Consider the following 142,675-nt stretch of genomic DNA (forward strand, 5'->3'; position numbering starts at 1 on the left):
CAGAATCGTCGATTTTACCCACAGCATCAGCAACTCCACCCATCACTGTAGCTCCGTGCTTCTTCACCGGGGCAGAGCCGGGGCTCAGGTCCTTCCAGTGGGCGAAGTAGGTCTTGGTCTGTGGGTACACCACCAGCATCCTGAGTGGGAACAAAGCAAGAGGGTTGGTACATTTAAAATAGTGAGAGGCTAAAATTTGAAGGTTTGGTTCACATTTACCTGCCAAGAGCATCTGCTCCGATGGCTGCTGCCTTGGGGGAGATCTTCGCCCAGAAGGTCTTGACGGTGTCCTTGTCCTTGGGGGTAAGAGTGGTCATTGTGGCAGTTTTAGTTAAGCACTGTGTTTAGTCTAGGCTGTGAGGGTTTTATGCAAGTGAAAGAGGGTAGGCACACCCAGCACCTCCCCTGAGATAGGGGACAGGAGGCGGTCCAAACAGATAAATTCATCCAGGGTGAGATAAACAAAAAAAAAAAGAAAAACAGTTTTCAACTGCACCACCTAATTTCCCTGTTACAATGAAAATTAGTGGCAGAACATAATATGTGCAATTATACTCACTTGGACTGAGATACTTTTATCAAATAACATCAAATAACATTTTATTGCAATTTTTGAAATCACCCAAAAGACAAATAGAATAAAACGGATTATTGCATTTTTATTAATTATACTTCACTGATTCAAATAATGAATAAAAATGAAAACTTTTAATTGCTCATTATTTCTTTAATTTCAGTGTTTTCAGTTTTTAAAATAAAAAAGTGTAGAGTTGTTGTGATGGTGCCTGCAATCCAGTTATTTAATCACATTTATAGATAGACGTTCCACTCTTAAAAAAAAAAATAAAAAATGCAGCACCACACCCAGACAAATTGGAAAATCCAGGCTCTCCAATCAAGTAATATTAGATTTGTCTGGAAATCTTCCAATATGCCAAATTTAGTTATTTTCTGACCCCTCCTGCCAAAACGTACGTAGAAGCCTTATCTAATAAACTGCACTGCAGCTGCAGGGCTGGATACACACATGGTGAGAAGATAAGTCTTATTTCTAGTTCAGCTGATAGAGTTGTTGCCTTGAGCGGCACGGTGGGCGCCTATTCCTCTATCTGAGAAACACCGTGGAAAACTTGTACCTCATATGAGAAAATATTAAACAGAACTAACATTAATCCCAGTTTTGTTATTTTGATATAATTTACCGCATTTGAGGAACATCAATTTCACATCAAAGCCGCACTTTTCCCTGAAGTGGATGTATCTCACACACTTAAACCGCGTCCTTTTAGTTTCCAGCCAGCCACAAAAATAGGGTTATGACATTATTCTCCTAAAACGACATAATTCTGTTCTGTAAATGATGTTAATTGTATTGAAGGTGTTAAATATCAGCATAATTTCATTAAAATATTCTGCCTGAACATTTTTGACAAGTCATGTTTTTCTATATGGAAATAAAATAGTGGTCTTCATCAAACTTTGGAACACTTACTCTTATTTTGATACTGTATTTTTCATTTTGAGTTAAATGGATCATTGTTTCTGTTGTGTTGTCTCTGCCTACTACCTATCTCCTGTCTGCATTCCTCTAGTTGAATTTCAACAGCATACAGTTGCAGTCACAGTCACATCCACTCATCACCTGCATGAATGGCTCAAGTAACTTTGGGCTTTAAATTATACACTTTACGAAACATTTTCTTTCATTAGTTTGCCACCATCTGAGCCAAGCTGTCATCCTCAAATGAAAGGAAATTGGAAATTGTACGGCTCAAGACACCAGCGTCACGGTTCACAATGAAGTTTTAAATTAACAGTGAGTGTTGATCAAGCTTGAACCTTCAAGCTCAAATAAAATTGGAAGCTCCTCAGATTAACTGTCCAGGTTAACTGTCTAGCTCCACGTGGCGGTGATAGCACCATGCTGTGGGGTTGACATTAGCAGTGGGTAAAAGAGACTTCAACTCCACCTCAAATGATCAACTACATCAGTGGTCCCCAATCCTGGTCCTCGAGGGCCGGAGTCCCTGCAGGTTTACATGTGTCCCTGATCCAACACACCTGACTTACTTCCTCAGTGTGCTGTCAAGTTCTCCAGAGTCCTCACTAATGACTGTTTATTTGACTCAGGTGTGTTGAAGCAGAGTAACAAATAAAAGTTGCAGGACACCGGCCCTCGAGGACCAGGATTGGGGACCACTGAACTACATAGTAGAAACTTGTGGGTTGTCCCACATCACAAAGAATCCCAAACACATGTCAGAACTGGTTTTGGGAGGGTTCAAGTGGACTGATATTGAGCTCAAATGGTTAATTTATTGAAAAGTTCTTATGTTTAAAAAAAAACATGTCCAAGCTAAGTAAGCAAAACTTTTTGATGAATATTTTTCGTGATTAGTTTGGCAAAATCTTTAGTTATGCCGGAAGTTTGTTGTCATGGCGACAAAAAAAAGCACAAAGACATTTCTCTGAATGTCAGTGGGTGTCTATTTAAATTGTTGAACATGTGTGGATTCAAATCAATTCAATTTTATTTATATAGCGCCAATTCATGAAACATGTCACCTCAAGGCACTTTACAAAGTCAAATTCAATCATATTATACAGATTGGGTCAGATTATACAGATTGGTCAAAAATTTCCTATATAAGGGATCCAGTTGATTGCTTCAAAGTCCCCGCAAGCAGCATTCACTCCTGGAGAAGTGTAGAGCTACAGTGGACAGTCGTCTGCATTGTCCATGGCTTTGCAGCAATCCCTCATACTGAGCAAGCATGAAGCAACAGTGGAAAGAAAAACTCCCCTTTAACGGGAAGGAAAAACCTCCAGCAGAACCGGGCTCAGTATGAAGATCTGCCTCGACGGACTGGGGGTTAGAGAAGACAGAGCAGACACAACAAGAGATATAAAAAAAGCACAGAAGCACATATTGATCCAGTAATCTGTTCTACATTAGATGGTAATAGCGGGTGATCTGTCTTCCCTGGATGATGTCACAAGCAAACAGAACCAGACCAGGTGTACCTACTATGAAGATAAAAGAGAGAGAACAGAAAGTTAAATGACAACAGTCTTTTCAATGCAGTGCAATGCAAACTGGAGAACAGTACACTGGAGAACAGTAGAACTCAGTAGAGTGAGAAAAATAGACCCTGATGTCCTCCAGCAGCCTAAGCCTATAGCAGCAAAACTATAGATGTAGCTCAGGGTAACATGAGCCACTCTAACTATAAGCTTTGTCAAAAAGGAAAGTTTTTAAGATCTTAAAAGTAGACAGGGTGTCTGCCTCACGGACCAAAACTGGGAGTTGGTTCCACAGGAGAGGAGCCTGATAGCTAAAGGATCTGATTCCAAGTGTTTTATGTTTTGTTATTGTCAGCAAGTCAAATCATTTCACGTAATGAATTATAGAAACATTGACAGAACTTGTGTGTTGGAACTTTTATTCTTTGTTTATTATAGCTCAACTTATTACTACTATTAATTACAAAACTTTATTTTAAAAAGTACAAGATAAATACAACTTTATAGTGATAAATTGTTTATCCTTTACACAGACATGTAATTTATTTGAAAATAATCATTTTTAAAGACATGTTTTGATCATTTTAGATTTGTGACGCACTGATTCAGGGTTAGAGCAATAACAGAAACAAGGCTGGACTATTGTAATTCTTTACTATCAGGAAGTCCACAAAATGCAGTTCAAAGCCTTCAGCTGATCCAAAATGCTGCAGCAAGAGTTCTGATGAAAAATCAACAGAGGGATCATATTCTCCAATTTTAGCTTCCCTTCATTGGCTTCCTGTTAAATCAAGAATAGAATTTAAAATTCTTCTTCTAACGTATAAAGCCCTTAATAATCAAATTCCATCATATATCAGAGCTCTGATTACCCCGTATGTTCCTAACAGAGCACTTCGCTCTCAGACCGCAGGTCTGCTGGTGGTTCCTAGAGTCTCTAAAAGTAGAATGGGAGGCAGATCCTTTAGCTATCAGGCTCCTCTCCTGTGGAACCAACTCCCAGTTTTGGTCCGTGAGGCAGACACCCTGTCTACTTTTAAGACTAGGCTTAAAACTTTTCTTTTTGACAAAAATTATAACTAGTGACTCATGTTACTCTCAGCTACCTTTATAGTTTTACTGCTATAGGCTTAGGTTACTGGAGTATATCAGGATCTAATTTTCTCACTATATTGAGTTCTACTGTTCTTCAATTATGCATTATGTGTTGTCATTTCTGCTTTAACTTTCTGTTCTCTCTCTTTTCTCTTCATAGTAGGTACACCTGGTCTGGCGTTCTGTTAACTGTGACATCATCCAGAGAAGACGGCTCACCCGCTACTACCATCTAATGTAGAACAGATTACTAGATCAATGTGTGCTTCTGTGCTTTTTTGTTTCTCTTGTTGTGTCTCTGTTCTGTCTTCTGTAACCCCAGTCGGTCGAGGCAGATGACCGTTCATACTGAGCCCGGTTCTGCCGGAGGTTTTTTTTCCCGTTAATGGGTGGTTTTTCTTCCCACTGTCGCTTCATGCTTGCTCAGTATGAGGGATTGCAGCAAAGCCATGTACAATGCAGATGACTCTTCCTGTGGCTCTACGGTTCCCAGGAGTGAATGCTGCTTGTCGGGACTTTGATGCAATCAACTGGTTTCCTTATATAGGACATTTTTGACCAATCTGTATAATCTGACCCCAATCTGTATAATATGATTGAACTTGACTTTGTAAAAGTGCCTTGAGATGACATGTTTCATGATTTGGCGCTATATAAATAAAATTGAATTGAATTGAATTGAAACAATAAATGTATCAATCTAGACTTTTTAGAGCGGACTAGGACAATTTGTTTTTTAAATACAATGGGCAAGAGGCTTAATTTTACAATTGTAAAATTCATGTTACCTCAGAAACAAGTTTAGTGGTTATGCGATTGTTAGCCTTTAATAAAGCAAAATAGCTTTTTTTGTATTTTTTTATCTATTTGGTTTTATCAAAGCTAGTTACCGAGGGTTAAAGCTTTGAAAACAAGAAGAGAAATTAAGGATTAAGGAATTAAGCCTGGAGAGTGATTGTTCTTTTAACAAGACAACGTGAATATAAATAGCCGCTGACTCATATGTTGTTCACTTGAAGTTTTTTTTTGTTTCAAACGTAAAGTATTATGATGTAGACTCACTTGCAATAGATCCAGCAGTGCATTATCTCTTCAGCTCCTCCCAATGACAAGCAGCTGTCTGAAACTAACAGCTGCTGCTGGAGCAGTGTTTTTTTCTGAGATTACGACAAGTGAAATTTTACCATAGATGAGTGCACCGTTGTTTGAGAAAAGATGTCAAATGGAACAGGCATCCTGCGCATAAAGAGTATGTCCTTTTGGTGGAAACCTACTTAAAATACGGATATGAATTTCCAATTCATTAGTGTGATTATTCTAAATGAGACTAAACATAGAAAGATTAAATTAGGCATCATGTTTTGATTTAGCTTTTTGTTGCAGTGTCTGATTCCCAAGAAAATGTATAAAACTAGATCTAAATAACGGTCCCTACACAATTTAAATTATAAAATATCATATCTTACCTGACCTCAAATTTTTAAGATTTTCTTTCTGCAATTTTTGTAGCATTCTGGACATTTGAGTACAGCGCATCTACCTCTAACTGTTTAACTGTAAATAAAATTCTAGATTTGTCAATATTGTGTAGGATCCCTGAAATAAACTTTAACATTATTTTTAATACTATATAAAATTTCTCTGATCATTTCATTCGATATAATTTTTTTCTGGCCCTAACTTGTGTCACAATTACCGGTAAACTATGATAACCTGCTGTATATACAATTGTTAACCAGTTAAAGGAATAATACAAAGATAATTTTAAGTCATATTTTCCCTTATAGCACCACTGACTAAATCTATCTAACTAAAAGACATAAAGATATATAAATACCAAATTATTCACACATTTCCAAGATTGCTGCATTTCAAATTCACTAAGCTGGAGCGTCCGGATGATATTAAAGGAGGGTAAGACTTGATTAGTAATAAGTGTGAATGCTGTTTTTCTTGAAGGATGGGATGTTAAAACAAATGGAAAAGTTCAGCCTCAGGCTGCACAGCAACTCCCTCCAGTGGAAGCTCTTAAACATGCAGATGCAAGAGCAAGCATAAATAGAAACAATTAACTTTTCTTAATTTCTTTTCTTGCTGCAGCAATAACTTATATTTCATAGAGGTTTAATTAGCAAGATCAGCACTAACACAAACACTATGAACTGGAAGTGAAACATTTCCTAAATTTAAACATTTGAGACCTCCATTTATATTCACTCCCACTGGGTCAATGTGTTAAAAAAAAAAAAAAAAATGTTTCGGGGCCATTACAGCCAAAAAGCATTTTCGGGTATGTCCACCCCAGCTCCGACATTTAGAAAATTACACGTTTTCCAAATTTGTCTTGTCAAAATAACTTAAGGTGCGTCAGATTGGATGGAGAGGATCTGTGAACATTGATTTTCAAGTCCACAGTCACCACACGCATGCTCAATATGAGGGATTTTTGCTAGATTATATTCTCCAATGCAATGGTCCACTATTTACACATGCTAATTCAGGAGGAGGGATTGCTGCAAAGCCAGTGACTCGATGCAATTGCTTAGGCTTTCTCAGTTAACTAATTGGCATAAAGAGCTAAACTTGACTGCATTGTATTGTAACAAGGATCAAACTGAAGTGCGTAAGTGGATTTAAATTTGTTTATAGGACTGGGGTGAACTGACTATATATATATTCACATAGAAATTGGATTTTTTTTTTTTTTTAAAGTGCCTTGTGTTGCAATTTTCTGTGATTTGTCACTATATAAATACACAGAATTTCTCAGTTTTTCAATTGGATTGAGGTCCAGGCTTTGACTGGACCATTACAACTCATGAATATGCTTTGATCTAAACCATTTCACTGTTCAGGACTGCTCTGGATTCAGCTCCATCCATGTTCCAAATAATCACTAATGTTTTCAACAAAACAGTTTAGGCCTTAACAGAACAGGTGTATTTATAATGAGATTAAATCACCTATGAGAGGACTCCATTCACTAATTAGGTGACCTCAAAAGCAGATGGTTCCGTTGGATCTCATTTAGGGGCACCGGACCAAAAGCGGCTGTATACACCTTCAGACCACATTTATCAGGCTTTTATTTGTAAAACTGTTTAAAGCTTGTTTCATTTTCCCTAATTTCAACAACTATGCACAACTTTGTGCTGGTTAGTTACTCAAATAACCAGGAGAATATGCCACTAATGTGACAAAACGCTCACAATGAACAGAAGAGAAACAGGAGTTGCACATTTATTAAGTAACTGTTTTTCAAAAACACACATATTACAGAGACTAGACAGTCTATAATTTACAGAAGAAAAAACAGAGCTGTGCTATTACAAACAACTGGAGTGAGGTTAAAAATTCTATGTGTATAAAAAAGATAGGTACTTAAATTAAAATCTCCAAAGTTTATCAAAATTTTTTCACTAAAAAGTGGATATGAAAAAAAAGGTGAAAAAAATCCTTAAAAAGTAATAGACATTTTGACATCAACAGCCAATGCACTTTTGTTGAGTTAGACTTCAGGCATAACCATTCTGAGTTTGCGTTGACATATATTATTTCAGTATTTTTATCTTACACACTTTCAAGACTCAGAACATCCACTTCCTGTTTCCCTGACAAGACCACGAGCTTCTTTAGCACTTTCAGTCACCGTTCAACCCAGTTAGTCTTACAAAACACACGTTGCATAAACAGATACAATCTCATCTCTTCTTACCACTGCTGAGGATATCTTCCTGACTATAAATTTAAGAAGTCTGTGTATTACACAGTCTTAAAGTTGAGGGTATAGACAAATCTTTTGGTATAATTTGCCAATGCATAAAATTTGTATTCGCCTAAGTCTCCCACTGCCTGGGAAATAAAATCATAATCATTAGAGGTCCTGAAAAAAGTGATAATTAAAAAAAACGTAATATAAAAATACTCTGGTGTAAATAAATCCCGTGTCTAAATATCGACATAAAATGGAGGTGGTGTCTTTTGTGTTTTTATTCAGTAGCACCAATTAGCTAGTTGATGCAAGGACACTTATTTATGAGAGGGCTGGCTTTTGTTTTTACACATGGCAGTAATGGGCACACATAATGCAGAACAGCTTGTTTTACACGTGTGAATTGCCCCCCAATAGCATCAAAAATGAGATGGGTTGTGATTGAAATGAGAAATGAGCCACAATAACCCGGACAATGAAATTTGGTTTACAGTTTTGACTTGTAAGTGCCACCACAAACAGTGTAGAGAACTGAAATGTTACAATGCTAGACTGATGAGACTACCTACTGTATACGCCCCCGCCACAACTGAGATTTCAAAACAACAAGCAAAGACGAGAAAAAAACAAAACAAAACAACTTAACATACGACAATGGTTTAAGCTGTCATGTGATTATACGCACAACACAATGTACCTGGAAACATTCAGGGTGAAACAAACACATGAACAAACGTTTTTCTAAATCGCATGGATGGAGAAACATGAGTGGAATCGCCATGAGGCTGCAGGAGTGTGGTTTATTTTGGTTCACCAGATGGAGGAGAGGAACCCAAGAGAGGAGCCTTGGGTGACACCTAAAAAAAAAAAAAGCAAACAAGATATAACTAAAATCAATCAATTAATCAAGTAGATAACGTTCACATTTTCTGAGAGCTAGAGCACATAGAAGGTTTGGTGTCCTTAAAACAGAAATCCAAAGCCATAAAATAGGATGTAAAATTGTGCAACTCCTAATATACATTCTGTGACTTGAAGCCTGAGTGCAACAATTTGTAAATAGTCAGATTTAAGTTCTCCTCAACATACAAAGCAGAACAGACCTGTAATGATGAAGCAAGTAGACATAATACATAAATTGGGGTTCATTGCACTTTTTTACTGTATCTCTAGTTGATATGGTAGGTCAGGATCAAGGTGCCTGGCAGCTACCGAATGAGAAAGACTGTCCCCTAGTTCCTGTGACTTAATCTTTCCTAATCATGTCTCAAAGTTGGAATGTGATTTTATTAAAAAGAAATTGTGCTGAGTGTTTGCAGATGAGGGATTGGGTCACTGGATTTGTGCTGCATAAACTGAGTCCAAATCCTGAATTTGGCACATTCCTCCCCTTGGGTGAATTTATAAGGGCTACCATTTTAAATAAGTTCCACTTCTGAAAAGTATTTCTTACTGTAGCATGATGAACTTGAAAAAAATATATTTGCTTTACAATTGTTCAGAGACTGATGGGCAGCAACAATTTACTTTCTAAGCTAAGGCTCTATAACAGGGTTCTTATGCACCCTTTACAATCCAAAAAGCCATTTTTGCCATCAGTCAAACTAAATAATAGTCATTTAGAGCCACAAAAGTTATATTACCTTTTGAAAAAAAAGACAGCTCATATGTTTTAGACATATCAGATATAGGAAGTTTGTTGTCATTTTTAAAGAGCTGCCATTCTATTTCTAGTTTAAGGATTTAAAATAAAGAAAAACAAAACAAAAATCTTGTAAAAAGAGGATGGACACATTTTCTAGTATGATATGTTAATATTTGTGGAAATTATGTAAAGAAAAGCACATAGTTGCCAACCTGATGACAAGAAAAACAGATACATATTACTAGTATTTTTTTGTATTATTCTGTTGTGAAAATTGATTGCAAATATTCCTTGAAAAAAAAAAAAAAACACATTAATTCAGCATTTTTACCGACGTTTTTAGGAGCCATTGTGGAAGCTCCAAAGAGCCACTTGTGGCTGCTGAGCCTCAGGTTGGACAACCCTGCTCTATAAGTTCCTTGCTGATATCTTTCCTTGTTGACACTGTGTTTACACGCCTTTATCTGCTAAACCAAACACTGTCTAAAATCATCCTTTAATTAGGAAAGAAAAAGCATTCCTACTGAAATTTCCTAAATAGTGTTAAAATTTTTTTTAATTTTATATATTAATTAGTCTTTATTTTGTTAATGCATACTTATAACTGTACAGTAAATATCATTAAATTTGTCACACGTGGTCTTTCCCTGCTTATACTTTTTTGCTCGATTTTATTTCATCTACTTTTTCTTCTGCAACAAAAGGATTTTCCCGCCAAACATTTTCAGTTTGACATTGAAGATATTTTGGAACACATTAGAAAAATACAGTAGTTACTCACTATAGTAGTAGTTAATGTGGTTTGGGGGGGGGTGGGGAGTCTTTCAGTAACCTAATTCAGTACTCACAGGTGACGGAGGCTTTGCAAAGTTAAGGTGAGCATACAGAAGTACAGCGATGTCGTTTTGACTGGCCTCCAGGGCGATGGACAGAGCGGTGCTGCCGTCCTGCATGACGCAATGAGACGACAGCTGGTTAGATGGTGGCCAAGAGTGGGACTTCAAACAGCGGTAGGTAGACTAGAAATGCTTACATTATCAGTGAGTGTTGCGTCACAGCCTGGGACGGAGAGCAGCTGGCGAACGATGTCCACGTGTCCGTGTTCACAGGCGCACATGAGGGCAGTGGAGCCATCGTCATCGCGGATGTTGACCTGAGCGCCACAGGACAGCAGCGCCCGAACCATGTCCCCTCGTCCATGACTCACTGCGAGCATCAGCGCCGTCTGACCAGCCTGCAAACACACACGCGGACCCCGAAGACTGAGTCAGCAATTCTTTATCAAACCACTTGGGTTAAGAGGGTTTTATTTTTATTTTTTTTGGGAGCATGGAGATGCAGTACAACGCAGCGAGCAGCAGGGGGCGCACCTGGCTGGCTTTGGCGTTGACATCCCCGGTGCGCAGCAGCTGCAGGACAGTCTGGAGGTCGCTGTCAGAGTGAAAGGCAGCCAGAGCCGTCAACATGATGGCTGTGTAGCCCGCCTTGTTCTGCTTGTCAGCATTGCACAGGCCTGTCAGGTAAAGAGGCAATCAGTGTGGCAGGTGATACGGCAGCATGAGAAAAGATTTGCCATAGTATGACATGTAAAAGACTAATCATTGGGATGCAAGACATCACATTTCTTAGTCATAATTATAATAGTTTAATACCTTAATATAAATATTGACAGTGTGATCGTGATGTTACTCTGGTTCAAACATTTTTATTTAATAATTTCATATATGTCCAGTCTCAAATTTCCATAATTATCTCTTCAGAAGTTTAAAAATAATAATAATAATAATAATAATAATAATAATAATAATAATAATAATAATAATAATAATAATAATAATAATAATAATACAAAAATATCCTATGAATTAATGGAAGAGATTTTTATACAGGGCAGGCCTTATATCTGGAACCTGCTAAAAAAGACTGAGACATACAAAGAAATAGGAAGGGTACAAGGCAGGACAGAAGAAGATAGAAAGGGAGAAAGAACAACACAAGTCAGCAAGGAAGGACACAGGAAAGGACAGAAAGAGGGTAGGAAGGAAGTAAAGAAAAGAGACAGGGAAGGAAGTACACATGACTGGTTGGAAAGATGGACAGATGGAGACGGGAAGAATATTGCATATGACAGAAGGAAAAAAGGGAAATTAAGAAAATGAAAGACAAATAAGACAAAAAGGGAGTTAGGAGGGACACAAAATAGGGAAAAGGGAAAGAAAAAAAAGGACTGATGTCTGTGATTGCAAAATCTCTCAACTCTCACCAGTGTCCAGCAGAAGTTTCACCACAGGGAAGTTGGAGTGAGAGACGGTGTAGTGGAGCGCTGTGTTGCCGTTGCCGTCCGCCATGTTGATCACAAATTCCAGCAGCTGAGGGGAGATGGAGGCAAAGGTGTCCATGTAGGCCTTGACAACCGCTGTGTTGGCTGCTTTGTGACAGGACACACGCAGCCACTCCTGTAGGACGATGGTGTAGGCTGTCCTCTGTGATCAGACACAATGACAACGCTTAAGGCAAATAAACATTTAACAGACTGCTGGATGAGTACAAAGACATGACTGTGCCATGAAATCAGAAGTCAAAAGAAAAAGGCCTTGTTTGCACTGGTTATGTTTTAGCTGTTTGAAAAATAGTACGGTATATAAAATTGATGCTTATCTATTATTTAGTCATATAGAATGGCTTCATAAATGATTCATACTTGAGCGTTTTATCCCATTACAACCACAAACTTCAACATGTCATTGACAAAAATCTGAAAAAGTATGGGGTGCTTTTGCTTTATAGCCCCACTGTTCTCTGATACCCCTAAATACAATTAAGTGCAACTATTTGTCTTTAGAAGTCACCTAGTTAGTAAACAGAATACATTTAACTTCAGTATAAACCCAGCTGAGGTTTTGTTGTAGAAAGTCCATCAAGACAACGCAAACAACGGGTCAGGTATAAAGTTTTGGAGAAATTTATAGCAGGGTTGGGTGCAAAACTTCTAATGAGCTTTGAACAACTCACAGAGCACTGTTTAAGATATTCAAGCAGGCAGGAGACCCATATTTACTTTGGAGGAGATGCAAAAATCGACAGCTCAGGTGGGACAATATTGAGAGGACAACTATTATTAATGTATAGCACAAATCAAGACTTTATGGAATAGTCAGGAATTCTGTCTAATGCCCTCAGGATGGTGCTACTTTGTCCCCCGAAGGAAAACTAACAGATATGCCAATTATTTTTTTCCTTCTGTCATTAGGCTTTTAAATAATGCTGACAGCGGTAACTAGACATGTGCCAGGCATCGTAAACCTCTGTGTTTATTTATTTATTCATCCTGAAAATTGGTCCCTGCTTAGTCCATGTATTGTGACCTTTGTATTTGCTTATTTGTCTTGGTACCCAAATGCAATATGATGTCATCAACAGTGTTTCTGAATGTTGGATTGATTGTTGTCTTCTTCTCCCATCTAAATTGACTGGTAGGCTAAAACTGAATTGCCCTACGGGGATAAATAAAGTTGTTTGATTGATTGATTGATTAAATCAAGAGGAAAGTCAATACTTAATACAAAAACTTTTAGAAGTCCAATTTGCAGTTTGCCACAAGCAATATAGTGGGCACAGCAAACATGTAAAAAAGCAGATTAGACCAAATTTGAACTTGCTGACCCTGAGCGCACCATCCCCACAACAATACATGGTGGTGGCAGCATCATGCTGAGGGAATGATTTTCCTCAGCCATGACAGGGAAGCTAGTCAGAGAACATGGAAAGATGCTTCAAGACAGATACAAGGCAACCCTGCAGAAAGCCTGTGAGTGGCAGCAAAAAAAATGTATGACTGGAGCTTCACTTTTCAACAGAAGGATCTAAAAATAACTTGCACCTAAAGCCAAAATACAATGGTTTAAATCCAAGCATATTTGTGTATTAGAATGGCCAGCACCTAATCTAATAGACAGTTTTTTGACAATTTTTGTGACAACAATCTGTGACAACACTTGTTGGCACAGATTGTTGTCAAAAAAATCATTTTTATATTGCTTTACAATAAAAATCAAAAAGTAAAGGTATACATCTTAAATGTCTAGATGTGCAAAGTGGGCAATGACATCTCCAAAAAGAATGGCACCTACAATTGCAAAATGCTAGTCTATAAAATATTGACAAATTATACGAATAAGATGTTTATTTGTAAAATATTTGAAAGGTTTGCATGATTTTCCATTTACTCCACAGGCGTGCTCTACTTTGTCTTATTCTACCACATCAAAGTCCTGTTAAATACATTAATGTGTGTGGTTACAATATAACAAAAACACTGTAGAATTAAGATTAAATCTCACAAAGCATGTCATCATGTTGTCGCAATGAGAGAAAAACTATCATTAATTTGCTGGATTTCCAAGAACCAGTTAATGACTGAATGAGTTTGGAGACATACTGCTGACTGTTGGCTGAAAGCATTGGGCTCCCCGAGGGCTTTCTGCAGAGTATACAGCGCCGACATCAGGCTTTCACTCAGCTCCAGCCTGCGCACACAACAGACAACAGTGAACAATCAGACTGGATCCTCACTGACAGATCGCCCTGAAACTGCGTCTACATTTACCTGACTGGTTTAGAAGAGTCGTGTTTGACACTCTCGGCTGCCGCTTTGGACTCTGGCTGACAGGCGGGGGTGGACGACTCTGACTGAGCGGTGAGCTCAGTAGATTTAGTGACACAAGTTGAAGAACACTTAATGGCGTTTGGTGCGGATTCGGCGTTCGGCGATGTGGAAGTGCTCCCAGGGGAGACGGTGTGCTTATCTGATAGCTGGTCAGCAGTGGAGGCAGGATCCTTGGCTGGAGGTGCTGAGGAGGAATGTGTCGGTGAGGTTTGGGAGGCACGTTGTCGCTCATCAGAGTCCGTCGCTGGTGACGGAGGAGCGTTTTCTGACAGTTTTGTGTCCACTGCTGCAGGCTGGCTGGAGCTATGCTGCAAGTGGATTGTAGCTGGTATTTGTATGGCAGTTTGTTGAGGTACACTGGTGCTTTCTTCTTGGGTCTGGGAAGTCTTACTAACAGGAATGTGCTGGTGCTGGTTGTTGGACTCTGGAAGTTTTTCTCTTGCTTCATGATATTCACTGGAGTCGCTCCCATCGTCTGAGCTCTCACTGCTGCTATCATCTGAAGAGGTGGACTCATAGCTGGAAGACAACGCAGCTTTTATTCCTTGGGATAGGGTAACTTAGTTAATGAAAAGTAATAGAAAGCTTTGCTTTATTTCTTAGTATCAGTTCTTGTCTTTGCACTTACAGCATCACTTTGGCTCTAATGAGTGCAGTGCTCAGTGGATAAAAATGGCTCATTGCGGCTTTTCCATAATAGCCACTTACCCTCCGTTGACTCCAATGAACTGCAGGTTTTTCTTTGTAGAGGGGGAGCCTGGTTCACCTTCTGCTTTCCGCTTCATAATTGATCTCAGCGAGGACTGAGGAGATGAGGCTAAGAAAAAAAATAAAAATAAACAAATTAAAATAAGACACCATCAGTAAAATGTACAGTGAAATGATGTTTTTAGAACAAGTTGGCACACTTGAATTCACTCAGTCCACATACCTGCTTTGGAACAGCCCTCGTGAGACTCTTCGTTGGTTTGCACCAAACCGATCTGATCGCCAGATGCTACAACGACGGCCGGATTACTGACAGGTACAGAGGTGGACAATCCACTTTTCAGGACGTCACGAACCTGCTTGGAGCTGACCGCAATCGGTAACTCAACGGGAGCTTTTGAGAGATGGGAAGAACTTCAGTGAGTGAAAGATTACAAGAAAGAAAAGAAAATTAACCGTTTAATAAATATATAGTCTGATGTTATCCATCCCATAAGCATTTTGATAAGATTCTGCAACATCTGCTTTAGTTTCACTATCCAATCTTTTTTATTTTTGTGGAAAATGCTTACAAGGTTGTGCACATTCCTGTATTAATGAATGTTTGGTTAAAGAACAGAAACCAGTAACTTAAGCCCCACTTGGACCAAAGCGGTTTCAGCGCTGGTTCTAGAGAAAGTTCTTAAAGTTTTTTTTTTGTTTTTTTTTTAAAGAAGCATCTAAAAGTGGACTTCATTTCGTGGACAGCCAAATCATTACGTCATGTTAAACTTAACTCTCGTTTCATCCCCCCGTGATGTTTTCTGGGTACAATCTGCACAGAACAGCAGGGAATGGACTCAGTTACACGTATGACCAGGCTTGTCTGGTTATGCTCATAAAAACAGGTGACTGATTAGCCCTTAATTAACAAACGCTTTGTTTTTGGACAGTATTTACGACGCAAATTGGCATTTCCAGCTCCGTAGAATGATTTATGAACAGAGTTCTGCTGAAGGAATCGTTACAAAAGGAGTCTTTAGCAGACTGATAAATGCCAGATGGCAATATGAAAAGGACTCAACGTTTATAAACAAAGTCGTAAATTGTGTTTATACGTTCAGTTGAGAAATGATGACTGTAATTGCAATGCACCATTGTGCTGCACCATTTACGTGATACTGCAGGAAAATGGGGGACAGCGAGGTTACATTTTTTTTTTCCCCATCTTTTTTTGTGGTACTGCTCTAACTTTTAATTTTTTTTCACATGGTAGTCTCTACACCAGGTCTGGTAGACTTGCCACAAGCCCTCGTTGAAAAAGATTACAGCCCTAGAACAGCAAAAAAGTAAGATTTTAAAGGTAGCAGCAGGACCGGAGCTGGTGATTTTAAACCTACAGAGAAGGAACTGATGCTAATAAGGGAGCACTGGCTCCGAAGCAGTGCTGGAACCGCTTTGATGGAAACCCCAACAGCCTTTTGACCTGCTGCACCCGCTGAACACAAACCTTCGGCTTGTCTTTTGTGGTGACCCTCTGCGACTCCGCCCGCTGGCTGGGGTGAGGGAGAGCTGCAGGTCTCTGCTCGGAGCAGCGTGCCCACCTCCACCACGGTAGGTTTCTCCAGTGTGTACACCTGGATCCCCACAGTTCTCTGTTCCCTCTGCTGTGGCTGCTGCGTGAAGCTGACCAGAGTGTGCAGGCTGTTCCCTTGTGGTTCTTGCCATCCCGTGCTGGTTGCCATGACTGGATGCTCCACCTTGGGAGCCTTGTGGAGTTGCGCAGCCTGCAGCTCTTGCAGAGTCCTCTTTAGCTTGCCCTCGAGCTGACCAACTTGATCTTTGAGCGTCTCGGCCTCAGGGAGGAGCCCCAGATCCTTCTCCCGAACCCAGACCCCCACGTCGCGACTGCCCACAGACGCTTCTGGTCCAACTCCAACGGTGCGAACTTCTCGCTTAGCATCAGGCCGGGCTCCGCCCACAATCACTGTGTCCTCGATTTCACAGCCTGAATCCTGCTTCGAGGCTTCAGTCGGAGACAGTGGCTCTGCAGCCTTGTCGGTGCTTTTAGCTCCCGCGCCCACCTCCTCCTCAGGAATGTCGATGTAAAGCTCGCCGCGGGGTCGGCCTCGGCTAAAGCCCAGAGTGTGTCCAAGAAACTTCTGGCTCTTTAGCTGGACACTGAGCTGCCGTTTCTCCTCCTGCAACACAGAGATTTTAACTTGGAGCACCGGGATGGTCTTCACCTGCTCCTCCAGATCCTTTATCTTCCTGAGGGCTGCAGCCATCTGCTCTCTGACATGTTGCAAATGCGCAGGGGTCGGAGTCACTGGTGTTGATAGGCCCGAGCTCAAAGGAGTGTAGGCCCCGCCTCCACCATGTGCCCGGTTGAAGCTGTGCGCACTGCTGAGCGAGGTGTTGGAGCCTGCCACGCTGTTGTTCATGCAGCCAAGGTTGGAGAACCTCCGCCCTTCTTTCTCCTCCTCCAGCTTCCTGCGTGCATCTAAAAGGGTTTTCTCCACCCGGGCCGTACTAAAGCTGGGCCTCTGTGATGTGTGGTAGCCTGGGGCACAGTAGGAATAAGAGGAATGCCTGCTCTCCATGCTCGCATTGGAGCAGAGAGACTCTGTGGAGGTCCACCAGGAGCCAGCGTAGCCGTAGCCCCGAGGCAGGGAGCCATAGCGCGGCCGGCGCTGTATAGGCACCTTTTTGATAGTGTTCCCCTTTTCTATGTCGTTAACATATTTGAGGAAGTCCAGGTCCAGACGGTAGCCATAGGGGGTCTCCACTGAGTAGGGCGCCTCCTGTTCTTTGGTGTGCAGTGTCGGAGGAGCAGGCGAGTTGAGTTTCCCTGCAGGGGAAGGAAATCAACGTTAAACAACGAGAAATCTTTGTCTAATCTTGGGCTCAGACTTTAAAAAAACTAGAATAATCTCTGGAGTCCAGAGTATTAGTGTAGGCACTCTGTAAAATTCACCTAATTAGACACCAAAGAGATTGTGGTTAAGTCTAATCTCACTTTAGGAAAGCAGAAGTGCATACATGGTCCCAAATAACTGATGAACTACTTTCAGAATAAAAAAAAGATTTTAGGACATTTTTATTTTAAGATTTAATAAAGTAACTGTTGTACCAGCAACTTTTGGTCAATTATCTCTATAACCTAATCCAAACCAATTAATAAATAATTTTAGGGAAACAAATCATAAGTAAGAAACAACACAGTGGAGACATTCTGGAAACAAATATGTTTTTTTAAAATGTAACAAATAATGACCCAAATAAATTAGAACAAATTATTGAAAATTCTATTGTAAATATATTAAATAAACAGGAATAATGACACAGGAATTTATTACTGCAGATAAAAATATGACTTTAGACTATACTTTTGGCAATGGAGGAAATGTTTCCATTTTTTTCTGAGCATTTATTTTGGACCAATGATGACTTCACTGCGACATTTGTGTTTATTTCTTTTTTAATAAAGATTAATACCTTTAAAATAAACATATATGCCCCAACACTTCTACGGCATTGTTGTTTGTCTAATCTAGACAAATAGGAACCATCTACAATCACTGTAAATTATATACATATAATATATGGCACTGGGAAAAATTCATTGATAAACCTGACTTTTTTAAGAATTCTGTTAAAAAAAACTTAACTACATAATCCAAATGCTTACATTAACCTTACTTATTTAGTTTTTCTGGATATTTTTAAATATAGATTTAATGTCATAGCACATATCCAGTTTTACCGTGATCATTATTATTGGTAAGATATAAAACAAACTGAACCTGGGAAGCCGGGGTCCATGTGCAGCACCTGAGCCATGACGAACCAGCGCTGCTTTTCAGTCACACACAAACTCTCACCTGTGAGGAGACAGACAGGTTTCCATTAATAATGAGCAGCCTGAATGTTTCCTGCATTAACAACGAAACAAAGCTAATGTAAATACTTGAGAGAGCTGTTTACAAGGCGCGATCTGCTCACCCCACACATTATTGCTCCTTTTACTACGTTGCGCTGCTTTCTCAGCCTCCGGTTTTACCCGTTCGTTCTCTAAAACAAAGCTGATTGTGTATTTGCTTCTGTTCATAGCAGCCTGAGAAGAGTTACAGGGGGAAAGTTTCCTGGCAGCTGAATCCAGCGCAGACATTTGCCAGTTACAACCTTATTAGGAATCATCTGCGCACACCAGCTTTGTCTCTCAATTTAAGGTTTGCCTCGCAGTCTCTGCTTCTTCTCAGTCTCACTTTTTTCTGTTGAACTTCTCCTCTCTTTCTAAGTATCAGCTGATGCTCAGGAGTTTTGTGGACTGATCGCTTTCTTCTTGTTTTTCTCTACTATTCCTTGAACGCAACTGTCCATTTCAAGGAAGATGCATTTGATTAATCAAACTAAATATTTCCCTTTTTGCTCTCAACATGCTGGCAGGGACAACACAGAGCCCCCCCTCCCCTCATGCCAGTCACTTAGTGTTTGTTTCTTCTTGGAAAAGATTAACTTTCTAGGTCATCACTTTGTGGGAACCGCTATGTTTAAGCCAGCGTAGGCAAACGTTGAAAATCCTGTTATTACGATGGCTCTAAGAATCTAAGATGAAAAGTCTCCTCTGAAGCAAACCAAACTCGGCTTCTTTCTTCAAAACATACTCAATTTGATTCAATACAGGGTTGTTCTCCCCATTTCTTCTTCCCTCCCTTTGTCCGTCTCGTGACCATAACTGGTGCTTGCTCGTTTGTGAAAAGTAGGCCACTTGGAAACACTGACTGAACAGACTTGGTATTTTTGAAGTGCTGTGTTCGGTTAAATTTCTCTGTGTGACTCTCCTTATCTGTGCTCCTTCATCACCCGTGCGTTCTGACATGGCAGCGTAATGTGGCGGTGTGACAGAGCAGTACAGTATGCATTCAGGCACACAGCAACAATGCGATAGCTGAAAGCTCTCCTTATCAGACGGGTGTAAGAATCAGTGAGCGGGAAAGCGCATCAAGAATGAAGTGACACTTTTTACCTACAGTGTGAGGCATTTGACAAATGCTCCAGATGGGCACGGGCATATAACCCGGTTTTAAACCGCTAAAATATTCTGTCATATTCTTCCTACAGTTTAAAGCCTTTTGAAATGAGATGCCAGAAGAAGTCCAAAAGTGGCAAGAGTTTTTTTATTTATTTTTTTCTGGCTGTGTTAAGCACCATTGGCTGTGCACTGCTGGTCAGCTGGCCAAACAAAAGTTCCCATCACTTTCCCCATGCTTGAAAATAACCTGGCTGCTCAAAAACAGAGCTGGATAGTAAAAGCAGGGCTTGGAAACCAAAAGAGCACCTTTCAATGTTCTTATTAAGGTAATGCAGTTTTAAAACCACTGCTACGTGGGAGCAAGCGACATGGCAGATAAGCAGCCAACTGCAAACTTCAGTCCAGCAGGTAGCCCAGCTAATTAAGCCACTAATATCAGATTCTTAAATCTGCGTTACTCTATAACGAGCAGGAAGGGAATTGACAATTGTCAGTGAATGCACTATACATGAGCACCAATAGGTCGACAATACTCTGCAGTGTGGACATTTTTTTTTTACTGAGAGAACAATCAGTATCAGTGAGCTGTTTAAAAATGAAGCCAGAGAAAACTGAAAAGCTGTTTGTAGCTTTCAGAGGAGAAGAATTTCCGTCTAAGTACGCTGGCATGCCGGCTGTTCATTCATGTTGCTACCTTTTAACAAAGTGTGAGACCTCACCAGATAAGAGGAAGCAGAAAGTATTACAGCGGCATGCTCTGCTTTAGCGTTTTAAAAAGTCCAGCTCTATCTGGTAGTGAGACATGCTGCATAAGGAGAGCTTGGCAAATCTTTCAGAGATCTCACAGACAGTGAGGGAAAGGGTCTGTCAATGTTAAACACATAAACAAACTACTGTTAACAATCATGCTAACGATGTTAATCATACTACACACGTGTATACGACGGTTAAAAAAAAGCTAATTGCAATCAGTTTGTCTTTGCAGATGAATTAGTGGTGAAAATCCTGTTTAACTGCAGAGCTGTGTAACACAGACTGCTCTCCCTCTCAATCATTATGACAGAAAATCTGCATAAGGTTCCTTCATAGTAACAATAACAACGGACGACTTGTTGACAGGGGTGTTTGTATTTTTGAATAGCTCTTGTACAAAAGAGGGAATATCACAGCACTTCTACATTTTGAGGTGTGCGAGAAAAACATAACTGGTGGTTGTTAATTCAATTTATTTGCTTAACTCTCAAAAAAAAATCTAACATCAATGATGCTAGATATCTTTTATGTGTAATAGTTAATATTTTATATTAAAAGCAGTCAAGGTAACTGTTTTTAAAAACATATTTAAATTAATTATACATTTTTGTTCAAAGTTTTTGCATTCATTTGATAATGAAAGATTTAAAAACAGGGTTACCCTTAAAAAAAAATGCTTAATCCTGGAAATAAATTGTTACTCAGCCTTACATAAACATTCTTTAAGGTACTGGGTTTGGGAGGGGGAAAAAAGATGGATTTGTAATCTTAAATCATATAATGACAGAAAAAAGGAAGAATTTTAGCTCCCTACCTTTAGGCTTTGTTTTAAGTCTGTTTATCTCCAGCAGAAGTGTGAAACTGATTATGCGCTGCGCTTGTAGTGTGGTGTCAGCATGGCCAAATGTGTGAGAAAGCGACAAAGTGACTGTGACAGAGTGTGAGAGTTTGTGGGCAGGAGGGTGGAGGACAGAAGGGGGAAAGTAGAGGAGATATAATTAGAGTCGGCAGTTTAGCCACCAAACATCCCATCCAGACACAAAGGCTGACGTCCGCTAAATTTGTCCTGATTCCAAAACACTTTTTCCTCCCTCTTTTCCCTTCAAGTCACTCTCTGCTTAAGACTGTCCCCTTCCCCCCTTTGACTTTTCTGGAAGCGCTTTCTCCCACATCATCCTCCCAAATCACCCACACCACAAGGCCTCCACATGTGTTTTTACATAAGTGCCGAACGGGGGGGGGGGGGTGCTTCAGATGCGCCTCCATGTGTGCAAGTACTCCCATAAGCACCAGAGCACTACTGACCTTCTTCCCGTTTTTTAGCTCTCGAACATCTACCACTCCTCAGACGCCTCTTCCTGGACCAACCCGACTCTACCCCCCATTAAGTTCTTACCAAAGGAAGCTCACACTGCTTGGTCCACTCCCTCCATTCCCCGCTATTAAGATTAAGCTTGCCCTGAGGGGCTAAGATGCAGGTCATCCAGCACAAATTGCATGTCTGTGGTATGTCCTGTAAGATGTCACAAGACTAACTGCATCACGTTGCGACTTCCATCACCCTCCTGTGCAAACAGTTTTGTGCTTCAGGTTTTTTTTTTTTTTGTTTAGTTTTTTTAAACTAAACTCTAGCATCCCATCTGGGAATTTGAAGACGGGCTTTGATTTACAGCATGCATAAACATTCTTGTCTCTTTAGTGTGTCAGAGGACTGAGACCACCCTCAGGACTCATTTAACATACCAGGCAACGTTTTGAAGCCAGTTCCACAAAGTCTACCAGACTTCATTGGCTTTTAATATTGTTGCCACTACAAAAGATTAAAAAAAAGGGGTATTGCTGCAAAAGAAATACCTCTGGACCGAGGAGTGCGGATTTTTCCATTGCATTACCGCTCTAAGGTTTTATTGTGGTGGTTATTTTTGCTGAAGCTTTGGAAATGGGTTTTGACTCAAGGAAAAAAAAAAAAAAAAAAAAAAAAGGTTTTATTTTCTGTTCCATACCAGCTGCTTGCGCTGTGAGGATGGGATGTCTCCTCCCCAGGCTCCTCACTCTTCCTCCCGTCTCTTTCCCTCAAACAGTCAACACCTGCGGGGAATAAGAACAAAGGCAACCTGAAGTTTCTCTGTCCATCTTTCTTCTACTGTAACGGCCTGAAGACTGGAAAATTGTAAATAAAAAGGCACCATCTTGAATTTGTCCTCGGGAAACATAAGTTAAGCCCAGTTTAAAGGGCCTGCAGCTCAGTTGACTCAGCTGTGGCGGTTCTAGACCAAATTTACCAGGGGGGGCAAGGTGGGGCCAGTGTTTTTTCACAGGGGCACAGAACAAAAAACTGAAAAACAATAAATATAATAATAATAATAATATAATATATTAATTTAATTTAATAATATTAAGTGAGCCATGTGTGGCTCTGGAACTGCAGGTTTAAGATCCCTGATCTAGCAGTTAAAACTTTGCCCCCAGCTCATAAGCTAAACGTGAAACACCTTAAGTTTTAAATTCTTTTTAGAGTAAAACTGTATAGGTAAAAAATAATATTGGTCAAAGTGACCAATCAGTTATGGTTTCTTTGCCATTGCAAATAATTATGAGAAGTGTATTTATTATCATGTCTTTAGTACAGGGGCCATAACAGGGGCCAGAACAATTTCTACAGGGGCATGGGCCCCTGTTGGCCCCTGTCTAGAACCGCCCCTGTAGACTCAGACAGAAAATAGACTACTAGCAGGTAACAAAACAGCACCAACACACCACAACACTTTAAACACAGGTTGGGAAAAAAAGGACATCCTACAACATTCCAGTGGTTTGACTAACAACTGGGATGCGAAGAATACACCCCTATATATGACGAACTCGTGACTCGTGACCCACTTTTCAAATGCTCTTCTCCCCTCACTCTGTTCCACACTTTTGCTCTGGGTACTCTAATCAATTCAAGGCCATGTGCGGGAGTTGCCTCCCCATGTGATTGGGCAATGCGTGCTGTTTTCTTGTGACTAACACGCTCAAATCCCATGGCACAGACACACACCCTCCAAGTTTGGTGGGAACAGCCATCACCTACGCAGCCCAGGCTGATTCCATGAGACTTTTAATGCATTCCCTTTATGGAGACTTAACAACTGCATGAGTATTCAGAGGATAAGCTACACGACGGTGTCTGCAGATTCTCAGCTAACATGCTGGCCGGCGTTTAAGTGCGGTCGACATTTTGTCTGCCGGGCCTGAGAATTACCAAAGGGTGACCTTTGCATAATATCATAACAAGGCTTGCGGTTGTTCAGTCCATTGTTTAATAGTGTTGTCATGCCCAGAACCACTGAGGGGTGGGGGGGGGGGGGGTTGAAGGTAGTGGGAGAAACAGATCGTTTCAGACCCGAAACGACAGCCAAATCACAAAGAGCCATTCATTCGGCTGCTGGTTCCACAGCTGGTTCTAATAGAAAGCAAGGAGGGGCATCTCAGAGACAGAGAGGCTGAGAGACTGTATGCGCACGAGTGTGCGGCGAGGAAATTTGCCTCAAAACAAACAAACAGTTGACGAAGTACTGCTACAAAACCCACACCATGAAAGTAAGTGGAGATAAAAAAGGAACTGAACACGCACTTGAGGGGACTAGTGTCAAGATCTGATTTAGTCCTGTGCAAAAACAACAACACTCTGAGAACTTCTCCAACTCCGAGATCAACAACAAGCGGCTGCATGCAGATGATGGTTTTACAAAACCAGCATTGGAATAAGAAGAAAAATAAATACCAACTGCAACAGAGGAGACTGACAAAACTCCCACGCCTCCCATGAAAACACACAGATCCCCCAACACGTCAGTGCTGTCTGAGGCCTGAAGACTCCCACAGATCGACCAACACAGCTGTAGCTATTAAGTTGATTTATTCAGGTAAGGGGCACTCATTATATGAAAACCGGATTATTTATGAGTTTTTAATTCCCTGAGAAAACGTCGGCAACAGGCTGCTGAGAAAAAAAGGCACATTTTTCATTCATTAGCTCACCAAAGTAAAAAAAAAAAAAAGTCTCTTATGAGTTTGTCATCATATCAGGCTAATTTATGTTGCAAAACAGAGATAATGGGTTGAGATCTGATGAAGAAAAGGGTTACAGGAAGGGGATTTTCATCTTTGCGTTGTTTTTGTGTCCTTGGGGAATACAGTCACTTCCTCCCAGCCCAGGAGAAAGAATAACAAGAGGGAGAGCAAAAATGGGTAAAGAAAAAAAAAAAGCACAGAGCCAGAGTGGGAGAAATCTGCTTAGAATCAGGCAGAATGTAAGGAAAGATTAGGGGGAATGTGAAAGAAGAAAATGCTGTCAGTTCTTAAATGTGGGAAAAATGCAAGTTCCCCTCCAGAATGAATCTATGCTGAACTTCTGCTGCTTTTATGGCTCCTCACAGAGGGTAAATAAAGGTCTCCATTGTCTTTGAAGGTTACGCCTAGAAGAATACCATGATTTGCATGTTCTACCCACCAAAAATAGACCGACAAGCCCAACATGCAATGCAACACAATGCAACCAAAAAAAAAGCATTTTTTTTTCCTCAGACTATAGCAAGCCACAAAGAAGACACCCATCTCAGAAGTTTTCTAAGTTATATAAACGTAAATAAAGAAGGCACAGCTCCAGAGATAAAACTTAAGTCAAGTGATCGGATTCAAGTGAGTGTCTAAAAAAAAACTGAAACAAATTACAACAAATCTCTGTCACCTTGTGAAAAAAGTGGCTAAACTGAGTGCATCACTGCCTGACACAAAACGGCTTTGCCAAACTGCGCTGAGGCCAGATGATCTCATATTATGGTGGTAATACAGTGTGTTCCACTCCTTTTGGAGGGAAATTCTCTCTACGGCAGCCTTTAAATTCAGGATAGTTAAAGCCTAACCCAATGGGATATCCATTTAAAAAAAAGAAAAAAGAAAGGTCTGCTTTTCACATTAAACAGCGGTGGTGCGGAGGAGCAGACAGTAACTGGGTTGAAGTCGTCTGGTGGTGGATACAGAGCGAAGCCAAAAGGAGGGGCTGGCCAGCTCACATTACTCCTGGAACAGGAGCAGAGTAAATACCCGCCGCTCTAGCTTATTGGTCATTGTGCTGACCTCCAACAGGAAACTGAGCTAGGGTGTGGCCGAGCGGCAAGGAGCAGCACCGGAAAAAAGATACACATTTGAAAAAATTTAAGCTTTTGGGACAAGATTCCTGAGTAAGTTATAGACGGGTGGGGGGTGAGTCTGATGCCGAGGCAGTGAAGCAGATTGTGGGCCCATGTTTTGAGGAAAACGAAGAGTCAGGAGGGGGAGAACGACAAACTCCAGACGCCAACGAGAGGAGGTGGAGAGCCGGTCACAGCAAAGATGGGGTTGAAAGATCACGCTGGTGTGGGTCGCAGCACAGGGAGGAGGAGCAATCCTCTACTGTGGCGTTGTTAAGGGGTTTCCTTCTCATGAATCTTATCAATTATTTCCTGATCTGAGAAGAAGCGTCGGTGAAAATGCTCTGCAAAAATGAGGACGACAAAAACATCCTCCCTGCTGATCATTCCAGCATGTGTAAGCTATTTAATGGACAGAGGAGTCCAGCTGGCTTTTCTGACTCATCAAGGTATTAGATGAGATCAGACAGATTATTCAGGAAGATAATGAATTACTCTTTCCAGGGTCTGAAAGCAAGATTTAGACCATATGTTCACCGCAAGCATCTCTCCACTGGTATCATCAATCAACTGTTACCTTGGAGCGTTATCTTTGCTGTCCTTTCTGCAGCGGCACAGAACTACTGCAGAAATATTAAGCTGTATGCTCATCCCTCAGCTTATAAACTAATCCAGCCCTTACACAAATCATCGTGTCTATCAGTCATAAACGTCAGGCGCTGACAGTCAACTCGGAAAACAGCACACCATATGAAGGCGCGTGTGCTTTTGCATTTCAGTCTTGGAGTAAGGGGGGGGGAAAAAAATCTTCTGAAAATGATAATTGAATAAATCAAATTGTATTTTAAAAAAAAGAAACAACAGAGCAGGTCGAGTAACTTAAAACTGTAACTTGAGCTTCTACTTCATTTAGGGGAAGATCTGAAGTTTTCCGTAAAAGTTTGAGCATTTTTTTAGGACTTTGGGTCCTATAATAGGGTAAATAGACAAAAGTCATTAAACCCATTAAAAAGCAAGGCGTTCCATAAAAAACTTAGAGAAGTTAATCTGTAATAAAACCACAAGACAGTGACAAACCCGGGCCATGAGGGGTAATTTCATTTGTCTCACCAAACCATTTAAATGCCCGGCGTGTGGCCTACTGTGCAAATGGGGTTTACAGCTCTGCATTCCACCTCAGCACCCCTGGGTCCGAACGCTGTAATGAGACGAACGCATTCCAAAACCCGCTGAGGGGAACTCCGGCAGTGGAGGGTCCTGAACGAAGGATCCTCGAACTGTGACTTTTACACGTCAGGAAGACAGAGCTTTCTTTAGCTCCCAAGATACGCAGCATTTCAGGCTTCACGGCAGAGCAAAATGAAATTCAGTTAATGAGGCGCGATATTAAGAGACCTAAACAACTTCTCTTTGCATGTGACGAGCTAAAAGTGAAGTCAGAGGCCAAGTCTGAGAGCCACGCAGCTGCCACAAGCGATTCCCTGTTATATGATTACATACAGCCAGTAAGTCATTATACAACAGCAGGACAGTGGAGCACTGTGTGATGAAGTGTAACAGGCCGATGAATACAACCCCATATCCTGCCAAAACCTTTATGTCCCCCATAATAACATCTGACGTGTTTTATGACGAATATGGAAAAAATGCCACACAGTTTCTACCCTGAAGGGCGATGTTACATAGAGGCCAAGAAGTAAACATCATTGCTCTCGTAAAATAAAATAAAAATCAACCATTTACTATTACAAATTTATAGGATTTTCTAAGAAATCAGTAATTATGCATGTCAAACTGATGGCTGTACACTGGTGAGCTTGTCACCAGTGTGCTTTATAAGAAAAAGCACAACTATATTTGTGAAAATATAAACTTGAGTTGCTTTACACTCCACCTGCGCTGCTTCATCCATAAAACCTCATCCAAGTGTACTCAGCAAACCTGAGAGCAAAAAGTGAGGAGAAGGAAGAAAAAAAAAAGAATAAAACATCTGGAAGTAATGAGAAGTCGCGGGATGCCTGGGACCCACCCTCTCCCCAGAGTACTTCCAGGCTCAACTGACTTTTTCAATCTCCTAATGAAATTAAAAATGTGGAAATCCTGGCTGTAACGCGCTTTTGGCAAGAGAAATGTTTAGCAATTCTAATGGTTTCTATTTTCACGAGAAAAAAAAATGTTTCTAGTGGTCAGATATTGCCAAATAAACAGCCAGACGTTTCTCTATCATGTAGCATTTACAGTGTCTGAAGCAGCTTTAAACGGTAAACGGAGGCTGGAAGGTAAAAACCTCGAGAATATCCAAAAAAGACCACGAGTTTGGGCTGCTGGAGGAAAAACGCACGGCGCTCCCGCAAAAGGTAAGATTAGATCAAAATAAATGCACAAATGCACTATTTACAGTGACAGACGCACCTTAAATCCTATGAGCATTTTATTATCAGAGGGATAATTAAACCTATTTTTGGTTAGATTTGCAGCGCGTCATGACGCTCCAAACAAAAACAGAAAAACGGGACAAACGACTCCGTTTCGCATTCCTCTGAACGTAGCGAGAAAACATGGAGATGTAAAATGATAAATAAAACACAATGCATCCATTATGGGAATTATTATAAAAATACATTCGTATTTAGGAGTGTTTTAGAGCATTAACAGCTCGTTACTTCGATGAAAGGAACGGGGAATGGGCCGACGCTTCACAAAGAATGTCTCCAAAAGGCGCGTCGCTTGAAGTGACCCAAAACGTTTCAGAAAAAAAAGATGCGAAGCACTGATTCAGCCAGGGGAAATTAAACTTATTCCCAGCTCTTACCTGCCCCCTCTGTGGAAATCCTTTCAACCTTCTCGGCCCAGGAGCGCTCACTGACGGGAGACAAAAACACCGCAGCCAAGATGCTCCGACCCTCCTCCCTCCCTGCTGCTCCTCTTAAAGGGCCAGCAGCCCCCAGGACGGGCGCTTCTGTCGCTCCAGCATGACCATCAAACCGGCTTAGAGTCTCGCTGAGAAGATTTAGGTGTTTATGTTGTTTCACTTCAACAGCTGTTAACTTTATTTCAGTAATTTATGGAATAACTTAATGTCGACTATTAAAACTCTTGCAGCATTTTTTTTAACGACCCCACATTTTGACCCACATGAGCGCTATATACTACAGCTAACCCTCAGTTAGGCCCAGAAAGGTTTTCAGGTTACATCTAAATAAAGTGCTAAGTGGCTCCGAGTGGCTAGCTTCAGCCTCCAGGAAAATCAAATTTATTGCAAAAGAAAATGCTGTGTGATTAATTGCAAGAAGGTTATTAAAACCTTTCAACAGAACCCCATTTTCTAAATATTTGTTGGTCCACTATTAACTTTTAAAAAATTGCTGGGGTAAAAAGAGACTCACCCCCATCTTAAATTCTGTCCAGAGCCCCATACAACCTTGGGCGAGCTCTGTAATTTTCCTTTTGTATGGCATCTACAATCTGAATTGAAATTGTTGCTTGTTTCACCCGTTGTTTTTTTTTTATTAATCGGTATAATTTCAAATCCATTAAAGGTTTTTCAACTCTTAACATTAACAGAAAAATGCTTTAATTTTATTGCAACTGTGTTTTTAATATGATTAAAACTCATTTACAATTAATTCCAGCAAAAAAACTATGGTATCTAAAAGAAACAATTGGCACTCAAGAACAAAATGTGGTTCAATTACCTATGCTACTTTTATGGCTCTGGGTTCAATACACACGTATTTCATTGTGTCTTGTTGGTTTACTATTTTTTTTTGTCATGGTTGTTACTTCCTTCGTTAACTCCACCCTTTTTTGTTTCTTTTCCTTTCTTTTGTCTCCGATAAATGTTGTAGCCTGTCCACTTTGTCGCCAGAACCTGATCATAAACTCAGTTATGCAACAGGGAAAAAAAAAAAATCTCTTCCCTTTTGCAGTGTCCACCCTAACACTGCAAGGCAACCTGGCCCACCATACTGTTTCTAACCTGCCAACACAGCCTTTACTCTACATTGAGTGCAGCACCATTTAAGTTTTGACCCAAGCATTAGCTTAATTTGAGATACGGTATATTAAATAATTTTTCAGGTCTTTATGCAGCACTTAGTGCGTAAAGATGCTCCGTTGTGGGCTGCCCTTCTCAAAAAGTCGCGCATGTAACTTCACGGGGTCGCATCCGCCACTGAATGGGTCATGTGACCTAGAGCGCTACTTTTATCTGAGCTCCCCTAAAACACCCGAGATAACTTGTTAGGCAACAAAACAGATATGACATTCACCTGGTCAGACATATTATTGGTTCTATGATGTAGGACTGAGTTACTTGTCTTTACAAGTAACTCAATGGCTTCCCGTTCTGCTGGTCCAAATTGGTCTGCTATCAGATTCCAAAGACAGAGGGAGACTGTGCTGTCAGTGGACTTCAAGGACACCAAACCTGAAAGTTACAGGTCTGGCGCCCCTAGTGGCTAAAAGCTACACATTGCCGCTTTAATTATGATCAAAAATATTTGTTCTCAGCCCCAGATTGTTCAATGCCCGCCCCCAAAAGAAACGCTGATCAGCTGTGAAGGAGGAAATATTTAATACATTACAAGCTAAATAAATACAAAACCGACTGGTAAAAAAAGCAGTTGTAAATAAGAGCACAGATCGTTTGGTTGTTACAGTTAATGTGCCAACGTTTGTTTACAATAGTGCAAGTTTAAAGAGACAGTAGTATTAAATGGCTACAAAATAATATTACAAAAATCTTTAACAAGCAGTGGTGAATTTATACAAATACAGAGTGCTTTCTAATCGCAGGTCCCACAGCCGGAGGAGGGCTTGCCCACACAGGTAATGCTTCCTCAGTTATCAGAGTGTGGCCCAGGTTGATGGGAAATGCAACAACTTGAACATGTTTAGGTAGATAAAGGAGATGATCTGGCTAAGGCAGAGCTTCTGTGATAGAGCATCGCATGTGACTGCAGTACAGAGGAATTCACAGTAAAAAAAAAACAAAACAAAACAAAAAAAACACACACAACCTTTGAACACCCTGTTTGGGCTTTCTCACAAGAAGTGAGACCTGAGCTTGCATCGAATGAGCCCTGCACCTCACTATATTAAATTCTTAGAGAGAGATGATCTGATAAATGTGACAACTTGAGGACGCAGGAATGTCAGTTATTTGGTCCACTTACAACAAAAGAAAACTCACAGTGAGGAGACTTTTTTTTTTTGTTTAAAACTTTGGCAGTGACTACTACCAGAACTGGTTTAGAATAACCTCTAACAAATAATAATAAAAAAAGGCTTTAGAAAAAAACAGGCCACTAACAGCTTCTTCAAAGCAAAACCGATAAACCTTAAATCATTTAGAAACACAATGTTTGGTTGCTTAAATTTGGTTAAAAACCGCAACAGTCAGATCAGCTCAGACAGATTACTTTGGGTTTCGGCAGATTACTTTGGACAGCTTTCTTTAAACCCTGGCCTCTTAAAGAGCCTCACACCAAATGACAATGTTTACCAAGCAGATAACCTTCAAGTATAAACAGCTGAGATTTTTTTCCTACAGTGGTGTGAGACTTGCAAGTGATGGGGGAGATGGGTCAGCGGGGAGAAAAAGGGGACATCCATCAGGGTGTGTGTGGTAGCAGTAGTGGCGATATATACTGGGGGGAGGGGGTTGAGACGTGACTGGGAGAATGGGCATATGGATGGGGGGTAAAATAACGACCAAGAACAGGAATGATGGTGTGTGTGTGTGTGTGTGTGTGTGTGTGTGTGTGTGTGTGTGTGTGTGTGTGTGTGTGAGACGATGACAGTTGGCACACAACGCAGGACAGATGGAAGAGGATGTTGCTACTTTCTGCAGCTTGTTGCTTTATGTGGGGATCCAGTTTTCTGCACCTCAACCGTCGATTTTGCGGAAACTCGACCTGCTGTAGGAGTTCCTGCAAAGCAGACAGTGAAGACAAGAGTGCTGCTGAAATCAGGCAATTAGGTTGTACATTTTTATTCAATAGTCTACAGGGCAATCAAGGTTATTTGGTCTCATTTGAATTTCGTGAATGTTTCAAACCATCCTTTTTTTAAGTTTACATTCAGTGAGCTTACTCAATTAGTCTTGAATGTTTTTCATTTTCTTTTTTTAAATCAGTGCAGCACCTTTATGAGGGGTCTGTAAATTCTCTCCATGTTCATTCATTAGTATGTGCGCAAGGTCGTACAGTTCCTGCTAAATCATTAATACCCCAATGAATGTTTTCGAATTTTGTCATGCAACAGCCTCCCATTTTTTTATGTAATTTATAAGGATTTTATGTGATAGACCAGCACAAGAGTTCATATTTCTGAAGCGGAAAGACAGGATTCATGCTTGTGATTAAAAAAAAAAAAAACGTGTTGTGCATTAGCATTTAACCCTATAAATAAGTTGCAAACCACCTTTGTATAACAGCTGCAAAAGTCTTGCAGCTGTTATTGCACATCGGCATTTCTGTGTACATGTCCCTAGAGACGGACATTTTTTACCCACTCTTCTCCGCCAAATAGCTCAAGATCAGTCAGGCTGGAGGGAAAGTGTTTGCGAACAGGGTGTCTATTACCAATTAGACTTTCAATTGCCAGTCTGAATTTAACTGGGCCATAGGAACAAATATATTGATTTGATTCATTAAACTGTAACTCTGGCCGATGGTTTCCCTGCTGCGAGGTGAACCTTTAGCCCAGTCTACAGTCTTTTGCAGCCTCAGACTGGTTTCTTGCAGAACTATCCTGCATTTAGACCTGTCCATCTGAGCAGATACCCTGTACCTGCTAAAGAAAGTTTGTCGGCTATTATTCATCTAAACTGTGTTTAATCCAGGAGTCTCTTGAGATAACATCTCTTTCAGACATGGCCAAGAAGGCACTTTTCAAATAGTTTGGTTAATGTTCTCTAACAAAGGCGTTCAAAGAACAACTTGATTTATACCGACATTTAATGACACGCTGGTGGGCTGTACCAGTTAGGGGAAGTTTTCACTGAGCTCTGTCTAGGAGCATCAGAGTAAAGGGTACTAAATAGAAACCTTTGTCCCACTTTCTAGATTTATAAGAAATAAAAAATTTCTTCCACATCACAATATCCATTGCTTTGTGCTTGTCTACTACATAAATCCCAATAAAATATATCAAAGTTTGGGGTTGTAACGCGACAAACAGTGGAAAAGCTAAGGTGGTATGAACTATTTTCCGAGCCACTATAATTGCAGTGACATTTGGTTTTATGTTGCTCCATTGTTACAGTTGAAGCAGCATGAGCTCATGCCATGAGCCCTCACGCATCTGCTAATGTCTCAGATTACCGTTGTGTTTGCAAAGCCTGAACTGGCAGGGGTCTGTACAGCTGGGGGATCTTGCGGGTGATAAGAGGACCCAGAGCTTCTTTTAGTTTGTTGTAGTTCCTCTCCAGCTCTCGGTGGTACTCTCTCTGGTCCGGTCCAATCAGGGACTTGTTCTTCTTCAGGGCGTCCTCACACCTGCGTCACAAACAGCAGAGGAGAAGCAGACAGTGGGGATTTTTCTTCCTCGGTTACACAGCGGTCTGAGCCTGAGGTGCGGAGCGTGTCGTCACCTCTTGGTTAGGTCTTTAAAGCAAAGCCGCAGTTTGTTGTGATGGCGAAACAGCTTTGGGTCTTCTGGAATGTCGGAGAGAAAGACCTGCGCCACTTCAAGGGGACCCTGTGAGGGGGAGAAACTTACATATTGGCTGAGGAATGTCTAAAGACTCAAACAGACTTCAGGCCGCATTTAAAGGAGCTTAATACTTCAGAGGGAGGTTGGCTTTTTGACATTTTAAACACAATATGGTTATAAATCTTTTTTTTTTAAGTCAGGCACCTGGTTGACTGTGGTTCCCACACAGCCCTGCAGCACCATTTGAAGCATCTTAGGGTCTGCAGGGTCTTGATTTGTGGCAAAGGCGAGCTCCTGCGTCTTCTTCTGCATGTCTTCAATTGCCACCTCCATGGGAACCAGGATAATCTGTAGAAGTAAAGGAGAAAAAAAACAAAACAATATAGAAACACTGCATAATGAGACATCTGATCGATTCCCCCGCAGGCAGCCACCTCCTCCTTGTGGATGACGTTGACCCGTGTCTTTATGTAAGGGAAGGCGTGAGACGTTGTCAGGATGGTTTTGCGCTTGTACTGCTCATGCAGGTCGCCGTGCGCCCGGCCGTCCAGGGTGAAAGGAGTGCAGTACATGAAGGTGCGAAGGTTGTAGTTCTTGTCAAAGTAGGTGATCCTTTCTTTCAGCTCGTATGTGTCAAAGTAAGGCTCGACGTAGGTGATCTGGAGGTAGGCCTGTAAAAGCAAAACTCAGAATCAGTCACATTTATATTCTAAGACACCTACTTTTTTATATATTTAACCCAATCACACATATTAGGTTACCTTGTTGGCATCCAGTTTGCTTTTGTCCACTGGATTGGAGTCCTTGATAATTTCGACCACTTCGTCCCCAAACCTTTCCGAGTAGAACTCCTGCACAGTGAAGAGTTTCATCTTGAAGCGTCTCATTAGTCTCTAGTGACATTTTTATTAGGATTGTGATAAACCAGCTTGCCTCCAGCCTGTGGGAGATCTCAGCTAATTTGGTGATTGAGGGCTCCTTGTAGACAAACTCCTGCTCATCCAAATCTCCAAAGTGGCAACCGTAGAAACCAACTCGGAAGTAGGTCCCAAACATTCTCTGCAGACTGGATTAAAAATAAATGAATAAATAAATGAGAAGATAAAGTCATATAGAAGAAGTGGAAAAGCAAAATACAGAAAGTAAGTTGAAAACACAGTCATGTGATATCTAAGATCGGGCTATGAAGCACAAAAGATGCTGAATGACAGCTGATTAGGAAAGGCAAGGCGAGGCAAATTTATTTGGATAGCACTTTTCAGTACAAAGACAACGCAAAGTGCTTTACATGATTAAAATATAGGAAAATAAAACAGAATAAAAGCAAGTAGGTGGAGCTCATCGACATTAAACGATGAATGTAAGCTTTGTCAAACTCACCAATAGTGTCCCGTCATCACATGAGTGCAACAAAGTAACGAGAAGGAGAAAAAGATTGTGAGTGCAAAATTATTTTTTTAAATTATATGTTTTATGTTTAATTTACTGTGTAATCTCTAATACTAATGCGTTACCTCCCATCCTGAACTCTAGAAACATTGAAAGGTGGAGAAAAAAAAACAAAAAAAAAACAACATAAGACATAGGATGAAGTGCAGTTTTATTTATTGGAGGGGATTTATTGAACCCAAAAGTCAACTAACTTGGTTGTAGACTTTGTTGAAGGCTTCCTGCAGCTTCCCATGCACAGTCGCCAGCTTTTTGAAGTCTCGATTGGCTTCGTGGATCGGTAACAGTATCTTGTACACCTCGTTTATAGCTTCATACATGGCAGCCTGTGGTTGGAAGATAAAGCAACACGACTTCTTAGCATAGCACTCAATTAATTACGTTTACATCAGCCATGCCACGGCTGTAACAAAGTGCTGCCTGACTCCATGCAGCCGGTCACCGTGGAGTCAGAGAATGTGAGTCGTACCATGTTAAAAGAGGCAGCTGCTTGCTCCAGGAGGCCCACCAGGCCAGACTCGCTGAAATACTTCCCAGAACAGATGCCTTCCTCCTCAGGAGACACGACGTCATCTGAAACTGCTGATTCTTCTAATACGTTCGATGAAATATTCTGAGAGAAAACGTGGAGGGGTCAAAATGGGCGCTTTTCCACATAGGGTGCCATGCAAAAGTATTCAAACCCTGTGAACCTTTCCAGATTCTGTTATGTCAGAACCACAAACTTCTATGTATTTTATTGCTCTGTAATAGATCAAAAAATGTAATGTAAATATGTGAAGGGGAACACAATTCTGTGTAGTTTTTAAATGTTTTGCTCAGCTCAGTTTACTGTGATGTCCCTAAATAAAATCCATTGCAACGCATCGTCTTCAGAAGACACTAAACTAACAAACAGAGTTTAACTGAATCTCAGTCTAAACACAGCTGTTCTAGAGGACTACCTGAACTGACATGCTGCGTCAAGAGAGGATTAATTAGAGAAGTAGCCGAGAGGCTCATGGTAACTCTGGAGGAACTGCAAGGCCCCACAGCTCAGGTGGGAAATCTACTGCTAGGAAATATATTATTCATACACAATGCGAGTCTGGACTTTATGGAAGAGCAGAAAAAGAAAAAGGAATGCTACTGCTTAAAGAGTCTCATAAGAAGTCCTGTTTGCAGTTCGCCACAAGAGACGTAGAGGACAAAGCAAACGTGTAGAAATTTGTGCTCTGGCCAGATTAAACAACAGCAAAGAGCATATTTTCGGCCAACGTGCACAGCATCATATATGGAGGAAAAATAAAGCTGTACATGATCATGCTTTAAAAAAAAAAAAAAAAAAAAAAAAAAAAAACATCCCTAAGGAAACAAAAGGTGGTGGCAACATTTTGCTTTGGGATACTTTTGTTTGGCGTGAACAGAGAAGCCCGAGATGATGGGAAGATGAAAGTAACTAAATACAGGCAAGTACTGGATGAAAACCTGTTAGAGGCTGTACAAGACGTCAAACACCTTCCAGCAGGACAAAAACCCTTGAACACACAGCCGTAGCTAGAATTGAAACATTTAGGTCTAAGCATATAATAATAATAAATATAATCATCTTTATTTGTCATTGCAACTGTTTCCATTCCAATGAAATTCGTCCTCAGCTGTTAAACCATCCCTTTAAAGAACAGTGATTTGCCACTGGGCGGCACCCGCGGAGCATTCTGGGATCTTTCTCAGCGACTCAGAGAGACCATCTGTGGAACTGACCTGGGTAACTTGCAGCCATTCAGGACACAAGCTCTCCACTCTAGCCAACAGGCCACCAGTCCTCCTAATTAGTGTGTCAGAATGGCCCAATCAAATGCCAGACCTAAATTTAACTGAGTGTTGCAAGGCTTGAAATTAGTTGTTTGCAGATGCTCTCCAACTAACATGACTGGGCTTGAGCCCTTTTGAAAAGAAAAGCGGAAAAAAATATTTAGTCTCAAGGTGTGCCGAGCTAGGAGAGACGCATGTCAAAAGGCTAGCAAGAGTAAGTGTAGAAAAAAGTGATTGTACAAAGTATAGACTCAGTTATGCTGGATACAAATACAAATGACGCTTTTCATAGTTTTATGTCTAAAAAAAAAAAGTGAAAATATTTTGCCTACCGCTTGGTAATTCTATGTGATTTGTGTTGTTCCATCTCACATTAGATCCCGGTAAAATACATCGTAGTTTGTGGTTCTAATACGACAAAGTTCCAGGGATATGAAATCTTTTGCCAGGCTCTGTACATTTAATTATTTAATAAGGGGCATTACCGATTTAAATTGTTTCCACTTACCTGAAATGTTACACAACCGATGGGCAGATAGCGGCAATCCTCCAACATGTTGAGGTACTCCGCTACGAGTGCTGCACTGTGGACGAGGCAGTGGGCCGCCTCGGCGTGGTTCCCCCTTTCAGAGTGTTTCCTGGCCATGTTCTGCAGCCATGTGAGGCGCAGGTCAGGGGAATTCTGGTAGCCTTTGGCAATCCTGAAACACAACATGAAAGATATACTTTCTACTCTGTTCGCCCGTCCCCCCCCCCACCAACTTTAACTCATTGATGGGTGTGCCAATACCTGTACATCAGGTCAATGAGCATTTCAGGATCCTGCTGATGCTCTTTCATTTTCACAGTGTCTGTAAGTATCATGTGCAGGTTGAACACCAGATCCTGGACCTGTAGTTTTGAAACAACATCCAACACATTCATCATGTTCTTTCTTTTTGAAGGATGCACTTAAAGAAAAAAAAAAAGGAGCTACCTGCTCCGGGAAAGGTGTGTCACGCAGCTCTAGGTCCTCCTCGGCGTATGTCAAGATGGTCTTTAGTGACCGACGAAGATGGTCTTCATTGAAGTTCTGCGATGTTCCCACCAACGAGGACAGAGACATGGTGACCTGCATCTTCACTCGTGCAAAGTTCTGAAACAAGACCAGAGGGGGAAAAAGCTGTGAATTACATCATTATAGGTGAAATAAAAAGCACATGTAGGCTCTGAAAATAGATTTCTATTTTCCTGAGATGCTGTTACAATAACAGTGAAAGGCATTTGAGAGTTTAAAATCGAAACGGTGTTAAACCTACATTTCCAATCTCAAAGTTCTGCCTCATGAGGAGGTAAAGAGAGGCGGAGGCGTGGCTTCTGACAGTGCCAACGCTGCTGCTGCAGTGACGGAGGAGACGCAAACAAAGGTCTGCACACAGCTCTGTGTCCTCTTCAAAGAGCATCTCTGGAAACTGCACAGAAATAATTCAGTTACCACAACTCTCTATTTACACTGACGTAACAGATGAAGCGCTGTCAGGTATCTCACAAGCTTAAAATAAAAATATGAAAGAAGCAGGAAGGTTTTGAGCTCGGTTACAGTCACAACCTTCAAATTCAGAGAAAAAAAAGAGGAAAAAACAACCAACAGCACCTCTCCAGACACGGCTCTCACCTTAAAAACCAAAGCTCTCTGTGTAGTGAAGCAGTGCTGCAGAAAGAGGGCGCTCTGGTTGCCTGCCATGCTGTGAAGAATCACTCTCAGGACTCCACCGAGAACACTCTCCTTCAGTTCAGATGCAACCACCGTCTGAAGGAGGGCAGAGACACGGCACACTGAAGCAGGAGGACTTCACAAAAAATGAAAGTAAATGATGACCAAAAGAAAGCACTTTGATTTTTTTTTTTTTTTTTTTTAAAGTTACACCTTTACGATAATTTCCAGCGTGTCCAGCACTATCAGAGACGCCTCAGTAGCCAAGTTTCCATCCACCACAGACTCCTGCTCCATCTCAGCTTTACTCCTGCGAGGGTTTATTCAACCATCATTAGTATGTTACCTCAGGAAGCAAACATCTATATGAAAACAGACCCGATTACTCGATATTAATTCAATCAGTGTGATAAACATACTTGTCAACTCTGTCTGTATTTTGTCTCCAGTGGGTAACATTCTTTTTCCACCTGACATTTTCCTGGCTGCCATAAGGACTCCTTTCTGTTACGGTAAAAAAACAAAACAGTTGTTTAATATGTTATTATTTAACAGCTGCAGACAAAATAATCAACAATTATGTTCGGTGTTAATATATAATAAGGCGAACATGAGTCAGCGGACAGGTACGCGCAGAGCTCAATTTTACGAGCGCGTATGTCACGTCACTATAAACTGCAGCCTCTCTTCACCATGGATAGACACGTGTGAGGTGGGTGTCTGCTGTGGGATATTTCATTCAATCAAGAAGTAGGAAGGAAGAAAGGCAGGTAGCCTTCAAAATATAACCATGTATAAAGATACACGATAGAGGCGGAAACATAAAAGAGAGGCAGAAAGATGGATAAGTAAGAGAAAGGTTAAAACGGACAGACGATGGCTGCTCGTCTAAAGCTGTATTCTATGATATTAAGTGCAAGAAAGCTCCCCCCCCCACCCCAAGACTGACTTTCTAGAGGTAACACTGATGCTTGCATACTCCTTACCTCTGCAGCGGCGGACCATCTCTTGACGGGCTCCTATAGTTCCCAGTATGGCTTCCTCCAGTCTGGCTTTCATGTCCTGAGACTTCTTAAATGTCAGGCTGTTTATTCTTTCTAGAGCTTTCCTCCCCTACACAAATCAGTCAGAAAATGTCATCAGGGCTGGCATATAAAAAACAACAACTAATTAGAGTTGTTGTAGCACTTATTTAATTTGTTCTTTAAAATGTGTTTTAATTAGAATGAAGACAAAGACAGGCCAGACAGAATTGACAGTGCCTCGGATTATGATGCTTTTTCGTATGAATATGTCTTATGGTGATGCTAAATGCAAACAGTAAAATAATTTAAAAAAAAATTAAAATAGGTTTTAGTAGCACAACAAATGCAGATCTAAACACGTACTGCTGCCAGAAAACACCAAACTGAATGTGCTGTAAAGAAAACCGGGTTTCTGCATTTCTACATCCTTAATTGTCCCCATCTGGTTCCTCTAGGCAGATGTTCACTGCACCCCTCACTAATTCTGTGCTTGTGAGAGCAGATATTCAGCTGAAAATCTTCCTATGTGCAGTTTTCTATATAAAAAGCAAGTCATATGTCAAGTTTTTGTCCAGTAGTTACTAACAGAACCCAACACATAAATACTTAATACATGCTCAACGTGCATCAACATCTCTGCCACTAGCTTTTAAATTGGGTGCGGGCATCCGTGACAGTGGGGATCCGAGCTCACTTGTGCAGAAGTTATTAGATTTCCATTTCTTAATGTGTTAACGGAACAATAAGGAAATGCTTCCAAACAGCAGTGTATCCCCTCAACAGCTCAGAAACAGAAGTGATTCAAATTGGCACTTCATACCAGATTACACAGCAAAAAATTCTCAGCATTAACTTCTCTGGCCAGAACATTTCTCTTTCTGGTACTGTCACCAGTCTTGGTGCCATCTTTGATCCACAGCTCACATTTGAACGCCATATTAAACACTTGTGCAAAAATTTAATTTCCCCCACTCCTAAATATTGCTAAACTCCGGCCTTCACGCTTCCTCTCTGATGCAGAAAGGCTCGTCCATGCCTCTGTCTCCTCCAGGCTGGACTGTTGCAACGCACTTCTCATTGGGATTCCTGGTAAGAACTTACAGAAAGTGCAGTGCATTCCGAATTACGCTGCCAGGATCTTAATGAGAGTGCGAAAACATGACCATATTACCCCCGTTCTACGTTCTCTTCACTGGCTTCCCGTCTCTGCCCAGATCATCTACAAAACCTCTCTGCTTATCTTCCAGTGCCTGCATGGTAATGAGCCATCTTTAAAAGACCTTCTCACCCTTTACTGTCCCTCATGCGCTCTCCATTCTTCCAACACTGACCTTCTAGACATTCCCAGGACTCAATCCCGCACCATGGGAGATCTGGCCTTTTCCTGCGCTGCCCCTCAGCTGTGGAACAATCTGCCTCCACATCTGATGGCTCTACAGACCCTAACACACTTTAAAACAGGCCTTAAAAGCTCCCCTCTTACCCAATTTCTAATGGTCCCCTATAAAGGCTTTGTTTTACTTTTAGTTCTCTTGCATCCAATTGCCTCAAAACCTTTACTTGTGTATTTTAATTTGCGTTTTAATGCCCTCGTTCATATTCTATCAGTTGTTTTTCCATCGACTGTAGCACTTTGAGATTTGTTGGAAATGTAAAGTGCATTACACACAGAATCAATTTTAATAACATCACTTTACCTTGTATTCAAAACAGGACACACAGAGATGAAGCAGCTCCAGCAAACGGTTGATCTGCAGCACAGACAAATCAGACACCCAGCGCTCCAGAAGCGACGCATCCGCGTTTTTCAGCACCCACAGGAAGCACACCAGCAGCGTCCGACTGCACTCAGCAGAAAGCGAGCTGGACTGGCGCCCAGCCTGGTAGCCAACAGACAAAAAAAAAAAGAGAAACATCAAGAGCATATCTTGGGATCTGCTTCAAAATAGAAAAAAAAATAATTAAACAGGGAAGGGTGATGCCTCCTACACAGAGGCCCATCTGTCTGTAGCGCCCAGGAGATGACTCTGACCTTTGCCACTATCACTTACCACAGTGGGGATTGCAAAGGTGTTTGCTTTGGTATGCTGTAAAGGGGAGCCGGCGATCGCCATGGCAACAGACTGGTTGATAACGTTGCTGCTGTCTGGGTCAGTATCTTCAAAGTAGGCAGAGGCATGGCGAGCGCGAGCAGACGAGGAGTCTAGTGCAGGAAAAGGACTCTCAGGTCTGTGATGTTTCATCGAATGATTGTTTAAAACGCATTAGAGGCACAAAACAATCCACTGACCAGAGAAATCGTGGAGCTGATGCAGCGACTCCATGACGATGTGCAGCAGGGGCAGGTAGAGCTGGGCAACGTGCGCTCTGACCTGGGGGTCCTTGTAACGAGGGTCTGCATCGTGGCTGCACAGCAGCGAGTGAACAGCACTGATGGCCTTTTTATGAAGGAAGAAAACCCTGCAGGCGACAAAAAAATTAAATTCAGGAATTCTCCCTAAAAGCCTCAAAGTTTCAGCGCATTTCAAGCTAATGAGAAACTAATAATAGACACTTTTATCTGTCAGTGCCTAGCAGAAGGATTCATACAACCTGAAAGTTTTCACATTTTGTTACATTGAAACCACAAACATCCGTGCATTTTATTGCTGTTTTATGTGACAGAGTGTGGGGGGAAAAAAAGAATGTCACAAGTGCTAACATATCAAGAAGGTCATGGAAGGAGAGCATTATTCAGAGCAACCTATCGTAACTCTGGAGAGGTTGCAGAGACCCACGGCTCAGTTGAGCCTATGTTTCTTCAGCAGGCACAGGGAACCAGGGAAGATGGATGGAGCCACATGCAGAGCAATATTGGAAGATAACGGCTTATAAGGGCTTTGTGGGTGATGTGGTGTTGTTGGCTTCTTCGGGTCGTGCCCTCCAGAGTGAGCGTGAGGCGGCCAGGATGAGAGTGAGCTCCTCCAAGTCTGAGGCCATAGTCCTCACATGGTAAAAGATGGGATTGCCCCGTCTGGGTCGGGGGTCAGTCTCTGCTTTGAGCGGAGGAGTTTAAGTATCTTGGTGTCTTGTTCATTAGTGATGATAGGATGGAACGACAGATGGACAGATTGGGGCTTCTTCTGCAGCAGCGTGGGCGCTGCTCTGGTCTACTGTGGTGAAGAAAGAGCTGAGCCAAAAAGCAAAGCTCTTGATTTGCCGGTCCGTCTATGTTCCAACCCTCACCAATGGTTAGAATGAGATTCCAGATACAAGCGCTTGAAATGAGCTTCATCCCAAGGTTGGCCTAAGACAGGATGAGGAGATCTATTATCCACAAGGAGCTCAAAGTAGAGATTCTCCGCATTAAAATGAGTCAGCTGAGGTGGTTTGGGCATCTGACCATAATGTCCTATGGGCGCCTTCCTTTGTGCCGTTTTTTCAGGTGCATCCCACTGGGAGGAAACCCCGGGGAAGACTAAGAACTCGTTGATAGGGATGATATATCCCCATCTGTTCTGGGAACACCTTAGGGGTCCCTTAGAATGAGCCTGCCCCCCCCCCATGACCCAATCTCGAATAAGTGGAGAGCTATGGATGGGTGAATGGAGGGTGTAGACATTCAACACCCGCAAACATTCAACCAAAGCTGCAACAATGGTTTGTATTAAAGTATAATTAACTAAACCATTTTAAAACATAAAGTCCAATTGGGAATCTGGGGCAAAGTTTAACAAAAGCTCTCCATCCAACCTGACTAGGCTAGAGCTAGTTCACAAAGAAAAATACGGGAAAAAGTTATTGTCTAGATGAGCAAAGCTGGTAGTAACAAAGTAAGTATTGACTCAGGGGGGCTGAATACATATGTGTGACACATGTTTCAAACTGTTTTTGATTTAAAAAGAGGATATGATCTCAACAAAATACAGGAAGGTACGAGGTTGTAATGTGAAAAGGTTAATGAGTATGGATATGTTTGCGGAGCACCGTATATACCACTATTAAGCACTTACCCTTCACCATCCGGATCAAGAATGAGAGAGAGTTCAGCGAGCAGCAGGCCAGACAAGAAGTGTTGCTGGCGAAAAGGGACCGACAGCTCAAACATGGTGGCCACACCCTGGTCTTGCACCATACTTGAAAATGCCGAGCTCTGTAAAACAAATGAGATGATAAAACGACAATATAATAATTGTACATTCAATTGTGAAAACCTTTTAAATCGTGATTCGTAACTATCATCAAGGCACATTTTCGCGTCCTCTCCAGTACCTGTGACGTGGTGGAAGAGGTAGAAGGGGACGGGGACGCTGGAGGACTCAGAGTTGAGCAGGGCAAGTTGAGGGTGACATAATGCTCATGGCTGCAGACAATACGCATAAAGTCCATCTTCAGGGCATTCAGAGAGCTGGGATTCTGCGTTGTGTGGAGCTTGTTCGCAATCTGTTAAAAAAAAAGAAATGTATTGAAGTCAAGAAGTTGAAAAAAAAAGAGAGCAGAAGTGGGGTAGTCTGAAGTGACAGGGAAATGATGAGGAGATCGATGGGCACCTGTTTGTAGTAGGAGCGAATTAGGTTGAACACGAAGCCCCGGTCCATCAGAGACAGCAGGTCGTTAAGGAAGAAGGCCAGACTGTTATTTAGCCTCTCCACCAGCTCCACATCCTGAGAGGGTGTGAGGGAAGAAGAAACAGGAAAGATCAATAACAAGAAGAAAGTATACATTTCAATAGACGACTTTAATCAAAAAGTTCAAAAGCTAAAGTCATTATTCAGATTGATTACACACAGGGTGGTGCTCATAGCAAAGGAATATCAAATATAAAATTCAATTACTCAGAAAATATGAACATTAGATTTAAAGTTTATTGTCATTTTGTTTGTACAGACTGCATACAAAACAAAATTTCATTGCATACAGCTTACGACAACGTAATTAGACTGCAATTGAAATAAAATAACATTAAAATATAAAGTGAAGCAGTGACAAGAATCAAACAGTGCGGGAGAAAAACTGTTTTTTTTAAAAAGTGTGCAGAAGAAGTATTTTTATTAGGCAAATAAAAATATTTATATTGCAGCCTACTGATGTCTATGTTTTTTATTCATTTATTTACAATCCTCTTAAGCATGTAACTATTATTGTCGCTGTTGGACTTTTTTCTAACACACTTTTCCTTCCACTTAACCTTCCATTGATATATCTGCCTAAAACTCTCTCTTGACACCAAACTTCTTTAGCTAAGACCATTTGAAGCTTACACTCCTTTTAGAGTGTGCCAATGACTGCCTGAGGGACAACTGTCAAATCAACAGCCTTACCCATTTTGAAGGAGGCCATAACATAACATTTCGACTTTAACATAACATTTTACATATCTGTAAAACTCTATTCATAGTAATATCCACCTGCATATTATATTTGGTACATATCCAGCTATGAATTTAGTTCACAATACTAGTTATCTATATATTATACTCATAGGACAAATCTATTAGTAAAATTCTGTTTACAATAGTATCTATCTCTATATTTATTCAGTAAAAACCCATGTCCTGTACTTATGGAACCATTGTTTATCCTGCACTTGCTGCTATTGCACTTCTGGTTAGACCTAAACTGCATTTTGTTGCCTTGTACCTGTACCTGTGTAATGACAATAAAGTTGAATCTAATCTAATCTGTATCTGCTTGGCCAAGACGCCTTTCCTTTTAAGAAGAAATTCACCACACCAATCTTTTGTCGTTTAAAGTCAGCGCTGTCAAAAGCGCCGACGGCAGATATCTCTGTCGCACAGATGTACCTTGTGGTGTCTGTTGGCTATGTCTGCACTAATGGCACACACAAGCGCAGCGATGTCATCAACGAAGCGATCTGGGAAGCGCTGGCGCCTGGGAGCATCCAGTTTAGAGGTCAGGAATAAGTGGTGAGCCATGCTCTTGGTCTGCAGACGGATAAAAAAAGGAACACTTAATCACTTGAGGGTTGTTTTTTTGGCTGATTTGGAAGCCATGGGTCAACTGTGTTCAATGTAGATGTACAAGATTTATATGGTCATACAAAATTAGTGAAAATTCATGAAAAGATACTGACCATTAACTGGAAGAAGAACCAGGCCTGTTGCATTGCTGCTTCCCTAACTAGGGCTGTGCTGACCACCCACTGCAATGCCAGCTCCTCGTGGAGCAACTAGAAACGAACCAACACGGCAGGCTTTGTTGATTTCATTTCTTTATAACGTGGCAATAATTTGTGAATGCTTAAACGCTAGACAGGTGCTACTGCAAATCTGATAAAAGTGCTCTTTTTGGGGGGGATAATTCAATAAAACAACTTAAAAACACAGGAGAACAACATTAATATGCACTCTATAAATACAGATTAGGTCAAAAATACTCTTAGCAGCCAGATACTATTCAAATATAACATGAGAAACAGACTATGAGTGTTAGTGAGGAATGTCTTTTGTTACATTTTGTTAGAGTTGATGCCGCTTTTGTTTTACCTTCTTTGTAACTGGTCTTGTGGGAACAGTTAACAAGGCCACGCTGTCCAGAAAGGCAGACATGCGATTGAAGCTGTGGTCGCTTGCCTGACAATGAGGTGATGGTGAGGTGAACACAGAGATGAGGAAAGTGACGTGAAAAATGGGTGAATGAGAACGGGCGGGTGGACGAAGTGCTTTCTAGGAACTCTGATGAGGCTGAACGGAAACCTAACGAGCTGCAGGCGAGCCTCTGTCAATTAGGGTGACGCACTTCAACGTTTCAGGCGGCGGAGAGAAAGCGTGTTTTGAAACGACCGAGGAAATGTAGTCACGGACAAAAAAAGGAGATAGGATGAGGTTGGCGAAGAATGAGCCCATGCAGAGACAAATACAACCTCTGAGAAATGGGATAAGAAAAAAAAAATCCCACAGGGGTTGATCAAAGGCTGTGAGGGACCAAGGTGAGGATGAAGAGGAAGGAAGGAAGGATTTGGCACCTGCTTGAGCTCGCAGCTGGAGTTGGGGTTCCGGCGTAGCACAGATCTGGAGCCCCCAGGGGCATAAGCAGAGTTTACCCAGGAGTGGGAGCGGTCAATGCCCTGCCGTAAGCACCCAACGAAACACACACACACACACGCACACAAACAGAGTGGCAAGAGGCAAGGACACAGTGAGCAAAGGGAGGGTAATTATCACACAGGATTGTATTTCTGCTGGAAAAATCAGGAAGAAACTACAGTTAAGCTTCGAGGGGGGGAAAAAAAAAAAGGTAGTGAGGGGGAATAGCAGGTTGGGAGGAAACAAAGAACCGGAGGAGCAAAACAAGAAACAAAAGACAACGGCAAGAAGCACAATCGTATTAACTACGCAGTGATTAACTGCTGGAGCAGTTCTCGGTCGACTTGAGTTTAATGAATCTGCTGTGAAGAGTTGAGAGACTATAATTAAATCAAAATCACTCAATTATAACAAAAAAAAAATCAGAATAATGGCACAGTGGGTGGCGTAATTAAAATATAAAACAAAGAATATGTCATTGAGGAATTTAAACTCACCTTGCTTCCTATGATCCTTTGCACTTCTTCATCAGGGGAAATGGGTGTGCTAGCCAGGTCGGGATTGGAATTGCTAATGCTCTTTGAGCGGGACAGGAGCAGGCTGCTCGGGCGGCCCGTTGCCCTGGATAAGGTAGCATACTGCACAGGCATCTCATAGGAATGGCTCCCTGTTTTTCAGCAGAAAAAAAATAAACAAAAGGTACGCAGAAACAAACATATCTAAATGATGATGATATACAACCGTAAAATAGTTTTTGCGATTTCCAATAAACAGGTAGCACAGCTACCCGTGGCAGCTCACCTGTTGGAGGCATTGCTGGTTCGGCGGTGGGCAGGCGGAAGACGTAATGAATGTAGGAGGCCAGCAGGTTGTTGCGACCGTGCTGGTCTTGGTTTCCCTCCAGGTTTTTGTGGATCTGGTTAACGAATAGAGCCATAGCTTCGAAGGCACCCCGGCCAAGGTTCACTAGTGGTCATTTGGGGGGAGGGGGGGGAACAAAATAAACCACAGCTTTACATCACAAACAGTACAGAGGAAAAGTGTTTGAGTCAACCCTAATTTCTTTAAAGGAGCAATAAGGGATTTTTCACCGCTAGGTGGAGCTTGAGCCCCGTCTGTAGACCAAAACAAGATGGGTATCAAGCCACGCTTCTCTCTACCTCGCTCTAGCACTCGGCACCCATTTCCCCTTCTCACCCATCGGCTCAGATGTGCGTATTTGCAAAGGATAAATACACAGCAGAACAACATCACCTTTCAGAGGAATATGACTAGTGAAGAACTAAGTAACTGATAACTTTATGACGATGTTCGCATAGGAACATTTTGATCTTATGGACGTGCTCTCCGCCATTTTGTGCCTGGCGGTGGCATTTTATAGGAAGGGAGGGGCTAAGCCCTGAGTGGCAGCTCAACACAGAGAGATGGTGTCTGACGTTTAACCATTGTCCATCTAAAATGATACCTTTAGTTCTTCACAAAACAATTTTTTAGTTATTTCTACCTAAAATAATGAAATTATGCTTTATGATCCTTAAAATCTCACTACAAGAAAGATTTGAACTTTCTTGTAATACTTTTAATTAGTCTCTAGAAAATCTTCCACAGCTTTTGGAAGGACTTTTAAAGTTTCTCTTTAAAAAAAATGTCCAGTCTTTTAAGTAAAAAGGTGTTGCTTTTTAAACCACTTCAATAAAATGCGCCTAAACTCAATAGATCAACTAGTGGTTTGTTTAGACATGACATACAACTTAGCAAATTATAATAACCATGTTATATGTGCTTTAAACTGGAACGTTAGGTGCTGTGTTACTGGCAGTCTGTCTAAAAGACACAGTTTGCTTCACTTTTCTGAATTTAGTCGATGAAAACTACCAAAGATTACAGAGTCTGAAAGAGCTCATATTTTTAACATGAAAAAGCTGAATAAAAAAAGCGATGTTGAATGTAGTGAACGACAACACATCAGAAGTGAAATTTTTTTTTTACCAACAACAGCTGTTTTTCTGCAGGTCTCTTCAAAATGTCCTTCCAGTACCTTTAACATCTAGGCAAAATGACTTGACTAATGAATGACTAACGTGGAGTTGAGCAATCTCCAAAATATGGTTGTTTTTATGACCTCATGAGAAAAGACGTTTTTGTCTGAATTCTTGTCCATATATGTCAAAAGTCCTTTGAACTAATAAGCTTTGATATGAATAATCACTGAAAATTTAGAAATTCGAAAAAATTTAGAATAGAATTTTTAGATTTAGACCCATTTAAAGGGGACATACAATATTTTTAATGCCTTCATTTTCACTGTTAAATGATCCAGTTGTGGTCTATATAAAGTGGAACTGCAATACTGAATTCCTTGTTATTGTTGCTCCACAGTTTCTCTTTTGCCCCTTTTCTGAGGTAGACCTAAGAGCAGTTCATTTTGGTGGGGTCTCTTTAAATCTAGAGAAGGCACTTCACACCTCGCCCCCGCACCAGGTTGCAGAGCGTTTTCACTCCACCCTGCTCGGCCATTTTTGTAGTATGCTGGGAGACGATACAATGAATTGTGTGGGTTAATATACCTAACAACCAAACATTATGACTCATCCACTTGTAGCAGTTGGGAGCTTTGAATACAAAACTGCAGAGGGAAAAAAAAGGCTAAATATTGCAAAATTGGTAAGCCACAATCCTTGACTTTGTTTAGCAGCTCCCTAGCAAATACTGTGACGTAACTGACGTAACATAATAGGGAATAGATAAAACTGAACCACTTTAAAAGTATCATCCACAAGGATTTTAAGATATGTACAGAGCTCTTGAACAGATGAAATTTAACTTTTCTGCACTGCTATAAACTTTAAGTGCAGAACAAAATGTATTTAAGTGGTAAAAAAGTGGATTTTGAATGATGCATCAGTACATAAAAACAAGCTTTAGCTTTTTATTACAATTATAAAAATGGATCCACAAGTTTATCCTTTTCTAAAAAATATCACCTGAGTTCTCCAGAACTAGAACAATAAAAAAAAACAAAAAAAACAGGATCCACTCACCAATTTGGCCCGCAATGACTGGGGGGTACACGATGAGCTGAATGAGCTTGTTAAGCAGGTGGTGCAAAAACCTGACACAAGTATCCAGGCGAGCCCGACACAGTGAGGTTATGCTAGCTTTCAGCTCCCCTTCCAGGTTAGCTTCAGTGATAATCCCATCCTTAAGTCGGAACGGGAAGGAGTATTCTTCGAGGACATAGACCAGAGTAAAGAACTTATCCAGGTGTGGGTCCTGAAAGCAATCACAATGCAGATACTGGGTTTGTCAGAACAGCAACAGAAATCCAGGGGAGACTTTGTCCCTTTTAGTTCTATTTTAGAATTAAATTACAGGAGTTCTCAGCTCCAAGAACCAATATAAAAGTTAATTGGGATGTTCCAGCTCAAATTTCTATCCAGGTTCCACTACAAATTTGGAACCAGCAATGGGTGCGTAAACGGGCAGACGGGTGGATGGCTACAAAACATGGACCATAGGACAGGGAATAAAGTCTATATAAATGGAAAAAGATATGCATCCTTTTTCCAAACTTATCCAGACCTGGAATATATTGAACTCAAATTCCAGCCGTTTCCAGATTGTATGAACACACCACTGTTGCAAACTCCAGTACTTCCAGAGTAACATGAGCCAAAAACAAAATTGTGTTTTATTATATTTACTCAAAACAAAATGGTTACTTTACCTGCTGTAAAGACTTAATAACATTGAAGGATTATTAGTTTGGGAGAAAAGCACATTGGTAAGCATAATCCTCAGAGTAATAAGCATTTTTATGTACCTGAGTGTGAACAGAGGAGGCTGCTGTCACCTCGACATTGAACACTCCTTTGTGATTATCCACCCACTTCATGCCTGGAAGCTGAACCTGCCACACAGTGAAATTCGACTCATTTAATAATCGGTGACATCGCTGACGGCAGGCGCACACAGTCTCGTTTTAGAGCACTCACGTCGGGGGTGAGCACGGAGTAGCTCGGCGGAGGCTTTTCTACAGACACGGAAAGACTGAAGGAGCCGGTGCACAGCCGGCCGTGCTGCATCAAAGGTATCCACTGCGGGGCACAAAGACATGTGATCCCTGCCAAACGGCAACGCTACAAAAAGAGCTGCCAAACGAGTTAACATGTGGGTGAGAGGCTTAAACCTGAGCCAAGCGCACACTCACAGTGTAGCCCACGGGAGTCTCCAGGGGAGTGTTCTGCTTGGGTTGGCAGCTGATGTGGTAGAAGGTAAACAGCAGGTGATAGTTGTCTGTCAGATTGGCAGGAATCTTCATCTTCATCTCCTCATAGAACTCGGGGGACCTTATGAGCGAGAGTTAATGTTCGAGGGGGGCTGAATAGACGGAGAGGGTGTTTAAGGAGCGAGGGAGAGCGCCTTACTTGTTATGATAGATGATGGGAGTGTACGCCTCTTTCACGAACTCGGCGCAACTTGACTTTCCGAAGATGACCTGGTCAAAAAGACCCGGGGTGAATGTCATTTTCAGCCACTAACAGGCAGAACTAGCTTTACACTGTATTGTTGCTTGTGGGTTCGGTTTATCTAAAAAGCTATTTAATCTGCTTCACGCACATCAAAGAGCCAAAGAAAAGAAAAAAATAAGCAAAACTAAAATAAACTGTACATTGTGGATCAACCAGCACATTTAAACCAAACAAAGACACAAAAGAATGCTGCAAATATGTGGCTAGAAATACAATATTCTGTTGTCCCAATAAAGAAGAGATCCCTTTGAAATCTGGTCTTTTAATTGGATATCCCTCCCTCGAGCGACTCTTTATGAATGAATCTTTTATTTTTTTGAGGACATCGCGGTCATGCCACATGACCGCATTTGAACGTGACTCACCGGTAAAGCTTGACTGGGGTCTTCTCCTGCCATGAACTGAACTTTCACAGCAATGTTCCTCACTGAGCCCTGACGACTGCTGAAGTTCAGACTTTGCGGGTAAACATAGAGCAGGTTTCTGAGGCGTGGAAGAGGGTTGATAAACAGGAGACAAAAGATCTAGAATTAAACACAAATAAAAATCTGCAAAGGCATTAGTGAAATAGGGTTCCTCATTCCTCTTGTGTTGCCAGTTTCGCCGATAAACAACACACGGTGTCTTCCAGATATAAGCTTTAATGCGTCTTGTTGAGATTCTGCATGGCAAACACAAAGTAGTAAATAATTGTGAAGGGCAAGTAAAAAAATTCATGATTTTTATTACCTTTTTTAATAAGTAAAGAGTGGCTAGCAAATTATATGTATTCAGGTCACCCGACCCGAGTCAGTACGTTTTGCTGCAGTCACAGCGTCAGGTTTCGGCATTTCTTCATTCTGTTCTTGTAAAACTCCTTAAGCTAGACAGGGGTGGACTTTGATTGATCGTTCTGCTACCTGAATATGCTTTGAATGAAACTATTCTATTGTAGCTCTGGCTGGACGTTCAGTATAAATGTCTTACAAGATGGTAAAACCTACCTCAGTCCACATTCCCATGCTGTCTCTAAAATCTTTTTATCCACTATTACTAGATGTATACCTCAGACTCTCTTCCCAGCAACTTGTTTCACTAGAGGGGGATGGTGGATTTAGTGATGTGCAGAGTTAGCTTTTAGCAATAGTTTTCCATGTGTTCCACTCATTCAAACACCTTTCTTCAAATATTTGTTGTGTCTTTTACATAGATTGTGACAGCCTGGAAATAGGCATCTTTTTAACAATGGCTTTCTTCTTGCCACCCTTCAATAAGCACCAGATTTGCAGAGAACCATAACTTAAAGGTACAGTGGACGATCTCTTTCTGCTTTGAGTCGTTCTGATTGGCATGTGTATCCAATTAGCTTCTGTGTTAGCCGTTCATTTTAGCACCGTTGCTCTCACCGTACACTTTGAAAATGGCCGAGAGTCACAAGAAGCGACCTCAGAAGAGAGAAATAAGACCAGAGTGTTTTTGAGAGATTTTTTTTTCTCTTTGAGGAGCAGAAGAGCAGGCAAGATGGTCTTGCGTATGCGCAGCTATTATAAGAGGAACTTGGACGTTTCTTACCTACATTTCTGGAAAAATCGTCCACTCTACCTTTAATAGCTGTCCTGGTAACAAACGCCCCCTAAATGGGCTGATACATGGAAAATTGTGGCTTTATTGTGACTAGATTAGAAAATCTTCTTGTATGAATAGTTCTGCAAGGCAGTTTCACCAATGGAAAAAAATTCCTTACAAGCTTCAAAAACTACGATCATTATGCGTACGTGAGAGAGCTTTGACCCATCACCGCATTCCCTCGTGAATGTCACCAACCTCTGTCCCAAGTTAAACATCAGCGGTAACTACAGTTCATATGTTAAAACCTGCTGATATTAATCATATTAAGGGAAACAGACTACCATACCCTTCATATAAAAAATTCATTATTAGAGCTGCACTAATTTTATTGCAACAAATGTTTGCATTTTTAGCCTCGAGAACATCTCTTAAATAGATCCCACGCATGTTGCAAAAGTTTGTGACCTACATGACCTAAAATTAGATTCTCCACGGTTAAGCTTTGAGGGAAGGTGACCGAGACCAAGGCCATGCACATAAACTTGGGATCGAACCACAACCGAGCTAATGTTTCACCATGGTGTTGCATGTTTAGTCCCTATAAAAGGCACAGCAGCAGGCCCCGAAAGTTCACCCTTTTGTAGGTGACGCCATTCCGAATGAAAGTGAAATACATATAGCACGTCCTGCGGCTCTTTTAATTTACATGCAATTTATTCTGTCGAATAGGGCATAAGGGCTACAAAAGAAAAAGAAACGCACAAAACACTTGTGACAATGATCTGGAAGCTGTGTCTCCTGTGTTTAGCTGGGAGTCTGGGAGCAGTCCACGCAGGCCCTATCAGGAAGAGCGGCAGGACGGCAGATAAGGCTGCGCCTCAGGAAGAAGTCAACGTGCTCATGTTTGGAGTCATACAGCTGAGCGAATCGCTCAACTATGTTTTTGAAACCACCGAGGCAAAGATAGAAAGAATCAGCAAGACCCTGAGGAGTCACGAAGAAACTCTCCAACGGCTGGGGAAGCAGGCTGAACAGGCTGCAGAAGTGGAGCAACAGATGAAGGGAGTCGTACAGCTGCTACAGGTAAGGACCACGGAGAAAAAATGTAAACACTGGATTCCATGTGTGAAGCTGAATAGTCTTGATTACAAAACAGATTATGCAGATATCTAATGCAAGAGGCTCAACAAGGCTAAGAGAGTATGGAAGTTATGTCCCTATCAGATTAAAGTTCAGACAAAGTAAAGCATATATTTGGTGATTTGTCAGAACAAAACTACATTTACAAAACACCTGAATGCTGTGTTGCTTCTGATGCATCTGCACCACAGTATAATGATTTGACTCCCTCTTAATCATATATAGTTCATGTTCTTTTTTTCCTCAGAGAAGGTATTCATGAGTGTCAGAAAGACGTATGCCTTCTCGGCAAGGCAGCTGCAAGCTGTATAGAAACTGCTGTTGAGAAACAAAATGATAAGGGTAGATCCTGTCTTGACAGGAACAAATGGCAAAACAACAGACCCAGAGCCAGATCACAAAAGATTGGCTGAACAGCATAGAGAAGGACGAGGAGGAGCTGAAGGCAAAGGTTCAACGGTTGGAGACGTACATCAATAGTGCTGCGCCCGACACCCTCAAGGAGCTGCAGGTAAAGCTGAAAACACTTAGAAAGCCACCCACAAAGTCATTCACTCCCACTCAGCTGCTAACTTTGATTTCTTTACTTCCTTCTAATTTATTTTCATTCTTTTTAGGATAAAGCGGAGGAGCATTTCCAACTTTTGAGAGGTTTGCAGACCTGGACCCGGGTCCAAAAAAACAATATCGAGATTCAGGATGAGCAGCTTTCCAAACTGCAGAAGATGGTAACTTTCTGGTTTAACACATTTCATGTTGTGAACTTTTTAAAAAAATTTTAATCTATTTCAATTAAAAACCTTTGTTATTCTCCTCTCTTTCTTCCAGAGTGAAGCACTATCATAGCTGACTGAAGATCCATCAGTTCACTGAATAAGAAGTCCATCTAGTTCTCAACTCCTCATCATTATTGCACTCCAATAGTCCTATATATGTTAGTTCACGTTAATGACTTTTTTTTTTTATACAAATTAAGTTAAACTATACAGATTTCTTTGTCATTTGTAAATAAATACTACACATAATTTAAAAATTGTGACTTTGGGAGTTTTTCTGAACAACCTTTATCAGATGAGATATAAGCTTGGAACGTACAGTGTGACGACTTTTTATTCTCTTTGCTAAATTCTCAGAAGCTGTACAAATACTGAAATTGAAAATCTGCAGAATCCGTAAATCAAACAATAAAATCAATGATCACACAAGAGCAAGCAAGCACGCAGTGAGTGGCTGAACGTGTATTTGCTTACAACCAGAGGTCAAGCCGCTGCCCGCATATGCGCCTTTAATAGTTAAAACGCTCACCTGTAGGTGGTGTGCGGCGTGTACACATTGCGAGCAGGGAACTCCAGCACCTCTTTGGTCGGCCGGACACGCAGGTCAGGGTAAGGTTTCACGTGAAGCAGTTCCGGTGACAGACAATAATGCGGCGAGTCCGGCGCTGGAGATATGTCGATTTTCAACTGAGCTGCAGGCCACGATAAATAATGGATGGATGGACACAAAAGAGGAGATTAAATTAATACGCAAACCTGTCAGAAACGTTTACGTGCAAATCGTCACGGCGAAGTACATCGGGGTTACCTGTGATGGGCCTGAGCCGTCGCAGAACGGAGGACGGCCGACGCATATCTGCCAAGAACTTGTAGAGATCCTCATCACTCAGTCTATCACCCTCCTTGGTATGCACAGAAAGAGAAGAGGACCCAATTATTAGACAAAAAAGTATCAAACTATACATTAAATTCAGAACATATTTAAAAAACATTCATTCTAACAAAAGTCCAATCAAGTTATGTTAGGATGGCTATTTATCTTATAGAAGCTATGTTTGTTTTTCACTGACTTGACAGTCTATCTAAGCCGTAGTTTTGCCAACGCGGCACGCTGACAGAAGAGGAAGGAAAGAGGCTGAGCCCAAGCTGATAAATGTCAGGAGTGAGTTATAACTCTGTTGTGTCAGGAAACCAAGGCTTACAGATGAGACCGCAGGAGACTAGCAGCATAATGGTGCTGCTTCTTTCACAAAATCTCTTCTGTTTTTTTCTTCTTCTTCAAGAAGTCCAAATGGTTTGGGTTACTGCATTGGTATATTTAAGTCGAAGCACTCACAAAGCGTATCTTCAGAAAGGACTGTGATCAAATGTGCAAAAATGGAGAAACTGTTGCCACAGCAGTTTATTTTAACATTTAACAGCAAACAATATATTTTATTCAAACAGTTCAAAGTAAAATATTAACCCATGATTTATCATAGTTCAAAATACAGTGTGCAGGGTTGAGTAAACAGAAACGGGTGACCTATCTGAGCAAAAGTCACCATGAATTAAACAAATTTTATTGTAATATTTAATAAAATCAATCAAAATATAACATTTGGATGTTTTATTTTTAGGATATTTTTTTTCCAGTTAACAGACAAAAAACTGAAACATTCACTGTATCCTGGTTGTTTTATGATTCCATCCTTTTGATGAGCCAAACCAGAGAAAAGAGAGGGAGCAGTGGAGAAAAAGAGCAACAGATATTTCCATCACATTTGGACAAATGACAAAAATTAGACGATAAAACAGATAAGACAATTTCACAGTCTGCCACTGTTCAAATGCAAACCCTTCACACTTAGAGCTCTACCTCTGGCTCAGATGCGAGTTCATTAATTTAACATTAGCCATGTTTACATGCACAAAATTTCACAGTCGGATTTAAAAAAAAAAGTAGCAGGATTGTACCGTAACATGGTTTAGTTCTTTATCGCTGTTAACAAAACTGAAAATGACCACAGTTTGGGAACTTTGATTTATTTAATTCTCAGCAAAAAATAACTGATAATTAGACTGTATTTTCACATGTAAATAACCTGAGAATATTAATGCTGTTGTACGCAAACAGAAAATGTTTCTGATCCATGCAGAATCACGAACAAAGCAGATATTTTCCAGATTCTTTAACAAAAACGGACGTGCGCAGAACGCTGTGATCGAAAAGTCACAGAGCCATCTCAAATTAGTTTGAAATGTTCTAAAAGTCCTAATCTCAATTAAGAGAGCCGTATAAACCGCACGCTTACAGAAAACACTGGGAGACCAAGGACTGACCCAGAGCACAGATCAGCTGGTTTGGAAAAGTTAATCAGAGTAATGGAAAAAGTTTTACAGAAGACAGAAAAGACAACAAAACATAAGTCTACAATTCTAACAGGGCTTTAAGAAACTGGAGATAATGTAATGATTAACTGCATAAACTTCAACCTTAAAGAACTAAACTGGTCTTATTTTAATTCAGCTTACTTCTATATTTGTAGGTCATTAGTTTAGCACTCTAAAATTGTTAGGCAGAATAGAAACTTTTCTCCCAGTTGCTGCTCACAACCAAAATAACTTTTTAACTTAGAATGAGAAAAGCGAGACGATTGGCTGAACTAAAAATTATTTCTTTTAAAAACAGCAGACAATATTGAGCAAAGGGATATCATGGGTTTACATTTCTATTTTGATTTCCTAATTTTAAGGAATACCTTTCCATCTATATACAATGTACAATACAATTTTATTAAATACCAACTTATTAAAAGTACAGCTGAGTTCAAAGTTATTCATACTCCTGGCAGACTTGATTTTACCAACATGTTCCTTTTAACTTGGAGAAATATTAATGTTTTGGTCTGGGCTTGTCAGAGTCCTGACTTTAATTTCATAGTGAGTCTGTGGAGTGAGCTAAAGATTATAGTGATGGAAAGAAGTCCTTCTATCCTCAAAGACTTAGAATTCATCACCAAAGATATATTGTCGAAAAAACAACAGGTTGGTTTAGCAAGAAGGATTTGATTGCTCTCGTGCCAATCAAGCTTTTTTTATGTTTATGTCAAAGAGTATTCATCATTTTCAACACGCCAGTTTTTAATGAAATGACCATTTATCTGCAACACACTTGTTGGTTAAATAAAAATTATTTTAAATATAAATCTACCAGATGAATGAATAATTTTGGACTTAACTGTGTTATATTTAACAATCAACTTGTGTTTACAAGCCCAGGACAATACTGTTGCGTCGAGTCTGACCTGTTTGAAGAAGTTGGTGACCGTAAGCGTCGCTGGGCGAAAAGTGGCAAAGTTACACATCTCGTCCCCGACGCTCATCCTCTCAAAACCCTTCTTCTTTTTCTCATTCCAGGTCCCGTGGCTCTTTCGTTCTAGCAGAAGGACAAATCATGTTAATACATGCGGATACTTCTCTCTTAAAAAAGGGAAGAGACTGTGCACATATCAGAATTGGAGGTCTGTGAAAATGGGGATGGTGGGGTAAACGGTACCAGAGTCAGAGTCTGGGTCAGAGCGATCAAGACCTCCAACAGTGCTGACGATGTTGAGGAGGTGAATGGCTGTCCAGGCAAAAGGCATGCGGAAACGTCCAAGACGAGTGCACGCCTGCTCCGCCTGGAGACGGAGCTTCTCCAGCTTTTCCTTGTGCTGATGTGGAACAAGAGCGGTTAAAGTATGCTCAAAGGACACATAAATGCTGCCTGCCAAGACCTTTTTGCAACGGCTAAACATTTGGCAAACTAAAGAGGACAGTGGACATTGCAAATCATCCAGACAGAAATTGAGTAATATCTGTAGCTAAACTTTCAAAAAGGTCCAATGTGTATGTATGCTGGCTGCGACACCCTTTGGCTCCGTTACCTTTGAGGAATCAGACTCTTTCATGACCATGTAGGGTTCACAGCACTCGCCAATATCTCCCTGCTGAAGAACTTTTTCAAGCTGGAATGGATTTCAGACACAGGATTGTCAATAAAAGACAAAGATTTCTCACATACAGTCGGACACGCCTGCAATTATTCGTTGTTTACTAGGAAAGGTTCCCATATTGATGTCTAATCTTGTTTTAAATAATCTCTGGAAAAGGTAGCGATTTACTGCAGGTAACTATCAAAAGTAAAACAGCAACTTTGTTTTTGCTAATTAAACAAATGACCACAACAAAAATGCAGAGTCTAATTTTTTTTTTTTTTGCACACCCGCACTCTAAAAGCTACGGCTTGAGTAACTTCAGCGAGATGCTTCTTGTTGCCATCTACAAATCTGTTTTCGTTTCTCTTCAAGCATCCCTGAAACGGGATACTCATGTGTCAGCTGATATGAGGTTCTTCTTGTTAGATGCTATATTTGGCTCACTCCAAGCACACCCTCCATTGGGGTGTCCAAATAATTAAATTTTAGACTCATCTGTCAAAAGAACATTACTCCAAAAGTCCTGGCTCTTGTTCTCTCATGCAAACTTGAGTCTGAACTTTTTTTTTTTTTTTTTAGACAACCACCAATTAAATGTAATCTTGAGCTGTCTTTCTCACGACACACAGATTTAATTTTATATCAATAGCCGCTAGAGCTTGCTCAAGCCACCTTTTAGCATCTTACGGACACACTGTGGTATGTTGGCAGCTTTTCTGAACCTCGTCCACTTATAGACAATTTTCCATACAAAGGAACGGCTGTTTTCAAATTCTTTTTTAGACTTCTTTAATTTAATTCTTCTTCTGAATGCCTCAGAAAGCGTGTTTGATCTTACCACGGTCTTCACTCTCACATTACTGAAGAGGAAGACACCAAAATAAAATAGTCAAGGTGTAAACATCCTTCAAAACGCTGAGCATCAAATTTCTAAAGAAGTCACGATTTTTAGTGGGTTTTAGCTAGAATACATGTGGGTGGTCCTAATTATTTTTTTAATTACATTTTACAGAAACATTAAAAAGCTCCTCTCCTCCGTTTTAATTACAGAGTTACATTATATGAAATCTCTCAGTATTGTTAAAATTGTTATCTAATATATGTATATCCAACTGTGTGGAAAAGAAACACGCTGTTATAGGGTGTTCTAACTCTTTTCCTACAACTGTGCCATTTTAATTTGATTTAGATTAACTCTCTGTACCTTAATGACCAAGAAGATATCAGGAGAAGGGTATGTGATGGAGAAAATGGCAGAACGAGCCAGCGTGGATATAACTATGTGAGACGTATGGGGCTTCAGCAGTCCCTTCATCTGATCCGAGTTAAGGTCGAAGTAAAAATTCTCTGAGATCTGTCGGAGAAAAGATAAGTGGGAAACAGGGAGGGAGGGGGCAGGGAAAGATGATAATGGAAATGTGCGTCAGAGAAATTTAATAGAATTTCGCCCAAGTGATCTTAACTAAATAAAAAACACTTAGACCTTTTAGACAGAAGGGAAATTCAATTAGTCAAAAATGAGCTCAGAATTACAAAGTGGCCTCACTCAGCTTTATTGACTGTGGAAATAGTGAAACACAAAAATAAACACGTACCTTTTTCTTTTCCTTAATGTCATAAAGCGCAAGCGATCCAAATATTGGCTCAATTTCAATTTCAAATCTGAAAAAAAAAAAAAAAAACATTAATACAAACTCACATAAAAGTCGTACTGCGGTGCCGTCATAATGATTTGGACAATAAGAAAAAGAATGAGGACATAAACATAGGGTTTTATGTTCCTCATGTTTCTCACTTCAGTGACAAACACTTGACCATAATCCTCTGGCCACAGTGTTCTTTGGGCACCTCGGGTAGAGAACACTTCTCCACTGCTTCATCCTGCCACAGAGCACAACAAAAACCCACAGACAGAGGTAACATTCACACAGACGTCATGGCAATGTCATGGTAGACAAACAGCGATCTGTACGCAGACATAAAGAAACACAGATCAGAAGAGAGGAAGGAAGACACAAATAACTATTGAGGGGGGGAAAAATAGCAAACAGTTCATTTTGAGAGTAGATCTGAAATAAGGGTTTACATTGTGGTCACAAAAATCTGTGAACAATATAGCCCTTATGTTTCAACCACAGCCACAAGTGTTCGCCATCATTATCCTTTCATTTTTAAGGCCCCGTGCATAACGACAACTGTTTCTTGGTTAAAACCAAGTACACCCAAATGGCGAGCGTTTTTCTCTGATTAGCGTTTCATGATTTCAAAACAGGTTCCAGGGATGGATGGATCGTCTACACAGGAAAAAACAGACTCTGCCTGTAAGGTGAAGCCTTGGTGCATATGCAGCATGACTCCATGAAATAAATGGCCACGCCCACAGCGCAACGGATGCCGACCAGTTTAAAAACCACAGTTGTGGTTTTATTACTCGGTCCCCTGAAGCAACAGTCGGGCCTCGTCGTACGTACGTCCATGAAAAGACGTACCAGCCTCTGTTGTTCTAAAAGTTTATTTAGTGGTGGCGCCTTTTTAAGCAGCGAGTGTCTGTACGCATGCGGACATTGAGTTTCAAAAGAACACACGGCCTACTAGTGACCTGGCAGGGAAATCAGAGTTTCTAATAGCATGTGGTGCCCGAAAATTACAATTAAAAGGTTGTGATGTAGACGCATTAACAGAAGCAGAAAAACAACCCCGTTTTGTTTGCATCACTGCCATGTGCTCAGGGCCTAAGGCCTCGATTTGGCTGGCTAGGCAAGCAGTGGAGCATCGTCCTGTGTAGAAATAAGGGCCTTTTTGAGAGATACTGACTTTTCTGGCACCGTGTCTTTTACAGTTGATTTTAAGTCCATCTCCAAAAAAAAAAGGTGCAACTTATCTTTAATACCACCGTAAATAGGTTTCACCCTTCTTTGCCTCAGTCCTGCCTCTAGGTCTCTATGCATTGTAACTACACATATTGTGCAAAGCATTGTATTTTTTTTTTTTGTATAGCATATAAAAGTATACATTTTATCTCAGTTGAACACATCCAAAAATGCCAAAGCCTTGTACTTATTTGATAAAGCATTACAGTGTCTGTACGTGGCTATTACATAGGTTTGGATTTAACCTTTACCAGCTACTTCCGCACAAACCTCATCAGGGGGAGGGTACAAGCCAAGCAGGTCGCTGTGGCGCCCCTGGGAGCGTGCCTCGGTGTTGTTACGGTCCATATCCTCAGCAGCTGTTTGCTCCAGCACGGAGGGGAGCAGGACATCCGGCGAGGAGTTCTTCAGGTCAAAGATGCTGGAAGCCCAGCTGCCTCGGGGGGTCTCGTAGAGGCTGACTGACCTCCGTTTTGAGTCATCCTGAAGAAAACACAGGAGGGGAGGGCTGAGATGAGCTTTCCTTCCCTCCCAAGAACAGATGTGCGGCAATGCTAAAGATCTGCTATGTTACCCAAATATACGGATATATAGGAAGCATGAAGAATTAATGAGGGAACAACTAAAGCCACTTATCCATAATGTACGCTGAGCTGTAAACAGCTTACATTGCTCTTAGGCATTTATTATGGAAGACTATCAGATTCATCTCTTCATCCGGGCATGAAATTATGGAAACCTAAGAGGAGGGATTGCTTCCTTTTCAGCTCCTGGCAACACTTAACCTCGCTTATGACTGAAATGGCGTCTGAGCGTTTAAACTAGCGGCGCTCCGAACATCCCTATCAGCTACCTGGTCGTCCTGGCGATCATGCGCAGCAGCCTCGTCCAGCTCAAAGGTTTGTTTGACCAGCCCCCGCTGCCTCTCTCTCTGTCGCTCGGAGTTGTGAGGGGAGTAAGCGGTGCTGTAGTGTTGAAATCTGGAAGGGAGACGACGAAAATGTTGAAACAGCGACAGGACGAAACTGACTCAGCAACAGCGAGGGCAGCCGCTTACTTTCTATGAATGACGAGCCAGTCATCTGTGTAGACTGCCAGGGCATCTCTCACTTTGGGATCTAGTGAGCTACATAGAAAGAAATAAAAAAAAAAAATACTTGAATAATTGAGCGACATGTGCTTTTATTATTTATATGTTCACGTCGTGTCTGAGAGAAAGGCTTTGTTCTTCCTGCTAGTAATGCCCGGCTTCCATTACGGTGGAGCCAATGCCGCTTGTGCAGTAAGGTACGGATTTGTAGAAAACACAAGGAGCTGTGACTTACTCCTCCTCTTCCTCAGGCATAGGCGGCTCCAGTGTAGTGCACTCTTTGTCCAGCTGGAGGAGCTCCAGGTCGTCCTGGGGAAACTCCATCAGCTGTCGGAGGGGGCCAGCCTCCACCCCAGGAGCGTGGCTGCTCACATATTCTTCAAAGTCCACGGGTTCGACCACCTCCGTCAGGGGCAGCTGTCAGGGAACATCAGGTTATGTGCCCATCGCTTAGACATGATCGTCAAGACAATTAGAATGTGATCAGCAGAATCCGAAAGACAAGCTCAATATTCAAGACTTCCAGCCGGCAAACAGTTATAAGAAATTAGGTGTACTGATAATGCTAAAGCAATAATCACCATTTTTAGCCCCTTAGCGTGAAGATTTTAGAACATATCTGTCTAAACTCAAAGGATCAAGAAGTTTAATAAGGTAATATCAAAATGTATATAAATTGGCAATATACTATTGTTCTCATATTAAATGTTAAAAAAACATATGTAAAAATATTTGTATACATTTTTAGGTCCATCGCAACTAATCTTTATTCATGAAGTGGCCTTTTATATGTTGCATCTTTATGAATCTCTAATCTTTCCTGCAAATGTAGCAGCTATTTTTGTTACTGCTCTGTTTGTGGGGAGAGGCCCCTGGTTGCGGGTCTGCAGGCTTGGTGCGTGCTCGTGAGCAAGGCAGAGTTCGGCTCCAGTCCCTGGTCGGCTCCGTTCAAGCTGTAGTATTGAAAACTAGTGCAGCGCTGTAAAAAATGTATTTCCTCCTTACAATTTTTTTTTGTCAAAAATGTTTTAGATCATCAAATACATTTTTAAATAAAACAAAGGTAATCATAGTAAATGCAATATGAACTTTTCAAATGAGGATTTTATGTATCAGAGAGGGAAATAAACCTAACCAGTGTCACTGTGTGAAAAAAAAAAATTCAAGTAAATAAATAACTGTGCCCCCCTGGGCAGCAGGAACTGTTTTAAGCCTTGGTTCAACTGCGATGAATTGTGGCCCAATCTTCTTGCAGAAATGTTTTACTTCCACCACTCTGGAAACTTTTTTGAGCATGAACGGGCCTTTGGTCTTTGATGAGGCAACTCCAGAACCTTCATTTTGGTTAAACCCGTGGAGTGAGGTGGCTTGTGGTGTGCTTTGGATCACTGTCCTGCTGCATAATCCAGCACCACTTGATCTTAAGGTCACAAACTAATGGCTGGACATTCTCCTCTTGAACTTTCTGGTGGAGAGCAGAATTTATGAATCCATCAGTTACAGCAAGTCAGGACCATGAAGAAGTATTTTTTTTGTTTTGTTTTTCTTTTCTTAGGGCCTTTATGTTCTCTTCGGTCAGCAGCGATTGAGGCCTTGGTCCTCTACATGACTACCATTCTTACCCAATTTCTTTCTTAATGTTGAGTTATACATAGTGAACTGAACAGAGCAAAGCTCTAGATGTTGTTCTGGGTTCTTTTATGACTTCCTGGATCAGTCATCAATGACTCTTGGATTAGATCTAGTAAGCCAACCCCTCCTGGCCAGGTTCACTGCTGTTCCGCATATTCTCCATTTGTGGATACTGGTTCTCTGTGGCTCACGGAAACACAACGCCTTATAAAAGGCCTTGTAACCCTTGCAACACTCATTTGCTCTTGAATTTCAACCCTTTACAAATTGAAAGATGCCTTTAACTTTATTTGTTTTAGACTACTTTTTGTTGTTAGACAGGTTCTACCCCAGTGAATTTTTGTTTCTGCATGTCAGGCAATATTCAGGCCTGAACAAAATTTTAATCATTTGCCTAAAACATGTGGTATAACGTTTAATTCATGATTAAACGAGGGGGGACAATTATATTTTCACAGTGCCAAGTTGGTTTCAATAGTGGTTTTCGCTCATAAATAAAACAATAATTTAAAAATAGCAAGCTGCAGTTACTCTGGTTACCTTTACATAGTATTAGAATTGTTTAATGATCTAAAACATTTAAAGTGTGACTTTAAACCAAAAACAGAGGCAAAACACATAAGGGAGCAACTACTTTTTTCACTTTGTAACAAAGGTTTTCAAAAGCCTAAGGAGTATGGGATTAATTCAAGATAGATGAGGAAAAAATGAAGGGTTTGGATGCTCGACAAGGTTTATTTGCATACCGCTGCAGCTGTAAGATGAGTTGACAGAAAAAAACAAAGTGGCCACAATGTTTTTCAAGCTCCTCTATACAGTTGTCTGTCTGCAACATTTGCCCCTGAATAAATGTTTGAGGACACTTACAGACCCGAATCGGAGCCCATTTTTGATTGTTTAATTCTGTCTGCATGCGAAAATGTGCAGGTTTGGTGAAGCCTGGCGCCTCTGTTTTTATCCTGCCGATTTTAAAAACATTTCATTCTGTGGATCACTGATTTACATTACAGGATAGGATATCTCCTGTACGCCTCTATAGACAGTGACGTGCGCCATTGCTATACATTGAGTCTTGTCAACAAAACCATGCTGTTCTAATGCGGAATGAGCACGCATCTGGCAAAAAAAAAAAGGTTGTGACGCTCTGAATTCGTATCTGTTTTTGAATAAAAATGTGTCTAAAATTAAAGCTGAGAAAAGTGCAGATGTCATGATACATAAAAATATGTACACTCCCTAAACATAAATACATATGCAGTGTGGGAACTTTGCAATTTCTGTGTTGACAGTTACACCTACTGTGCTAAAAAAAGAAAGAAAGAAAAATTGGCATGTTGTTATTGAACAGCTCAAGCTGCATTATTGTATTACAGTTTGTTGGTTTCTGATCTTGAAGCTGAAATTTCTAAACTGATACAGGCTAAAAAGAGTTTCATGGGCTGACTTGCCTGCTGTGTACCGCTTAATTAAAAAATAAAATCAGCCGGGTTGGGTATCTGCCTCACTGCAGCTCCCATACTAAGAGCAGACAACCCCTCGCGTCCCGGCCATCAGAGCAGCGCAGAGACAGAGAGAGAGAGAGCTGAAGGGGAAAGGAGGAGCAGAGAGCGAGATAATAAAGAAGCTCAGGTCAGCTGTAAATTTATATTTGTTCATAATGGAGGAAGTAAGACACAAACACTGGAGTCATTAAGTCAAAACGCAGGCATGGCCTATCCAGCACAACTAGTTTAAAACCTATTTCTTTAATGCTGAAAGGTCCAGAAATCCAGATTCTGTGTACCCTTCATAAACTCCACTAAGAAATTACAATTAATGCATAGTGACATTATTGTATTATCTTCTTTTATTTAACCAAGTAAAAGGTTTTGTTTTAGTATTTTAAACACTGTACGACTCTTCACTGCCGCACTGCTTAGTTCATTTCTTGAATTTCTCAAACTTGGTATTCCGTGTCAATTAGAGCAACATGTCACTGTACTTGTAAAAGTTTATTGGCCTTTAAACAGAACCCGTTTGTGTACTTCTGAGGCTGGTTCTGCTTCTGCAGCAGTCATAGTAATGGCGCCTCTGTACAATGCCGTAGTCACATAATGTCCAAATCAATAATATATATCAGTGGTGTAGATGATGTTTAAATCTAAACAAATGAAATAAAAGTCATTTGCGTTTTAACCAATGTTGCGTCAGGATAATTATCTTTAAATGGCTAAATAAGTAAAGCTTTTCCTTACATTGTTTGTTACGCATTAATTAAAATCTAAAGAAGCTTCCTTGACATTATAAGGATATTTTCCAAAACAAACTTCCCACTAAACCCAATCTTTATTGTATCCAAATGTTATAAAGTAACTCAAAAGTTAGAAGAATCTCCTTGTAGGTCTTGTAAAACGCGTCTTAGAAAAATGTCAGCCTGTAAATCTGGCATGTTAATTACAGGGTGGCTTACAGAGTGATGAGCTCCTCCTCGTTTCTTAGACAGCTGAGGTGAGCCATAGTCTCTGGTCACTTGTTTTCTGACCTCTGCTGCAATTGTCCTGGGAGAAAAAAAAACAACAAATTGTTTTAAAAAGAAAAAAGAAACAGGACATCTGGTGTCAGTTAAGCGTTCAGAAGGCATACCAAGGTCTTAAAACGAGTCAAAACCAGTAAACATTTCTGCCACACAATTCCCACAGTTTTACAGTCCTTTTAATAAAACACCAGAGAAAAGAGCTTGATGAAGCATTGACACGCCACTCTTCACTCCCCCTCGTATCGCTGCTCACTGCTCGTCAGCTGGCTAAGAGGTGGCTCATATGCTTTTTCTTTGCTCAGTAACAGGCAAATCTGGTTCCTTTGAAACATTGCAAAAAAAAAAGCAAACACAGAAGAAAGGAGTGCCATTTCCATTCCACTCATCCTTGTAATTAAAATAAGCTATGAGCAGCATGTCTGTTAAAAACAACACATTTTGATAGCCTGACATATCAAGCAAATATTAACAGTTGGTTGTAATCCCAGTATTACGCTGTAAAGTGCATAAAAGCACAAATAAATGTTGAATATTCAGCAAAGTATTCAGTATCATGATTTATTTATCATGATACTGTGAGAATTTCATACTTATCCATACTGATGCCTGCGCCTGATCTGGAGGCAAAACAATTTAGCTTTTATATATATTTTTTTAAATTGGTACATTTAAATTTGTCCAAAATTACTATGCTAGCATATGCATGTTTGAAATGTTTTTTAAAAAGAAGTAAATCTTTTTTTTTTATATATTTTTTTTTTTAGAAGGCCAATTTTTTAAGGCCAATACCTATACAGCTTATTCTGCCATCAGTCTAACTGATGCCCGATTTGTGCTGTTGACTGATCCTTGAGGCCGACATTGTTTTTTTCTTCCTCCGTTTACACGATAAAAATGACCGATAACAAATGTTACACAAGTCTCAAAACTTGCGTTCAAACCCGCTAATATTACCGTATTTTTCGGACCATAAGGCGCACCGGATTATAAGGCGCACTGTGATTTAACGTCTCTATGTCCACACATTGAATTAACTTACTTGGTTTATTGTTGCTAGCGTACTCCGCGCGCGGGCTGCTTTACATTAATGCACTTCTAGTTTAGACGTTACAGTCAGGCAGTCTTGCAGACATTTTTGCCAACCGATCAGGTAGTCACACAGTGTACCGTGACGCCCCAAATATCCATTGAGCGGAGCAGCTTCATTGCTTACCAAAGTCGTACTTACACATTTTAACAAATCGGTTAGTAAGCACAACTGTAATCATATACAAGGTGCACCATCGGTTTTTGAGAAAATTGAAGGATTTTAGTTGTGCCTTATAGTCCAAATAATATGGTAACAATCAGCTTCAGACCACAGTTTGAGAGGTACACAGATAAAACGTGCGTCAAGGCTGTTACAGCAGCGCCTTGCTCTCACTTAAAGAACGCGTCACAGCGAAAAAAAAACACTGACCACTGTTTCAGAGTACGGACATTGTTTTATCTAAAGTTAGATGCTGTACGCATGTTGATTGTTAATTTTTTTTTTACGTGGCTGCATGATTTTCGATGGGAATGGACACACGCACAGCAGTGGCAGCTCGCCAGCTGGAGATCAGACGTGGGTTTTTAGACACAGAGGCAGACACACACCGCTGCTCCCTCCCGCTCACAGAGACAGACTTTGAAAAAGGCCAGACACAGCTAAATTAGACAGCTAAAACTGCATCAAAAAGTTGAAAATGTAACCTTGTTGTTGGCACCGAGCCTTGCGTTACCAGCCGCTCTCTGCCAGGGATGGAGCGGCAAAGTATCTAGAGGTATGGCGACAGAACGCGCTAACGGATCGGCGGACGCGCGCACATATCAGCCAATACCGATAAAGTGGGTGGGGGAAACGCAGATATCGCCCCGGCCGATGTATCGATCGACCTCTACCTATTTATGAAGCACTTTTCAGTAACAAGACGATTGAAAGTGCTGTGCAACATAAACAAAACAAACAGAGGAAGGAAAAGCATTACAGAGGCGGATGGAAAACATTACAGAGGCAAGCACATTGCATTGGAGCAGCAGCTGCAGGTCAGAGGCTGTATTAGACAAGTTGCACTACAAACATCAACATCAACATTTAAAGGCAGCTCTGAACAAATAGGTTTTTAACCTTGATTTACAGGAGCTCAGGGTTTTCGGCACTTGTACAGTCCTCCGGGAGAGGAATAATACATGAATCTGTCCGTCTACAGTACACAGAAGCATCCTCTATGAGCCAAGTCCTTTTTTTTTTCCAGTGCAGGACAGCAGCTGTTGCAGCTTAAAGACAAAGCAGGAGAAAGCCCAATCCTCTCAGGGACAACAAGCAGCTGCTCCTTCAGATGTGCAAACTCTCTTGCTTCACTCATACATAAAGCGTCCTCCCTTTAACACAAGGATATCAGCTATTACCAGGCGAACAAAATGACGTTGTTTTTCTTTCTTTTTTTTATAGATATATAAAATGAAGTGTAAGACTTTTCATCATGGACTTTATGGAGCAGCTCTGCGTCATTCAAAAAGTGTGGAGGGAAAATAACAACCTGCACAAACCCATTTAAAAACAGGAAAAAGGAAAGCCAAGGGCTGCTAAGGCAACAGCCAAAGCGGGCTTTCCCACCCTTTCCTGCATCCGGGACAAAACAATGGTCTTGGACCTACTACAGGAGGCAGAATCTGTAGAATGCAATGGGGGAGACTTTTATATTATGTGCCGCATCAACCCACCTCCTGGTGCAGCCCTGACTCCAGTTTGACGAAGCTACAGTACTCTTAATTCTGGGGGGTATTGCCCCTATTATGAGGATTTTGCCTTGTTGCTTCTTTTATGACATGCTCTTGGAGGAAATTTCTGTCTTTGTTTTGTTTTTTAATGCACAAAGAAAACGCATATGTTTGTAAACGCAGGCCGAATACAAACATTAATTTGAAGAGCAAGCACAGCCTAACGCGAGTTAGTTGCACACATTAGCTGACATGGCTGAGCAGATTTTTATTATATTTATTTTTCAACAGCCAACAAGTGTAGAAATACTAGATCTGCACTCAACGGGGCACTTTTTTGCTGCCTAACTCGACATTATGGTCCTCCCAAACGACACAGAGCAGCAGCAGAGGGGCTCTCTGCAGCACAGCGGCTCCGGCTCACCAGAGTGGCTCTTGACGCGCCGCCGTAACGCCTGTCAAACAGGTTATTAACGCCGGTGAAGTATCTGGGAGCGCCGCCTGCTTCACTTAACCCTTGTTTTTGATTCAATCAGACGCGTTTTAAACTAAACCCATAATATAGCCTTGCGGATCCTAGCATGGTTGCTATGCGTGCGCGCTCGGTCCAGCCGGGGGGGTGGAGGAGGTCACTGATCGGAGTAGCTGTTGAACAATAACTTCTGCCTCAGTCTCACCGGTTGATTTTATGGGCGAACGCCCTCCTCTCGCACGCCGACGATGTCATTTCTCGGCCTCCATGTAAAGAAGGGCTTCAAAAGTCAAAGTGAAAGTGTTCTCCGCTCCCGTCGCGGCTCCGCCGAGTCCCGTTGTGCGTCGGATGGGATGCGGACCTCTTCCTTCTCCACGCCAGGACCAAAGGAACCCTCCTTGTTCCTCCTAGTGGCCGGGAGCCGGGGGCGGCCGTGGGCGTCAAGCCGAGGAGGAGCGACACAGAGACTACATCCGGTGAACTTTCAAGAATAAAAATAAAATGTCCTTCTTGCGTCTACACCGCCACGTCGTCTTGTTCGCCGCTAAACAAACCAAACCACAGCAACAAACGTTATGTAGGATGTTTTGAATATTACGCAAAGGCTCTTTTTTTATTATTATTATTAATAATTCAAATTAAACAGTGCACCTCGTGTATATAGGCACTTGGATGGATATTGTTTCTGCTATTTATGTCTGCTGCTTTGGGTGATTATATATATGCAAACTTAAAATTAAGATTCTGAAAAAATGTGAATATTACACAATCCTAATAAAAAAAAAATTGAATACAGGAATGTCCAAGGCTACACAATCAGCCACCTTGGGACCTGATGCCCTATAAATAACCACACGTCTTTGCCTGGTTTTGGTTTATTTTCTAAATGTGAATATGAAGGATTACTGACTCAATGTGTGCTTCTGTGCTTTTTTATGTCTCTGCTCTGTCTTCTCTAACCCCCAGTTGGCCGAGGCAGGTGACTGTTCATACTGATCCTGGTTCTGCTGGAGGTTTTTCCTTCCCGTTAAAGGAGAGTTTTCCTCTCCACTGTCGCTTCATGCATGCTCAGTATGAGGGATAGCTGCAAAGCCATGGACAATGCAGACGACTCTCCCTGTGGCTCTACGCTCTTTCATGAGGAGTGAATGCTGCTTGTCAAGACTCGATACAATCTATTGGGTTTCCTTAGAAACTTTTTGACCAATCTGTCTGATTTGATTGAATGTGACTTTGTAAAGTGCCTTGAGATGACGAGTGTTGTGAATTGGCACTAAATAAACAAAAATGAATTTAATTGAATAGCTATGAGGGTTTTATGTTTTTGTTCTCACTCTAGTTGCACATTTTTACTTGGAATTTCATATTAAAAAGATTTAAATTGGACTTTATGACATGCATTAACGGAATGTTTGGTGGAAGGAAAACATTTTGTAGAAAATGGATTTGCAATCAATAGGAATGAATGCGGCCTTGGGAGGACTGTGAGGCAAAACGTGTTCAAACGTTTGAAGGAAATGTACAAGGCGTGGACAAAAGCTGGAGTTATGGCTTCTCAAAAAACATATCCAAGACTTGGGCGAAACCTGTCGCATTCCTTGTCTGAGTCACTACTGTACCAGAGACAATGATAGAGGTGTTTTCTCTGAACTACTAAAAATGACTGGACTGATGCTGTAGATCAAAGTCTTCCTTACGGATAAAAGTAACTTTTGTGTTACTTTTTTCCCAGGAGAAAGAGTTGATAGGTTCATTGTGGTTTGCTTAATAAAGACTTAATTTATTCATAATGGTATGACTGTACTTGACTAGCCAGGAAAATCGCCTATAACTTAAACACTATATCTATGGCCTGTTGTCAAATATAAGAAGAAAAGAAAAGACACCAACCCCCAACAATGCTGACAAGCCAGGAGCTGCCATTAAAGCTTCCTTAACATCTCAGGAGTGCCACAGGCTGTTTGCCTCCAGGCCTCGCTGTACCTATACAGTGCAGACATCTCCTCCGGCAGGCCAACAGTTCTGCATAAAAAATACTTCATTTTTAATCAGTTTTATGTAACATTTAAAAAGTCGAGAAAAGGAATTATGGGTTTACATTAATTTTGAGATTATAATAAATATTACTTTTTGTATAATTTAGTAAGTATAAATTAGGAGCGTTACTTCACTACAGAAATAAATCAACTTTTTAATGATATTCTGATTTATTGAGTTACACGGTAACCCGTAGACTCTGTGCGAATTTGAAAGGTTATTCTTATTTCATGTGTTTTTTTTTTCTCAATATTATTTCATGCCGTCGTGACGATAACTCTATTTTCTACTCTTCACATCCGGTTGCTCTGTTCTTTTCTCAGAAGCTTGACTATCAGGTAGCCGCTGTTCTGTTTCTGTCCCACCAGCCCGAATCTCACCCGACCGGTTTAAAGAGCGTCATCGTGATAATGGCGCACACTCCCCGCAGTTTTGGGTTTCACTGGTTTCAGTTCTCTTTAGAATATAGGAAGCGAATTAAGCAGCTTACAGTTTACAGGACACCTGACCTTGGCACTTTCACTTACTGTTCGGTCAAATGAGAAGTGAGATGCGGTGCTTCTGGGGTTACTGTAATGTAACAAAGACTTGGGTGCTTTTTCTTCCAGCCTTAATCCAAATTGTTAAAACAGCGCGCAAAAACTCCCGCGAAACGCTCACTTTATTATTTTTCTATAGTTAAAAAAAAGTGTGTCAATACCACCAGCCCACCAGCAGATGGGGCTGTTCACCACAAGTGGAAATAAAAGAAAGCCTTGTCTCATTAGCAATAGGTAAAGTAATTAGTTTGCAAAATTCTCCATGTCCTACAGTATTCATATCCCATGAAAAAAAATAGTCTTATTATCTATAGCGATAAGATATGCTGCAGGTGAGCTCACGGAAAGCATGAATAATGTGAAATACCTGTAAAGGGATGCAGGATGTCAGAGCCTGTACCTTTACAGGCTTTCTCTCTGTCTTGTTTGATCAAACAAGGAATGACATTGCCAATGTATCTTTCCTTTAATAGAAGACTTGTCAGTTTATGGTAATGGCAAGTCTCGGTCTTCCCTGGCAATCACTCCAAATCCCTATGTGATCTCAGAGGAATATTATATAGCCCAAACCTTCCACCCCCCCATCTCCCCCCATACTCCACAGTCGTCCTATTCAGCACCCTGGAGAGCCGCTGCAGGTACTCAGCTGTCCTTTGTGACTCGGCTGATGAATGGCTAGAATTGTGTAGAAGATATGTGAAAGATGACGAGAGGGCAGAAAAAAATAACCTTGAATGACAGTGGCTGGGCTTTGGCTGAGCAAAGACAGACGTCTCTGGGATATATGTTCATGCGTGGAATAGCACTCAGAGCTACATCAGGGCTAGCAGTCTGCCCGCAGATGCAGCTGATGAAAATAAATGAAGCTCACGCTCTCCATCTCCTCCCTGCATAGGCACGCTTCCACCACAATAGCAAAACTCATCTTTCTTCATCTTCTTCCCACATTCAGCAAAACTATAATTTACTGCACAATTTTTTTAGGTCTGATTTTTAAAACAAAGGAATAAGAATCTTGCACCAGAAATTTTATTTTAAGTGCATATGATGCATGTCAGAAAATCACAGCCTATAGACACGTATTACTACGCATTTTTCATACTGAATTCACTTCATGCACAAGCCGTGTTTTTGAAAGAGACTGAAGCGCCGCCGCCTTCTAGAAAACCAGAGCGAGCTCACGCCTGCTTTTCTCTCTGTCCACACCTTGCCCGCTCGCTTTCTTGCCTTTCTCTTCATCGAAGGCTTTCAAATCCTAGATCGGCACTATTGTTAGAGTGCCCAGCCCCCACGGCAGTGAGAGCCCCACCACCATCACCATCACTGCTGTGTTGCCGAAGAACAAAAGAGTGAGTGTCAGACGCCACCCACTGGATCTCTTTCACACCAGAGCCCCCACCTCAGTACCAGATGGGGTTGCCTTTTTTTCAGGGCTTCTCTCAACCCCAAGAGTCCTCCAAAAGGGAGCCCCACTCCTCCCCCTCGGAGCCCACGTCTCAGCTGCCCGTCACCCACCTGCTCCACCGCCACGCGCCCGTGGCCAGGGCACGTCCCCTCTCGATTTTGTCCCAGCAGGGAGTCCTGTTAAAACCCTTGACCACTTTCTTTTTATTATTTCCAAGAAGATGTAGAATTTAAAAGACAAACTTGTGCTAAATGTTTTAGATAGAGTTGCATGAAAAGACTCATGATATGTCTCACCCCCACTACTGTTTAAATTTAAATCAGACTAAATGTTTCCTATTTTAGATCAGTTAGATTACCAAAATAGTTTTTTGGACATTTTTATTTTCTTCAATTTTAAAAGTTTTAAGAAAATACTATTTCTTAGTATTTGGTATATTTACCTCTAGTACCATACAACGAGTCAGATGTTTTGGGCATCCCTTCATGATCTTTTTACAATAATTTGCTGGAATTCTCCCTAAAGAAATGGACGTAACTGAATCAGGTCAGTAGGCTACCTTGCTCACAAACACATTTGATAGCCATAGCTATCAGGGCTCTGAGATGGCAACTCCAAAGCAATGACTTTTTTGTACTGAAGCCACTTTATAATTTATGCAATATGCCTTGCCTAAAGCAAACCCATTTGTACCCAAGCTTTAACTTTCTGGGCAGTGTCTATGTGATTTTGCTTCATTATTCCCATATCATTTTATTTTCTAATGATGCCATCTAATTTGTGAAGTGCACCAGTCCCTCGTGCAGTAAAACACTCACACATCCTGCAGCAAGTCTAACATATGGTCCACTGTGGTCAAATACTTGCATTTTAGACTTGCATATCCGACCACGGGACAAACATTACTGTATTCATGCTTGAGTATGCTTTAATCTGGCATTTCATGTTTCTTTGGAGGAATGGCTTCTTCACCGCTGAGTGACATTTCAACACATGTTGGTGAAGGATGTCTTTCACTCGTAATGAGGTTGATGGGCATATTTCACACCAAAATCTCCTCTCCGGGAAGCAGAGCCTGTCTCCTTCCTTAAAAGTGTAATTGCCGACTATTTCTGTTGTGTTTGTGCTTGAATATGTTGTTTGGATGGTTGAATGTGACGCCTTCAGACATGTAGAATTTGGCCAAGAATTAGTCAGATTTGTGGTAGTCCACAATTTTCTTTCTGGTACCTTGGGGGATTTCTGTGGATCTTTCCATGATGTCACACAATGAGGCTGTATGCTTGAGGCTTTGTCTCAACATAAAGCCACAGGTTGACTGTGTTTAATCCAAATGCTGTAAATTAGAATGATACAAAGCCTTAACTTCATCCTTTGGGCTTTTCCAAACTGTTTGAAGGCACAATAATCTTAGTGTATGTAAACTTCTGCATTTAAGCAAGGTCAAACAAATTCTCTCACACACTTATATGGCTTTAAGCAACTAAAATACTTTTGGTAAACCTAACTGACTTTAAAGAAGAACATTTTTATGACAGTGAGCAAAAAAAAAAACAAAAAAAAAAAAAAACTACACAGTGGATGTAAACATCAGGTTTCAACTTTATAAAAGAAAATGTATTAAAAGAATTAACTCTATTCATGACAATAATGTTCAAAATAATCTCCATCTCAAATTAGTGTCCTACAACACTGGGAAGGCAGATGCTCATTTGTTTAATTCTCTCAAAGCATCACCATGCAGCATCTTTAGAAGAATATTTGCTACAACCTCCACCCTGTGTCTTGACCTTTCCCCTCCAGGGATGGGGAGTGTGCTTGAGCAACAGGGCACATCTGCTAAAAGACAGCTGTTGTGCCTCCTAATGATGATCCAACAGTCGGGGTTGGAAGGGGAGTTCAAGGCAATCGTTGCTGAATCACTCATTCTATCACTCTACTTCCCCCGACATACACAAGAAGACAGCCCTCTTGGTGGCAGCCAAACTGTTTATTTGGCTAATGTGGTTCTTTGTGTATTCACAAACAAACTGCAGTGAATCAGTTAAATAAATGAGCAGCCTCAGTTTCTCCTCTGTCTCCCTTACATGCACGAATCTAAGCCATGCTGTCACATACTAATCTTAATTAATGGTAATGGATGGATGGGACCTCCAGCTCTAGACAACACATTGCGCCAAACACAGCGCTAATTGTGCAATCCCGTGATTGAAAATGTGCAGATGCAGATTTCTACCGACACTCGTCATAGATGGGAATGCCATCTTAATTTGGGGGGTTTTCATCATGTATTTGAGACATTTTTCAGTTGTACTGACCAGACCTTTAATCAGGATCTAAAAACTTTCAATAGGATTGGTTTTGATGTGTTTTAGTTCACAGCGTCCTGTTGGAACACCAGATGGTGTCCAGTTTTCAACCCTATGCCCCAAATTGTCACCCTCATATAAAAGGAAATCGGTTAAGATGTTCTGTAACAAACCAAAGAACCATGCCTATCAAAAGCTGGAAGATGCTGGAACAATGATGTCACTATTCACAGTGAAGCGGGGTTTATATCAAATGGGAAGAGAAAGAAGTCCCATTCAAAAGTCAACAGGTTTTAAGACTGACTTAAAGTTCAAAGCTTTCCACAAGGACAAACCAAATACCTTTAATGAAGAGACTAAATGGTCAGACTAGGAAAAAGATCAAGCTGTCGGACCACAATGACAAGATGAATGTTTGGAGATATTTGGAGAAGCCAAGATACAGCAACTGTGAAGCACGGTGCTGACAGCATCATGCCGGGGGCCTGTTACAGTCTCAGTGATACTGGTTCTTGCACAAAGTCCCAAAGTGGGTAGAATATTTAACATGTCGGTCCAACTCCAAATTCTTCAACTAGATGGTTGAAACTTGGACACAACTGGGTATTCCAATGGGACAAGGACCCAAACCCACATCAAAACTGGTTTTGGGATAGATCCAAGGGGCCAACATCAAGCGTCTAGAAATGCACTTACTTGATCCCTACTGAGAATTTCAGGATGTTTAAAAGTTAGGTCTGTGGCAGGAAATTTACCCATTTAAATGAACGGTACCATTTCTGTGAAGAAGAGTGGTCCAACATCGAGGTGGATCCCTGCCTAGACCTTGTTGATGGTTACAAAAGGGATGCGGTTCCTCAGCAGCTGCTTAGACACAGTAATATGTTAATGTGTGTATATATATATATATATATATATATATATATATATATATATATATATATATATATATATATATATATATATATATATGTGTGTGTGTGTGTGTGTGTGTGTGTGTGTGTGTGTGTGTGTGTAATTTTTGCTTTTATAGATCTTGATTCTACTTTGGACAAAGAATGGTTCAGAAAGATTTATGTTGTTTCATATTTATGATGAGTGTAGCTTATACAGCACTGTAAAAGCATCTTTTATCAGGGTTCTTTGCAATATTTGGAATTTTTTTTGATTCACAGGAAACAACTTAACCCCTACAATGCATTAGCTAAACCCCCACAACCCTGCCAAACCGTCCTCCTCCAATCCCTACGGGTTTGAGCACCCAAATCAATTGAAAGAAAGAAAAAAAAAGAGTGCGCTGTGGTCCCCCTGCTGCATCTGCTAGGGAGGGGAAGCAGGAGGGGCCTCTCTTATGGGCCGTACAGGGGAACAATATCACTCCATCTGTCACAAACCGTTTTATCTCTGATGGAAAGAAATATCGCTTGCAGAAATATATTCTTCCATATCATCCATGTGTATTAGCTTTCCAGTGCCCAAGTCTTTACCAATTCCCCAAAGCACGCACGCAGAAGCTTTCTGTATCATATTACCTTCCTCCCACCAGCCAGCACTCTCTGTCCTGCTCACAAATAACGCTTTTAAGCCAAGCAACATGTTTAAAGAAATTGTTCCCTTTTACACAGTGAGGCAGTTAATGAAAATGGAGCAAAGAGATGTGCAGGCGGCCGTCAAACATTTTACATATACCAACTTCCAAAATTAAGGGACTAAGGAGGAACCCTGAAAGCGCGATAAACGCTAATGATGCCTGTGGAGAAAATACAGGGGGCAGGAGAAAACTCCGAAAGATGCAATCTGGTAATAGGCAAAATGCTCTTTCATATTCAAATGGTACCACTGCTGCTCTTCGGAGGATTGGGTGTGGCTGGCTAATTCTTCTTGCCTCCTCAGCTGTCGCGGCTTTGTGACGTCTGGGATCCCATTTTGCTCGATCCAATCGTGCTATTTGAGAAAGTGCCCACCAAACTTCACATCGCTGTTTAATGAATGCAAAACCAAGTGGCTCAGTGATCTGGAAAGCAGTCGGCAAGCACAAAATGGCCAGGCTATTTACTTCAAGGAATGATTTTTTACTTTTTTTTAATATCAGATCCCAAGGAGCAATGATGCCTCTCCCTCTCTCTTTCTCTCTCTCTCAGCCTCTCAGCAGCAGGTAGAGCTGCAATCTCAGTCATTCATATTTAATTCTGCAAGGGTTTCCGGGAAGACTAATGTGTTATTGATTTCAGGTCTCCTATTACTGGGAGGGGGGGTGGAAATCTGGTAAAGGCCATGAGGGTAGAGCTGGACCACAGCGACTAAAAGCAAGAGAGTGAAAAGGGAGAGGAGGAAGGGGGGAGTGAAGCGGGGGAGAGAATAGAGGGCAACAGCTACAGCAGTGAGCTTTTATATAAAACACTACACTATACCACACAGCGAGCTCGCATTGTCTCGCAAACAATCTGCTTCTCACTATCTAAATAAATACCGAAAGTACCACGTGAAAGAGCGAGGGGGGAAATTGAGGCTGAGGCAGAAAATGTGCTCTATCTTATTTACTTTTCATTAAACCGAGGCATTTACCCAGCGACTGAGACTAAACCCACCAGCACAAGATTACCTGGCCCTCCTCTTTTAACCGCTTTTGTGTCCACATGTTTTGATAGCGGAGGAGGAAAATAAGCAAAAAAGGAAAAGCAAAGAGAACGTCTGAGAGCCTCGTGTGTTTAAGGTATCTCCCTGGACACCAGCTGAGACAGGACAAAATGAAAGATTAATAAGCGTGGCTTCATGTTTAAAAGGTTTACAGTAAAACTTGGTCCTGCTGAAGGACGTTCGCCCCGTTTACTCAAACTTCAGAACTATAGGGACATTTATCCAGACACTGATGAGAATACCTGGGAAGGAAGAGAATCAGACAATAAGACTGTGGATTTTTTCATTTATTTTTATTTGTGCATTTATTTATTCTCGCATATCTTTTTTTTTTTTTTTTTTTGTTCAACGACAAATACAAACAAATAAAAAAAACACCTAGAGTACATAGAGAATTATCCAACAGAATATCATACATAAATAAATAAAAAAAATGACAAGAGCGTCTACTTCAGAGACTTCCTCCCACCAGCCTGTCTACTCTAATAATAGCCCAGAGACAACGAATCCAGACAGACAGAGGGAGAGAAGGAGAGCATAGAGACATAGGAAAAACAGCAAGCCAAGCCATAAGGGAGACCACCAGAATATTGCCAAATAAAATATAAAAAGGTTGATTTAGGCCAGATTCCACTATCAACAAATGTCCCTTAAAAAAAAAAAGAGGCTAATTTATTTTTGGAACCCTTCCTGCTTCAGTGCTGCTGCCACACAATAAAAACTCGAAGATGCCGGGAGCTAGGCCTGGTCGACAGAGAGAGAGAGACCCTTGAATTAACCAGACCTGAGGCTGATTCATCCTTCCCATCCCCCAGATCCACTGTCATAGTGTCACTCCCTCACTCTGCCTGTCTCCCTCCCTCTGCCTCCTTCTGATGCATGGACAAAGCCTCCACCTCACCGCAGGGCAATGGCAACAGGCAGTCATTTTGATGTAACAATGACAAGGAACAGAGAAGGAATCCAGATATTTAGAGGTTTATCTGTCATTTATTCCCTATACGTTTCACATTATGTACTTGAATTTATCCAACTGGTAAAAATAACATTATAAAAGACACATGCCTCTTCAGTTTCCCCTCAATTTCTTTACTGTCCCTGCCAACGTACATTTGACATTGCATTGTGTTGCAACCACAAACACCTGTTTATTTCACTGGGATTGTGTGTGATAGACCAACACAGAGACGTTTTTTTTAAAACAGGTAAAAATCTGAAAAGTGTGGCGTGCATTTGTATTCAGGCCCACTAAGGAAATACTGGACTTTCTAGAACCACTTTTTTTATTTTACTGCAGGTGTTTTGGAGGATGTCTCTGTAAGATTTTACATGCTTTATTGCAAATTATACAAAGTTTATTCAGATTGGGTGGAAAGCATCTCTGAACATCAGCATTCAAGAGCTGCCATAGATTCTTAATGGGATTTAGGTCTGAACTTTGACTGGGCCATTCTAACACATGAAAATGTTCTAATCGTATTCATTCCATTTTAACTCTGGCTGTGATTTTAGTGTCACTGTCCTGCTAGAAGGTGACCCTTGGTCCTTTTCTACAGGTTTCTTTCAGGGTTGTCCTGTGTTTAGCTCTATCCTTTGTCTCATCAACTAACATCGTCCCTTGTGAAGAAAAACATCCCCACAGCATGAGTATATCCCCATGTTTCACCATACAGATAGTATGTTCAGGATGATGTGCAGTCATAGTTTACAGCCGCACATAGTATTTTGATTAAAGAGGTTTAATTAATGACAGGTGGACTTTATTTACAAATTTGGGGACTTCTAAAAGGAATTGATTTCACTGGAGTTTTAGGGGTATCAGTAAATGGGGCTGAATGAAAATACGTACCACCCTATTTAGATGTTTTTTTTTCTGACAACAAATAAGTAGACCATCCATTAATCTCCTTCCACTATACAGTTATAAACCACTTTCTGTTGGTCCATGACACTAAATCCCAGCAAAATACATTTAAACTTGAAGGGTCTGAATATTTGGCATTTCGCATTTTATTCATTTTAAAATATTTCACCGAGTTGCATTCCACAATATGTCAAAAGAAAAGGACCGCTTCTTCAAGACTCCTAATCACCACTACTGGAGGGACCCTTAACTATAAGAAAATAATCAGCAGAATAACACAAAAAGGCCTTTAAGCAAAACCAATGCTTGATCCATGATTCAGTAGCATACAATAGACGCTTTAAATGCCCTCTTACCCACATGGAGGATTCAGCTGCCATCCTACAAACAGGGGCTTTAATGAGAGGCCACAATTAAGCCCATTTATTCACATTAAGTGTGAACTGTAAGTGGGACTGCAGTCAGTTGACGGACCTGGTCGCCTTTGTGTGACAAGAGCCGCTTTCATTTAGCTAACAAAAAGGGAAAAAACACAAGCACCTAATGAGTGAATCTCTCCATCTCCTCTCCGACAGCCATGGATGCTGACAAGAACCACACACACGCTCTCTCTCTCTCTCTCTCTCACACACACACACACACACACACACACACACACACAAGGGTGCACATTTGTGCGCTTCCACACACGGACAACACACTTGTCCTCCCTCACTAGCAAACTGACTCAAGGGCTCCAACGCATCCCAAGGCTGAGTTGAGTCACTGCTTGTCAGAGAACGGTGGGGGCGGGGCTAAGACAGACTGACAGTGGGGCTCCATCTCTATCCTCTTATTAACGCTTAACGAGTGCTTTCCTCATGCAATATTCATCTTCACTAATATCATCCAAGCTCTGAGCCAAGCTTGCTACTTATGTAAGGCAATTATGTAAAATATCAGACAGGGCCCCTGTTCAGAAAGAGGCTTGCTGGAAAAGAGCTGCAGGACAGTAAAACAAAGGGATGTACAGGAAACCTTTGGAGGGAAGAATTGAAAGTTGCTCGCTTTCTTGCTTTTTATACACCAACGTGGATCCTCGGATCAATCCAGGGCAAGTGGGCAGCATCAATAATGCAAACAAGTTTCCTTTTCAATCATCATTCAGCCATCTGTAAACTCCTCAAGGTCATCTAAGGAGAGCAGAGGAGAGCCATCACATCAGCAGCACTTTTCCAGCCATTCAAATCTGTAAAGTCTACAAACCTGGTTTGGCTCTGTAACACAGAAACACCTCTCGGATGTCCTCATAGGAATGGAAACTGAAAAATGCACACGCAAATAAACAAACCTGTGGTAATTTATGCACACTGACACCCCCCGGGTCAACGGCCCTGTGGGGGTCTGCACAAAAATAGGTCATTTGTCACACATGATGTCCCGGGGCAGGGCATACATTATAGATGAGTCCAAACAGCGTGTCTCAGGGAGCACTTACCATACAGTCAGGCACATGGGAGGGAACAGCAGGAGATCTGCAGCGAGAAGGGGAGCGAGAGAGGGGCTGGGAACTCCTGTGTGTAGGGGAAACTTTGAGCGTAACGTACGTAGGAAGGCAAAAAAAAAAAAAAAATCACTGCTGTGAAACAAAACACCCAGAAAAAAACAGATCATTTTGCTCAGCTAGATAAGAGCTAGCAATGTATTACCTTTCTCAACCTTTTGCTGAATGGACAGTAATTAATTCAGATGGTCTAATTTGGTATTCCCATTTCTGCACCTGACCCAGTGGCTAACCATCTGCCTCGCACGGGAGAGGCCCAGAAACCGTCCACTCCTTGTTGTAGTAACATAGTAGCATGGATGCTGTGCTTTGTGTCTGGCCTATACTCAAACCCAATTATTGTATATTCCCTGCCTCTTTATGTGGCACTGCTATTGTGTAGCTATCAGCTTAGAATGAGTACCTCTGAATTGCTTATATCTGCCAGTTTGCTGTAGTTTCAGAAAGGTCCAAACGATGACTGATAGATAAAGAAAGGAGCTGTGCCAACGGAGGACTGAGTGCAAAATTTGCTGAAGGAGAAAGGAAAAAAGAAAGTCCGCTGCCTTTTGCTGCACCCATCTGTTTTGAAAGTGCAGGTGGAGTCCTATTCACTGTGCTCTGCATGTGTGTGAAGAGAGGGGGGCTGGAAAGAAAGGAAGGGCAGGGAGAAGGAGGGAGTGGAGAGATGGAAGGGCTGGGGTTGGAAGTAGGGAGAGAGGGGGAGGACTCTTGGTGATCTCTCCTGAAGGGGATAATGGGAGAGGAGCGCATAGCAATGGCTGCCATGTAGTACCCTCCCTGCACAATTAGCCAATCAGCAGCGCGCTCCGCAAACCAGGAGGACGCATAAAAGAAGAACATTGCAGCAGAGGCACAGAAGGAGACTGCGAGAGGAGCAAGGAATTACACACACACATACACACACAAAAAAACGGCAAAACCAGAACACCCTCCCCTGGACACACCCTGCTGAGGATCACTGCTTCTCTTTTTTTCTGAGCCATCGCCCACGCCACACGGAGAGAAGCTTCCTCCATCATCACCATCATCCAGAAGAGAACTCCTATTTTCTCATTTTCATCCTTGTAGAGGACACCAAAAATTCCGCAGGGCTGAGATCCTTTGGCGAAGACTGTATTTTTTTCCTTTTTTTATTTTTTTTTCTTTTACTTTTTGCTCCTAATATTACATAAAGGCCATATAATAATATAAAGGCCCAAGAGCGCAGAGAGAGACTTCCGCTTCAAGACCTGTGAAAAGAAGGACCTAGATTTCTTTCATTGTACGTCAAGAATGGTTACTGTACGTATATCTCTATTTTTCTTATTTTAGAGAGAGGGCAGTTGCATCATTGGGTCTTTTTGTATAGTATTTGTTTTGGATGCGCACATGTGATGCAGCCATTGATAGATTAATTCAACACAAATTCTCTCATTTTATACAACTCAGTCTAATTCCAGGCAAGGCTCGCCCCTTGTGCCCACATGCCGACACACGGAGGAGCTTTAGGATTATTGTTTATGTCCACCATGCCATGCCATATCATTCTGACGAGATTAACGATCGATATGTGCAGTTAGCAGTCTCACGCTGTGTGATGCGCCACACCGGCTGCTCTCCAGCCTGCAGACAGCCTCGGCGTTGGGGAAAAATGTTATCCTGCCATTTTAGATAGCTCTGGCTCTTTGCGTCGAAGGATTACATTCGTCCGTGGCTGCTGAAGCGCTACGTCTCGATATGCATGACTTAAACCACCAAGATTCAAGCTTTGCATTTGACTTTATGCCGGATCGTAGTAAGGGAGAGGGCGAAACGCAATGATGCTCCGAGTTTAGAGGGGGGGTGGGAGCGGCTTTCTTTGCCTGGTGCAGCTAAAGGATGCTGGAGATGGGGCTGTGAGACAAAACATGATGCCTCGGAGGCTGAGGGCCCATCCAACAGGGCGAAGGAAGGGGGGAGGGGGGTGGGGGGGAGTTCGAGTCATTCTAAGGAGGGGTAGGGGGGTGGGTTACACATCCGATCGCTTTGATTCAGACAAAGTCCAATTTCTTCAGAGTTCTGGTTGCGATGCAACCGAGTAAATGGGCCAGAAATCTCCGAGGCCGTCACGGCACCACTGAGGCTGCGCTCTCGGACATCACAATTTTAAAGCGCATTTCTCCAAGAACCACGGCGCTGCACATAGCCCACAAGATGGCCATGCCTGCGCTGCGCTTGTCTGATGAAAGGAGATGCGCTGATAGATTAGCTTTGCTGTGTGCGCCGACTGGCTGGATTGGGCGTGTCTCTGTTGGACCGGAGCATCAAACGAGGGCCTTGAAGCCTTAAACGACCTATTCTGCTTTGCCTCTCGACATGATCTACGGCTGAATGCACAAGGTTTATGAATGCAGACCAATTAAGACGAAACCCGTTTACATAGAATTACAGAAATAAATGATAATAAACAGGAAATCTAAACAGAGCACTAAAAAAACAAGTGTGAAAACACCAAAAATATTTTCATGAAAATAGTTGAATAGCATTTGAGTCGTATTCAACCGGTATAAAAAGCCTAGACAGTTTATTAAATGTCTAATTATAGTACACAAAATAAATTATTCACAACATAAAAGGCACACTTAAGACAAAGCTGCTCCCTGGATTACACACTTAAAAACGGGTAAATTGACTGGATAAATTCTCCTTATATGAAGCAATTATTATATTTTGTCTTTGTTGAAGTCCATTGTGACTTTCAGGCCTTTTCTATAGTGGCTGCATCTCCCCTCCACATGGTCCGCAGTCCCCCGTGCCTGTACCGCAGTGCCAAGCAAATAAAAGCGTTGAGTCAGACAACCTTTCCAAAGCACTTACACAATTCAAGGACAAGGACAGGCCAGACCATCACTGTAGAGCGTTTCTTTGATCTTATAAGGTAAAAGGAAAACTGTTCGCCCCATTCACTGAGACTACATGGAGCAAATTCACTGAGGTCGAGGGTATTTTTATTTTATTTTTATTTTTATTTTTTGTTCTTGTTTTTTGTGGTCGATTTTTAAAAGGAAGGGAAATAATGCAGAGTAGAAATATTATGAGAGGCCAAAAATGCATATAAGAAGAGATGTGCTTCTTGTATATCAGCATGTATGCAAAAATATATGACCCCTGCTCCTTTATCTTTTATTCTATATTCCTTCTAAAAACTTTTAATCACAGATAAGCATTTATTTTACAATAAAATAATCTGCTTTATTTTATGTCAGTATTGTGAAGACAGCTATCTATTTTATTGAGGCACAATTAAGTGTGAGACATTGAAATCTAAAAAAAAAAAAAAAATAAAATGAGGAAAAATACAAACATAAAGAGGGACACTATAAAGGCTTTTTCGATTAAGAATATTTGACCTATCTTTGCGTTTTTGACTTGGAGCTGGCAACTGTTACAATCATTGTTCCCGGAGAGTCCTGCAGCCCCTGGCCTCGACACAAAGCGCCACTGTTTACATTAATATTCATAGTGCTGCCATAGCCCTCTGCGAGAGGGAGAAGAGGAGGAACGGGTGGCTCTTTTGTTTGGCCGTTTCAATACGTTTATTCAGCAAATAGGCGCTCCGGTTTATGAATGCCAGCAGAGCTCAGCAGTCCTGGATTTAAAGCAGCGGATAAAAGAGTAGAAACCGAGAAATCAGTCGATTCATGAAATTGTTTAAACTGGTTTAAAATATTTGTGAAATGTATTAGGGTTTAGGCATTTGAAATGAAGAAAGATACGATTCAAATCGCCGTTTTTTTTGTCGTCTCACGGCCATCTGTGTCTTCAAAAGAGCCTGTCGGAAAGCCACTCCCTTTTCAGCACGCTGGATAGCGCCTCGCATGCTCCAAGGACTTGTGAGACAGATTTGTGTCCTGCAGCCTTTGACGTTGTCTGCTGTCATCTTATCAAAGCTGCCCATAACATCCAGGGATCTTTGCGATGTTTGAGGAATCTCTTATTTTGTCATCTGACCGGGTAGAGTCTCTGTTCATGGCTGACAAGAGCTGTGACTCCGGTCGTCCTGTTGTGTTGCATCTGCCACCATGATCCCTTAAACTGCAGAGAGTGTGGCTAATGCCCTTTTGTTTGGGATAATCCTATAATCTGTTATCTAGAAGGCTCATTTATACTTTACACTGGTACTCTGTTTTAGATTTTGTCTTCCACACCTAAAAATATAAAAATCTGTGCAGAATAGACCGGAGACTAGATTATATTTTTCATAAAAGAAAATTGATGGTCTTAAATACTTCATTATATCACATTATGTACAGCATTTAAGATTTTTTTTGGGGGGCTTTTTTTGCCCTTCAGTCAGATATTTTTGTTAACTCTAAAATACCTCATGCTATCAGATAATGTATATCTAACTCCCAAGGAAATAAACACTAAAAGCACATCATTATATTTCAGTTTGCAATTTAAACTGCAAAGGGCAAACTTTGTGAGGTACATGCTCTTTCTCTGTATATTACAGCCTCAAGTGCTCCCATGCATTTGGAGCAGAAATGATTTCAATGCATCAGAGGACAGAGACCACAAGACATACTTACATTAAGTCTTCCAACGCTTCTTTGTTTTGTAATTTAATTGTGCACAGTGTAGGTGGTGTGTGTGTGTTTGGCAAAGGGAGGCAGGGCCTCTGGTTTGCGTGCAAGTCTGGCTTCATCTGTTTGGTGGTGGAGGCAGAGCTCTTGTTGCGTGCAAGTCTGGGACCGTGTGTGGGCGAAGCTGATGTACTCCATTAAATATTAAGGGAGGTTTCACAGAACCCCTAAAATAGAAATAAAAACAACAGGCAGCGGGCCTCCCAAAGTGATGATAACAGCTGTGATTGAGATGTAAAACATGGAATTATTTGCTGTGTTTGTCCTTATCGGAGAAAGTAGATTAAATAAAAAGTGAGTGACATGCATCGACGTACTTAGGAAATTCTTAGTGATCTTGTTTATTTTCTACTTAAAAATCTCTGAATTAATTGATTGCACTGCTTGCATATTGACCTTTATGTAGCAATATATGCTTTTATAGGCTTTCTTATTGTACAGGCATTGAGTTACTGCAAATCCAGTGCCAGACTTATATACCACCTTAGATTAAAGCTTTTATCTGTTAAATGTATTCATATTTTCATGTTATTGCAAGTCATTTCTGTAAAATCCTACATTTTCTGCTGCTTGTGTCTGCCAGGCACAGTAGATATATGACTTATATAACCTCATACTGTTTGCTGGGAATGCTTGCTCTGCCTCTCTGAGGTTTTCCAGTTGGAGAGTCAAATTTGCCCCTAAAATGTCTTTTTCCTCCTTTGTTTCATATGGCCTTTGCTATTATTTGGACATATTTTGTTGCTTTTGTTTTCCTGCTACACCATAGTGTAATGCACTACTGCTGACTGAAAACAAGAAAACAGACTCTTTCTATCTAAATAATTTTTAAAATCATAATTTTAGGTCTTCTTTTAGCTTTACATCAAAACCTTTCCAGGGCGAGGTCTTGGCCACTCAACCTTTGTACATAGAGGTGGATCAGAACCATTTTATTTTCACACTGTCTCATCTGTCACAATGCTATACCTGCTGTCCCTCGTTTCAACAAAGACCTACACGATCAAAATATGGTGGACAATTGCCTAACTTGTGTGTCTGCTGCTAACAAGCTCAGGCAAATAGGCAGTAAAGTAAGGAAGTCTGTCAGGCGTTAGAAACAGTGTGGTCTTTGAGGGCCTGTAACCAGGGCAACCTGAGTCAAGGTGAGACTCAAAACAAGACAGATGGATGCAGAGTTGAGGGAAAAAGATTATATTAGAAGAACCTATTCACTAAAACAACATCAAACTGAACAAAAAAATATGATAAATAAATATTAATGATAAGAAGAAGAAGCAAAGCCAGAGTTTTATCAGATTTTAGCAGTTTACTAATGCCATGCATGGGGCGTGGAAATACAATACATGTACAAAAATGATGCCAATCCAGAATAATATATTCAGAGGGGTCTACCTTTTTTAATAAAACCTGTTAGGCGTCACATGCCAGGAGCAATGTTGTCTGGCCAAACTACAATATTTCTCCATCAAACTGGACTTTCTAAGACTAACATTAGGGAATAATTGTAAGACTTGATAATTAACTCCTTTACTAGTTGTTGGAATATAATTGCTCATTTACCTTTTTTACTGTAGACAAACGATAACTTATTCACGACCTACAGGAAGTTAAATATAGAGTTTGAGAAAAATGTTTACCCGACAGCACTAAGTTGTAACACAGAGTTGTAAACAACAAAGATAAAAAGAAAATGCAATAAGACTGAAACAATACAGTTGTATGAGGCCACATGTGTACCAACAAAGTTAGAAAACCTTTCTTTAATTAAGACTTTTTTTAAATGTAAAAACAAGCCAACAAAACAAAAACAAAAAGCTATATTGACACATCCTGACTTGCACGTTGACTAGGACTGTTTAAGTGGGTTTAAATTACAAAAATCAGATGTCAGACAACAAAACCAATCGTTGTACATAAGCAGTGAACACAAACAAATTCAACTGTGGATGAAAATAAAATAACTGATGATAGGTTTTGAACTGTTGTAGGTTTTCACTTTATATACCTAAAATTGAGCAATTTAAAAAAAATGCTAAAACTACAAACAATCTCTTCATGGATCTGTCTTATTCTTTAGCTTTTTTTCCTTTTTGATTATTTCATAAAAGTCTAGTTCTTCCTGAATAATAACAATAAGAATTCCGTTAAGTATCAATAACGCACACACACACACACACACACACACACACACACACACACACACACACAAACGTGTGCACGTTTGCTGTGACTGTATATGATATAATACACTGTAAATATTGATCTGATCTCAAAGAGCTTTGTGCCAAAGGGGAAAAAACTGGAGCAGGAAGTTTGTCTTTGTTGCTGTTTCCTGACATTCTGCATGGCTCTAATTAGATAACCTAGTGTGCATCAAAGCAAGACAAAATACTCCAGTATACACCAACCCATGCTTACTTTACAAAATGGGAAATGAAAGACCACAGGGCCTGGTAACAAAAACAGTTTTTTTTTTTTTTTTTTTTTTTTTAAAAAAGCATTTTAACTACTAATGATATTTCTTATTTATTGGAGCACTAAATCCATCCGACAGCTCCCTCGGTCTCTTGCCAGCCTCATAGTCACCATTCTGACTATCCGTCCCTGTGTAATGATGTAATGGTGTTTGACCCTGGAAGAGAGTAGGGGGATGGGGGGAGTAAGGAAAAGGGACTGTGACATCTGCAGGGCCAGAGGCAGGGAGCAGGAGAGCTGGAAAGATGGAGCAGAAGGGGGAAGGGAGGATGATAAATCAGACCTTGTCCACCTCCATTTTAGCAATGCTGATTCTTGACCTGCACTTCTGACTGTTAGAGAGTGGGCCGCCTCTGTGTGCTCTGCTGTGCATAGCCTCTATTAGCATATGTATCACTGGAAGTTAAATAATAGGACTGAGGCATATTTTATGGTTTAATTCTGATGAGTCTCTTTGTGAATAATTAATCTAATTCCACCCTCTCCCTCAGCAGATAATCAGCACCATGGAAACTCAGGTGTCCAACGGTCCAAGCGGAACCAGTCTGCCCAACGGCCCAGTCATTAGCACAAATGGCTCCACAGATGACAGCAAAACCAACTTGATTGTCAACTATCTGCCTCAGAACATGACCCAGGAAGAATTCAAAAGTTTGTTTGGTAGCATCGGAGAGATTGAGTCCTGCAAGCTTGTCAGAGACAAAATAACAGGTGGAAAATTGAACACGTGCTGAAAAATAAAATGCTAATCCCTACAGGTGGTTTTGTAAAAACAAAAAAAAATCAATATCATGTTTATTCTTTCCTTTTCTGCAGGTCAAAGTTTGGGATATGGTTTTGTAAACTATGTGGATCCAAACGATGCAGACAAGGCTATCAACACACTAAATGGTCTCAAATTGCAGACTAAAACAATCAAGGTGGGCAGAACTCTATTGTTTAAACAAAGAATCAATTTCAATTCGTTTTGGATTCTTGACAGCATGCCAGAGAAAAAGGAAGGAAGTGGAGATTTTGTCAAGGGGGTTGGTGAATGAGGTGGCAACGGATGTCTTAGTGGGAGGGGCAGAAAAACTGGTGGGGGGAGCGAGGAGGCAGAAGGGAGTGGTAGCATGAACAAAGAAAGAAAGAGAAAGGGTGAAAGGAGAGGGAGCGAGCGGAGGTCAGAAAGCAAGGGGCGGACAACATGCGGAGGGTTTTTGTGATGGAAATGCAATTAGGCAGCCTGACTGTGGCACACATGGGTCAGCGCAGGTTAGCCCATCTGCCTTCAATCTAGGCTAATTAGGGGGATTCTTTGTCCCAAAATCAGATGACGAAAAGAGAGGGGGGGTCATATTATTAAACTCTAATTTCAACCAATCCCAAACCTGATCAAAACAGACCAAAGGCTGAGACAAACTGCAGGACCTCCATCAGTGCAGTGGGCAGCAGGTGACGATCCAACAGATGTCCTGGCTTACGAGGTCAAACAATGAACTTTGGGTCAAAATATGGATGGAAATTGACTACGGCTATGGTTATTTCCAAGCAAAAAAAAACAACAAATCCCAAAATATTACTACAATAAACATTATGATCTTTTTCAAAGAGAAAAAGTGTTAAGAGCTTTTCTTGAACGTAAAAAAAAAAAGTAGCTGGTGTCAGTATTCTTATCTCTTCCAGATATTACAGAAAGCTTCAAAGGAAAGATGGAGGTGTGGGGGAGAGGGGGCCAGTGATGGAGGGGTCGAGAGCAGAATGTCAATGACAGGATTAGAGGCCATATGGGCTTGAGGCACCATCTGTACTGTGGAAGCGACAGGGAGAGGGTTAATTATAGGGCAGCCTCTGCTCCCCGAACAGAGCAGCTCCCCCCGCGACTCGTCCAGAACACCCTAATCACTAAACAGCACAACCCTCCTGCTCACACAGTCCCTCTGTGGACACAATGGATGCTGGTCCTTTGTGCTGATTTAGGAAATCAAAGCACCTGTATTCATCTGAACGATAACGTATTGACCATCTAACCAATATCGAAGAGTTTTAACAGTACAACACAAGTGCATAATCAGAGGATGCTTTCAAGGAAGTCTTGTATGTGTGTATGACTGAATGCTTGTAAGTTGTGAGAACTCTGGCAAGCCTTAAGGTGCAGTCACATTGTTTGCTCGGCTGGAGCTTTTCGTCCCCCCTGGGAGAATAGAAACAAAGAAAGGAGGCAGGATAAAGGCAGAGCAGACCAGCCTATCTCCAGCATCACTTGCTCTGTCTCATCCTCACACACAAACACGCCGCTCCTCACAAAGCACTGGGGTGGGTTATCTGTCCCTCAAACGTTCGCCTGTTTCCAGAAACAGAATTTTTTTTTTTAAAAATGCAAAATGTTACACTCTTGTAAAAAAAAAAAAAAAAATCACTTAGATGTATTTTTTTTATATATTGGAAAAAACACATTGAAATGAGACCGTGAACAAAAACCACGTGGGATAGGAACAGATGCGTCAAAAATGATGCCGCACTAATTAACTCACAGGAGAATTTTGGAAGAAAAAAAATATTAATGGAAGATGGTGTTTTTCAGTGCAAAGTAAAGAAGTCCCACGTGGTTATTAAGCAATGATTGGAACAGCTGTTAAATAGTGTGTCTTTGATGGGCTGATTGTACCTGAAAGTCATGTATTTTAGGCAAATAAGAAGCAGACAACTTGGTCTATAGAGGAGAGCACAAATCAATGGGATTCATACTTAAAACTAACATTCATATATTACAATGTAAAGGTTATTTCGACTGCCCAACACAAATATGTATACCCCTTGAACATTGATACATTTGAAACATAAACATCGGAAAAACTTGTGGGGGAGGATTTTATGGGACGGCCAACACATAGTTGTGCATATTTGAGAAAGTGAAAGGGAAATTATGCATGAGTTTTCAGATATTTTGGCATTTGTATGTGTGCAAACTCTTTTGGCTTCATTAGTAAATCTCAGTCTCAAAACACACCACATGGAGGTTTCTTATAGAAGTGATCAAACCATGATGACCATCGGACCGATTGACTGGACAGGTCAGATATCAGGTGTGAAAAGGTTTAAAGCAGAGCAAGGTCAGTAAAACAACATCTCTGAAAACCATGAAACACAGTGGTGGCAGCATTATGCTGCGGGTATGCTTTTCTGACAGGGACAAATAAGCTGGTCAGATGATTACAGGCTCTAAAAGACATGACAGGGGCAGATGTTCGCCTTCCTGCAGGAGCAGCCAGAGCTGCTGTTGACTGGCTTAGATCAAAGCATATCCAGCTGTAAAAATGGCCCAGTTATAATATTAATATTTATATGTAAATAACTTGACTGGCATTTCTTTTCTTTCCACTTTACATTGCTTCACTACTTTGTGCTGGGCCTGTTGGTCTAAATGCCAATAAAATCCATTAAAGGGTCTTTGTGACGTGACAAAACTCAAGGGCTGTGAATACGTTTACAAGACACTGTGTCCGCGATTCAAGGTCATCGCACGTCGTTGATTATTTCATCTGTTTTAGGTATCATATGCCAGGCCAAGCTCAGCTTCCATCCGCGACGCCAACCTTTATGTGAGCGGACTCCCCAAAACCATGAGCCAGAAAGACATGGAGCAGCTGTTCTCCCAGTATGGTCGCATCATCACATCCCGCATCCTCGTGGACCAAGTTACAGGTAAAGCCCGATGATACAACTCATCACTTCAAGCCAAGCGGACAGTGACACCAAGGTAGTCACGCCGATCCACTTCATTTTGTTTTCGGAGCAGGCATATCACGGGGAGTGGGCTTCATCCGGTTCGACAAGCGAAATGAGGCAGAGGAGGCCATCAAAGGACTGAACGGGCAGAAGCCCTTGGGAGCCGCCGAGCCAATCACCGTCAAGTTTGCCAACAACCCCAGCCAGAAGACAGGCCAGGCCTTACTGACGCAGCTGTACCAAACGGCTGCCCGCCGCTACACGGGGCCCCTGCACCACCAGACTCAGCGTTTCAGGTACTGAACCTACACCAACGTCACTCTGAAGCACCTCCCCACCCACCCGATCAGTCCGTTATTTACCAGTCTATTGTTGATTTCATTTCAAGAGCAGATTTCTGAGCTCAAGAAAGGGGTTTAGTGAGTCACTGTTGCAATGTTGTTAAAAGAGATGGACGACCTCTACAGTTTCCTCATTTTTAGACAGTACCTGTACCACAAAATGGCTCAGAGATGAAGCTGAACGTTTATGGAAGCGCAAAAGGTGATCTTCACCCAAACTATGCAAAAATCAAGACGTGTAAATTGTTTAAAGCAACTAAATTAATTTGCTTATAAAGGCTATAATTAATCTTATCCTTTAGGTCACTATCACTTAATCGGAAACATGGTATTTTTTTCCCTTCTCTTTCTCCTTCTCCTCCTCACACCTTTTCTCTGACTTTCTTTTAAACTGCAGTGTGATCCCTTCACTTGGAAAGGGACCAGATCCAAATAGCAGCTCAAACACAATGTAAGAAACTAGATTTTTCCAAGTACAACTAGAATAAAGTTAAATACATTATGGTTTGCATACTGCTTATAAGTATTAGATTTTGCAACAAAAAAAATTAAATCATTAGGTAAGGTTGTATTGATGTGGGTGATGTGCTAAATGACAAAAACAAAAAAAAAATGTATATATATTTTTTTTCAAGGAATCTCTCAAAATGAAACTATTGTGGGCTCCTCCCTTCCTTTGTTACTAGATGCAAATGTCTACTATGTTTGTGGATTAAAGCTAACAAATGATATTGTAACGTACAACAAATAATAAACATCACCAGGACTATATGACACATCATAACTTTGTTTTGGACGATTTGAGACTGCGTTGAAGCGAAGGATGCCCTCTGCAGGCCAGCTGACGAAGACGCTGCGCATTAACCATAAAAGCCCACCACTCCCATTCCTTGTAGATCTCATAACTAACCTCTGCATCCCCTTCACTCTCCCTTTTGCGTTGCAGACTCGACAATTTACTAAACGCCAGCTACGGAGTCAAGAGGTAAATGCCAAAAGGTGTATTTTCAAAAGCATTCATGCCAAAATAAAACCTTCAAACAAAGTGCCCGGAATACCAGATGCTGCTTTAATCTCAAAAGAAGCTGTAAAAATGGCCATCATTTTTTTTTTTTTTTTTTTAATGCCCACATGCACATATGTCCATTCTACAAAATCAGCGCAATCTGTAGCTCTCTAACAGCGGGGTATTCTGGCATGGCTTTGTTTAACCTTTTCGTTCTTTTGTTTGATTTTTCGTTTTTTTGGTTTTTAATCAAAAGGAATAATTTCTATGTATTTATTTCTGAACTAACATTGTTGGTTTCAGTTGCTTTAATGTCCCCTTTTTTTCACCAGCATGGACATACCAGATTCCGTTTGCGTCTCTTCTGTTTGCTCCAGTTTTTCCGTATGATTTTGATTCCAGTTTGCTTTTCATTCCTCTCTAGGTTTCTGTGTTTTGTTCAATGCTGTGATTTCAGTTGAACATCGTGATCCATGTGTTTAATTCTTCCAGAGGCTCTGGTCAGCAGAGAATTTTTTTTTTAAATAAATGCATATTGTGTGGGTGTCTTGTCTCAGGGCACTCAGTGTCATTATGTATAAAAGCAGGTAGTTTGGAGCCAGTGTGATGCCCACACATATTTATCTACTTGCTGTACAGCAGAGGGAGGATGGAGATGGGGATCCTCAGACGCCACAGATACCTAGCCATTAGACGATAATGTAAAGCACTGAATGCTGTGTGGAACTTCAGAATGACACCCATGGTAGTTCTCCTCCTCTCTTTCCCAGATTCTCACCCATCACCATTGACAGCATGACCAGTCTGGCCGGGGTCAACCTAACCGGCCCCACTGGAGCCGGCTGGTGCATCTTCGTCTACAACCTGTCCCCCGAAGCGGACGAGAGCGTCCTGTGGCAGCTCTTCGGGCCCTTTGGCGCCGTCACCAACGTCAAAGTCATCCGTGACTTCACCACCAACAAATGCAAGGGCTTTGGCTTCGTCACAATGACCAACTACGACGAGGCCGCCATGGCCATCGCCAGTCTAAACGGCTACCGCCTGGGCGACCGCGTGCTGCAGGTTTCCTTCAAAACCAGCAAGCAGCACAAGGCCTGAAGGAGAGGCCGCTAGTGCCAGCTGGTTCAACCTGCAGGAGGACGTACCTGCGCCATCACTCAACATGGGCCTGGACTGAGTCTCTCTGTCTTTCTCTCTCTCTCTCTGACATACGCTCACACAAAACCCAGAAAAACACAGACACGCAGATGCACATGAACATGCACACACGAACCACGCAGACATACCCGACGACAGATAAGTCAGAGTTTCAAACAAACACACTAGTGGAGTTCTTTCTTTTCTCTTTACACAACTTGCTAGTCTTTCCCTATATTTGCCTGGATTGAATTAGAAAGGATAGGTAGCTGGGTTTTTAATCTTGAAGGGGCGGGGGGCAATGGGGGAAGAGCTTTCTATTTAGGAGACAGTCTAACGAATGTGACAGAGAATGTGTACTGAGTGCTTTGATTGAATTCAGGCAAATAATGACAACTGACGAACAAAATTATCAACGAAAAAAAAAGAAAATATGTGCAATTTACCTAAACTCTTACCCCACCATCTCTCCCATTATCCTGCTGGAGGGGATGTAGTCACTTTTTTTACACTTGGGCATTTTAAATCAGTGATTTTTTTAGATCAAAGAAAATGAAACTAAAAACAGTGTTCTCTTATATACGTCTATTAAAATATTACTATATATTCAATATTTAAGGTGGTTATAATAGCCGAGTATGTAAGCATTTTCTAGAAACTTTGACTACTGTTTCCTGACCTGCGTTAGGTGGTGCCTCGCTTCAAGGCCTTTTTCTCTTATATATCAGAGCTTGTCGGCTCCGACCCAACATGATTTAGCGCGATAGTCGATGAAAATAGCAGTTCAAAGGCCATCACTTCGATCCACAAAGTCTCACAGGAACTATCACAATAGAACAGTAACGTATCACAGAAACACAGATCAGTTATAGAAAGATTTACACATATTTAGTCCTCTGAAGCTGTATTTTCTTTTGTCTTAATCTCAACCGCACGATACGTTGAATACAGGCAGACCGTCTGTGAACTTCGAGCAGAGCAGCAGCGCTCCCATGGTGACGACGTTCATTAGTAATTCTCTGCTGGGCGAGAGAGTGATGAGTGTGAGGGGAAAAACTGTTTCATCATCACACAGCTGCCACAAAAAGGAAAAATACTGGTGTTTTTTTTACTCTTTGGCCGACTTGCAAAAGAAGTTTTCTTGCGTCGAAGGTCGTTGTGTGTTCCGCAATGCCTTCCTACCAACCTTTTGCAGCTAAGAGAAAATGCAAACACAAAGCCACTGACAGGCAGGTTTGTTTCGTTACACCTGGATGTTTCCGCTCTTAGCATAGTTAGAAGAAAAACAAGAGCACGCTTGAAGCAGCACATCTTCTATAGTCATGTGAGGCCCGCAAAGAGGCAAAACCGTGAGATTCACTAGTATTTTTCCTGTTTCTTAAAGATAAAAGCTGCTTTTCTGTTGTTGAAACTGAACCTACACAGATTGGACTACTGACAACTGACAAGAGTCATATATGAACACATATCCATTAAGCCGAAAGACTACCTTCTTTAGCCTTTTTAAGTGGAAAAAGTGACATGTTTCTTTCCGTCAAAGCCAGTCTCGTCTTCTTAAAGCTTCCTGGTAACTAAACTCTGAAACGTGACGGTACATCAACCTCGCGATGAAGTGTCATAGTTGCACTTTTGATCACAAAATAGCATTTACCAAGTTTCTTCAGATCAGTTCGGTGCAACAACAAAAATAGCTGGTGATTAAAATATCCCCAACCCAGGAGCATTGGGATTATTTATGGCACCCTTGATGAAACAATAAGGCCCAGCCCGTCTCGTCGAAGTGTCTGCTGCAGCCCAGATTTTTGATGTACCATGTGGAGAGCGAGTGTCTTTTAATATCGAGACACAGGCGCAAGACGATGCGTTAAATAAGGTCAGCTATATTCAAGTCATTTTTGCTTTTCTAAGTGACGCTGTGTTAGCCAAAGAGGACGGTCTCTTTGAAAAGGATTACATTAGAGATAATCTATTTTTATACATACAAAGGAACAAGACCTTGTGCTGAATTTTTACAGATTCTTAAGCTTGGAAAAAAAAATAAATTGGGACATCGCGTGGCTTTGTTCAAAACCCTCTGATCTTTGCAGAGCAAGAGGGAAGAAGCCCGCGATGTATGGGTGGGGATCTGGGGAAGGGGCGAAGGAACCACGCATCTCACACGAACCTAACCGTTTGAAAATAGACCTGGCGAACACAAATCTGACCCAAAAGCAGGTACATTTATACAGCCAGGCCACAACCAGACAGACATCTGTATTTCCGAGTGATTAGACGCACTCAGCATCTCTTGTCTTGAAATTGTGTATAGTGTTGCTTCAACAACGGAAGTTCTTTGACCTGAAAATCCCAGACAGAGCTGCAGTGAGATTGGCTTGCTGCCCAGCTCTAAAACTGAAGAAGCTGCTTGCAGATTGACAACAAAAAAAAGATTCAAAAAGTGCTGGTGATTCACATTGAAAATCCTTACGATGAGATAGATTAGATTTTTGCCAAAGAATTGCTTCGCAAGTCAGTACTAAGAAGGATAAACTTTCTATGATATCCCCACATAACTGCTGTAAAAATCTATGTTATTTGTTGAGTGAGGACCCTCGATAATTTGAGTTGGAATTAATTTTGAACATATATTGTAAGTTGCGCATATCAATTTCCATCTCTGAATTAAAACAACACCATACTAAACGCTAACATCGACTACATTTGCACACATATCATGCAGTATGAAAAAGGCATTTATTAAAAAAAAAAAGGGATGACTCAACTTACCTTGTGACCAAGGCAAAAGAAAAAACACATCCACCTATTTCCCCTGACATTCAAATCACCCGTTTTATCTTTATCTTTTAGAACATTGCAAATACTTTTCGCTGACTTTTGTTTTTGTTTTATTTGATCTGACTCATACTGTTTCTGCCCCACAATGTTGATTGATGTTGTCCACAGCTAATCACATAAAGGTCTAATCTAGCTCATTAGGTTCTTGCAAGTGATAGCATATTAAGTTTGAGCACGTGATGAGGCCAGTGATAGATATTAAAGCAAAAAAACAGGCCACGCTGAACCGCAGCATGGGCGGATCTACGGGGTGGGGCAGGGGGGGCAAATGCTTCCATGCTGTAGAACCTTACCACCACAGCTGACCCCTAACTTTTATTTCTTCAAAAATCACACTTTTAAAATCTAATTGCTTGTTTGTCCAAAAACCTCTTATCTTTATTGTTTTATATTTCAAATGAAATATAAAATCGGCAAAATTGTATTATCGTAAATATGGCTTCAAGTCCCATTAAAAAACTTAGCTATGGTTCTGCATCAAACACTGTTTGCTTCCCGCTCCGTGCCGATGTGACACAGGCGCATTTTTATGCAACCCAGCAGAGTGGGGTCACTGGGTATGATTTGTGGGAGCATTAGCATATTTCCCTAGTTAGTTTTGCTTACAATAAATGCGTCATGAGGAGTTTTGATGTGAAAAAAATTAGGGGGGCTGCTACTTCGGGGTCTGAAGTTTAACTGAAAGTTCCATATGATCAATATCACAGCAATGAGACCGTATCATTAAACCACGATACATCTTCACTGTCAGAGTTGGAAAACAACAAATAAGCTACAATGAGAACAAGACGTCTATATATAGTCACTGCTTGTGGGACTTTTGTGAATGTGACAAATCATTTCTGGTTTCATATTGGGGATTATCACATACTTCACTGAGGAGGTCGGGAATTGCCACTGTCCCCCCCCTCCCCCCTACCTCCCACCCAATACAAAAATTTCTAGATCCGCCACTGAACTGCAGCCATGTTAAAGTCCAAAAATGACCTCCCAATCCGGGTCCATGTGGAGACCTACACCTGATGTTTGGCAGAGAGCCGAGGACTATGGCAGGAAACAGTACTACACTGCTTGAGCAACAACAATAATCGTTTTAAAAAAGACAAAAAAACTTTCCTATGGAACAGTAAGTGCAATGTGCTTTGTTTTTATATTGACTGAGAACAAATGATATATATTTTTAAAAAAAGAAAAAGAAACGTCACACTGAAAAGGTTTGCGGAAAAGCAAGAAGAGCAACTGTTCAGGCGAAAGCGATTAAATCGAACAGACGCGTTACCGAATCAGACAAAGAATGAGAGCTCTGCTCTTCAAATCGTTCCACGATCACTTCCTCGGTCCCTATTTCGTGCTCTGTCCACGCAAGCTCAAAACTGCATATTTGGCTGACTTTGACAGAGCTCTTCTCAATGACTTTGAAAGGAAAATTGTCTAACAGAACATGAGTTTTAGCCCACGTCAATTTCAACTATCATTTTCTTGTAATTTCTTGATTTTATTTACATATCAGGACTCACTTGTTAACTTGGTGTATTTGTGTTGTTGATGTTGCCATAGAGAACACACATGGGTCGAAGATTACGTTTTGGTTGCATCAATTGGGAACACTTTGTTATTTTTCTTCCATTTTATTAGTTGCAGTTTTCTACAGTGTATGCAGATTTTAGACTTAGTTAGATTTCTTTTGTTTCAATCAAACTGTGTTCAATTGTGTTTGTAAAGTCTGTGGTAGCTTTTGTTGCAACATAAAAATAATTTAAACTGAAAAAATTCAAAATAGCGCCAACAAACTTGTATTATTTGGGCGACTTTAAGCTTGTAGTTTTAACTTATTGTTAACTTAAAAACTATTTATTATGATTATTATTATTATTATTGCCTCGTATAAAGTATGTTTTGTGTATATTTATGGTTTATTTCATTATATTTGCAAGTTTAAAAGATTTTAAGTTTGCCAAAATTGTGGTTACACCATTTTGTTTCTTAAAAAGGGGGACAAATAGAAAAACAGCTTTAGAAGTACGATTTGGAAACGTTCTCCATAGTCAAAGAATGCACTGCTATATTTAACTAATTGAAGTGTATAAACATACATGCTGTGTGCTAGATGTTATGCCTTTACTGCCTGTGTTCTGTTTGTCTTGTTAAATGAAAATCTTTTAATTATTTAACCTAATCACAGTCTTGTTTTTTCCAACCACTCTGTGAACCCCTGAGAGATGAAGGTGCCCCCCCCTTTGGTGAGGCTTCGGCCCACTTCAGGGGGAAAGATTCGTTTGATTTGCTCAAAAGATGCTTTCCTGTTTTGATGATGGGCTGAATTTATCTAAATTAAGCTGAAGCATCTGAATCTGCCAAATAAATGTGCTTGTGACGCCACATGTATCAATTTTAATATCAATTTGTGCTATTCAGACTGTCACAAAGTCAGCAAAGACCTCTGGGGAAAATATCACAGAGCTCCAACTAGCTACAGGAAGGTATTCTTGGGGGTCTCTAGAGTAGCAAAGGGGTGAGTGGTCTTTCTGTTTCTCAACTGTATTTTGTGTCTATTTATTTAGAAGAGGGGACGCAGTAACTTAGTGATGTTTTTCTTACCTTTTCCTGGAATGGTAGAACAAATCAAAAGGTAAAAACGATCAAATAGTTTTGTCGACAGCAACGTCGACAGAAAAAAAAAAACTTTAAAAAAAATATACAAAATCTCATACTTCCAAACATGACCAAATGAACAATGTCAAATTTAAACAAAGATAAAAAATAAACCGTTCAGTTTAGACTAGGATATTTATTACTGGGATTTCAGCTGAAGACGCTTGAAGACTTTTTTCATGGAATTGTTTAATTATTTGTACTTTACATGCCAGAAAAAAATAAAATGAAAGTTACAAATAAAAGTGGTTCGGGTTTGTGTGTTTTGCTTTGTTTTATTTTGTCAAAAGTCATAACAAAAAGTACAATTTTTATTTCACCCACCTGTATTCAGATTTGGATTGGAGTGTTTTTCAGCATCACCCGAAGGTATTGGGCCAAACTGACTGGTATTTACAACTTTTCATAATTTCATCTACTTTGATTTATTTATTTATTTTAAATGGTGCCATTGAAAAAAGAAGTAACCCCAGATCATGACGCTGCCACCACCATGTTTCATTGCAAAAAAAAAAATATTTTTGATTATGTGCAGTGTTGTTAATGTGTCAAACGTAATGGCGTAAAAAAAAAAATTTGTTTAAATTTTTTGGCTCAATATGTTAATTCAATTAATCCTAATTCAATGTCAAAGACACTCTGAGTAAAGACAGAATGCAGTTTTTTTAATTATTATTTCATGCATCAAAGAGTAAAAAAAGCCATCTAAACCAAGCTGGCTCCATATGAAGAATTACTGCACGCATTGAATCATGACTTAACTGATTACGCACATTTTCTGGTGAAGTTGCAATAGCTGTACCCAGGCCTGATTACTGCCAGGCCTGCAGAAACAAAAAATCTATTTAGAAGAAACCTGTCTGTCCACATGAAGTGAGCTAATCCGTTCTCAAAATGCAGCACATCATGGCTCGGGACTGCAGAAAACCAAAAGGAAAGCCATTACCCACAAATATAGAAAACAGGAACAGATGTGGCCTATCGTTGTTACTTCAACAGTGTAGCAACAACTTATCCAGGTCACAGAAGAACCCAGAAAATGGAAAATGTTAATGATTCAACAATAAGAAACAAGCAACAATTGCATCTGTTAAATGATTAAAAGAACACAAAAGCCCATTTAACAGATTATTTGTGTTCTTTGCAACCTCTCTGCTCCATACCAGCTTTATTTATAGAGCACTTAAAACCCCACCAGGACCAAAGTGCTGTACATAGAGTAAATAAGCAGCAAGCATGTGATACCATTAAACCAATATTAAAATCAATAAGACCTGAATAAATAAAACAGCCCCAGCCTAAAATAACAGATCAAACATAAAATCACTAAAATTGATTAAAATGGAAATAATTAGTATGTAAAATTAGTAATAAAACAAAACAATTTTAAAAGTTAACATCTCAGATAGTGTCAAAGGCCAAGGAGAAGACATGGGTTTTAAGAAGGGATATAAAATCAAAAAGTGAAGTTGCCGTTTTAATGACCAGAAGAAGGTATTTTCCCAACTTAGGAGCTGCTACAGCAAAATGATGGTTTCCTCTAAGCTTTCGCTTTTTCTTTGGCACACTCAGAAGCAGCTGACCAGTCGACCTTAGGGAGCGGGAGGGTGTGTAAGGATGTAGAGCTCGGATAGATAAGGCAGGGCAAGGCCTCTTAGAGCTTTAAGTCAAATTAAGTTTATTTGTATAGCACATTTCAGCAGCAAGGCGGTTCAAAGTGCTTTACATCATGAAAACATAAAAACATCAAACACATTGAAACGGTCACCAGTTGTGAGACCAGTAATAAACATTAAATTGTATCAGGTGAAAACATAAATACACATCAAATATGTTGGTCAATATTCCTGTTATCATGGGTCGAAAGCAATTGTGAACAGGTTTTCAGTCTTGATTTATGGGAATTGAGTGTTTCAGCTGATTTACAGTTTTTTGTTTGTTTTTTTGCAGTTTGTTCCAGATTTGTGGAGCATAGGAACTAAAAGCTCCTTCTCTGTGTTTGGTTCTGGTTCTGGGCTTGCAGAGTAAATCAGAACCAGGAGATCTGAGTGGTCTGGAGGGTTGCTACAGCAACAACAGGTCTTTAATGTATTTTGGTGCTAAGCCGTTCAGTGATTTGTCAACTAACAGAAGTATTTTAAAGTCTCATGGAGCCAGTGTAAGGACTTCGGAACTGAGGTTATATGCTCTACCTTCCTGTTTTTAGTAAGACCAAAAGCAGCAGTGTTGTGGATCAGCTGCAGTTGTCTGATTTTTTTGGGCAGACCAGTCAAGACACCGTTGCAGTAATCAATGCGACTAAAGATAAACTCGTGGATGAGTTTCTCTAGATCTCGTTGGGACAACAGTCCTTTAATCCTGGAAAATATTCTTCATGTGATAGAAGCCTGTCTTCATGTGTCCTTGAGAGTTCAGGTCCATCATTACACCCAGATTTTGGGCCTGATCACTAATTTGTAGTATAATAACTTCAGTTTTGTTTCTGTTCAGCTGGAAAACGTTTTGGCACATCCATGCACTGATTTGTTCTAAGCATCTGTTTATGGATGGGTTCAGAGTCGCCTGGTGACATCGTGATGTAGTTGTGTATCATCTACGTAGTAAACCTCAGCTAGTGGGAGCACATAGATTTTGAGTAGAAGGGTTCCCAGAATCAAACCTTGGGGTACCCCACGTGTGACTTTTGCCCGCTCAGGTGAAAGTTACTTATTGACACAAAGAAGTCCCTGTTCTTTAGGTAGGATTTGAACCAATTGAGTGCTGTACCAGCGTCCAACCCAGCTCTCCAGTCGCTTTAATAATATATCAAGGTCAACAGTGTCAAATGCTGCTTTTAGGTCCAACAGAACTAGCACTGTGGTTCTTCCAAGGTCTGTATTTATGTGGATGTAACTGAACACTTTGATGTTAAAAGCAAACAAAAGGATTTTAAAATTAATCCTAAAACAGAGGGAACCATTGCAGAGAGGCTAAAAAAAGGTAGATATGGTGACACTTTTGTGTCCCTGTTAAAAGACCTGCAGGAGCATTATGTAACCTCTGAAGCTGGGAGATGCAATAATCACAGACTCTTTTATAGAGTACATTACAGTAATCCAGCCGAGTGGTTACAAAGGCATGGATTACCCATGCAAAGTGCTGCTGAGAAAGAATAGGCTTTACCTTGGCAAGCTACCTCAAATGGAAATAACTAGATTTGACTTTCAAGCAAAAAAACAAAGAACTAAGAGAGGCAGATTCCATCTTCTTAAAGTGGAACATAAATCTGGGTATCACCCACATAACAATGAAAAGAGATCCCATATTTTCTAAAACCAGAGTCATGGGGGAGCAGGTAGAGCGTGAAGAGGATGGGGCCTAAAATTGAGCCCTGCGGGACATAACACAAGAGAGGAGCAGAGAAGGACGTAGGGTTATCAAGACAGACACTAAAAGTCACTTGGCTAAATAGGATTTCAACCAATCTAGAGCTGTATGGCTAAAGTCCCCACCCCACTGCTCCAGACAAGAAACTAAAATCTTGTGGTTCACTGTATCAAAGGTAGCAGATAAATCTAACGACACAGTCAGTAGAGTCAGTTACTAAAATGCACTGTTAAAAACTTTTAAAAGGGCTGACATTGTACTGTGAAAAGATTTAAAACCAGACTGTAACGCTTCTAAAATGCTGTGTTCTTTTAAACACATCATTATTTGGTTGTAAAGCACCTTCTCACGGTAGGTTAGTGACAGGTCTATAACTCACAAGAACAGAAAGGTCAAGAGCAGGTTTCTAAAGTAGAGGCTGGACAACTGTTTCAGATCTCCAGGGACTTCACCTGCAGTCGGACTGCTATTCACAAAAGCAAGAACCGAAGGACCCTATAGTAAGAAAGACGTGTCTAAATAATCCAGGTGGAATAGCATCATTTGGACACCCTGTTTGCTTTAAATGACTAACCACCTCATGCAGAGACGAGAGTCACCGGTTCTAAACTGTCAAAAACAGCAGAGCAGGGCACAAAGACTGAGGGGGTCATGAGTTATTGCTAATGTTGCGGATTGCAAATTTGAGGAAGAACCTAATTGGATATCTGAACTTTATTTCTGATTGCTCAGATTCACAATAATTGGTGTCAGCAGGTGCAAACTCAACAAGACTGATTATGTCGGAGGGCGTAGCTGATATTTGAGGACATACTTATGCAGATCAGCTTACTGCAGCTGCTTAATATATAGTTTTTCAGTTGAATTGTACAGATGTCACATCAATAGGTGAAAAATGCTTACAGGGACGTGTACACTTTTGATAGCCACGGCATACTACCAGATATAATCTGGACAAAGCTGCACAATAATTAACAGCAAGTGAGCAGGAATATTATTTAAACCTGTATTTAAAAAACAAAAAAACAAAACTTATTAAGAGATAAAACATTTATTAATTACATTTAGGTAAGGTTTATGGAAAACATGACTGAAATTGTGAATTGTATGTAACTGTCAGTGTCTTTGCCACCATCACATCCGAATTTCCCCACTGCGGGACAATAAAGGAAATCTTATTTTATGAAAAGCTACACTGGTTGAGTTAGAGTAAAACAGGAGTGAGACATGATTTAAACAACTTTATTTGACAACAGTGGAATGACTACATCAGACTTAAAACACTAGCGTCAACAACATCATGTAGGAGTGGAAGATGGATGTGTTGCTCACAATAATCTCATCACTCGTTGGAATTTCCATAAGTTTAGCACAAAAAGCACACAGGCGGTGCAGCAGGGAGACTGGAAACATAATTTTGCTGCAATAACTGTGGTCCCTTCAGAGCGATCTGCAAGACAGACACACAATCTTTTAGCTAAAAACTTCAACTTTGGCCTTGGATATTTGATTTTCAAGAACATTTCAACGAATGAGTGAACCTCTTAAATTAAACATACCATACATTTAGGTTGTTCTTACAATTAAATTTTAAAATTTAAGTGAAACCAATTTCTTGTTGCAAGAATATTGACTCATCAGTGCGTCTTACCTGCAACCTTACAACACAGCACTTCAAGTCAAAGTACATACACTCCTCTGATATATACTAATAAAACTAAATATACCGCTGCCAGTAAAGAAAGATAAAACCGTTGTATTGTCATTTATGCCACTCAGTTTTTATGTGTTTTCAAATATATGGAATGATTAGCCTTCTATGCTTTAAGCTCTACTTTAAATATTTTTGAAAAAACAAACAAGTGATTCAAAACAGGTTCACTATAACACATAGTAGCAATATGTCTACAAACACTGAATATGTTAAACGCTTACAGCTGATGAGCTTCTACAGCTCCTCGTGGTCAGGATGTCCTGAATCAAATCTTGCAGGCTCCTGGCAGATAGCAGGGCTGGTGAACTCCATGAGATATTCACAACGACTGGGTTCGGACGTAGACGTCACAACCGTTTCCTTACCACACGTTAATTTAACCTGAAACGGCACAAAGAGTTGCTTTCAGTTCAGAGCATCGCAAAAATAAACACGGGGATTGGTAAATGCTGCCTCAGACGTACAGTGGTGGATCTGCTGGGACCTTGCCAACACCCCATTCCATTTTCATATTTCATCACAGAGTGGATGTTGTCCTCAGGACCTGCCCATTTACCCCATGTTCTATGTTAAGGGAACAGAAAATACGGAATGAAACAAGCTCATAAACTCCACGAAAAAACCACTGATTCACATTCTTACCCTAAACTAGTCTCTGATCCACCGAACTTGGGTTTCTGTGACACTTTGTTAAAGGGACAGAGTCTGTAGACATACCTGTGAAAAAAAAGAAGAGATGTAGTCATTCAGTGGTGAGCGCTCCTATTAAGGTTGAACAAAACCTTTTTAAACAGATTCAGTAAGCACGTACTCGCTAGTGGTCAGCTCATAACACTGGCTGTAGAGGTAAGCAAACTCAGAACTGGGTCCAAAGTCGAAAGAGATTTCCTTCTCAAGGTTCCTGCAAACAAATCAGAGTGAAGCTTTTAGCTTGGAACTCCTAACACCTTGCTGAGGCTCCTAAAAACATCATCTATGGTGTAATGTTGAACAGCATTTTTGGTGACAAAAAAATAAAAAATAAAACACCATTGGCAGAAAAAGTCCATTAAAATTTGTCCTGCAAACAGACCTGATCTGATCTTCCACTTCCCGCAGAGCTTTCTCAGCCTCGTTGAACTCATCCCTGGCTTTCTGAGCAGCTAAGGATCAGAAGTTAAAACGCACAGTTAAACTGATTCATTCAACACAACGTCTGACAAAAAATAAAAAAAATAAACCTACTTCAAGTTTTCATTAAATTTCACAAAGTAGAATTTAAGATCTTTATGATTTACATTTTAGACATACTTTACCAGTCAAAGGTTTAGACACGCCCTTTTCATTTAGCTCTTATTTTTGTTTCTCTACTATGTGTAGGATTATGTAGCAATCAAAAATTAGGAAATAAAACATCTTTTATACTTCAGATTCATATATGCTCCTTTCCTCACTCTCGGCAATGAGCTCTGTGAGTTAATCCCCTGAAATGGTTCCCAGGGGTAGCAATAAAAATACAATCCCTTGAATGAGTGGAGTGTCCAAACTTTCGAATGGTAGTGTAAGTTATAAAGGAACTTAAATTAAAAACATACTTATTCAACCTGCTTAGTAACCTAAGCAAGTCAAATATAACCTACTTAATTTGCCACTTTTAAGCTCTGGCATATGACTCCGTGTTACATCTATAGGTCCACTAGCCTCTACGCCTTCAAGCAGAGCATACGATGAGATTTAGGCTCACTGTTAAAAGGTTTTAACTAAGGACTCGTCTTTATCTTCTAGACGAACCTTGTTTAAAAATATTACATTTTTTATGACAAATAATACGTAACATATTGTTCTCAACTCCCTCCATCAAAGGTCTTTAATTCCAGTGTTCATGAGTCAGAGCCCTGCATCTTTTAGACACATCCCCTGGTCCACCTGAAAGAAATGTCTCCTTCAACTCATCTGGTTCAAATAATTAGACGATCAGCAGAAGTCTGTAGGATTTGGTTTAGTCGCTGAGGAAGCATTTCGGCCATTCTATTCACATATGAAGGACCGCTGATGCATGTAGAGGTTACCAGACACTAGCTCTCCAGCACTGTATTTTGAGGTCCACATTTTAGGGACTAGCAAGATCATACAGAAACATTACTTAAAAAGTTTGCTAGGGGAAAAAAAAGCACTCGTTTTTGAATGACTTGTGTTAGGTTAAGGCAGGGTGGCAGATACACACCATCAATGAGAGCCTGTGTTTCTTGGTCATAGGGCGGCATAGGACCGTCATCATCGTCATCCTTCTTCTTTTCGTCAGTCCTCGTTGTTGGAGGGGCCTGAAACAAAACATAACTACATTAAAGTGACTGTTTTTCCAAACCTGAGATTGATCCCATCTAATTCCCCAGACAAACAAAAAGCTTACTTTATAGTCTCCGTCATCCACGTCATCATCTTCATCATCATCTTCATCATCATCATCCTCCTCCTCCTCTGGGATGTCCTCGTCGGGGTAGTTTTCAGAGTCATTCTCGGAAACGATATCTCGAGTTTCATCTGGTGGCGTTTCCCCTGGTGGTGGGATGTCTGCATTGGACTGATTTCAACAGGCACAAACTTAGCTGTAGAGGCAACAGGGTTTTACAAATATCCATCGACAACCACAGTTTAGAAAATTCTCACCTCAGAAACATATTTTTCTTTTATATTATTCCAGACAGTCTCAAACACTACTGCGTCCACTTTGTCCATTCCACGCAACAGCCCCTAAAGCAATAATATAAACAAAAAAAGAAAAAAAATGAAATTTCTTTTCCAGAATTGCATTTCAGAATCTTTCAAATATACTTCAACTATTGCAATACTTGAATTTTCAAAGTATGTTTTAGCAACAATGTTATATGAGAAACGGTCAGAATTATACCTGAGCCTCTGCTTCTGTGAATGAACCATCTGAATCTGGATCAAGCTCAGAATGGGACTGAAGTTCAGCCACGGAAACACTACAAAACACAAAAAAAAAAACACCTATCAATAAAACAAACACCAATCTGACATGCCCTAAAGGGATTATGGTTAATCAATTAATTTAAACCTGGATAATATATCCAAGGGTTTTTGTTATTGTGAAACTGAAGTGACGTGTGTACTAGAGACAACTATTACAAAATGACAACACTAAATGCATAAATATATATTGGATACTTTTCCAAGCCTAAATGAACATAAACATTCCTAAATCAGTCACTGTTAAGCTTCAGAGAGTTCACATTTTCATTCTTTATGGTTACTGATCATTTTGCAGCATAAGCAGTACTCACAAGCCATCTGCATCATCATCCAGTTCAAGAAGCACCTCGACCATTCTAGCCCTGTCTTTCTCCAAACGAATGGCAGCTTTTTGTTCTGAAATAAAAAGGCCAATTTTTTTTAATATTTCTCATCACTGACTATGTTTGCTACAGTCTAGATAATGTCTGGTGGAATTGATTGAACATTAAACCAGCCGGTTCAAAGGTAAGGTGTTGTCATATGATTTACAGACAGCAGATGGTGTTAAAACTTCATTTACCTTCCCAGGCCTTCAGATGGCGCTCTTTAGCTTCCCTCTCTGGTTGCTCTGCAGCCTCCTTAACCGTTCTCAGAGTCTCCACGTTTGCTTCCAGATCTTTCTTATTCTTCTGGAAATCTTCAAGTTTAGTCTGTTGAAAAGTTCAAAATGAAATGAACAGGTCAGCTCAAACACACAATTGTAATAATACCTGAGCACAACATTAAAGTACATAAAACAACACATATTATATTCAAGCAACTGCATAACGATCACAGTGCATTTCACCAAAAAAATAAATTTTCAGAAAACGTATTATTTAGGAATGGGTACAAGAGACTTTTTCATGACCAAACTTCTTACCTAAGTAAAGGAAGTTCTCAATTAATATTTGACAAATTCTAACAGTGAATATAAAAAAGGTCACTATGATGTTAACCGTTTATCTTTTTGTCAGGGTAAGGCATATCTTGAAAAAAAAAAAAAACACAAGATTGTAAGAATGCATAGAGGGACACAACATTTAGTCTGGAAATAGGAAATAATTTTTTTTCCCCCCAGATGCATATTTACCCGTTACTAATGTGAGCACTCCCCTGAAATTATGCAACCAAAAATATGTTTGAGAGTCTTGCACACACTAAATTAAGAACTTGCTGAACTCTCCAAACCTTCTTTTCCTCTAGACCGTGTTTGGCCTCCTGGATAAGTTGTTTTTTAAGCAGAAAGCCCTCCTCTGCAATTTCTGCTAACTTCTGCAGTTCTTCTTTCTCTTTGCGACCCATTTCCCTGAAAAACACACAGGTATCGTAAAAACAGCACAGCAAAACATTTTCAATTCAAAGACTATTAATAACAACAATAAAAAAAATACACACCTGCAGGTGTTCTGGCAGTCGGCACCACTGTTGTACTCATCGGTGGTGTCGCAGCAATCTAAAGGGAAACTGTGTGTGTTTTAAAAAAGCTAACAGTCGCTTTTAAAAGCCTTCGCTTAAAGCAGCTAAAAAATCCTACCACATATTCCATCATTGACGCGGGAGGAAGGGATGAATGCTGGTCGAAAACCTGCATTGGTGCAGTGGAAGTTGCCATTGGGGCAAGCAGCAGTACCTGAGGGACACATCAGATTCAGATACAGATGTTAGAAACATTATACCCTAAAATAAATACATAGTAATTCACTACTGGATGAGTCACCAAGGTGAAGGATTTACACACCAGGCTCATCAGAACCGTCCGGACAGTCACAGTAGTCGTCGTTTACTCTGTCAAAGGCAACAGTGCGGGATCCATCCAGACATGTAAAAGGTTTGTCCTCTTCATAAAACTGACGTTCTGTTGTTCACAGAAGAAACAGCGGAGAAATTGGATCGTCAACTATAATACCTCCCAAAATCAGAACGATGCACATGATTTATTGATTTTTTTCCTTTAAGCCATTACAAATCAGATTATGCTTACTTGACAAAGGGACGCCGCGAGGGCGTTGGACCTCCACGGTAATGGCTCCGCCAAGCAGAAGCAGCGGCAGCACGAAGTGACCGAGTGTTACCATGGTCCACACTGTGTTAAAGACCCAAGAGCACCTAAACAAACACACACAATGTGGACAATAGTTAGAAATACGAGTTTAACTTCTCATGAGTGAAACCATGTTTAGCTAAAGCAGAAGCTAGAGGCTGATAGCTACTAGCTTGTGCGGATAGAACAATGCTAAGTAGCTAAAGGTTGAGCTAACAAGTGAATAAAATAAATTACAAATTCAAAATAAAGTCTGCGCTAATATCGTTGCATAAGCTTAAATACCTCGAAATGATTCAAAGCAAGAAATATGTATTTATTTTTATCGGAGCCAACAGCTAATCGTTGTCATTCAGTCAGCAGTAACTACTTCCGCATGGAGAGACCGCCCCTTCTGTCGTTTTACACTCTGATTGGACAAGGAATGCTTTTCTTCTTTTGTGATTTGGTGGAAAGCAGGAACTCCGTGACACGTTTCAGGACATTTTATTGTAGCGAATATTCTAAACTCTCTACCAAGGCAAACAAATGGTCAAAGTCATTAGCTTTTTTTGGCCACTCTTTTGAAGGAAATCGGTCAAAATGAAATATTATCATTCTGCAATTGGCATACACTTCGCTTCTTTATTATTTTTGGACAAGACTTTACTGTTTGTTATGAGGGTGGAGAGCTGTGGAAACGTCACACTTGCCTTGAAGAGAAGCTGAGCAGCCATCTCATGCCAGCTCAGCTTTTTCTATGTACACGGCACGCCTGTCCATGTACACGCATACACGGAAATTGTTGAACTTGAGTAGTTAAAAACATAGACATAATATAAGAGTAGACCCCGCATTGACTGTCGCGGCACAGGAATTACGGCCGCCATCTTGGGGCGGTCGACTTGATACCTAATCCTGTTGATTCAAGATGAGACACTAATGATGCCTCAGCACTGTGCGGCTCATTTTTGTTTAAATCGAGGGATTATTTATGTCAGGGCTCGAGGGATAACTTTCACAAGCAAGATGAAAATACATTGTTTATATTTTTGATCAGAATGTAAGTTTTCTATAGGAGATACAAAGTTGTTGTTAGACATTAGTGAATAAACAGCATATATATATATATATATATATATATATATATATATATATATATATATATATATATATATATATATATATATATATAGTGAACCCTCGCTATATTGCGGTTCACCTTTCACGGTCTCGCTGCTTCACGGATTTGCATTGATGAGCCGTTCATTACAGTTCTCATCAGGTGGCGTGTCGGTTTATAAGAATCTTTTTGCCCAGAAGAAAAAATAGTGACAACTACCGATAAAAATGTGTTCTTCTCCCGAAAAAAAACCTCACCTGCACCGCGGGCTTTAGAAGAAAAAAACGCTACAGAGCGGAGTCACGGATGCAGCGCCTCAGTCAAAAGAGCAGTGAAATACACACGAGTCACTATTTGTCCTACTGTACTTTGTATTTTTTTTATATTAATTTTTCATTTTCTCCCGTTCTAATCCAATGACTCGGGTCGCGGTGGGCCGCGCTGATCTCCGCAATTTGAAGCCTTCAGTTCATATTGATTAAAATTATTATTTTACAGCTTATTTGTAAATAATAATAAAAAACGTTTATATAGTAGGCCTACTTTCATTTGTTAAACAAATGCTTGGGCCGGTAAAAAGGTTTTGTTCTATGGTTTCAATATACTATAGTGTATTTCATTGTATATAATAATTGTAAAAAAATAAATAAAGGTTTCTACTTTACAGATTTCGCCCATCACGGGTTCTTTTTGGGAAGTATATGTACATATGTACATGTACAAATGTGTTTGTTTATATAGCAATAAAAAAATTATAAAAAATGTGTGCGTGGCTGTGTTTTGAAACATACATACATCATGTCAGAATATTCTATTACTTTTAACCCCACTAAGATTATTTAAACGCATTGGACCATTTGTTATAATAGCTATAGTTTTAAAGTTTTAAGCAAAACAAATGTGAAAATTAGTTCAACATTAAACGAGTTATAGTTGATTAAAATTGATTCTGCACCTGGTTAACACATTAGACTAAGCGGAGTTGTTGACCGCCCCAAGATGGCGCCCCTAAATCTCGTCAGCGCCTATAGGCGAGAGCGGTCGATGCGGGGTCTACTCTTTATATATGTCTATGGTTAAAAATGTCACTTTACACTAAAATCTATATATCTACACTACACTATATATCTACACTACAATCTATCTATCTATCTATCTATCTATCTATCTATCTATCTATCTATCTATATATATATATATATATATATATATATATATATATATATATATATATATATATATATATATACAGGACTGTCTCAGAAAATCAGAATATTGTGATAAAGTTCTTTATTTTCTGTAATGCAATTAAAAAACATGAAATGTCATACATTCTGGATTCATTACAAATCAACTGAAATATCGCAAGCCTTTTATTGTTTTAATATCGCTGATTATGGCGTACAGCTGAAGAAAACTCAAAAATCCTATCTCAAAATATTAGAATATTTGCTCAGACCAAGTAAAAAAAAATAAAAATTACAACAGCAAAACAAAATCAAACATTTGAAAATGTTCATTAATGCACTCAGTACTTGGTTGGGAATCCTTTTGCACAGATTACTGCATCAATGCGGCGTGGCATGGAGGCAATCAGCCTGTGGCATTGCTGAGGTGTTATGGATGCCCAGGATGCTTCAATAGCGGCCTTTAGCTCATTTGCATTGTTGGGTCTGGTGTCTTTCAGCTTCTTCTTCACAATACCCCACAAATTCTCTATGGGGTTCAGGTCAGGGGAATTGGCAGGCCAATCAAGGACAGTAATGCCATGGTCAGTACACCAGTTACTGTGAGAATCTTATGTCGTCTCTTAACCACTACCATACTTGTGATTTAGTTTACTGAACCAAGCTGGGTGTTTTTCAAGGCTCAGGAAACCCTGCAGTGTTTCGAGTTAATTAGACGATTCAAGTGATTAGTTGAATAGCCTACTAGTATACTTTTTCACAATATTGTAATATTTTGAGATAGGATATTTGGGTTTCTTAAACTGTAAGCCATAATCTGCGATATTAAAACAATAAAAGGCTTGTGATATTTCAGTTGATTTGTAATGAATCCAGAATGTATGACATTTCATGTTTTTTAATTGCATTACAGAAAATAAAGAACTTAATCACAATATTCAAATTTTCTGAGACAGTCCTGTATACACTGTATATATATATATATATATATATATATATATATATATATATATATATATATATATATATATATATATATATATATATATATTGGGGAAATAGTATATTGTGAGGAAGTAAAACATAAAAAAAATTGTAAAAGCTCAACTTTCTGATGTGAAATTTAAGAAGTTTTGAAAATTGCTCAATTGTTTCTCTGAATTTCCCCTAATATTAATGGGTGTGTGCAGCAGCAGTTTGTCCTGTGTGTTGCCCTGTGATTGGACTGGCGACTTGTCTAGGGGGTACTCTGGCTCTCGATTAATGACAACTGATGATAGGCACCAGCCCCCCAGTGATTCTGCGAGGTTAAGTGGGTGTAGACAATGAATGGATGGATGAATGGACAGATGGATTGATTGTCTGAAAATCAAATGTTTTGCCTGCACAAAGAAGAATGGAAGTACATTTGTTTCAATATAAAAAATCTTGGTTTATTTGTATTTTAACACACTTTACAGTACCGAACAGTAAAAGAAAAGAAAAATATACTGATATACTATTGTACCTATATATATATATATATATATATATATATATATATATATATATATATATATATATATATATATATATATATATATATATGTTGCTTATTAAATGCATTTATTCATTTATTCACAAAATGACACCTCGGCTCTGTCAGGAGAAAAAACTTTCATAAAAATAATATAATAAAAAATAACTTGGACACATTTTACACATTACAGCAAGTTCATTTACAAATATTACAATCATTTCATGTTTTTTATCCCCCTTTAAATGAGTTTTCTTACTTATGACAAACACGTGAATTAAAGCCCAGAAGATTTCTCTCAAAGGGAGTTAATCTGCAATAAAATTACCTGACAGCAACACCAATGGGAACCAGATAAATAGGCCACCATGGGGCGAACATTTAGGCTATCAGGCTAGATAGTGCTTAAAGTTACTAAGAAAAAAAGGGGGTGTTAGTGCTTGGAATGAAGAAGTCAAATAAGGACACATATTGTGACTTTCAGTAAAGCAAAACACAACAATCCCACTGATTTTTTTTTTTCAAGGGGATGTCTAATTTATTTTACAACGCCTCTAAAAAGTTGCAAATCTCAACTCTTGGACAATGTGGGTTTGGGATTTTTGCCCAGATGAATACGCAGACTGCACACTACCTGAAGCCCACCATTATACCTTGAAACCTGATGAAATAAAGTGCTGGTACGGATTTATTTGACTTTAACAATAAGTGTGCACAATTAAAAGTTATGACAGAATGCTATCCACATGTGAGGAAATATATTATTCAAGGATGACAAGGCGGCTTGCAGTGTCTCAGTGGTTATTTGTCAATCATTATAATTTAGATAAAATTTTATTTTACAGTACATTATTACATTATATACAGGAGTGGTAATGATTATAGCTATATATCATCAGCACATGATTCATTTTCCAGATCATCCACCTGAATGATATAAAAATAAACTGTACACAAGCTGTTAAAAGAAAACACTTTCCCATGTTTTCTTTTCATCATTTAAAAAGAATGGCAGCAATCAATCAATTGAATAATTTCCTTAATAAGAAACAATTGCTACAGTATCGTGTTTGTATGGCAATTAAATATTACTGTTTTTATAGCTTATGACAGAAAAAAAGCCACAAAAACAAAGAAAAATGTTAAAAGTAAAAGGCCAGTGCATATGGGACACATATTTATATATTCTATATTTAAGTAACTGTGACAGTAATCCTGAATTCCCCTTTTGCACTACATGAAAAGCCTGCATGGTGGCCTCACAGCTCGACCGAACACGCAGGCCTCTGTTCCACCAAGCTATATGGCGACTTCAGATGAGCTCAGTTACTGACCTGCAGAAACTCACCCTCACCTTGAACTTATTTAATTATCATTTTACCCTGTGAGAAAACAAACACCCTAACGACCTGGCACATTTAGGCTGTGCTGAGCAGATCCCGGACACCGTTCGACGAGATGCAGCGGTGCCGATAAGCGGGCGACACCGTCTGCGACTACATCTTTTGACGTCCTGCTGTGTTTAACTGTTAATGGCTCACTCATAATCTCATCTCAAATGTCTTCAGGAAGCTAGAGGATGCAATATATATATATATCTTTTTTTAAAAACAACACATTCGTATAGTTGATCTAAGCACAGCCACGACAAAAATAACTGGCAGCAGTGTTTCCAGCTTCCCCTCCATGCGCAAAATACATTGTCTCACACCAACACAGAAATAAGTATACAGATGTGATATAAATATACTAGGATATCTATATTATATCTTTAAATCTACATACTTATAGGTATGTATCCTGCATCTAACGTTAAGGCAACAAACCATCAAACATAGAAAGGATGACTAGGGACTACCAGAGCTTTTCCCTGACATTCTGCCTCCCTGATTTCCTTCAATTCAGCTCACCCACTGAAGCTTGTCCTACTTAACTTTGGTGAGAGTTGTTATGTATGAGGAGACAAAAAATAGAAAAGAGTGGATGGTTGTGAGACAGCAAATGAATTTTTGTTCCGCTGATGAAACGCTCTCTCCTTTTCTGACATATTCAGCAAACTTGTAAATATAAAATAGGCAAAAAAGTATATGCTTCAAAGCATCTCATGGCTTATTCTCTGAAAGTTTAGAAAATAATAATAATAATAAGAAGAATGATATTAATAATAATAATAAAATCAGTCTTTTAGGAAATAAATATATAAGCTGGAAAGAGTCCAGTGGTGGTAGTGGTGGTGTTAAGTGATTGCTCTGCATCTAAAGTTCTGAGTTGTCATTTTACCAGAAGAGCAACGAAAGGAAGACTTACAGCAGAAAACATATCGCCGCGGAAACTTGTACGTGTGAGTTATACACGATACCTTGAACAGTAAAGAGAGATTTTCAACAAGAGACAATCAAAAATGATACCTAAAGTCAGACTCTCCTGTTCCACAATGCATTGCTTCACCACAGCTTCAGTCAGGAAGCTAATGTTTCACAAAGGCACAGAGCCATCTTGCACTAGTAGCACTCTCCTCGTAAAGGGAAAAATGATAGGGGACCTCTCTGGGCCCCTTCGGCGCAGCATCTTCTTTTTTTTCGCTCTTCTCTTTCTCCAACTCTGCGGATTTTTTATTTTTTTTAGCCTTCATTTCTGACAGAAATGGCAAAAAAGTCACAGAAGCTTCTCTGACGAGAGCAGTTTCTATTGAGACTCTAACAGACATGAATTACTAATACTGACTGAACACTAGTTAATACACCGATAAAGAATGGCTTTTTCCAAAGAGATTCATCGCTGATCACTGTCCCTTGTGTAAATGCACACATACAAACATACAGTCAAGTGTGTGTGTGCAGGTGTGTGTCGGTGCAAATCTGTGTGCATTTCTAAAAATGGTAGGGATACATGTGAAATGCGTTTATACTGCATGGATTGCTGCATTCATGTATGCGCATTGCATTGTTGTACTCTACAAGACTTGCTTTTGATCATGTTTTTGTAGATATTTTTGAGTGATTTCGTGTGTGTTTATTTATGTGCATTTCAGTCACCAGAGTGCTACACTGCGTTCCACTGCCCATCAATAATGGCCGTCTAAATTCCCACTAGTCTTAAGTTCCAAGTGAAATTAGTCCTAGAACTTGTCATCACTCCAAATCTACAGTTGCTGTGTAATTAGCTTCTCTTTGAGCGATTTTGAATGTATTCCCTTTTTGAAAAATATATTTAAAGGTTAGTATTGTCATTGCAGTCATATTTGTTCTTTGTTTGACCATTTAAAGAATCGACAACTTCATGTGTGCAAGTTAGGAGGGCGATACAGGAGCAGACCTCATGTATCTTCAGCTTGAGAAGAAGAATCTTCCTCTTCTTCTACAGGACTTGTGTCATAAAGTCTTTCCTTTTCTGGCTCCTCGACTAACCGAGATTTCAGCTCTTCTTCCTCTTCCTCCATTGCCACCTCATCCTCTTCCTCTATCGTGTCCTCGTTCTTCTCCTCTGACATCAGATCTTCCTTATCCTCGTTTTCGTCATCCTTGTCCATGTCGGTGCAGTCTTCTGCCACGTGGTTTGGCGTGGTTTCGTCGCCCTCGTGTCCCTGCTCGTTCTGAGAGCTCTCCTCCAGGGTGAGCGCAAACTGAAACTTGTCAATGCATTTATTGAGCTCCTTGTCCTGGCCCACAGGAGGTGGCGATGGGCTTTGTGGGATAGTGCTCTGGTACCAGTCCCTGTTGTCCTCTAGTGTGTCCAGGATCTCCTGGGCATCGGGATGGACAAGGTCTCCCCATGTCTCCCATAGTGGATGAACAATGTAGTCAATGAAGCCCACCTACATCCAAGAGGAAAGAAAAAAAAAAAAAGACAACATCATAAGACTGACTCATGCTCAAGTAAGCACAACCTTACTCCCTGCAAACCAGCATTAAAAATGTAGGCGGGCGACTGCTGTGATCAGAGCTCAAAGATCAGCCTCTGCTATGTGGTTATCATCTCCCACTTGCAGCATTAACAGCGTTCCAGCTGTTTGCCATCCATACATGGGCGTGTATTCCGCTGCTAATCATTTACCTGACTTTTTTCCACGGATGCGGTGTGTTTATCGCACATGGGACTGATCTCCATGCCTCGCTCCCTCTCCTTGTCTCCTTGTCTGAAGAACTCCTCCATGATTCTCTCCGTCCATTGCCGATACACGTGCAGAGGCTTTGTAGGATTGCTCAGGTCTGCGCAGTGCACCATATTCCTCAGTACCTGTGTAAAAGTCACACATTAGTCACTATTATATCATGCTGGGAAGAAAAAAAAATATTTGACCCTTGCAGATTACTTCTGTTTTTTATTTGTTTTTTAATCATCCCTACATACAAGTTAACTCCAGTAAAAACAAAATACAGTTTTTAAATTATGATTTAATTTATTTAGATAAAAAAAGCTTTCCCCCTCCATCAAAAAACACTTAAATAGAACCTGTCTGTCACCATTAATTATTTTAAAGGATGTCAAGAGGAAAACATCATGCTGGTCTAGGGGAGCTTCAGGACCAAGGAAAAGTGTTGTAATTGATGTAAGCATGATTGATTCAAAAACAAAGATTATGGATTGGCTAAACCCAAGTATGGACTTAAATCCAAATTACATGTTATGCCAAGACCTTATATGAGCCCTTCATGCTCATTAATCGTCCTAATGTGGCTGACTTAAAAAACAAAGGTTAAAGTTAAACTTTTTCACATAGGGTCGGTTTTGTTTGGATAACTTTTGTCCCTTAATAAATCAAATCATTTTTTGAAGATCGTATTTGTTTTTTAATCTGCTGATCGCAAGTGATACATGGATCGTTCATACTTGTGTATGCTAACCATGTGAAAATTAGCACTTTAAACTGCAAAACTTTAAGGCTCCTTGATGCTCACTTTTTAGGTCTCTTCTTTATTTATCTAGAACCTTTTAATCTTAAAACAATATTCCTGCATTTCCTTTTTCTTGTTTCCTCGTGTGACATGGACACAGGCTTAGAGGATGCAATTCTTTATTCTTTATTCTTGCTCTTATAATGACAATCTCAAGACACTCAATTAAAGTACAAGGTATTTGTACTTAAATGTATATGTTCCTTTGAAATGTGTTACTGTGAAGCATTCAGAGGATTTCACTCAAAGGTTAACGGGATCAAAATTTTTCTTAATTGACTGTAAAAGACAATTTTCAGATGTTTTTTTTTTCCCTTCAATATTTATTTTGCAACTTTATTACAGATTTTCACTGGCAATTTAAAAAAATGTCTGGTTATTTTTTTATTGTCTATTACAAACAACAAGTTCCCCAATCCATCCATCCATGTGCTTGTCCTTGACATGGTTGGGAGCTGTGGTTTGGTGGGTTCCAATCTCCAATTGTGGGCGAGAGGTGGTTTAACACAGTGCAACACAAAACCACACATGGCAAACAACCATGCACATTCTCATTCCTAAGAGTAATTTAGAGATCTCAATTAAGAGAACATGCAGTTTTATGAATTATGGGAGAAAGCCAGAGTATCAGGAAAGAACCCATGCATGCATGAGGAGAACATCCCAACTCCACAGCAACAGAAAGACCCAAGAGAGACAAACAAGGGTGCAGCAGCAGCAAAGTGCTTGGATGACTTTGAGCCTTAGAGGTAAGTTTGACAAAGGTTTTAAAATATTTGTAAAATATGAACTTTTGCCACATTTTAAATAAATGTAATAGATCAAAATGGCTTCATTCCTTTTTGTAAAGACAATAAAGCTATAGCAATCATCTTTTGCAGAAATTGTGACATTTGTCTTTCATCCCACAGCTCTCATAATTTTGTTTTTGGGTATTATTTTTGATTTCACTTTATAATAATATGTTTCTTCTGTTAAAGAAATAGACACAATTTATGGCATTTTATATTTATATGATAATGAGTACAACAACAACTGCCACAAGAGTTTCACAGTGTTATCTTCACTGACAAGGGTGAGGTTAACCAACAACTAATTATCAACAGCAGTATTCAATAGTTGCCAGATGCACAAAAACACACAGCTCTGTGCCACTATGCCTTATGAGAACTCATGTATGTTATATATACAATTTCAGATGAAAATTGTCTGAAAAGTTGTTGTCCAGCTACCTGTTACCCGCATTTGCCTTTACCCCAAACAACATGTCATTACTATGTAAAACACCATAAAATGAATTGTAACTATTTCTTGAACCATAAAGAGCCCTCATCTTCCTTAATGTGCTGTCGTCTTTCCCATGTTGAAAAGAAGCTAGGAGAACAGGGCCTCCGGCTCATGTCGTATGTTCCATTGAAACAGGTGGTACTGGAAGACAGTAAGTCATGGGTTGCTAGTTTAAAAGTTCCCTGACTCTCTAATTAACTTTAAAAAGGGAAGTATGAAATATTAAAGTCTTTAGACATGGTTTCCTTTAATGTTGGAACACAAGGCCTTCATGGAGAACAGACCATTGAAAAATGGCTGTTCTCCATGACGCTGTGAAACCCCATTGAATTTTTACTTACACAGGATAGATGTATGATGTATTCTGTTCTACTTCTGGTCTGCTTATCTTCTATGTGTGCAGCCTGCTGCTCTTTTGCCAAAATAAAATGTCCTCTGTGTTGGGAACCCTGGGAACTTTTATGTGATTGGGTGAGGAACCAGGAAGTAAATCGATTGTTTATAGGGAATGTTACTTCAATCCCGGGTGAGAAGTGAGAATAATTTAGGTTGATTTGGCAGTAAACCTCTTACTTATCGTGCCTTTAATCACAGAGTGTACAGAGGTCAAATATAGTGCTGCTGTTTCTTTGAATTACTCAATAATTTATCATATTTATTTCTATGTAGGAAACTCTGAAGATAATAAGTAAACTTTGTCTATATAGCACCTTTCACAGATGAAATCACAAAGTGATGTACAGAGTGCAATAAACACCAAATAGAAATATCACAAGAACAGCTTGCAAGGATAACATAAAAAAATACATTTAAGTAAACACTTATCTAAATAAAAGTGTCTTCAGCTGCTTTTTAAATGATTCTACAGAGTGGGCCACACAGAGAGACGGGGCAGGGCATTCCACCATCTGGGGGCTACAGTTTGGAAGGACAGGTCCCCTCAAGTTTTAAACCAGGTCTTAGGGACCTTCAGAAGGGATTGGCTGGATGACAGGAGAGTGCGGCCAGAAGAGTAAGGGATCAAAAGGTCTGAGATGTTTTGGGGGGGCCTGTCCACTAAAATCTCTAAAAGTCAAAACCAATATTTTAAAATCAATTCTAAATTTGACAGGCAGCCAATGTAAACAATTGTTCATGTTATTAATAAATCTTCTTCAGACTCTAGGGTCACCTGTAGAGTACCACAGGGTTCAGTCCTTGGGCCAATTCTCTTTACTATATATATGCTTCCGATTGGCAAAATTATCAGACAGCATGGGATTAATTTCCACTATTATACTGATGACACTCAGCTATATTTATCCATAAATCCTGATGAATCCAATCAATTACTTCGACTGCAGTCATGTCTTGATGACATCAAAAGCTGGATGACTTTAAATTTCCAGCATTTCAATTCTGAGACAGAAGTTGTAATCTTTGGACCAGAGTCCTCAAAAAATAAACTTCTTAATCAATCACATAATCTGGATGGCATTAACTTGGCCTCTGGTAATAAAGTAAAAAACCTTGGTGTTATTTTTGACCAAGACGTGTCATTTAAATCCAATATTAAACAAGTTTCCAGAGTTTCCTTTTTTCACCTCAGGAATATTGCCAAAATTAGAAACATTCTGTCTAGGAGTGATGCTGAAAAACTAGTCCATGCATTTGTTACTTCAAGGCTGGACTATTGTAATTCTTTACTATCAGGAAGTCCACAAAATGCAGTTCAAAGCCTTCAGCTGATCCAAAATGCTGCAGCAAGAGTTCTGATGAAAATCAACAAGAGGGATCATATTTCTCCAACTTTAGCTTCCCTTCATTGGCTTCCTGTTAAATCAAGAATAGAATTTAAAATTCTTCTTCTAACGTATAAAGCCCTTATTAAGGGCTTTATACGTTATATGGCTTAAGCTACTGGAGGACATCAGGGTCTAATTTTCTCAGTCTACTGAGTTCTACCGTTCTCCAGTTTTGCATTGCATTACATTGAAATGACTGTTGTCATTTCAGCTTTTAACTTTTTTTGTTCCCTTTTTTTTCATAGTAGGTACATCTGGTCTGGCGTTCTTTTAGCTGTGACATCATCCAAGGAAGACGGCTCACCCGCTATTACCATCTAATGTAGAACAGATTACTGGATCAGTGTGTGCTTCTGTGCTTTTTTGTCTCTCTTGTTATGTCTCTGCTCTGTCCTCTCTAACCCCCAGTCGGTCGAGGCAGATGACCGTTCATACTGAGCCTGGTTCTGCTGAAGGTTTTCCTTCCCGTTAATGGGGAGTTTTTCTTTCCGCTGTCGCTTCATGCTTGCTCAGTATGAGGGATTGCAGCAAAGCCATGGACAATGCAGACGACTCTCCCTGTGGCTCTACGGTTCTCCACGAGTGAATGATGCTTGTCGGGACTTTGATGCAATCAGCTGGTTCCCTTATATAGGAAATTTATGACCAATCTGTATAATCTGACCCACTCTGTATAATACGATTGAATTTGACTTAGTAAAGTGCCTTGAGATGACATGTTACATGAATTTGGCGCTATATAAATAAAATTGAATTGAATTGAATGTAAAGAGGGTCAAACCGGTGTGATGTGAGCCCTTCTGGTTGTTCCTGTTAAAAGCCTTGCTGCAGCGTTCTGAACCAACTAGAGTTGAGTGACTGCTCAGTTGTCAAAACAAATAAAAACAGAGTTACAATAATCTAAATGACAGGAAACAAAAGCGTGAATAACCATCTCCAGGTCCGATTTGGAAATGATTGCCCTCAATTAAGAGATATTTCTCAAGTGATAAAAGCAATTTTTAACTAAAAGTTTAGAATGGGAATCCAGGGATATTGACTGGTCAAAAAGAGCACCAAGGTTTCTTAGACTGGGCTGGGATGAGGAACCAAATGACATCAGCCAAATGGTTGCTGTAGAACACTTCAAATAAGTACCTGTATTCTGTCGGTGTAGTGGTCGAGCATCAGAACTCCAGAACTTGTCACTTTCTTGGTCTCCACCATCGTTTTGAGGTCTGCCAGCAAACTCATGTGTTTGGACATATCTGTAGCCAAAACCTGGTGACAAAAGGGTATTTTGTCATATATTTGGAAGCAATTATACAAAATAAGAACAATACAAGGGATGAAAGCTTTCTTTGTGATATTCTATCAGATACCAACCATATCAATCACAAGTTTTCTCAGGCTCTGCCTCTGCCTTTTGGTAAGGTTCTGGAAGATGTCACAGTTCTCCTCATGGAGCAGCTTAAAGCCCACAGCCAGGTGGTGGTTCTCCAAGACAGACTCATCATTATACATTAGCGCCAGCTCTGAATCTGAGGGTACAACAAAAAAAGGAAATTAAATATCTTACCAGTGTCCGCTCATCACTAAAAGTCAGCACTGTTTCCAAATAAGATAAGTACTTCTGCAACTATTTACTATAAGATGATGAGGATCAGGTTTTAGTAATGTGCAGAAAAAAATGGCTTCTGATCAATTAAATAATATACATTTAGTAACGAGCTCTGTTAGGTTGATAAAAAAAAGTGTGCATTTGTCTTTTTAATCTATTTCTGACTCACTTGTGTTTATGAGGAACTGGTTGGACACTCCTGGATGGTCTACATCGTGAATGGCAGCGGCAAATAAAGCTGCTAATATCTCTAGGTCTGTGAATACGGCCTGTCAGAGAGAAATAAAAGACCAGTTTGTTCTGTTTTCAATATTTGTAATAGCGTCTTTAGTTTTGTTAGGATATATGTTCTAATTGAGATTCTTACATCTAGAGCTGGTGTGGATAGCAGTACATGGGTAGACTGGGTGACATCAGCAGCATGAAGGCTGTTGTGGTAGGCGACATTGGCGTGATAGTGGTCCTCCAGGGTCATCACATATGTGACAAAAGTATCCACAGGGATCTGAAAAGTCTTCAGCAGATCTCTTTCCTGCAGCAATGAGAGACAGTAGGGGACATATTTACAAAATGAAGTCCAGGCTTATTTCACATTTTGAAAAATCCCACAATGCAAAAAAAAAATGTCTTTATGCAAATGAGACAAACCAGAACCACCAAACAAAAGGCTCGCTAACTATCAGATCATTTTTAATGGCAAGGTTTTGGAAAATAAATGTATACCTCTAGGATATTTACACATTTATTAAATTACAACCACGACTTTAAATATATTATCCTGGTATGTTTGATAGACCCCAAAAAGGTTCGAAAATAAAACCACTAGACTTCAGTTCGTGTTGAAAAATCTTTCGCTCCTCTTCCAAAGGGTTTTCTAATTCAAAGCTTGTTAGGGAGAAGTTCCAAGCTTTTAAGCTGTTTGGGGTGTGCTGCTGTGCAGAACGGCACATCCCTTTGGCCCCCCATAACTATAGTGTGTCGTTAGTACCCTAACAGCATATGCTATGGGAGAGTAGCATAAAGTAGTGGATAACTGTAGTAGAAGAAAATGGATATATAAAGATTTAAAAAAATATATAAACACAAATCTTAAAATGTTGACATGGATTTATTCACATTCTTCTGGTTTAACAGCTCTATGTCTTCTGTTGTACAGTATGTCTCTAGTAGCTTTGCCCATCTGAGACTGAATGTTTAGCCTACGGTAAATACCTAAGGCTCTGCTAGAATGGATGGAGGATATCTGTGAAAATCTATTTTCAAGTACTGCTGCAGATTCTCAGTTGGATTTAAGCCTGGGCTTCGACTGGATAATCCTAAAACACGCATGTAATTTGCTCTAACCCATTCCATTGTAGCTCTGACTGAATATTTTGGATCCTGTGGGAACCTCCATCCAAGTGCCAAAGTCTTTTGTAGCCCCTGACTGGGTTTTCTTGCAGGATTGTCCAGTCTGTAGCGCCACTCATCGTCCCATCAGATTTGACCAGCTTCCCTGTCCATGCTAAAGTGAAGCATGATGCTACCTCACCTATGTTTCACAGTGATGACGGTGTGGTCAAGGAGGTGTGAAGTTTTACTTTTTTGCAACAGATAAGAGTTTTGCCTGAAGAAAAAGTTCAATTCTGGTCTCATCTGTCCAGTGCACCTCCTTCCTTATGTTTGCTCTCTCCCCTGCATGGCTTGTGGTAAACTACATGCACGACTTGTCCTGGCTTTCTCTCAAAAAAAAGATGCATCTTGCCATTCTTGTACATTTGTGCAGTATATACCTAAGTTGTGCTGAGGCTTAATACATTTTCCCACCTGACCTGTAGATCTCTACAGCTCCTCCAGAGCTATAATGGGCCTTCTGGCTGCTTGGTTATGTTACCTTAGGTGGGCAGTCATAATGGGTATGCAGTTGTACTGTATTGTTTCCATTTTCAAATGAGGGATTAAACACTGCTTAGTGAGATGTGTTAAATGTAGGATGTTGTTTCTAATTCCATCTGCTATTATTCACACACATACACACACTTGACTAATTATGTGATATTTGAAGGCAACTGGTTGCTGTGTATTTAGGTATGAAATACACAAAAGTTTGTGGTTTTAAGATGAAATGTGGACTTTTGCAAGGCAGTGTGTTCCCCCCCTCAAAAAAGGAAGCAACCTTTGGATGTTTCCCAAAGTTAGTAGTTAGTTTCTGCTCTAAATCTAAATCTAAAGCAACAGCAAATAAACAAAAGAGATGTTCTGTTCAAAATAAAATTAAAAAAAGATGTACTGGTTTACGTTCAAGATGTCTTGTTATGAGTTGCGTGCTCGTGCAACACTCCTGAAATATTGCGGGCTAATTTATCGTTTACGTATGCTTGTGGATTTTTTTTCCCCTCACCTGGAAAATGGCAAACATGATGCAGCTTAGGGGTCGATTATTGGAGAACTCTGCCACTTGAAAGATATTAAGGCCCCACTTGTTCAAGTCATCCAGTTCCTAAAAGTACAACAGACAACTTTAACATATGGGTATCAGCTATTCAGTTTACATCTCTGAATTATAACCAATCCTAAGTGCTGCTAGGTGTTTCTTTTGTCCTAAATGCAATATATTTAAAAACACTTTAATAGACACTTCAAATTCTGAAATCAATCTAAACACTGTCAGATAGCATGGCATTTCAGATATTATATTTGTGATTTTTAGTGCTGCTTCTCAGTTCTTTCACCCTGGCTAAAGCTTCCTCGTGCTCCGTCTTCACGCCAAACCGAGGCATGGTGGAGTTGGAAAGGCTGGAACTGTGCGTGAGCTTCTTCACACCGCTGATGTGGCACATGGGCTTCTCTCTCTCCCTCTGAGTTGGAGATGGGATTTCCACTTCGTTTTGCTTATCTGAAAACGATCACACGACAAAAGGTCAGCCTCACGACCTCAGCTTTATCGAGTTTGGCAAACATCAGGTGCCGCGTTGTACCTAGAAAGGTAGTGGAGATGTATTCTGACACTTGGTTCCCTGAGCGACTCATCTCTGACAAATGGGAGAGCTCCCTGTTTAACATCCTCTTGAACTGAGGGGAGAACAAAACAGAAGCGAGTGAGTTTATAGACTTTGTACAAAAATGAGTTTCTTGTGATAAAGATCGGTGCGTGTTTTACCACTGTATTTTAGATTGCATCTGCAAAAACACGGCCCAAAAAAGGCTTCAATACAAGTTATATTATCAGACTAATGTATTATGGGGCGAGAAAACCCATTACGAATCCTCCGTCCTCCTTCCTCTCAGTTGAGAACAGGCTGTTCAACACACTGGCTTGAGTGATGTGTCGCAGCAATGTGCCATTTTTATACATATTGTTCTCTGTTCATCTGCAGTGTCAGACACAGTCTGCAGGTCCCAGACATAAACGCTAGCAAGCGAATACATCATCCGCACAGAGAAGAAAACACTCTTCCTGAATGTTCTTCTCGGTTTTACATAATAATTCATGTCTGTAGACAAACACTATGCCCAAGGCTAGGTTTAATAGCTCCGGATCAAACAAGTCATGAGAGGGCACGACAGACCCCTCAGTCTGCGTCCTAGTGACTGATCTTTCACACATAACAATCTCCATGGCAACCGGAGCAGTTGCCGTAGCAACTGCCTCCTCACCGTCAGTCCTTCAGCTTGATGTGAGAGCGGTGGCTGTTTGGGTGACAATCTGAGGGAGTCGGCAGGTGCCTTTGACCTTTACCAAGGTCAACATTCCCCCCCCTCTCCCTCTCTTTCTGTACAAACCTCTCTGTTGTCTAGTCACACTCCTCCCTCCCTTCTGAGAAAACTAAAGCTCTGCTCCTGCTGTCCAACCTCCAAACCTTTTCCCCTGTCCCAGGATCTGCTTTGCCTTCTTGGCATTTTGCGCACGTTTCACGTTTCAGGAGCATCCCCTCTTTTGCTCACGCTTCCTCCCTCTTTCCTTGTTTGTTCTAGACAGCCGGCGGCTCCTCACGAGCAAATAGCCAACACAACAGCTAACCCTTGCCGGCGGTAAGGCAGACTCAATCCTCAGTTGCCTGGAAAGCTGTAGCCCAGTGGCACACTTAGGCAACAGGCTCAGCCTAAGCCTCTCCCCCCCCCACCACCACCACCAGCCCTCTCAGGCTCCCTTTCCTTCCTTCCCTAATGCTGTAATGCTGAGTCATAACTGCCAGCCGACACTTCTACGGTGGCAGTCCGAGCACCAGGACAAACAACACTTCCTCTGACACTGACTAAAGAGGCAAATATACGAATAGTACACAGATATGACTGTGGGCAGACAGTCATGCACACCTGCATATGCGAAGGGCATACCCTCTCTAACAGTCACAGCCTGTACAGAATGTGACTCTAAAATAAACTCAATGTAACTCGGGCAAAACACAAAGTAGTAACAGGAAATCCTTTCAAACCATTCCTACGGCACAGTCAAGGCCACACGGGTTCGGTGAGCAGCACTATGGCGAGATAATGCGCCAGATCCAAATCTGACATAATCAAAGGCAAGAAGAAAGTCTTGTGACAGGAAACTTGACCTTTACTGACAAAATAGTCCATCAAGTTTGTGTTGACGCCAACCCTTAAAAAAACACCAGGAGGGTGTGAGGTGGATGCAGGACTCAGGTGTGGAGGTTAGAAATTGTAGACATGTGATAAAGCTGAAATAGAGATTTATATCATACAGCCTAAGCTTAAATTTCAAGTAGCTTGTTTCTTTCCTCAGAGGACAGGGCTGTAAACCAGGCGAAAAACGACGTGGATCATGTTTTTACATCTGTCGTGCAGAATTACTGAGGAGAGATGTTGTTCTTTCGTTTCATCCTCGGTGGATTCATGTGTATATGTTGAAGTTTGTTACAAAGTCCCTACCAGGCCATTCAAATATTTTCCAACTAAAGGAACCACTGAGAAACCCATGTTTTACTTTTCTTGCTACACAAAACTGCAAATTCCACAATGCTGAATGAAGGAAACACGGCAGAATAAAGTTAGTTAAATGCATAACAGTAGAGCATAAGGGTGCTCACAGCAACCGTCCAGCACTGAAACTACCAGACCGTGCTTACACTGTGGCTGTTTTAGCCGTACCCTACCTGGTCCCACCACCCGATGAGCCAGGGCCTTGTGCAGGTCTCGCAGAACAGGTCCACTAAGGGCGTCCTGCGTTCGGCCGCTGTCCCGCCTCCCTCCCTCACGCCTCCGTCGGCTGCACTAAGGTCCAGCTCTGCCCCCGGCCTCCCCTGCAGAGGACTGTAGCTGGAGGAACGGGGCAGCCTGTAGCCCCCTGGTACAGGCGAGGGGCACTGAGACGGCACCGGGTCGATGGCCTCCACCACACCCATGTTGAGGGAACCTGGGGGCTTTGGCCTACGACACAGGTATGAGGTGCGGTAGTGAAGCGGGCCGGCGGCAGTGCGGGTGCCCCAGTGGCATGAGGGCGTTGTCAAGGTTCGTGGGGAGAGGCCACAGCCAGTCAAACCGGGACACTCCAGAGTGGCGTCTGTCCCAAAATGGGGAATGGGGGAAGGGGTGGAGGGTAGGGGCAGCCTGTGCAGAATATCCTTGTCTACATCCAGTACTCCAAAGCGGGGCACCCAGTCGGTCCTGAGTCAGGCTCCAGCTTCAGTGTGCTCCGCAGATGAGGGTCCCCCTGATGGGCAGACCAGGAGCCCCCCCTGGATCTGGCTGCTGTGGAGACTACATCTTATCCCATTTCCAGAGCAGGCTGACCGAAATCTAAAGTCACCACAGGATAAAAGGATGAGGATGGATGAGTACGGATGGAGCAAAACAGAGGGGAACGCAAGACCGTCTGAAGGACACAGAAAGGAGTTAACGGAGAAGATGTGATTATTTGAGGGATGTAAACAAAAAAGGGAACACTGCAAGAGCTGATTATCTTGGCAGAAGGTAATGAAATTAGTTAGAAGGCAGACATGAGGAAAACAGGGAGGGTGAGGTTTGTAATTTTGAATAGTGGGGGTAAAGGGAACTTGGATGGCAGCGGGAGCATCAGGAAGGAGCTGGGTGGAGGGAGGAGGACGCAGATAACAACAAGGGAAAAACAAGAACACGGCGAATGAGACAGGGACAGCCAGGAAGAAATGGAGAAGGAACGCAGGCAGGCCTCCGAGCAGACGATCCCGCGGGAGAATCACGCCACAATTCGGGTCTGAAGAAACAGTCTCTTTTCTCCTTGTGTCGCCTGCCCCTCCCCGACGGTACAGATCCAAAGGCCCGGCCCAGTCCTACCGGTGCAACAGCCCGTCTGAGTCGCCGCTTTCCAAATCGCGGCTGCACACTGCCTGCGTACAGGCGATCAGCTCGCCTCCCGATAGCAACGCAGCCCAGCCCTCTGCTCCCAGTCAGTCCATGCCTCAGCCGGCCAAAAACGCAACAAAAGTCTAATCCTGCTGTTTTGGGCTGCCGTTCGTCCTCCAGTGCTCAGCCTCTTTCGCCATTTCCCTGGATGCTGTAGACAGCCCTCGCAAGCTAATCAGGCAGTGGCTGCAGGCGTGTGCATGTGTGTATGCGTTTGTGTGTGTGTGTGTGTGCGTGCGCGTGCGTGTGTGTGTGTCTGCAGCTGCCTCCCGTTAGAGGCTGAGTGCGCATTTGCGACACGACAGCATGTGCGTCTGTCAAATATGCGAGTGAGCAAGGGTGTGAGTAAGACCGAGAGACAGAGAGGCAATATTCATGCGTGCACCTCCATGTTGGCATGGCGTTGAGGATTTGTGTTGCTCATTTCTGCTGGAGCACTGCATCGTATTCACAGAGACTGTGTCTCGGGAGGCTTCCCAAATCGCACGGGCAAATCATTTAGCTTAATCAAGCTGCTCTTTCTTTCCATCAGCTGTTTCAGCACAAGCTGGACTGCTGACAATGGATAAAACATTTCATTTCTCTACACTGACACAGAAGACTAGGACAATTTATTGGATAAAACAAGGTCCCTGCCACTGTCTCTTTAAGACAGAGCACTGTTAAAGGAGCATTGCCTCTCTTTCATTGGTTCTTGCCTAAACCACATGTCTTGTGGTCAGAGCGGCAAGCCAATGACTAAAAGGAAAGGGCAGACCCTGCTGCCGTTAGATAGCAACCAAGGTTACAGCAGAGACATCAGCATCAGGACCACTCTGCCCCCTCCCTTTCATGTCCTACCCACCCACAGACCGTCACATCCTTTCCCTATCTCACTCCCTCCCTGCCCCTGTGCCCCTGGAAATACAACCGCATTCCTCCTTCAGAAGCCTCCCTACATTTTCACGTTAACATGAAAGTACAAATTCAAAATGCTTCAACCATCTGCTAACCGGTGCAACATCTTTGCATGTCTAGCAACCGTTTGGCATCACCAGCCATAAATAGCATTACAGTCCATAAATATTATCTATTCACACATCCTCGGACTCAGGACTCAAAATGAGCGAAGGATAGATTGTGGGGGGTTTTGTGGCTATACATGTTGTATCACTCTTTAAGAAAATAAGCAGGCCTTGCATGATTTGTTTTGATAAGGAAGAACAGTTTTCTAAGCAATCTTATGTGTTCATGTGTCAAGGTTTACATGACAAATATTACGGGATTAAATCTGCATATATATTATTATTAGAGGTGGTTCTCTGGGCAAACACACCCCAATGCCATCCCCCCCAGATAATCAAAACTGCTGAAAGCCATCAAAGATTGTGGTTTGTAATAAAATCTAAAGCATTTCCACACAAAGCACACAACCTAGTCCTGTTCTCAGCACCAAGTAGGACGGGCTTCCTCAACACAGGATGGCACCATCTCCCATTCACAGAAAACTGGTTTAAAGATCTGACAGTTTAGTTAAATTTTTCAACCTGGTGCATCTGTACTCCCCCCCCACCCCCCACCCTTTATTTGCTCCCTGAGCAGCTTCCCATTTGGAGCATATATATAAAAAATACTGCCACTGGTTATAATGTTGAGTAAAGCAAACGCTGGTGGACATGTCTGTGTGTCAGTAACTTCCCACCTTGTTGGAAGCCATCTCACTGACTGAGCGGTGGGTCTGAATGGTCTCCAGCTGGTCCAGACACCAGTCCAGCTCCTCCAGAGTCTCCCGAGCCATCTGCTGGTAAGTCTCCTCTGAGAGAGAAATGCAAACACACTCAGAAATAACATAGAAACCAACATAAAGAGAAGAGCTGCAAGATAAAAAAAAATAGTAGTCATAGTTTGAAATAATTTCTACTGTTTGTAGTTAACATGTCTGTAAATCAATCCTATATTTTCTAACACCAGAGAATCACTGTAAATGTTGGTTTAGAAACATTTAAACTTCATCAACTTCATGTTCGCATGGATGTATAACAAACGTTCTGTTATAAACAGCTAAATCAGTTTTTTCTATATTTGTAATCTAACTTATTTTCTAATGCGAAGAAAAGTAAAAGGGTTCTCTATTTTAATATGTGTGATTTTAAAAACAAGTATCTGCATTGCTGAATTGTGACTAATCATATCAGTTATTACATGTATAGTTCAGAGGATCACACACACTCTAATCAGAGGCATACGCGTCACGTTGATAAAAAAAAAAAAGCTCTTATTGATTCTTGTGGTCTTTTCCAGAAATGATGAATAATACAGTGATCAGGCTTTAAAAAATTAAAAACAAAAATTAGGTGCATGAGTCATTTTTCCCTAATCCACGCAGAGGATTAGGGAAACTTTGTGAAGATCTTAGAAGGAGAGCCGTGAATTTACATAAGATGAAAATGTCTTTTGAAACGATTTCTGAACAACTTCAAATTCCGGCATCATCTGATCAAGCAATGGCACATGGCTACACAAAAATAAATACGTTAAGATGTTCAGTAGCGTAGTACTAGAGAACTGCTGGAATATCCTTGCAGTTTCATGGCCAGAAGAAAAAAACAAAACTTGGCTGTTTGACCTCAATGACGAAAAGTATACTTGAAAAAGTCAAGATAAAGTGTATCAACTGTGGAGCATTGTGGAACTAGCCTCTTGTTTCGGTGTTTGGTGAATTGATGCCTTGGATAAGATGGATGGAATAATGTATAAATAGGAATAGCTCCAAATTTCTCATTTGAAACTCAAACCAAGACAATACCTGACACACATCAAAATGTATTCCAAACAAAATACATGTTTTTTTTTTTTTATTAATAATGTAGGCTAACCCCAAGTGTCTGGACTGGTCTTTCCAAAATACCAACTCCGCCCTAATATAAAATCTTTGGATTATACCTAAAACCTGGGTCTGTGCCAGGAAACCTCAAATCCACAGTGAGACGACCGAAACATAGACACAATTGGATGTTTCAACGTGAAAATGATCCCAAACATACATCAGAACTAGCTTTGGAATAAAGTTCATCTACAGTAAGATTCTGAACTTGCCCTGAGCTGAACCCTGTCGAATATATATGGACTATGTTTAACTCAGGTCTGTTAAATAAACTCCACCGATTCTGCCAGAGCAGGGATGTGATCTGGGAAAAATTTGTTATTATATAACAAATTGTAAGCTATATAAATCATTTTATTATGGTAAAGGAGAAGTTTAAATAAACGTAAAGCCTCACAATCAATGCAACAAATCTTGCAAATGATGACTATATATTAAATTAACACCGAAAGGGGTGAGCTGAGGGTATAAATAATTTTGGCAAACATTTGTAAGGTTTCAAATTTTGCTTTTAACGAAATACAATCTAACACAGTACAAGAATTCTTTAGACATTTTGAAAAAAAAAAAAAAAACTAAATGCTTTACCTGTGGGCTTTCAGGCTTTTGAACTTAGCTTCCCAAGGGCAATTTTAGCTTAGAAAATATTTGAGATAGTTTCTTTTTATGTCTTTCAGCTGTTTATTTAACTTGGGATTAATGTTTTTCTGTGCAATCTTAGTGTGTATTGCTTTGGAGAGTTTAACAATGAGCATTGTTTAGGTGGCGTGTACAATGTGCAGTGGCGATAAACACTTTCTGATTCTAACCATGGAAAAGTAACAATGTTGTTGTTTTTTTTTAACCCTGCAAGAACATCATTGTAACATGAACTTTTACATTTACTGAGGAGTTTCATGCCAGGTGTATTCGTGGTGAACACACTGATGGCAGGTCCACCAACTTGGCTTTACAAGATTTCTGCAAAGTATAAATACTTGAATAAATAAATATTAATATGTGTATCACATTTCCTGGGTGTTGAGCTAACTAAAAAATGTGTCGCTGTATACTCACATTGAACAACTGAATCGTTTTTGTCTTGTTTCATGATTATTCAAAAACTAAAGTTTTAGATCACTGAAATCAGTTTTACCCAGACACAAAAATAATCTTATATTACAATCTGACAAAAGTTTTCTTTATTTATTTTTTATTTGATACAGTAAGCGGCCCTGTATTTTTCATATCCTTATAGATCAGGGGTCACCAACCTTTTTGAAACTGAGAACTACTTCATCAGTGACGTGTCATGCGAAGGGCTACCTGTACTGACCTTTGAACTAGAAGAGTCGGCGTTCACCTTGACTTTACGCAAAATAAACACATTTGTCATGCTCTGTTATAGGTATTGTAATTTTTAAATCTATGCAAGTGTGAATAAAAAAGGAAGAGTAATGGACTAAAATAAAGTTTTAGATGCAATTGGTGGATTGGATTCAGATATTTAATAATAATAATAATAATAATAATAATAATAATAATAATAATAATAATAATAATAATAATAATAATAATAATTTGTTGATTTTTTTTTTATTCTCAGTGATGGCAGACAGAGTTGTATATGGGATCTGACATGATGCTTTATTTATTTATTTATTTATTTATTTATTTTTTGGAGTTTGGGGCCTTAGTGTGTTATATAAAGAAAACTCTGTAGACGGTACAATTTAATTAGCTGACAACATACCAGAGAGTGTAGCTTGGGGAACAGTGGGTTGGCTCGTCACTGGTGACCTCCTGTGGACGAACACACAGTGACGTTAGAGGATGGATGAAACACTGCTGCCCCCTTGTGGCGTAAAAATGCAACACTATCATCATAAACGGTGTCAGGCAGCAAGGTGCTTTGTTCAGACAAAAGACGGAACTATTTGTTTTAATGTCTTTAATCTTTAAATATTTACGACAAAAAATAAATCCTACTGTCTATATATAAAGCGTCTAAATCAGTATTTATACTGAACATCACAGCTTTTACGTGCGCTGTTAAAGTGCAATGAAACTCTTCGAAGACAAAGCCCCGGCTTTTCGCGTTCACTCTTTTATAACTGTCTTCTTTGAGAGGCGCTGCGTAATAATAGACACTGATGATTCTGCGCAGCCTTGCTTTATATATCATATTGACGTGGTGCTAAAAGCCTGCCAGCTCGAGCTCCTTCTGTCTACTGCATTACAGGGGAGAATAATTTTAGCATTATTGACCGTCTCCATCGTCTAGGCAAAGAGTCAGGGACATACATCTGAGGCATAAAGCTCCGTGCACTCAGCCCTCAGCCAGTTAACTGGAAAAATGCCAAACGATGCAGATTAAATTCTCCCTGAGCATTGTCTGAGACTCATAAACCGGTTAATCATGATGGTTAAGATGTTTCCACACGGGAGCGGGGAAATGGAAACATTTGCATATGCACATCAACTACAAACTGAGCAGGAAATCGTGACGAGCACATGTGTGGGGAAGGGGCGTTCGGCAGCATGATACTGACTTGTTAGTGGGTGTTGTGACATTGGCGAGGATGGTGAAGTTGCTTCTTACAGTTCGTAGGCTGGCCAACACCTGGGGGATGGATGGACAGCGTAGGAGGGAACGAAGGAAGAAGAGGAGGGGAGGAGCAGAATTGAGAGGGGGGGGGGGGTAAGTTCACTGTTCTGTTTTTACACCTTTTTGTTAGCAATACTGCAGAAAACAAGCAAGACACATAAACACGAGTATGCATACCTGAGCAAAAGGGGTGACAATCATGTCTTCGGCGTGCCTGGCAGACAAAGAGGAGAGCAGAGACGAGCTAATTGTGAGTATTAGTGCTTATTCACAAGCGTGGCTGAATAAATTAGAACAATGAATGGCTTTAATGAGTCAGTTTCTCAATTGTTGTGCACAAAAATACATTTTAATACAGAAATGGGGGCCTACTAAAAATATGTCCATGTAGCATAAGGTATATCAAATAAATACTTGGTCAGGGCTCCTTTTGCATGACGAACTGCATCAATGCAGAGAGGCATGAAGGCGGTCAGCTTGTGGCTTGGCCGAGGAAGCCATGGTTGCTTTGATACCGGCCTTCAGGCCTTCTGCATCTTGGGGTTTGGTGTCCCTCGTCATCTTCTGGATAATACTGCCCACGTTGTCTGTGGGGTTCAGGCCAGACCGAATTGCCGGCCGGTCATTAAAGCCGGCACTTTTCGCTCTGTTTGTAAATACCGTGTTCTGCTGGAAAATCAAATCAGTATCTCCATAACGCTTGTCAGCAGAGGGAAGCATGGGGGGCTTTAATACTTCCTGGTTGACAGCTGTGCTGATTTTGGACTTGATAAAAACATAGTGAAGAGCTCTCTGTGAAGAAGCCACTTCCTTTGCGATGACCTTTCGTAGTTCAGTCTCCTGTAGAAGGCTGTTAAATAATAAATGTCTCCTGGACAACTGTCAAGTCAGCAGTCTTCCCCTTGATTATGTAGACCACACCATAGCATTTCTGTATTAAATTTCTTATTTCTTTTTTTTATTGCACAAACTGCTAGTTTGCAGAGAAACTGAATCTCGGGTTTTCATTAGGTATATAAGCCTTGCTTGAAAGATATCACTCTGCTAGTGGTGGAAGAATGTCAGGTTAAGTTTTTTGACCTGAATTTCTAAAATAAAGTCATCTTTCAATGATATTGTAATTAATCGAGATGCACTTGAGCCTCATGCACTGCAAAAACGGATCTAAAACTAAGTAAAATGTTCTTAAAATTTGTGTTTTTGTCCTAGATTTGAGCAGGTAAATAAGATTATCTGCCAATGGAATGAGGATTTTGACCCCTAAAATAAGATAATTAGATTTACTGTACTTGAAATAAGATGATGGAGATGAATTGTTCCTATTTTAAGTGCAAAAATCTTATTCTATTGGCAGATCATCTTATTTACCTGCTCAAATCAAGGAAAAATACACTAATTTTAAGAACATTTTACTTATTTTTAGTTCTGTTTTTGCAGTGTGCTGTACCTGTGGATTCAATGTTTTAAAGCCCCTCTGTGAATCTAAACAGAGAAATAGTCTTGCAAAAGTGGCAGGGTGGAACTGGTTTTCACAGACAAAAAAAAAAACCAAAGAAACTACAAAATAATTGGATTATATTATGATGTGTTTCTTGGGATCTCTTCAAATTACCGCGTGCGTGTGTGTGTGTGTGGTAAAAAAAAAAAAAAAAAACACTCGGGAGTGGTCTTGCTCTTACCCCTCACTGTTGATGGAGGAGTTGCGGGACATGGTTTTGGGAGATGTGTCATAGTCTGAGTCCGAGCGGTACAGGAAGGACTCTCTGCGTTGGCTCTGGGGAAACGAAGGGTGGAGCACCAACCCAGGACTCGCCTGCGAATCCATGGGACTGCGGCCTGATGAGGGTCCATTTTCTGAATCGAAGCTGCGGGTTAGAGAAGACAAGTGAGGGAAACGTTGGCTCTACCTCTGATGCATGTACACAGTTTGCATTTTGCCACTTCTTCTTATCTCTTGGTGACAGTAAATAGCATTTAGAGAACTCTGAATGCCCGGGCATCAGCACTGCGGTCTGCTGTTTGTCGTTTTTCTTAAAGAGAATATCGCAGACAGTAAAATGAGACCTGAGACATCGCTGCGAGTCTGCGCGAACGCGGCGTTGGCAGATTGCCATGGGGCCGCTCTGACAATTACACTTTACTGACAAGTCATTTTTCAGGAGGAATCGCGTTAGTCAGCAAACCTAGCAATAATAACTGCCATTTATCCGTGGCTGGAGCAGTTTCTTGGAAGATATGAATGATTGGGAGTTCGACGAGGGTTGAGATCTCTTTTAGAGCCCAAAGGTCTGAGATAAACTATTGACTGATCGAGAACGCTGGCACATATTCACGGTTCCCTGTGGACTCTTGATTCCAGTTAGGCCAGGAATCCGTCTTCCTGTGATTGCAATCAGAGTTTGTTTATCCTTGCGTATGCATGAGTGGATCCACATGCATACATTGCAGATGATGCAATGCATGATGATGTTAGCACCCTAACAATAGGATCAGGCTATCACGCAGATGAAGCGTTCCCCATTGAATTGCTTCGCTAGAAAAATACAATATTCGCTTAATATTTTACAGCTACCTTTAAGAAAGGTTCTCTGACGCATTTGAAACGGGGAAAACACCAGTTTTGGAGAATAGGAGACATTTACAGCTTTTAAAGCCAGTTTTTTCTTCCTCTTTTAGCTATTGTACCAAAGGTTAAAAAAAAAAACTACCGTGTCCATTCACAGTAAAGCTCAAATATACCAGGGAACTCCACGCTTTTTAAAAATCATTCATCTGATTAACCCTGAAACCAGGATTCAACCTAGTTTTCTTTTCAGAAATCAAAGGGTTGATTGCATCTTGCAGCTCAGATGTAAACTCTGGGTTCACTGAACAGCACAGCGGAGAAAGAAATCGGTTTATCTGACAAAACGCATAAAGTATCTTTTTTTTTCCTTCATATGGAATTCAGCACAAGTCAAAACAAATTTGTTTTATTCACTTTCATTTTGTTTCAATGTGATAATGACAAGGATTTATATGAAATATGTGTTCCCCGGCTGTTTTTAGCATTTTTCTCACAGGAGTCTAACTCATCTCCTCACTCTACCTAAACATGTGGAGCTTATAAAGCAAAAAAAAGGGCCTTGAGCGCCTTTCAGTTTGATTTCTATAACCGAGTCTGATATTTTTTTAAGATTCACACTTGTAAATTGGCCAGTCAGGAGCCACTCCTTCACCCCCACAGGGCTCCATAAACGTGCAAACAGATCAAGTTATCACTAAACGAGTTTTCCCCTGTAATGAAAAACACATCAAAAGTGTCTGCCGGGGGGACGCTCTGTAAGCTACGAGAGCTAATCCTCCCTCTTATTTATTTATTTACTTACCCTCCTGTCTGAAGTCTGAGAGTAATTTATCATCAGACTTAAGCGTCCTGAATTAGAAGATCTCCTAAACTAAAACATTCACATTGCGTTTGCGTCACCTCAAGCCTGAAGCTGCAGACCACAAAGATCAGCGCGCCCGCTTGCGTGGGGGAAAAAAAAAAGAAAGTGGGACGCGTAAAATATGAGCGCCTTTCCTGCACAACTGTACCTGTATATACAGTGAGAGGAGCGTCTGCGCTCCTCGATGCTGCGGTTCAGCTTCAAGCGTCGAAACAGAGAAGACCCCCCGTGTCCACGTGGCTGCTCATCTGGCGACAAAGGTGAGGTGAGAGCCGAGGGGACGTGAGGGGGGCCCTCAGGACTCTCCCACAGCCGCAGCTGTCGGGTCAGCTTCCTCTGACTCATTTCTGCCAGTTCTGACCCCGCTGGGCTGCTGACCATCTAGAGAAAACTCTCCTGGACTCTCCACTTTACAGTGGACTGTCTCACTCACTCCCTGCGTGGCTGCCTCTCTCCCACGCGTCCACTTATTTCTTTTTTTTCTTTCTTTTTTTAACTGCGCACACGCGTATCAGGGAGACATGACCGCAGCGGCTGTTGTACGTGCTGCAAAACTGTCCTCCGATCCACAGCAAGAATCACCAGTCGTGTTCTCCCACGCGTGTCATACCGAAAGGGGCCAAAGTTCATCAACGTGCACGCCCCCCTCTCTCCGATTCTCAAAGTCGCCTGAACTCCGATTCCTTTTTTGTCTCACGTCCCCAGTTTCCCTTAATCCTTTCTTTCTGCAGGTTCCTGGAGGTCCAAACAGAGGAGCGCTTCTGACATTTCACACCATCAACTCAGACTGATTCCAAGTGCTGCAGCTGGACCTGATAGGCCAACCCGGACCCCCCCCAATCCCATGAATTATCCAGCCCTAAAGTTTTCCTCCTCAAAGCTCCCAAGACGCCGGCGTTCCAGAAAAAACATCCACCCTGTGACACTCTGTTCATTTTCTGAACAAGCCAGCCTTTTGCCCTCTCGTGTGTTTTAGTTTCCCTCCTCCTCCTCCTCCCTACCTACCCCCCCCCCCACACCACCCTATCGCAAAGCATGTGCTCTCACTACGCTTATCTCGCAGCTGACAGTTCCTCTGCAGCAACAGGAAGGCTGATCAGTAAGAGAAACAGACCACAGGCGCTAGAACAGAGAAGCACGCAGAGCCTGTGTAACGAGGATTTGAAGTGAATATACAAACAACCGAAGAGGAGGAGGAGGAGGAGGAGGAGGAGGAGGGGAAGAAAAAAAAATTTTCAGGGGGGAAAATGGTTTGACTCATACCCCTGTGTAAATGTTTACATGCTCCGCTAAAGAGCGTGCAAGGTTTGTCCCCAAAACATTTTTGTATTTTGACATCAGCAGCCTTGTTCACCTACAGCGTTTTATTTTGGCCCCTAGATGAGAACAGCCACTCTGGCCCCTGCATATTCTCTGTCGTTTAGGCGTTTAGAGCTCGATGTATGACGTTCAGACATAGTGCATCAGTACAAGTAATGCACGGACGGCGGTTTAGGCCCAAATGGTTAAAAGTCTCCGGGTGGAATTACTGAACTCCTTACGGTGCTGTGAAAAAGTGCTCACCCCCTCTCAAGATTTCGTCTACACTGCAAAAACGGAACTAAAAATAAGTAACATTTTCTTAAAATTAGTGTATCTGTCCTTGATTTGAGCAGGTAAATAAGATGATCTGCCAATAGAATAAGATTTGTGCACTTAAAATAGAAACAATTCATCTCCATCATCTTATTTCAAGTGCAGGATGTCTAATTATCTTAATTTAGGGGTCAAAATACTCATTCCATTGGCAAATTATCATATTTACCTGCTCAGATCAAGGAAAAAAAACACTATGTTTAAGAACAATTGCCTTACTTTTAGATCCGTTTTTGCAGTGTAGTTTTTATTTGTTTTTGGGTTTTTTTATTCTTTTTTTCTTTGCCCTTAAAATGTTTCGGGCAAATTTTAATATCAGACACGGATAATCTAAATAAATACTAAATAAATACCTACGTTAATTAGGGGAGGGAGGGTGTCCAAACCAATCTGTCGGTTTGTGAAAACTGGTTGAGCCAGCCACAACAACTGCCATCGTGTTTTTGGCATCGCCGTGACGTCCCTTTGTTGAGTTGTTTTTAATTCAGCCGTGTCATGGCGGTGGTCAAGCATGAACAACCTGTTTAAGGTGACAACAAGCCGCTTGTTTTGGAGTTGATTCGCTTTAACCTTTTCAGAGGTTCAACCTGCTGATTTGCGTTGGCCCGTTGTGTCGCTTTGTAACACATGAGGTCAGAAACTGGCCTGACATTATCCTCCAGGACTTTCTGCTAGAGAGCAGAGTGCATGCATTCACGGGGATCCGTTCTTGAGACAAAGCAGCCCTGCACCATAACACCACCGCCATGTTGGAGGCTAAAAGCAACAGGATCCACACCTTCTCGAAAAGTTCCACTTTTATCTCGCCCGAATATTTTGCCAGAAGTCCAACACGGCAAATTATTTGGTTCTGACCAAGATAAAGAAAAACTTAACCTTAGAAGGGTTCAAATATTTGTCTTGTTTTAAGATATTGTTTTTACTAAAGTGTTCAACTTTACCTTATAATTTTAAAGGCATAATATGCAACATTTTTCAGTTAATTAATGTGTTCCATACCGTTTTGGATGATTAAATGAGTCATTTCAGGTCGAACAAAGGTTTTCTCGGCCGCCCTGGGGGTCTGTGGGGGAAATACCGCACTTGCAATTGCAAGAGCTCACGGCCCGCACACACAGAAGTCTCGCTTTACGGCGAGAGCTCCATGTGTTTTTGCCTTGCCATTCACTATATGCACGCGCGAAAGCAACAACAAAGAACCGCGTGTTAACGTCAAATAAACATGCAAGCATATCGAGTTTTATTATTATTATTATTTTTTTTAATTTATTTTATTTTTTTATATTGGCGAGAGACGCTACCGCGGCGGCCGCGGCTTGGCGAGGCGGTGGCGGTAGCGTCTCACCAACATAAAAAAAATATAATAATAATAATAATAATAAAAAAACTGGCGAGGCGCCGGCCGCGGCTTGGCGAGGCGCCGGCGGCCTCGCCAAGATAGCGCTGCGGGAAGCTTAATGTTCATACCTTCACTGTGTTAGTCATTGTTTGTACTGCCGTTTTTTTCCACTTTTCGTTGCGTTCGCCTGTCTGCTAAGC

General features: G+C 40.7%; 7 protein-coding genes across 24 annotated transcripts in view; 2 read left to right on the forward strand and 5 right to left on the reverse strand.

The window, feature by feature from the left end:
• The window catches only part of LOC118566288 (hemoglobin embryonic subunit alpha-like), a 775-nt gene extending 415 nt beyond the window's left edge, over nt 1-360 (reverse strand). Inside the window, 3 exon segments of the mRNA XM_036147872.1 lie at nt 1-3; nt 5-140; nt 220-360. The exon segment at nt 1-3 is cut by the window's left edge and continues 69 nt beyond it. Of these exon segments, the coding sequence (XP_036003765.1) occupies nt 1-3; nt 5-140; nt 220-317 (237 nt within the window). The 5' untranslated portion in view covers nt 318-360.
• Nucleotides 361-7,345: 6,985 nt separating this feature from the next.
• On the reverse strand, nt 7,346-28,706 carry kank2 (KN motif and ankyrin repeat domains 2). The gene is made up of 13 exons (XM_012878568.3): nt 28,604-28,706; nt 22,621-22,705; nt 18,636-18,713; nt 16,340-17,680; nt 15,074-15,244; nt 14,851-14,959; nt 14,083-14,661; nt 13,915-14,002; nt 11,740-11,959; nt 10,847-10,989; nt 10,510-10,710; nt 10,325-10,423; nt 7,346-8,688 (listed from the first exon to the last, which is right to left on the reverse strand). Exons 3-13 carry the CDS (start codon nt 18,670-18,672, stop codon nt 8,632-8,634), a joined length of 3,045 nt encoding a protein of 1,014 aa, XP_012734022.2. The 5' UTR covers nt 18,673-18,713; nt 22,621-22,705; nt 28,604-28,706; the 3' UTR covers nt 7,346-8,631.
• Nucleotides 28,707-31,547: 2,841 nt separating this feature from the next.
• LOC105937323 (dedicator of cytokinesis protein 7) lies at nt 31,548-70,110 on the reverse strand. 3 transcript variants are annotated; one of them, XM_012878565.3, is made up of 50 exons: nt 69,918-70,110; nt 66,433-66,520; nt 62,587-62,768; nt 62,319-62,387; nt 62,115-62,241; nt 61,532-61,744; nt 60,187-60,272; nt 59,987-60,053; nt 59,596-59,745; nt 58,341-58,421; nt 57,971-58,127; nt 57,720-57,850; nt 55,241-55,334; nt 54,962-55,124; nt 51,334-51,451; nt 50,864-50,934; nt 50,647-50,785; nt 50,432-50,533; nt 50,260-50,346; nt 49,478-49,709; nt 47,238-47,402; nt 46,934-47,103; nt 46,376-46,477; nt 45,897-45,983; nt 45,485-45,580; nt 45,195-45,335; nt 43,941-44,054; nt 43,663-43,833; nt 43,404-43,543; nt 41,702-41,871; nt 41,463-41,614; nt 41,109-41,291; nt 39,373-39,499; nt 38,806-38,890; nt 38,600-38,696; nt 38,348-38,482; nt 37,992-38,144; nt 37,670-37,828; nt 37,484-37,584; nt 37,202-37,394; nt 35,369-35,512; nt 35,094-35,225; nt 34,965-34,979; nt 34,384-34,509; nt 34,212-34,301; nt 33,885-34,121; nt 33,655-33,798; nt 33,389-33,495; nt 33,120-33,293; nt 31,548-31,724 (listed from the first exon to the last, which is right to left on the reverse strand). In XM_012878565.3, the coding sequence occupies exons 1-50, from the start codon at nt 69,965-69,967 to the stop codon at nt 31,682-31,684; spliced, it is 6,360 nt and encodes a 2,119-aa protein (XP_012734019.1). In that variant the 5' UTR covers nt 69,968-70,110; the 3' UTR covers nt 31,548-31,681. The 3 variants fall into 3 exon arrangements, with proteins under 3 accessions (XP_012734019.1, XP_012734021.1, XP_012734020.1); XM_012878567.3 differs by lacking the exon at nt 46,376-46,477; XM_012878566.3 differs by lacking the exon at nt 45,897-45,983.
• On the forward strand, nt 53,143-54,689 carry si:dkey-114l24.2 (uncharacterized protein LOC107990273 homolog). The gene is made up of 4 exons (XM_021324548.2): nt 53,143-53,599; nt 54,018-54,167; nt 54,274-54,384; nt 54,485-54,689. Exons 1-4 carry the CDS (start codon nt 53,294-53,296, stop codon nt 54,500-54,502), a joined length of 585 nt encoding a protein of 194 aa, XP_021180223.2. The 5' UTR covers nt 53,143-53,293; the 3' UTR covers nt 54,503-54,689.
• A 12,930-nt stretch (nt 70,111-83,040) lies between the features above and the next one.
• On the forward strand, nt 83,041-101,055 carry elavl3 (ELAV like neuron-specific RNA binding protein 3). Of its 14 annotated transcripts, none has more exons than XM_012878600.3 (8): nt 83,041-83,330; nt 89,623-89,842; nt 89,948-90,051; nt 92,662-92,815; nt 92,907-93,135; nt 93,578-93,631; nt 94,127-94,165; nt 94,936-101,055. In XM_012878600.3, exons 1-8 carry the CDS (start codon nt 83,322-83,324, stop codon nt 95,282-95,284), a joined length of 1,158 nt encoding a protein of 385 aa, XP_012734054.1. In that variant the 5' UTR covers nt 83,041-83,321; the 3' UTR covers nt 95,285-101,055. The 14 variants fall into 14 exon arrangements, with proteins under 14 accessions (XP_012734054.1, XP_012734059.1, XP_012734056.1 ...); XM_012878605.3 differs by having other exon boundaries at nt 94,957-101,055; XM_012878602.3 differs by having other exon boundaries at nt 92,910-93,135.
• A 4,347-nt stretch (nt 101,056-105,402) lies between these two features.
• prkcsh (protein kinase C substrate 80K-H) lies at nt 105,403-111,014 on the reverse strand. Its single transcript, XM_036147874.1, has 17 exons — nt 110,869-111,014; nt 110,626-110,742; nt 110,422-110,517; nt 110,283-110,340; nt 110,076-110,193; nt 109,426-109,555; nt 109,175-109,259; nt 108,778-108,856; nt 108,537-108,620; nt 108,280-108,450; nt 108,094-108,190; nt 106,963-107,032; nt 106,702-106,791; nt 106,533-106,607; nt 106,355-106,454; nt 106,112-106,271; nt 105,403-105,626 (listed from the first exon to the last, which is right to left on the reverse strand). The coding sequence occupies exons 1-16, from the start codon at nt 110,960-110,962 to the stop codon at nt 106,125-106,127; spliced, it is 1,611 nt and encodes a 536-aa protein (XP_036003767.1). The 5' UTR covers nt 110,963-111,014; the 3' UTR covers nt 105,403-105,626; nt 106,112-106,124.
• A 5,326-nt stretch (nt 111,015-116,340) lies between these two features.
• pde4a (phosphodiesterase 4A, cAMP-specific) overlaps nt 116,341-142,675 on the reverse strand; it is a 61,475-nt gene continuing 35,140 nt past the window's right edge. Inside the window, exons 1-15 of one of the 3 annotated variants that reach the window (XM_012878559.3) lie at nt 139,650-140,464; nt 137,753-137,938; nt 136,251-136,287; nt 136,018-136,088; nt 135,219-135,268; nt 132,305-132,417; nt 127,257-127,350; nt 127,011-127,174; nt 126,680-126,778; nt 124,667-124,831; nt 124,469-124,568; nt 124,065-124,219; nt 123,837-123,959; nt 118,787-118,969; nt 116,341-118,547 (exon numbers count right to left, since the gene is read on the reverse strand). In XM_012878559.3, coding sequence (XP_012734013.2) covers nt 118,050-118,547; nt 118,787-118,969; nt 123,837-123,959; nt 124,065-124,219; nt 124,469-124,568; nt 124,667-124,831; nt 126,680-126,778; nt 127,011-127,174; nt 127,257-127,350; nt 132,305-132,417; nt 135,219-135,268; nt 136,018-136,088; nt 136,251-136,287; nt 137,753-137,938; nt 139,650-139,882 — 2,271 coding nt within the window. In that variant the 5' untranslated portion in view covers nt 139,883-140,464 and the 3' untranslated portion in view covers nt 116,341-118,049. Of the gene's footprint in view, nt 118,548-118,786; nt 118,970-123,836; nt 123,960-124,064; nt 124,220-124,468; nt 124,569-124,666; nt 124,832-126,679; nt 126,779-127,010; nt 127,175-127,256; nt 127,351-129,395; nt 131,225-132,304; nt 132,418-135,218; nt 135,269-136,017; nt 136,089-136,250; nt 136,288-137,752; nt 137,939-139,649; nt 140,465-142,675 lie in introns of those variants that run through there. The other 2 variants (XM_021324557.2, XM_012878560.3) reach the window with 2 other exon arrangements.

The sequence above is a fragment of the Fundulus heteroclitus genome, chromosome 16, assembly GCF_011125445.2.
Source record: "Fundulus heteroclitus isolate FHET01 chromosome 16, MU-UCD_Fhet_4.1, whole genome shotgun sequence".
NCBI lineage: Eukaryota > Metazoa > Chordata > Actinopteri > Cyprinodontiformes > Fundulidae > Fundulus > Fundulus heteroclitus.

Excerpts from the sequence above, each read along its gene's own strand:
- LOC105937323 (XM_012878565.3), bottom strand. The coding sequence starts at position 69,967 with ATGACATCGTCGGCGTGCGAGAGGAGGGCGTTCGCCCATAAAATCAAC. Across the intron at positions 50,935-51,333 it reads ACCCCAGTCAAGCTTTACCG|GTCATCTTCGGAAAGTCAAG; the intron begins GTGAGTCACGTT and ends CTTTTTGACCAG. Across the intron at positions 50,347-50,431 it reads ACTCCGTGCTCACCCCCGAC|GTTCAGCTTCCAGGCATGAA; the intron begins GTGAGTGCTCTA and ends ACTGTGTGGCAG.
- elavl3 (XM_012878600.3), top strand. Across the intron at positions 89,843-89,947 it reads TGTCAGAGACAAAATAACAG|GTCAAAGTTTGGGATATGGT; the intron begins GTGGAAAATTGA and ends CCTTTTCTGCAG. Across the intron at positions 93,632-94,126 it reads AATAGCAGCTCAAACACAAT|ACTCGACAATTTACTAAACG; the intron begins GTAAGAAACTAG and ends TTTGCGTTGCAG.
- prkcsh (XM_036147874.1), bottom strand. The coding sequence starts at position 110,962 with ATGGTAACACTCGGTCACTTCGTGCTGCCGCTGCTTCTGCTTGGCGGA. Across the intron at positions 109,556-110,075 it reads ACGGTCTAGAGGAAAAGAAG|ACTAAACTTGAAGATTTCCA; the intron begins GTTTGGAGAGTT and ends ACTTTTCAACAG. Across the intron at positions 106,792-106,962 it reads GAAGTGGAAGATCAGATCAG|GAACCTTGAGAAGGAAATCT; the intron begins GTCTGTTTGCAG and ends ATTTGTTTGCAG.
- kank2 (XM_012878568.3), bottom strand. The coding sequence starts at position 18,672 with ATGGCTCAGGTGCTGCACATGGACCCCGGCTTCCCAG. Across the intron at positions 15,245-16,339 it reads CCACAAAAGACAAGCCGAAG|CTCCCGTTGAGTTACCGATT; the intron begins GTTTGTGTTCAG and ends ATCTCTCAAAAG. Across the intron at positions 10,990-11,739 it reads GAAACTTCTGCTGGACACTG|GCCTGTGCAATGCTGACAAG; the intron begins GTGAGAGTTGAG and ends TTTACCTGACAG.
- si:dkey-114l24.2 (XM_021324548.2), top strand. The coding sequence starts at position 53,294 with ATGATCTGGAAGCTGTGTCTCCTGTGTTTAGCTGGGAGTCTGGGAGCA. Across the intron at positions 53,600-54,017 it reads GAGTCGTACAGCTGCTACAG|GAACAAATGGCAAAACAACA; the intron begins GTAAGGACCACG and ends CTGTCTTGACAG. Across the intron at positions 54,168-54,273 it reads ACACCCTCAAGGAGCTGCAG|GATAAAGCGGAGGAGCATTT; the intron begins GTAAAGCTGAAA and ends CATTCTTTTTAG.